This window comes from Ziziphus jujuba, chromosome 3 (genome assembly GCF_031755915.1).
Source record: "Ziziphus jujuba cultivar Dongzao chromosome 3, ASM3175591v1".
Taxonomy (NCBI): Eukaryota; Viridiplantae; Streptophyta; class Magnoliopsida; order Rosales; family Rhamnaceae; genus Ziziphus; species Ziziphus jujuba.
Genome location: NC_083381.1, coordinates 7,096,310 through 7,240,488, shown reverse-complemented (window position 1 = coordinate 7,240,488; position 144,179 = coordinate 7,096,310). Strand labels below are relative to the sequence as shown.

The following is a 144,179-nucleotide window of genomic DNA, read 5'->3' as shown; positions in this document are numbered from 1 at the left end:
AAAATAAAGCAAATTAATGAGAAAACTTTAGAATTTTGAAGAATTAGACCACATGGTAATAGATTATGAGTTCAAGAATAAAATTCTAGAAAAAGAAATTCAAATACGAACAAGAATCAAAGAGAACAAAAATATAGAAAAGTGTTGGTTGTTGTTCTTGTAATTCAAGTTTTGTATCAAATCCTTTAACTAATTTTAATCCAAATAATTTAAGCACCCAAAATTCCAAATATCCAGCAGCAAAAATAATTCTCCAGCAACTCAAATATGGAATAAATAATCAACACAGTAGCAGTTACAAGAAATTTCCAGCAACAAACTTCAACACCAATTTTCAACAAACCGATATATATATATATATTTTTTAATATTCGGCTTTCTTCTTTTTTTTTTCTTTTTTTTTTCACTCACTGAATATCAAACACAACTGAAGTAGCAAGAATAAACAACAAATGTGCAGTTTTTTTTTTTTTAAATGTTGCTGCAAACTCTTTTTTTTTTTTTTTTTTTGAATAGATGAATGCAAATATTTAAGACTAAAACAGAAAAGAAAAATCAACAAAAACCAAAATTAACAAGAACAATGATGAATTAAAACAACCAACAAACTAGGAAACAAAAATACGATAAAACTAGGAAATCCTAATTCAACTAGGAATGAATTTTTATTTTTTATTTTTTATTTTTAAGATGCAGAACGTGTATGGGATGGATGCAACTTTAACCTAATTCTAAAATTGTAAAATAACACAGAAACAAAGAAGCAAATAAAGATAGATCAAACCTGAACAAAATTTAGCTCTGATACCAAATGATACGAACTTAGGACGACCTGCTCCTAAACGCGTACTATATTAGCCCGGATCTCAATTAAGTTCAAGTTCTAATGGAATGGACCTCAACCCCTAACCAACCTGTGGTTAGAAACCTTGGTATAATGTAGACACTACAATAGGGGATGGAAAACCTATTGATAAGTCAAGCTAAAACAACCAATTCTCTAATGGTGTTTTAGGTGTTCTCAAAGAACAAAGACATAATTAATCTCACAAGTATTTTCTTAATCAAATCAAAGTTTAAACTTCCTCTTTATTGAAAATTAAGCCTTTAAATAGGCTACAAATCCACGAAATAAAACCCTAAAAACAAAGGGAAAACCGGCCATACAAAGTAGTTTCCTATGGTGGCCGAAATTCTCACTCCTTTCTTAATTTAATTTGGATTAATTAATTCTTTTATTTTGAATTAGGAATGAATTAATTTACAATGAAAATAATAAAATAATAACTTTCCTAAACTTATTGTTCCAGAAAATAAATAAATAAAAACTAAAAATAATGGTAATTTCCTAAAATAAAAAGTACAATCAAATTAGGAAACTATAATACTAGCTTTTTGACTAAGTTGACTTTAACCAATCTTTGACCAAATTGAGCTCCAAATCAGCTTCAATATGCTTTTTAGGATGCCAAATAAGCTGAATATGAAGTCCCACACGTTGCCCATGCTTGGAAGAGGAAGAAAAAGCCAACTCAACAAAATACAGTAAAGCCAGCACAAAATACAGTAAAAATAGGCCAAATTTGAAGCTGCCCATACAACCCCTTTTTGAATGCCTTTGAAGCTGGATTGACTTGATTCCATATCCTCTTAGACATATGTATTAAATCCATAAAGAGTTGGAACCATTTCATGCTGCCCATTGTCCATATTTGCACCAAAACTGCTACCCGGGTCCGTATCGGCTTCCACCACTTGGATGCTTAGAATAGGCTTTTATCTTCAAGTATGGACAAGCTCTGTTGAAATTGATTACCCCCTGTATAAATACTCCCAGGTTGTCCTTAAATCTCTTAATTTGAGCTCTTGTGATTGGCCTAGTCTTCATCCGTGTCGGGTCAGCACCCCAGCGGGTTATCGGTTGAGCGGGCTCAGGCGGAATCACATTATTTAGATTCTTCTATAGCAGTAATAATTGCATCATATTTTTCTGTGCAACTAATTAAAATGTTTTCTACTATTTTCTGTTCAGAAATATTCTCTCGATAGGCTCTCATTGATTAACTACTTCTTTTATTCTTGAGTAGTAATATTTAGCGATCTCATTATCCTTCATTTTTAGATTTTCAAAATCTCTTCTTAGAGTCTATAATTTTATGGAACGTACCTTAACATTGCCTTGAAACTCCTCCTATAGCGTATCCCATGCCTTCTTTGCTGTTGTAACTCCCATAATCCTTGGAAAGATTTCATCTACCACAGCTTGTTGCAGAACACACAAAGCTTAGGAATCTTTTTGTTGCTTCTCATCAAGCTCCTTCTTTTAATTGTCATCTAGTATGGTAATGTCAGCAAGAATAGTGTAACCTTTACTGACAATATTCCATAATTTTTGGGATCTAAAATAACTGGCCCTTTTTATAGACCAAAAATCATAGTTTTCACCACTAAAGACTGGAAGTGGAATTGTGCAGAAGCTGTTTTTGGCCATGGTGAATGAAAATAACTACACCCAGTTAATGAATGAACATGGCTCTGATACCATTGATGGAATTTTTTGGTTATTGGTTATTTTGATTTAGGTGACAAAGAAAAATAGAAATGATTTGTTTTCTTGAATAAAAGGTGGGATACTCTTAGTGGAGAAAAAGGTATAGATTATAGCTAGCTATTTATTTCTAATGTTTTTGTTGTTCACGTTGTGAAAGCAATAGCTTCCTATTTATATAAGTGCAAAGTCAGTTCATTGGCTGACTAGAATTGTTCATGAATGTTAAATGTAGTTTATTCAAAGTTATATAAATATCTTCATCAATTTCTATAATTTACTTGCCACCTAAGTAGTTCTAGAAACAAGTATTTACTTATTTTTAATTTCTCTTGATTAATCTAGAAATGTGCAGCATTTATTTCAACAGTACTCCAAGAGTTGCTAAATGGAGTCCGCTATTGGAGAGATGGGTGAAAACAAACTATGATGGAGCTTTTAATAAGCAATCTCTTGAAGATGCGGTAGGAAAAATATTTAGGGAATGGCATGGACGTCCAGTGGGTGGAAATGTTTCTCATATGTATGGTGGAAAAGCATTAATGGTGGAAGGACATGCAATATGTTATGCAATGATGGTTGCCAAGGAAAGAGGTTTTGACCAAATTCAAATAGAAACAAACTGTGTAAATTTATATGAAGATCTAAATTCATCCAGTGCAAACTATTTTTGGAAACTTGAAGCAATTTTACAAGTTGTTAATCATTTGAGGAGTGATTTTATAAGTTGTAGTTTTAATTTTATTTCTCGTTCTTGTAATAAGGTGGCAGACTGGATTGCTAAGAGATCTCTCAGACGTATTTTTTCCCTTGGATTAGTATCGTCCGAGTAGTTCGAACTACTACTTTTACTCCTGTCTGATTTCAGGTTTTAACGAATTTCTTTCTTTCGACCAAAAAAAAAAAAAAAAAATCATGGTTGAGGTAAATGAAAACAAAGATAATAGTTTAAGGCATTGTACTTGACGGTTTAATCATTGGTAGGCAAAGTGCCAAGTACGTTACAGTTTGGGGGTGACAAATTTATCCTTATCTATATATTTGACCCACAAAAAAAAAAAAAAAAAAAGTCCTTATATACCAATAAAGTTTAGTCACGATAAATTTGCCAAACTTTTTTATTACAAAAGGATAACTTTTGCTAATTCCATTGAAAGGCAAAAAAAAAAAAAAAATAGATATATATATATATATATATACACACAAATAAACTTTTCTAATTTCTCTTTAATTGAGAAAAAATTGCTAAATTTTAATTAAATAAAAGCAACATATGCTAAATTTACTCTTATTTAAGACTGCTAAAAATCTTTAATTAAAAGCATAATGTATTGTTGAATTTTTTTAGTTTAACAATGCTAGATGCCTAAGTTGTTTATCAAGTGATGTGACAAAATGAGTTGTTATTATTTTATTAACTTACACGCTATTCATTTGTACTTCTTGTGTAATACTAATGGTTTTACTATTACCCTGTCAATGAAAAAAATAAATAAAATTAACGAGAAGTTATAGTTACACTGAAAATAATCTTATACAGTCTTAACTTTTTTCAATTTCCTAAACTACCATTTTTTAAGTATTTTCAGATATTTTTATCTTTTTTTTAAAAATGCTTCTCTTCCTGCCCTATTCACCATTGGCAACCATTGCTGCAGGGGAACTCACCCATAAACGGCATGCCCCCACAATTTTTTTTATTAGGTATTTTTGGGTTTTGTATGTATATATAATTTTTATGTCCTTTAGACGACAATAAAGTTTGTGAAAAAGAAGATATGGCCTAAATGCAAGATCTCTATAAAAAAAATTTCACAGTAACTTTATATATAAACAGTGTGGGTTGCTAACATAAATTAAAAAAAAAAAAAAAAAGAAAAAGGGAATTGTTCATATATAAACAACCCAGTTTATAATTCACCAAAAAAAAAAAAAAAACACAACCCAGTTCATATATATATGTATACACACACACACATAAATAAATAAATAAATGTGGCATTTCTATGAATTCGATGATCGTGGGCTCTACAAAGACACCAAATCTAAAATTGTCGATCTATTCGATAATTTCAGGCTTCTTGGGTTTCAATTCCATTCTTGATGGGCTTATCTACGAATTTGCTTTTTCATCTTCCTTTTCAGTATATAAAAAGCAAAAAGCAAAAATTGAATAGAACGAGCCGCTAACAGCGAGTGTCAGCGGTCTACATTAGAGTAACCCTAATTCTAATTGAAAAAAAAAAACAACAAAAACAAAAAAACAAAAAAAAAAAAAGAGAAGAAGAAGAAGAAGATAAATAAGGAGTTTTTGGTAAATTTGATTTTTAAAAAACTGTATAGAGTTAGTTTAGAATTGTAAAAAAAAAATTTCAAAATTAAAATTGACAGAATGTAAGTAATTTTAAGTTTAAACAATAAAGAGAATAAAACGATAGTTTGCTTATCAATTTATTTATTTTTAATGATTATGGTTCAATTTTTATAATAGATAGTTTGAAAATTTTTTATTTTTATGAAAATTACAAAATATCTTCTTGTACATTCATCCAAGTTTCAATTTGTCCCCAATTTTTTCTAAAGCAATTTCCCTCCTAAACTTCCGCATAGTGTTAATTTTCCTCCTCTTTGAATTTTACACTAGATTTTGAACTAATCAGCATTAAAATTGATTGCCTATATAAATAAAATAATATCTAAATCAAAAATTTTTTGAAACAACATTGTTAAAGAAAAATGAACCTTGTCGGAAAAGAAAAAAAAAACAGAAAAAGAAAAGAAAAATGAACCACAATAATCTATTATGGTTATTATCTCCTATCAAATACGATGGAAAAAAAAAATTTATTTTCACAATTCCGAAAAAACTTTATGTAGTTTCATTCCTTATACACTATTATTCAATTATACAAAAAATATATATATATAAAATAACTTTATATATTATTCTTAATACTTACAATTCCTATAGTTCCCTAAACCAAGCCAAAATTATGTATTCTTCACAAATTAAACACAACAACTAGAAACAATACCTAACGTATTGAAATCTAAACCAGTGACTCACTCCATGGTTCCTACTACTCACTCAAACAAGCTGGAACCTTTACTTCGGGATCCACTTTGGTGACCTTTTACTCTTGTATGTTTTTGTGAATGTTTGATCATCAATTTATGAATAATGTTGAAAATATTTGTTTGTATACTTCTAAATATTTTTAATGTTTTTCATTAATGTACTTTAGAATGATTAGTGCGTATTTTACTCACTAATCCAGTTTATTCTAACTTAATTATTTGTTTGTTTTCTCAAGTTTTTTGTGTTATTTGATATGTTTTATTCTCTTTTGTAGGAAAGGCTTCAATTATAAATTTTGAAGATAATTTGCTAATATTAAAGTTTTTAAGTTTATTGGAGCTATTTCTTAGGAGTTAAGGCAAAGAATTGAAGATAAACACTAAGAATACAAGTTAGAGCGTGCACATTCTCACCCAGAGAGCATACATGCCACTTTTGGTTTTGATAAAGGAAAAACTCAGCAATGTTGGTGTGCCCACTCTCCAGAGAGAGTGCCCACGCCAAGTGTAGAGATTTTTCCTATGTGTCTTCAAATTTGGCTAAGTGTTGAGTGAGGCAAGGGTTTTTAATAAAGCATGTGACTCGCATATGTCTTTTTATAAGTCATTTAATGGAGATCAAAGGGAGGAAACTAGGCCTAGTAGGGTAAGGATTATTAAGGTTCTTGGGACGATGACTATATTTTTCTAAAGAGGCAAGGTTGGGGAGAATACACCACAATTTAGAGAGAGAAAGTATTTTTAGAGAGAGAAGCTCTAGGGATTTGAGAGAAATTTAAAATACCAAAGGCTTTGGGTCCTTGGAAGAGCCTTCATCCACCTAAGACTTCTCTTCTTCTTAATCTCTTCTCTTAAGTTCTATATTTTATAATAGAATTCTTGGTTATTTTGCATAAGACGATGTTTAGACCAATGAGATTCTATTTTGTTATTGTATTGTTTCTATGAACATGAGTGGCTAGATTTTGGATCTAGGATATTGATGTAGCTTAAATCTTGATTGTAATGGTTTAATTTGGTTTATTTATGGTTTAATTTCCCTAAAATTATTTGTGTTTCCTTGGATTAATTGAAGATCATACCTAATTAGAATGAAAATTTTGGTTGGGTATTGTCTAAATTGAACAATTAGAGTTTGAGTAAGCTTAACTTAGCAATTGATCTGAGAGCTAATTTGAGCTTGAAAGAACCTTTTAGGTGTTGGACAACCAAGATCTCAACTTAAATTGTGTTTGTAAGAACTAATTTGGCTTGGATAATTGGAAAGAGGAATTAATTCCATGGCTAATCAGTGGAATTAGAAAGAGATTCCAATTTGAGTAAATTTTTCATAAATTTTACTTATCTTGAGAGAGAGAGAGAGAGAGAGTAAATTTAGAAACCCTTTGTTGATAATTAAAGCTAAATTAACCTTTAATAACCAAATTAAGGAGTCAGTGATAGGTTCAAGAGAAGTCATGGTCCTAGATGTTTTATTTCATGGGTTCCAAATGCATTTGTGTGGTGTTTGTTTTTATTTTTATTGAATTTTCATTTTAATTGTTAATTTTGTTTAAAGTTTTATTGCAATTTGTTCTTGATTTCAATTTCCTAGGTAGAATTAACTAGTGAATATCTCTAGTACTTAGCTAAAATAATTTTTCTTAGCTAAAACGTTAGTTCTCATGGAAACGATACTCTGCTCACTTACTTTAACACTTAAGCAATCTGTGCACTTACAGTCGTTGCAACAAGCAAGTTTTCCGTTTCATTGTCGGAAACCTGAATAATGGGCAATCATCAATCTATAACACTTTTAATTTCTAAGAATATACATGTTTTGAAGAGGTCATTTGATGCACATCACACTTCCAATGATCCCTTTCAGTTGCCTCCAGGCCCAATTACTCGAAGGAGAGCCAAAAGATTCAAGGAGGCCTTATTTGCATTCATGAAGGATCTTGACGTGTTTAAAGAGGAGGACATTACCAAACCCACTTTTGAGAATTCCAAGTTTAAGAACAACTATTTGACAGCTCAAGATCAAGTATTGGTTCGAAAAGTAAGCCAAAATTAAAGGGGGACGTTTTGGGCTTGAAGAATTATAAAATGGGCTTGAGGAAGTTGCAAAATGGACTGTTTTGGTGCTATTTTAAGAGACCAAGTATTTTAGAACATCCGGACCATATAATTTAATGCTAGCTAGGCCCAACTAGGTTAAATTAAGCATTTAGTTTTGTCTTGGTAATTTTGGACGTGTAATAACCATATAAGGTAATTCTAACTGGTTCAAAATAAGTCAAAATAATCTTTAATGCTTTGTCTAGGATTTCTTAAAAGTCTTAGATTCTATTTAAGGATTTTATTTTTCCATTTGTAAGGAGATGGATTTTTTTTTAATGAAATTTTCTCTCATTGAGAATTGTTTTTTCACCATTATTCTTAGACCTTCAAGCTACTCACTTGAGAGTGTCTTTATACTTATGATTCTTATCTTCCACAGATAAAGGCTCATAAGTCAATACCATAGGTTCCTACCTCTAAATAAGTAGTGGGTCTTAGTTAGATATATTTTATTTTATTTTAATTTTTTTTCTTTTTTTTTCCTTCTATTTTTAAGTTCCTTGCAAGTGTTTTTCATCTTATCTTCATATCCATTCACCATCTGGTTATTCACTTTCATTTCATTGACTGAAAATCATCATCTCACTACCATACATGCATCCGTGAGCTTATTATTTTGGTATCAGAGCATCGGTTACAAGGTATGTGAGAATTTTCTTTGTTTTATTTATTTCCTGATTCTAACATATTGAAACCCTAGCTTGCGTTGTTTTGTTTTTTGGTGTTTTTCTTTTGTTCCTTGTTTCTTCTTTCCTTGTCATTCGCTGTTCATTTTTTCTTCTATTCCCATTTTGTGTTCCCGTCCATTTTTGTTGTGTTTCTTTTGCTTGGCATACCCTAGAAAATCCACAATCTTGTTCATTGAGTTTCGTTAGAATCTTTGAATTATTTCTACCACTTGCTGTTGTTTGGAAGGTTTGATATATATATATATATATATATATCCAACCATATTATCTTAGCAAAGGTTGTTCTAAAAAAAAATACTACAAAAAAAAAATTGAAAAAAAAAAGTTGTGAAAAATCTGAGGCATATATTAAAACAAAAATTCGAATTTAAAAAAAAAAGAAAAAAAAAAAGAAGCATATCCTTTTTGGCACTTGAAAGTAGATCCAACCTTTCAAAATCTTTCCTCTTGATTGATCTGGTTGTTTGATTTGTTTAAAAGGCCATTGGTACAAAAAGATTATCTATATTAGTTGCTACAAATCTTCCCAATATCTTCTATTCATTTGATCTTAATTCATTGATTGTTATTTTGCCTTTTGTTGCTTACTATTTCCATTATCATTTTCTCTTCCTATCCTTAGAATCTTGTTCCTACCTATTTCTTGCTTGGGCTTCTTTTTTTTTTTTTTTTTTAGTTGTTGTCTTTCATTCTTTATTATTTTGTTCATCATCTCATCAAAGTGCTGCATTTCTTGTTTCACCCTTATTTAAATAAGTATATTGTGCTTGATAGTGGTACTTGTTGAGTCCTATAGAACTTGGTGAATCATGTGGTGCATATTTTCTTTCTTTATTGTGTGTGTGTGAAACACAAGAGTGAGAGAAAATACATGAGGGACATTTCTTTCACCATGTCATCTGATGAGCTTAGAGCAAAATATGAAGAAATCAATTCCAACAGCAATATGGAAAGGAAGTTTGAAGAATTAATGAGGCGTATGACTTTGATGAAAGAACAAATGAATACTCAAAGGAATTTCCCTAGATCATGAGAGGGAACACCACAAGTTACTAATGAAGGAAGGAGAAATAACAGAAGAGCTACAATGCCTAGAGAAGAAGATATTGAAGAAATTAGTGAGGATGAATATGAGGAAGAGTTTGAGTTTAAGGATCCTAGAATGGGAACAAGGAGAGGAGAAAGGAGAGGGAATTTACCAAGGAGGAATCATAGAGGTCGAGATGAAGAGGATGGTAATTTGAACAATATCAAAATGAGCATACCATCATTCCAAGGAAGGAATGATCTGGATGAGTACCTCAATTGGGAAAAGAAGGTAGATCTAATCTTGGATTACCACAACTACTCCAAGGAGAAGAAGGTAAAGCTTGCTGTGATTGAGTTTAGTGACTATGCAATCATATGGTGGGATCAACTTGTCATGAACCGAAGAAGGAATGGTGAGAGGCCCATAAGAACATGGGAAGAACTCAAAGCTATTATGAGGAAAAGATTCATTCCAAACTATTATTATCGAAAGTTATACCGAAAACTTCAAGGTTTAACTCAAGGTAATATGAGTGTGGAAAAATAATCAAAGGAAATGGAGGTAGCTATGATTAGAGCTAATGTTGTGGAGGATCGAGAAGCTACAATTTCTAGGTTTATTGAAGGGCTTAATAAGGATATTGCAAATGTGGTGGAGCTGCAACCATATGTGGAATTTGGAGGATGTGATTCACGTGGCAACCAAGGTGGAGAAACAACTCAAGAAAAGGAATTCTTCTTTCAAAAACAACTCCATTAGCACCTTTGGAAAGGGAGGAAATACTTGGAAAGGTGGGAATTCAAATTGGAAGAAGAATGACAAACCATACAGCAGTAAATTCAACAACTCAAAAGGAGAAGTTTATAAAGAAAGGGATAAAGGGAAAGCCAAAGAAGAAGAACCAAAAAGACATAGGGACATCTAATATTTCATATGCTTAGGAAAAGGACATATTGCCTCTCAATGTCCTAATCACAGAACCATGGTGATAAGGAATGGAGGAATTGAGTCCGAAAGCGAAAATGAAGAAGCTGAAGATGAAGATTCAAAGTTGGAAGAAAGTGAATGTGAATATGCAGAAGAAGGAAAATCTTTGGTGGTGAGGAGAGCTTTAAATGCACAAGCCAAGGAAGAAGAAAAGGACCAAAGGGAGAACATTTTCCATACAAGATGTCAAGTCCAAGGAAGGGTTTGCAATCGGATAATCAATGGAGGGAGCTGTACAAATGTGGTAAGTGAAGAATTGGTGAAGAAGTTAAAGCTAAGGACAACCAAGCATCCTCGCCCATACAAGCAGCAATGGTCGAATGATTGTGGGGAAATCAAAGTTACTAAGCAAGTTAAAGTCTTGTTCACCATTGGAAGATATCAACATGAAGTAGAGTGTGATGTGGTTCCAATGCAAGCTGGTCACATTCTTTTAGGAAGGCCTTGGCAGTACAATAGGAAGGTTATCTATGATGGATTCACCAACAAATACACCTTCAACAAGGATGGAAGAAAAACAACTCTTGCTCCCATGACTCCACATCAAATCTTGAAAGTACAAATGAAAGATAAAAGAGAGAAAAAGTGAGAAAAATGAAGAAAAAGAAAAGGGTGAGAAAAAGAGTGAAAAGAGTGAAGATGCAAAAGAAAAGAAAGTGAGAGAAGAAAAAGGGAAAGAAATAGAGAGAAAAGGGAATGACTACCAAGAAAAAGAGCGTGGTGAAAAAGAGAGAAAACAAAAGAGTTTTTATACAAAAATGAGTGACTTGAAAAGTGCATTTATAACTCAAAAATCCATTTTTCTTATGTTGTACAGGGATGAGAACCTTGATACTAATAATACCTTGCCTAGTGCAATGGTATCTCTTTTGCAGGAATATGAAGATATATTTCCTGAGAAGGTTCCAAGTGGATTACCACCACTAAGAGGGATTGAGCAGCAAATAGATTTCATTCCGGGAGTTACAATACCAAATCGTCCAGCTTATAGAACCAATTCGGAAAAACCAAAGGAGCTGTAAAAACAAGTTGAAGAACTTTTGGCAAAAGGGTATATTCAAGAGAGTATGAGCCCATGTGCTGTATCGGTGCTTTTAGTGCCCAAGAAAGATGGAACTTGGAGAATGTTCATGGATTGCAGAGCCATCAACAAAATTACGGTAAAGTATCAGTATCCTATCCCTAGATTAGATGACATGCTTGATGAGCTGCATGGTTCCCAAATTTTCTCCAAAATAGACCTTAGGAGTGGTTACCACCAAATTAGGATGAGGGAGGCGGATGAGTGGAAAACAGCTTTCAAAACCAAGCAAGGTTTATATGAGTGGTTGGTCATGCCATTTGGCTTGACAAATGCACCTAGTACATTCATGATGTTAATGAACCATGTCCTGCGTGCATTTATAGGAAAGTTTGTAGTTGTGTATTTTGATGACATTCTCATATATAGTAAGAGTTTGGAAGAGCATATAGAGCATATTGGAAATGTGCTAGATGTTCTCAGAAGTGAAAAATTGTATGCCAATTTAAAGAAATGTTGTTTTTGCATGAATGAAGTTGTTTTCCTAGGTTTTGTTGAATGAAGTTGTTTTCCTAGGTTTTGTTGAATGAAGTTGTTTTCATAGGTTTTATTGTTAGTTCTAATGGTGTGAAAGTTGATGAGTCAAAGGTCCAATCCATTAAAGAATGGGCAACGCCTAAAAGTGCAAGTGAGGTTAGGAGCTTTCATGGGTTAGCTAGCTTTTATAGGAGGTTTGTTAATGACTTTAGCACCATTGCTGCACCTCTGAATGCTTGTTAAGAAAAATATAATTTTCAAATGGGGAGAAGAACAAGAGAGAGCTTTTAATACTCTTAAAAATAAGCTAACAAATGCACCTGTTCTTGCTTTACCTAATTTTGCTAAAACTTTTGAAATCGAATGTGATGCTTCTGGTCTTGGCATAGGAGGTGTTTTGATGGAGGACGGGAGGCCCATAGCTTACTTTAGTAAAAAACTTGGAGGAGATGCTTTGAATTACTTTGTGTACGATAAGGAATTATATGCTTTATACCGAACTTTGGAGACTTGGTAGCATTATCTTTGGCCCAAGGAGTTCATCATCCATACGGATCATGATTCCTTAAGGCATATCAAAGGGCAAAGCAAGTTGCAAAGAAGACATGCCAACTGGGTGGAGTTCATAGAATCGTTCCTATACATCATCAAATACAAGTAAGGAAAGGAGAACATAGTGGCAGATGCATTGTCAATGAGGTACACTCTAATCTCAACCTTGAATGCTAAGATGTTAGGATTTGAACAAATTAAAGAATTGTATGCAAAAGATCCTGATTTTGGAAATGTGATTGCTGCATGTGAAAAGATTTCTTTTGATAAGTTTTATAGAAATGATGGATATTTATTTAGGGAAAACAAACTTTGTGTGCCACAATGTTCACTTAGGGAATTACTAGTTGGAGAGACATGAGGGTGGCCTTATGGGGTATTTTGGTGTTGTTAAAACATTAGAAATCTTAGGTGAGCACTTCTTTTGGCCACACATGAGAAAGGATGTGGAGAAGGTTTGCCAATGATGCATTACTTGCAAAAAGGCCAAATCCAAAGTACAACCACATGGTTTGTACACTCCATTACCTATTCCAAATGCCCCTTGGATAGACATTTCAATGGTTTTGGTTTTAGGTTTTCCACGGTCTAGCAAAGGAAAGGATTCTATCTTTGTGGTAGTAGATAGATTTTCAAAAATAGCTTATTTCATTCCATGTAGCAAAATAAATGATGCTACACATGTTGCTGATTTGTTCTTTAGGGAGATAGTTAGACTACATGGTATTTCCAAAACCATTGTTTCGGATAGGGTTGTTAAGTTTTTAAGTCATTTTTGAAAAACACTTTGGGGAAAGTTATGAACAAAGCTATTGTTTTCATCCACTTGTCATCCACAAACGGATGGACAAACTGAAGTGGTTAATAGAACTTTAGGAACTTTGCTGAGAGCTTTGATTCAAAGGAATTTGAAAAATTGGGAAGATTGTTTGCCACACATAGAATTTGCCTACAATAGGACATTGCATTCATCCACCAATTGTTTAACATTTGAAATTGTTTATGGTTTTAATCCCCTTACACCATTGGATTTGCTACCCTTACCTACTAATGAAATTGTTTCCACGGATGGCAAAGCAAAAGCAAAGTTTGTGTAGGACTTACACACCAAGGTGAAAGAGCACATTGAGAAGAAAACTAAAATCTATGAAAAGAAGGCTACTAAGGGAAGGAAGCAAGTGATTTTTGAACCAGGAGATTGGGTTTGGGTGCACATGAGAGAGAAGAGATTTCCCGAAAGGAGGAAGACTAAGTTGCATCCAAGAGGGGATGGTCCATTTCAAGTCTTAGAGAACATTAATGACAATGCTTATAAAATTGACTTTCCTGGTGAGTACAACATGAGTTCCACATTCAATGTTAGTGATTTATCTTTCTTTGATGCAGGTGAAGATTCGAGGACGAATCTCTTCAAAGAAGGGGAATGATGCACATCACACTTCCAACGATCCCTTTCAGCTACCTTAAGGCCCAATTACTCAAAGTAGAGCCAAAAGATTCAAGGAGGCCTTATTTGCATTCATGAAGGATCTTGATGTGTTTAAAGAGGAGGACATTACCAAATCCACTTTTGAGAATTCTAAGTTTAAGAACAACTATTTGATAGCCCAAGATCAAGTGTTTTTGGTTTGGAAAGTAAGCCAAAATTAAAGAGGGACATTTTGGGCTTGGAGAATTATAAAATGGGCTTGAGGAAATTGCAAAATGGACTGTTTTGGTGCTATTTTAAGAGACCAAGTATTTTAGAACGTCCGAACCATGTAATTTGATGCTAGCTAGACCCAACTAGGTTAAATTAAGCATTTAATTTTATCTTGGTAATTTTGGACGTATAATAACTATATAAGATAATTCTAACTGGTTCAAAATAAGTCAAAATAATCTTTAATGCTTTGTCTAGGATTTCTAAAAAGTCTTAGACTTTATTTAAGGATTTTATTTTTCCATTTGTAAGGAGATGGATTTTTTTTTTAATGAAATTTTCTCTCATTGAGAATTATTTTTTCACCATTACTCTTAGACCTTCAGGCTACTCACTTGAGAGTGTCTTTATACTTATGGTTATTATCTTCCATAGATAAAGGGTTATAAGTCAATACCATAGGTTCCTACCTCTAAATATGTAGTGGGTCTTGGTTGGATATATTTTATTTTATTTTAATTTTTTTTTCCTTCTGTTTTTAAGTTCCTTGCAATTGTTTTTTATCCCATCTCCATATCCAATCACCATCTGGTTATTCACTTTCATTTCATTGACTCAAAATCATCATCTCACTACCATACACGCATCCGTGAGCGTATCATAATTTGATTGAAACCTTCTAAATAACTTTGAATATGTTTCTTTTTGTACTTCTTAATAGATTCAAATTTGTTGAATTTTGTACTTTTGAATGTTTTTTAAGAATATATTTTTTGAACTATTTTGTCATAAATTTCTGTACAACTTCAAAGATAGTTGATCATAGACTTCTTAATCTCTTTAAAATTGTTTAGACTTAATTAACAAGCAGAACATTACCCAATAGTGTGCCTTTCAATGAAATTGTTTTAGATGTCTTTGGTAAACAACAAATAAAACAAACAAATACAAAATACAAAACAAAACTTATCATTACAAAATTAAAAGTAAAACCTAAATACAACTTACATTTTCATTTTTTGAGCTTCCATGATTTGTATAATCATTGTGTTTGCAACCTTAGTTTATGATGGAGTATGAGTTAGACAGCGAGAAATATATCTTGTGTATGCTTTAAGAGGAAGAATGAGACTACATAAATAAGTTGTTTAAGTAGATTTAATTAGTAAATATTCTCATTAGTAATTTTAAATGGGATTAAAATATAATTTTTATAATATGATTATATATAGTTTATTTGGTAGTACAACTAAAACTTTTAAGAAAAAAGAAAAAAACTTTTGATTTTGACTTATATTTTGTTAATTAACACTATGCCAAAGTCTTTTTTCTTCTTTTTAAAAAGAAAATTAGCATTGTGGCGCTCCTAACTATATTGCGTTTTACACATTACGCCTTATAAAAAAAATTTCTAGTATTTTACACTGTAAACTTACAAAATCTTTACATCGTTAGTCTTTCTACCAAAATACGAAACAGAAAAGATCATATGTACACATGATGCTTAAATAGGGTTAATCATGTCATTTACATTGCCTTTTTTAATTTCTAAAATTAGGGATTGGAATTTCCAGTCGTCTCTGGCTTGGGATACTAGTTCGATCAATTAAATGCATTTTTGATAATTTTTTAAACCCAGTAAGGCATCAATAACCAAGTAGAGACAAAATAGAGAATCTTTGCATCGCTTTTTCTACCTTTAAATAAAAAAAAGAAGCTATTGATAATTTGCATTCGGATTCAACAAGATATATAATCCAAAATCAGAATCTATAATTCCAAGGAATTTAAGCATTTCAAGAACATTAATTTCCTTTTCAATTTTTTTTTTTTTTTTTTTTGCGATAACTAATTATCAAAGCAAACCCTAAATTAAAGTTCCAAACTTCCAAATTCACCACTCTTAAAAAAACAAACTATGCTGTGCTTTACCTTCAACATCCAAGATCTACCACAAAGTTCTATGCTCTCTTTCACACTCCACCAAAAGATCTAAGAATCTAAAAGCATTTATGGAGGAAGTTCTTCCCTGTGTCCTTCCCTAACCATTTAAGGCTCTCCATCAACTCCCATAAGAGTGAGAAAGAGTTAATGTAAATGACATAATTACCCCTATTTGAGCATTATGTGCACTACACCTAATCATCTTTTTCGGTGGTATTATGATAGAAAAACTAACAGTACAAGGATTTTGCAAATTTGGAATGTAAAAATATTGGAAAATTGTTTAGGGTGTAAGATTTAAGATCTGGCATAATTTGAGGGACAAAAATTTCAAAAATTTTTTATACTACAATTTTAAAGGATAAGGAATTTCTTTTATCTAGATCAAGGTTTTAACTTAGAATATTTGTAATGGTTTTACTACAAGGCACCACTGTGCTAAAGTCTATGAGGAATTTTGCTTCGAAAAAGAAAAATTATGGGGTAATTTCTTTTTCTTTTTGGTACAAGGTTTAGAATATCCAATATTTTCTCGAAATTTTAATTTTTTTAAAGGGTTGAAATAAAATTTAGATTCCAAATAGAAACAGATAGAATTTTCATATTATCCAGTGAAATTTTTAAAATTTTGCCAATATTTCCATAAAAAATTCTGTCAAAATATTTACATAAAATCCTTGACAATTTGGTTAAAAAATCTATAATATCCATCGAAAATTTAGAAACTTTTATATAAATTTCTAAAAATTTCCATGGAAATTTCGAAAATATCTATGAATTTTTTTTTAAAAAAAAATTATTCCTGTTTAGTAAATTATTTTACCAAATTAATTGTAGTGACTTTTTTTTTTCCTTACATTTTAATTTTTTTAAATATTTAATAATATAAATAAAATAAAGTGAATTGAAATTTGATAACCTTAATAAATTTTATTCATTGATTAAATATATATATACTTGCTATATATTTTGTATAAGATGAATTCATTAAAATTCCATAATTATGAGTTAATAATTAATTGTATAAGAATAAAAAATAATAAAAAATAATATAATATTATGTAAAATTGGTATTGATAGCATTTAAATTAATAATATTAAGCAAATAAAAATTAAAAAAATAATAGAATATATTATATTAAACATTAAAAATAACTATATTTAATACAATATTCTTATGGTTAACATATTAATAATTACATGAAAATTTATTAAGAAGATAAATCTTTAAATAATTATTTTTTACATTTCACATTTCAAAATAAAAACTAAAAAGATACTAAGAGTTCTATAAGTATTGAGATGATATTTATAAATTATAATGTAATTGTAAAATAAATAATTTATCAAATATATATAGTTTTTTTGCATATTTTTATCAATAATAATTTATTTATTATCGTTACTATTTATTATAAATTAAATTAGTTAAGAAAAATATAATATTTATTCAATATTTTTGTAATTTTAATAATCAATTTGATAAATAATTGTTTAAATAAGCTAATGCTAAAATTTTAATAAAAATTTTTATTGATATTCGATATTTTTTGATATTTTCATGAAAATTTTTATATTTTAAACTTTATTTTGGTAATCTAGTTTACTGGACAAATTGAAACTTGATAAACGTAGTATTTTATAATTTTCCCTTTATTTGTGTTTTTTTTCTTTTTTTTTTTTTGAGGCCCTTGACTTTTCTTTTTAGTATTAAGATCTAAAAGTTGCTAAAAATAATTGATAAGTGTATTAAAAAAAAAGAAGAAAATTGTTCTATGGTGACAAATAAAGAGTTAAAATAGTATAACCCTTTATATATATATATATATATGAAAATAATTATAAAAAACGGATTTAGGATAACGAGTTAAAAAAATAAATAAATAATAAAATAAAAAAAAGAGGAAAAAAAATTTCCGAAGTATCGTCCCATGGGAAAAAAGAAGAAGGGTATTTCAGTAATTTAAATGATACACCAGTTTTCATGAAGCCTACTGTATTGTGCAGAAAGTCCCAGAAAATTTAGGGCCAAAAGGAGAGAAAGCAGCAAGAAACGATTTGAAGCTAACAACAACGGGTGAGAAACTTCTTTCTTTGTCTCTGATTCTTTGATCTCTCAAAAGCCCTCTCACTTGTCACTGTTTCTCTTGTTTCGAATAAGAAGAGAAAATCTCACTGAATTCGGCTTATGATTTTCTTGGCACAGAAAATCTTCCTGCAACTTGTTGTGGATTCGCTGAGAAAAGAACTATATTCCTGAATGATTTGAGAAAACACAGCTTTCAGATTGGTTTTTTTGAATGCTTTGAGATTATCGGATGTCTAAATTTTGAACATTTTTTAGGGGTTTTTGATCTGGGCAGTATAGAATTGATGATCCTGAGTTGGGTCTTTACTCGTATGAGAAAGATTTGAAGAAATCCATTTGAAATTTTTTGAGGTAGCTCGATTTGTTATTTGCGGTTGTGCAAAAGTGCTTTCGATCTTCATGAACTTGTTGCTGTAACTGTGGAAACTGTGGAGTTGACTGGTGTAATCAGCTTTGAAGCATTATAGAGAGGGAACGAGAAGTCTGAATAAGGATAGTAAAAGAATTGGGATAGATGGGAAGGCCATTGTTTTATGAGATCTTGGAAAAACCAGCCACAAGTTGTATCATAGGAATATGCTGTGCAATTTGGTTCTATATACAGAAAAAACACATTGGGTATTCACACGTGGGGTTGAGTTATGAAACCGCCATTGAAGGGCACCATTGGAGGATCATAACTTCAGCCTTTTCTCATATAAGCATACTTCATCTTGTATTCAACATGAGTGCACTTTGGAGTCTTGGGATAGTAGAGAAATTGGGGCATTTGGGACTTGGGGTGGAATATTATCTCCAGTACTCACTTGTCATGGTTGTACTCTCTGGGTTGCTAGTTTTGGGTATGTACCATATCCTGATCCAGAGATTCAAGCTTGAGTATTTTAGAAGAGTGACTGCTGTTGGATATTCTTGTGTTGTTTTTGGGTGGATGACCATTCTTTCTGTAAAGCAACCTTCTTCAAAGTTGGATCTTTTTGGGTTTCTTTCGCTTCCCATAAGTTTTGCTCCATTCGAGTCGCTGATTTTTACTTCGATTATTGTTCCACAAGCAAGTTTTCTAGGGCATTTATCAGGAATCATTGTTGGATATGCTATTGCATGGGGTTTGATTCATGGGATGAACAATTTTTGGGCAGTTTCGATGTTAGGATGGATTGCAGTTGTGTTTATATTCAGCTTGAAGCGCTCTGGTGCTTATGATTTTAATTTCCTTGAGATTGAATCTGTTACAGATCCTTCCTTGCCATCCGTGCGGTTTCTTGGGTCAGGAAATGGTAGAACATTGCAAATGAGTGCATTACCAGTAGCAGGTACTGAGCTTGTGTAGTATCTTGTCATGATCTACCTGCATGGGCTTTAGTTCTTATATGCCTTCTGCTACGAAGTTACAAGTTTTGAAATGATTCGTTTTTAACTCCTCACAGTGGCAGATGCATGCTGTTGTGCTAAATTTGGTATGTAAGATTACTGTTCATTGTTGTTATCTTCGCCTATGCTTGTTGTTCCAGGGACCAATTTTATCATGATAAATTATATTTGTGGCTATATTAAATTGAGCAGCTACTATATGTATATTTTACAATTATTTTCCAAAAGAAGTGGAAGGGAAAAAAAATTCTTTATATCTTTTATGGTGCATTTATAAGCTTGTTTACTATATGATTGTTAGCAAATTTTAAGGCAAAAGCAGCTAATTACAGATTTTATATGTGGTCTGTTAATTTTTTCAAAGTTGTCCTCTCAGCCTTGATCGTGGGAGCTGAAATGTAATATGTAGATGCACCTGCTACTAAATTCTTTTTACAAAATATCTCAAAAGAAAAATCTTGAGATATTTGGTCTGACTCTGTTCAAGTTTCCTGTGCCTTCTGTCCTCTATAAGAAAATACTCTTGTGAATCTCTTTAGGAACAAACTTTTAGATTGTTATTGGGAGTTTTATATATTGAGTGTGACACTATGTTAAAAGCTGAAACCATAATGGCTGTTGGCAAAAACACATAATGGCTCAAACAACTTAAAAGAGATGCTGAAAAAATGCATTGAGGGCAGTTGGCCTTCATTACCCTTTGATTATGTTTTGTTGGGCATGTGACTTTGGTGGGGGAGAGAAAAGGAAATAGAAAGAACATAAATGAAAAAGCAAGGGTGATCCGTTGCCATTTTAGTGTGAAATACGGAACGATATCATGAATGAAAACTTTATCTGATAAGCATTAACTGTTCAAGTCGAACACTGTTATTTCAAAAAGATTCTGAGAAATAATCCCTTGGCTATTATATTCAAGTTCTATATTCAAGGATTAGTTTTGTAGAACGTTTGAATATATCTTATGTAACAAAGATTTTTACTTTTTGAGGCATGAATTTGAATGCTTGTACCGTTTATTTCTAGGTCATTCAGTGGCATCCTGTTGGAGGCCTTGCTCCAAATGTTGATCTTCGCGATTAATTATGACTATGAAACTGGTCAAGACAATCATGGGATAACTAGTAAGAGGCTGTTGGTCTTGTGGTTTATACCACTTCTTTAATATTAGAGTTGCAACTTTTGCATGCATGACAAAATATTCCTATGTTCATTGACTCAAAAATTCAAGTACGGCAAGCTACTATCTTCTTACAAGTTTCTGGAAGTTTTTGGCCTACTATTTTGTTTTACCTTTTCTTGTTACTTCATTTTCGAGGGAGATTTGGCACAACCTAAAGTCTGCATGCTCTAAAATTTTCCAAGTGATTCAACAATTGAAGGCTTTCTTCTTCTTTATGTGTTTATTATTTTGTTTTTGGAATTGGATCATCATGATTCTCACCATATTCTAACTGATGTCAAGTAATGTATATCTCAGGTTGCCATTGTCTGGAATGGCAGAAATTTTTTTGTAATGTCCACGTTATGATATGTTTTTTAAAAGAATGATTACTGTAAAATAGAAAATTCTGCTTTCAAGTAACTTTCTTCCAAAATTTTGTGAAACTGCCTAGAGCTCTCCGACGGCTGGTTGTTTCTGCAATTAGGTTTTGAAACATCTATTTGTATTTATCGATCCATACTCCATAGAAGTAAGTTAATACCAGCTTGATTGCTCTTCAGTGTATAGTTGGAAGAAGAGCAAAACCATGACAAGAAAATTGGATTATTAGATAGGATGCTCTAATAAACAGTCTATGGTTCATTCTTTTGCAGATTTTAAACTTTTCCCCCTTTTTTTTATTTTTTTCCCAGTTTTTTGTTCCATTAGCATTTGGTACTATTTCAAAACACTGTTTAACGGCAATAGTGAGATAGACAATGGAGGTGGTCTTAACCTTTCTTGAATTCCATTTCCTCTTGTTTGCAGAATGCTTTTAGTATTGATTTGTCTGTGTTTCTTGTTCTGGTTTTGTTTTCCCTTTTTTTATTTTTTATTTTTATTTTTTTTGGGTGGGGAAATAAGGATGGACGATGGAACAATGATCTTTGTTGGTACTGACCGATTGTAGTGGGCAATAATGGTGATGTGCTGGGTTTTGGAAAACCCCTCCAATTCTTGTGAAATGATTGAGAATAAGAGGAAAGCATATTAGTAGGGCGAATTCAAAATGAATGCCAACTGCCTGCATTTTGTAGGTCAGTGGCCATACTCGTTCTTTGTCAAACTGTGTTCGAGGGACTACTACTATTCAAATTTTTTTTTTTTTTTTTGAGAGGATGTTTGGATTATGGATTCAAAATATGGTTTGAAATGATTTATAAAAATTTTGGTTTTTGTGATAATTTAAGGTTAAATGGAAAAGTTTACGTTCTAGTTTGTTTCAATGGATATTATCTCTCTAAATAATGTAAGTGTGAACCATATCAAATTATTTAAGTCAGATGTTCTGAACATGTTAACCTCATAATGGAAATGATCATTCATTTAACAAGAACGTACTTCAAAATCTATCAAACATTTATAGTGGAAAGTGATTGTTGAGAAAAATCTACTTCAAAATTTAATTCCATCGACATGTCGATCATGAATTTAATTTTAATTCCATTGATATATGTTTATTGTGAACAATTTATTCTTTTAACTCAATTTTTTTTCAATTAATTAGAGCTAGTTCTTTTGCAGCAGAAAAACGTGAAATTTAAAAATTATATGTATCGTAAAATAGTTGTTTTTTTTGTTTTTTTTTGTTTTTTTTTTTTTAATAAATATATTCTGTATCCTCAGCAAAAAACTGGGGGGACTAAGTTCATTTATTCTTTTGCATTCTTGATCCACTTGATTTAACAAGAAACCTCTTTCCTCTAATTTAAACATCAAATCTATTTAATCTCTCTTCCTCACTTCTCTTGCCTTTCTTTTTTTATTTTTTCTTAATTTTTCTCTCCCTCCCTCGCTCCTTTTTCCCTGTTACTGAATTTGAAAACGGAACACCATTTTCCAAAGGTTTGTCCGAAGAGATGTACTTGGAAACAGGCACAATTAGGGATGTACAAAAATTGTTGCTGTATTTGAGATGAAAAACACTGTGCTCTTGTAAGTTAAATAAAATTCTTTACAGTCACAAATATTGTTTGCCTTTTTCTTGTGTACTCTGTTTGATATGAAAAGAGAAAAAAGGAAAAGTAAAAATATAATAGAAATAAATAAATTGAATATCCAGCCAATGGGCAATAAAGTCTAAGCAACTCTACCTCTAACCACAATCCCTCGGGGGATAGCTCAGCTGACAATATCCATCCGCATTTATATCAAATTTTGGATCGATGATGAGCTGTGCTTAAAGATCCCCCAACTTCCTAATTTAATATATGGCCACAAAAGCTAGCTCTAGCCACAAATATACCCTAGAGCTTTGAAAATCTAATAAAATCCAAATGGCATGGCTGTTAGTGAAGCAGCTGTGAAAACCTCACCAATTCAATCACCCTCATATCCACAATTTAAGCAAGGAAGGCAATGCGTCTGCATAATTAAGCAAATTCATATGGTGTTAAAAAGGCCAAAAGGAAGTTGAAAAGAAGCACAAGTGAAGAATAACAAATGCAAGTATGCACTAGAAAAATGTATGCAATTGACAATGATATTGATTTGAGTATGTGTTAGTGTTCTGTATTGGCGAGTCCAAAACCATCAAGGTCAAGAAAAATGGATAGAAAATTATGGGCAGAATGAATCTTACTGTTAGAATTAAAGAAAGTGAAATAAATGAGCAAGTGAACAGAAGATATGTACACATCTTCTATTCCAGTCTTGCACTCGGAAAAAAGAGAGAAGTTTATTTATTTAGCACGCTGTTTCTGAAAACAAACAAACCGAGTTTCCCTACTGAAGATACATAATCCCTCACAATTTATCTAAGAGGGATGAAAATCCCACAGGAACAACGGATTGCGGATGAATATAGTTTTGGCCTTAATAATGAATGTTGAAGGGTCACAACAAGGATAATAGTATAAAAGAATCAGGACACCAACGGTGACCATCAGTTTTGACAACCTTGGGAGATGTCTGAAAGCAACGTCAACCGTGGACCGTAGGAAAAGATGCAGAATTACTAATTTTAGAACAATGTCATCAAAAGATTAATCGCTATAACCAAGCTTTTCTGGAAGCATTTGAAAGCTAGTGGTAACATGTGTCATACAAACCAAAGTTAAAAGCAGGGTAAGAAGATGTGATGAGTATAGAAATGAAGGGTGGTTATAAAAGATGGAAATTGATGCATCATGCGTGTATAAAACCAAACCAGTCTGACAAGCAACATTTAACATCACCATAGAAAATTTAATGTGATCAACATTCAGAATTTTCTTACCATTTTGTACCATCTGCACTGTAACCTACAGGATGAACAATCCCATTAGCTTGTGTCTGGCCTGAGTTAGGGCTACCATCTTGGGCAACTGGACTAAGAATTTGAGAAAACCCAAAACCAATTGTTTTCCATAGCCGTGTAGGCAGTGAATTTGGTAAATTACCAGTGAATGAATCAGAATATGGTTCAATTGTTCCAGCTGATGCAGGGTTCAGGCCACACAATGTTATAGCACCTAAGAGTTGTTCTGGAAGCTCAGATTCAGTTTGGCTCTCAATGAGAAAGGCTAGGTCAACAGTTATTGTTGTTATGTAACTAAATGCCAGATGAACAATTGCATTTGCAACCATTGAAGAACCAATATCCACATCAACTTCTAAAAAATTGTCTCCTATACAGTACTTACAAGAAAGGGAACGTCCAATTATGCATATGGCCTGCTCTGAAACTGCTTTTCTAACTATCCAAGGGCCCTTGACAATGTTGGCAATCAATTTAAGCCTCGAGTTCCTGAATGCGTCATCACCTTTCACGAACTGGTCCATCAAAGATCCTTGAGGAATGGGATCTGTGGTTGTAAAATATGCTATAGCACTATAATTATCTTTACTTGGGACTTGTAGATTGAAAGCCCAAATAAAAGGCTTATCACCTGTTGGAAACTCTTCGTCAATTGCTTTACGGACTCGGCAGTTTCGATTATTTAGGACATCTACAATCTTTGTTGAACTTTTAATCCAATCAAATCCAAGAGACTTTAAGAGATATTCGCCACCGGGAATTTTAACCTTGGTTGAGAGATACTCTGGACCTCTAACCATGAACTTGTTTCCAGGTGGGGAAGCCCAACCATTTGAACTGTTTTCTGGATCATCAATTAGTGGAACAGCTCCCTCTGATTGCACTCTCCTCATCCATTCAACCTCCTTTTTGCAATCAGTGCTGGCCATATGATATCTGCTTTGGCAAATCTGTTAGCCAATTTAGTAAATTAAATTTTTGAAAGGTTTAAAAACAATATGATTGATATACTTATATTGTTAGACAATCAAGACATTTTCATACCCTAGGTTGCCAACATGCATAGCTCTTGCCTAAACCCGTTAGACAAGGTCTTGGAGGCAACGGCAGATTTGCCTATCAAGAAGGGTAGAATTGGTTAAAAAGCTATGAAAAACCTTCATATGGGGATAGATTTCAACATCAAATGAGAAATTAAGTGACCAACAAACAGAGAAGCCACATGACCAGATAAACCAGACTGTTCTGAAAATATTAAGAGACCTTGAACAGAAGGCCAGCAAATGTCTCTGAGCGAATGGAAATATGCAATTGATTTTTCTTCTTTACTTTCTTTGAAGAATGATTCTCAGTCCATTAATAAGAATGAATGAATGCAAAATTCTTCCTTAATCAGCTTGGTATTAAAAAAATGAAAAAAAAGGGGGAAAAAAAAAAAAAAAACCACCAATAAATAGTATGAAAGTGAAGACATTAACCTCTTTTTTGAGTCAGAAGGCAAACCCAGAAATTATTGAAAACAACTCTTCTTCAAAACCTTCCAACATATTTAAAATAAGTACAGAGAGCAGCATCTCCAATCTCCATGAGCAAAACACTTTACAGCCATGAATTCAACGGCTTGTTTTTAATTAAAAAAATACAGGATAATATATTATCTTTCTTTATTTACGTGTCAGATATCATGCTAATGCTATTGCTAACCAAGTCAGCGCTTGACCATATATTAAATGCTGTTATGTCCTAGTACACAAACAAATAATGAACATATAATAATAAATAAATAAATCAAAATTTACAAGAAACCGTGCTCTTAACCTACATTAGTGATTTATCATTCTTCTCTCTTCATTTTTTAAAATTATTTTTTTAATTGTTTCTATCATTAACAAAATATTACCAATTTTTTTTATCCCAAAAAAAAAAAAAAAAAAAAAAAGCAACAAAAGTAAACATGATCCATTAGAATAAATGAACACAAACCCGAGCAGACTTAAACATAGCTCTAAACCAAAAATATATAAATTTCATGCAGAAACCTTATCAAATTTTTAGACAAATCGCACCCCAAAACCCAGAAAATTCACATACAAATTCAATGCCAAAACACTTATTAAAATTTCCTGAAATATTACGCAACCAATCTATATTAAACAAAAAGCGAAAAAAAAAAATAACAGTGATATCATTAAAAATCATCAAAAAATCCAGCTGAATCACATAAATACATATATTTTATTTTTTTTTAAAAGAAAAAAAGCACGATCACGCATCAGAAACATGAAAACCAAGAAACCCTTTTTATCCTAAATTCATAAAATCAAAAATTAAAAAAAAAAAAAAAAGGGGATCAAAGAGAGGAAAATCGGGAAAAGAAAAATGTAAGCTTTGTATTGAGATATAGAAGAAGATTACCTGCAAGCAATCAGGATGCTTCAACAAACCCTTAATTGGATTTTAAAGTAAGAAATGCGATCGAAATATAGGGTTTTTCACAGTGAATGATTTTGGGAAGAAAGTTCAGTTCATTCCTCACATAGACTCTTCGTCCAACGAGTTCTCTTTTTTTCTGTTTTTATTTTGTTTTTGTTTTTTAAACTTTACTTTATTCCAGAAATTACTTTATTCGGTCTTTTGGTTTTTTTTTTTTTTTTTTCCCACTACCAACCGGTCATGGCAGCTGGAAAACCGGTTACAAGTCACAAGAGCAGTAAAAGAGGTTGAGACTTGGGATTGTTGAGCAATTCTGTAATTCCACATAATCCCTTTGAGGGTATATTTATCATTAAAAAAAATAGGTGATGTGTTTTGAGTGGTTAAAGGAACTAGAACTCATATGGATTTTGTGGTTCCCAATGTAGATTAAAATTGCTTCCCTTTGCTTACTTTTTCCAAGACATTCCGTATCAATCTAATACAATATCTAAAAAGATATTTTCCATTTTTCTAGTCATAAAATCTATAAATAATTTTATTTGCACATTTTAGGTTTCGTCAAATTGTCATTTAAATCTACGCGTTTTAAAATTTATCCTTTTTATTTTTATTTTTATGATTTTTAAATGTATCAAAATGATTCATCAATTAATTTTTATTGATAATTTTAACGATTGAAAAAATTAAATTGATATTTTATTATTAAATAATATTATAAAAATATAATTTTGATATTTAAGTATTAAACCTAACTAATAAAAATTGATAGATAAATTATTTTTGATATTTTTAAAAAATTAAAAAATAATATTTAAATGATATCATAGAATTTAAAAAATATTATAGCAAAATTAAAAAGATGTAAATGAAATTTATTTTATATTTTATATAAATTATCAAAATTGAATACAAGATTCAAAAAAAAAAAAAGAAAAAGAAAAAAGAATTGAATTGAATGATATATGAAGTTAATTTTTAAAAAAATATATGTATAGAAACCAACTTTAGTGTATAAATTTTGTTAAACAGTAATTTTAGTCCTTTTATTTTTATCAATTTTATTCAAGGGTAAGTGATAATTTGAAAAATTATTTCTAATAAAATAAAGTATTATTTAACATTTTAACATTATCTTTTTTCTTTTTCAATTAAACATTATATTATTTTTTTAGTAGGGTTTTTTTTATATTTTTTAATGAAATGTTATGTCCTTTGTTTATGATGACATAGTAAAAGAAACGTTATGGAACTAAATTAAAAAATTTATCATTTTAGAAGGTTAAAAATATAGAAAAAAAATTAAGAAGACAAAAATCAAAATTTCTTTTCAATTTGATTTTCGTGCGTTATGGGAGTACTGTATAACACGTAGCCAAACAAAGTCTATTATTCTTCTATTTGGTTTATTGGACAATGTCATTAAAAAAAAAAAAGAAAGAAAGAAAGAAAGAAAGAAAGAAAAAGAAAAAGAAGAAGAAAAGCAAATTGATTTTGTTTTAATCAACATAGAGGATGGGGACATAAAGGAGAAAATCATTTAGTTCAATATTCTTTCTTTTTTGGAAAAAATTTTTTCAATAAACAAATATATAAACAAAATATTTCTAATAAAATAAAGTATTTCTTTTTTTGTTTTTTTAAATGAATTCAATAAACTTTAAAAACGGCTAACTAAATAAATAAAATATATAAACAAATGTTTTTTTGAGAAAGTAAAAACAAAATGAATTTTGAAACACGTCAAGAATAAAGTTAAAAAAACAAAAAGAAGCACGTCAAGAATACATTGACGCAAACGATATTGACGCAAGCAATTGCTGCACATTGTCTTGCGAACTATGCAAATAGTTTATCTGTCTATGAGTCTTGGCCTGAGGATGGCCCTCCGTGGTTAAATCATGTCCTTCAAGCTGATAATTGTAACTGGTTTTCTTAATTAATAACAGTATTATGGTTCCTTAAAAAAAAAAAAAAAAAAAAGAATATATTGACGCATTATTTATCCAACACGTGTTAAGTTTCCTTTTAAGAAAGCCAATAAAATAGTAGCTCATCTGAAACAGAGCCAAAACTACCACTTTAATTAATTACCCAAAAAAAAAAAAAAAGGGAAAAAAAGACACAACGCCAAACTATTAACTTTAAGTTTACTAGCCACGCCCATGTGCTGCGCAAATGTACCAAAATAGCAATGGTGCGTCTATGTAATTATAAAATATGCAACTAAAAAAATTTTGAAAATTTACATGTTGTTTAGATTTCATAGTACTTATTCTTGTCAACGGTATCATGGCTATAGTAAAACTTGTCACTGTTGTTTTGAAAAAAAAAAATTTATGCATTTTTACAAACAGAAGGTTTCATAGTTGATTGATCAATTTTAGGCTACTAATTCAACTAATATTAGTAGATTTCATATTATGAATAAAAAGATGCTGATGGAAATTAAAATTACAAATACAGTGCAGGTAAAAATTTCTGAAACTGTATGCAATTGTATTTCATAGATAGTGATTATTGATAATCTGCAAAATTTTATTGTTTTGTTAAATATTGTATACTTTGGCCATTTCAATTTAATATAATTTTATTTATCTTGGTAGCTAACGTATCCAAATTCCTCATACATTGGAAAATAATTTTGATGGCTTCAAAGCAATTATGTGATAAAAATTATTTTTACTTATGATGATCAAAACAGAAAGGAATTTTATTATCAATATGCGATAGCTATAAACATACAACTATACTTTTTAAGAGGAAATAGATTAATATACCATTTTCTAGTCTGTCAACAATTCTATTAATTGTAAGCAGAAATCATTCATATTTTGAAAACAATTCTATTAAATGGTAAGCTAAAATCATTCATATTTTAAAATGTATAAATAAAGTGTAGTTTTTAGAACAATTATTGTTTTATAAAGTAGACTAACATATAAGTTATTTATCTCCACGACATCTACTTGTTAACATATTGTAGAAATTAAAATAGTTTGAAGTGCAAAATGGAAATGAAGCAGGAGAAATACCCAAGACATTAGGAAAATTGGCAGGACTGACCCTTTTTTGTTTTTTTTTTTTTTTTCATAAATGGCAATTCGTGATACACCACCCACATAAAGAAGGAAAAAATAAATGAAATTATCTGAAAACCATATTCCACTCGTTTAGAGCCACAACTATAAAGAGCAAAACTGTAAAAACATTATAAATTAATTAGAGCCCAAGTGAAATAGCAGTCAATAACTTAATAAATAAGGAAGTTCTATCAACACAACAAAACATGCTAGACGCATGTCAATTTTAATAATTTTTTAGTTCCACAAATACCCATGAATAAAATGTCATAAATAGTCTTGAGTACTAAAAACAATATATATAAATTAGATACACTATACACCCAATCCATTTCACTAATCTCTTTTACAATTTAGGAAAAATATAAACCTTAATCATATTGATTATGGTTGTTGTATGTTAATTTCGATTTGAGTTTGAGGAATTGGAAGTGGAAATTTTGATTGCAAGTATAAACATGACTTTTGGTTATTTGAATGTATTATGGAAATGAAGTTTCTAACTTACATGTAGTTGATTCATGGTTCTTGCAATTGTTTTAAGTTTTGAGATTCTTGGTTTTTTTGAGTTTTGAACTTATAAATTTGGATTTTAGAAGCTTGTTTATGCGTTGGTGAAGTTATTTAATGATAGAGATGTTGCTTTAAATTTTTCTTGATGAGATTTGTGAGTTGGATACATGTAAATTAAGAATTTTTCCTCGGGAAAGGTTGGATTTGGAAATATGTTGATACGTAGTTTCTTTTTTTGGTGTAGTTTTGAAATGTTCTTCAAGCTAGGTAAGCATGCATGTTGAGTATTTGAGATCTTGATGCAAGTAAATTGAGTTTTTGTTTGGCAAATGTTGAATTTGATGAGCATTGATTTGATGTTGATCCATATTTTTTCTTGCTATTAGCTTGGAGATGAATTTTTGAAAATTATTTTGCTTATCAGTTTTGGATTTGATTTTGTTGAGGATGGGATTGATTACATTGGGGAATTACTATTAAATGAAAGATTTAAAAGTTAATTTGAACATATTAGATTCATGCTCTTGATTTTGGTACAAAGATGGTGGGTTTGAATCTTTCAATTTGGAGGTTTTGTTTATTGGGATTTATTAATTGATTTAGTGATGATTTGTTTGAAATTGTGGATATATGAGTATTTTGGTATTAGACTTGTTAAGACTTTGAAAGTCTAGTATGGGTATGCTTGGTTGATTTCATTTTGGAAGGAATTATTTGAAACTTAATTTTTTTAAGCTTTAATATGATGGCGTTTAAGAATTTATGTTTTGGATTGTACTCATGAGCCTCTGGGATTTGGGTTTGTTTTGCTTAAGAATTCTAGTTGGGTTAGTGTTTGAGATTTGTTAAGTTAATTTGGACTTGAGTTGTTAAAACATCTCATTTTCTTAATTAGAAATCTTGATTGAAGAGAAACTATTTTGGAATTGGTATGTTGGTATTTGAGATACAATGTTGTATGGATTAAAAATTAATCTTGTATAGTTCTCCACCTCTTTGTGAGTTAAGAATTGTTGTTTAGAATTAAGTTGTTTGATTCTTTGAATAGATAATGATGAAGTTATGGTTTTGTCTTACACAAAGTGCACCTAGAAGAGATTGGTGAGGAGGACTATTTGTGAATTAATTTCTAGGAAACTAAATTCGTGAGTGAGAGTATTTTCTTAAATTCTTTTATTTCTATATATGTATAATGTATCTTGCATAGCATGCAAGAAAGCATATTTTGATTTCTTGATTTATATAAAATTCTTTTGTTGAAGTTGGATTTGAGAATGAAATTTTATTTGAATTATAATATTGTATTTTGCATATCATGCATTGAAGCATCTTACTATGAAATTCTTGAATTCGTGTAAGTTAATTTTATTTTCTATCATGATTTTAGGAGGTGCCTTTTTTTTTTTTCCTCATTTCTTTTGAAGTGGCATTATTTATCCTAAAATTCTGCTATCTATTTTACATATAAATAAACACACATACATATAAAATGCATTTTGCATTGAAGTAATTTGGTACAAAGCTTAGAATGGAGAATTCTTTTGGACTTGGAAAATGTGAATGGAATTTTCTTACATTGATTTGCATTTGGCATCTCTTCCATACAATGATTTTGGTACTTGAGGCATTTAAAAAAGTTTTGTAAGGTTTCTTGCTTATGTTTTTAATGTGGATTTCAAAGGAGCAAGTTTTCTTAAAGTGAAGCATTTATTTGTAAAGTATTATGGTTTGGGCTTTCAAAAGAAACTAATATATTGTTTAAAGCTATGATTTTGGAAAATTAATTGAAAAGTACTTAGTTTTGCATAGGCTTTATTGCACTTTTGCATGTTAAACTATTGGAGTTGTTGCATTTTACTCCCTGATCTTTCAAATTTATATTAATATTCCATATACTATTGAAAACACAAAACCATGGTCCCAAATGTTAGCTCCATCTGATTTTAGAAGTTAAATGACACATGGTGGGCACGTGATCGCTTTGCCATTCGAATTGAGGGGTATATTGGTCATTCATCTCTTCTTCTTTTTCTCTCTTCCGGTCTCTCCATCCAAGCTCAAAACTAGAAAACCCATAGCACTCTCTCTATTTGAAGAAAATCCAAAAAATAAGAATAAAAATCGACAAAGTTTATGGTTGCCAATGCATTATTGCAACTCTTAATTGGTCATTTTCTCACTAGTGGTTGCAATCTTTTGAGGTACATAATAAAAATATTCTTAGTGAGAGTACGAAACATTAAATTTAATAGTTTTTTGAAATCGAGTTTGGAAAACTAGGGAAGACAGAGAAAACTTGCAAAATTAACAATATTATAGTAGTGGGCACAATGATTATGAGGAATAAATAATAAAAATAAATGGAAAATGAACCACAAAAAAAGAATCATAACTTTTATTTAATTTCTTGGAGCTAAATTTACAACCAAAATTAAATTAACTCTTTCAAACTCTAAATCATAACTTCCATTAAAAGCCATAAGAAGGAAAAAAAAAAAAAGTAATAAAAGAATTACAAAAGAAAAAAAGTAAAAAAAAACCATTCATTTGAAACCACTCCTAGGAGTTGACATTGCTAAGACAGGCTAAGAATAGAAATCTCCAAAATCTCAACCAACAAGCCCACCATCACCATTCTTAAATTGCCACGAGCTTCTGTCGTACCATCACCATTGTGAACACCACCATCTCCTGCCATAAGAAAAGGTTAAATTTGTCTCCCAATGCTGAAGCTCATGTCCTTGAACTCAATTCCAAAACAAAGCCTATATCCATCCAAAGCCAAAACCTAGGTCTTTGAGTACTTAGAAGAGAAGTAATGTTCCGGAAAATTCCTCCATAGTTTCAGTGGTAATGCCAAGGCTTGTAGAAATGGTGTGGTTGAGAGAAGTTGTAGTTTAGTAATAAAACTTGGTTTTGGTGGAGTCACAGCATGGGCATGCTTGTGTTGTTGCTATGATGGTGGAGCTCATAGGTTATGGGTTTTAGGTGGTCTTTGACATTAGTTACCTGGGTCCAATGGCATCTGAGTCATTTTCTTGTTCTTTTTTCTTTTTTGTTTTCCTTTCCTTTCTTTTTGGGTTTTCTTTAAACATAGTTTTTTTTTTTTTTTGGGTTGAATCCAAGTAATTAATTCCTTGTTTTTTTTTTTTTAATTCAAAGGAGTACTATGATTTTAATTCCTTGTTCTTTCATTATTATGTTGGTGAATTACACATTCATATAATTGTAAATTGCTTTTCAACTGTACATTCATGTAATTGAAATTCTTTAGGAAGGAGAATAGGGGAGAGAAGAGATGAGCTTAGAAAGAAGCTTCAAGAATAAGTGAATGACTAATATACCACTCAATTTAGATGGCAAAGCAACCATGTGCCTAACATGTGCCATTTACTGCCTAAAATTAGATGAAACTAATGCTCAGCGACCATTATTGCATGTTTTCAATTTATATAGGGGATATTAATACAAAGTCAAGGGATAAAGTACAATAACCCTAATAATTCAGAAGGCAACAATGCAATAAAAGTCTTTTGCATATTGATATTATTGGTTTTGTAAATGTGAATTGGAAAGCTCTTTTGAAACGAATTTGATGCATATAAACTTTTGGCACTGTTGTCCATATTAAATGAAGTTTGATTTAGTTTTTTAAGTATCACAGATTTGATTTTGAAATTTGGTTAAATATGGATTAAGATTTAGGCTTGGAGCTTGCTCGACTAGCATATGTTATATGAATTTGGATATGGATTTTAGGTTGGAGCTTGCTCAGTTAGTATTATGATGATTCTGATTATTGGTGATTGATTTATGTGCAAATGATTTAGGCTTTCATGTCTGCTTGTCCTCTAGCTTAGCTTGATCCTCCAAGGACTAGAGGTAAATTTGTTCCTTAGCTTGCATGGTTTCACAGAGGAATAGGGGCAATGATTATGGTTTACCTATTTTGGCTTTGAGTTTCTCATCAGATTTGGTGATATTTTCATTATTATACATATCTATATGTATAAAAATGATATTTTTTCAAAAATATGAGTGTTTTTCCTAGCCGACATGAATTGATCTGTTCTTTACATATGTTTGGGGCTATTTTAGTAATTAGAAAACATTTACTCACTAATCTAGCTTATCTTAGCTCAATTATTTATTTGATTTCTCAAGCTTTTGGTTGTTTTTGATGTTTTGCTATCTTTTTGTAAGTAAAGTTTCAATTGTGGATTTTGAAGAACATTTGCTAAATTTTGAAGGTTTTGGAGCTTATTTGGAGTTATTTCTACGAGTTAAGCAAGAGTTATGAAGCTAAGTCCCTTGGAAATAAGATAAGAAGTACCCACTTGCTTAAGTAAGTGCAACACTTGCCTACACAAGATGTACACGCCACCTTTATAAGGAAGAAAACAAGGAAGTTCACGCCCACTTACTTTAGTAAGTGTCCACTTGCTTACCTGCTAAAGGACAACAAGCTAGCCCATGCTCCGCTTGCTAGACCAAGTGCTCCACTAAATGTCTTATTTTCAATCCATTCTCATGTGTAGACCCCTTTTATGGAAGCTAAGTTTGTGATTCTTGAAACTTGAGGCTTGGAATTAATGGGGCATGTGACTTTCACGTACCTAATTTTGGAGATAGCCTTGTGATGATAATCAAAGGGTCGAGATTAAGGTATCTAGGGTATGGATTAAAGGAACATCTTGAGAAGTGGTTGTATATCTTACTTGATGAGACAAAGCTAGAAAAGATAGAGAGGATAGAGAGAATTTTGGAGAAGCAATTAGAGAGATACCATAACTTAGAAAGAGAAGGGTTTTTTTTTATAGAGAAAAGATTTAAGATTTGGAGTTCTTAAAAAACCCAAGGCATTGAGTTTTTCTTTGGAAGAGCCACAACTTATTGTTTTCTTGGAAGAGCCACAACTTATTGAGAATCTCTTCATATCTACTTTCTACTCTAAATTTCTTAGATATTTTGTAATCGATTCTTATGTTTGGTTGAGATAATGTTTAAATCTATGAGATTCTATTTGCTTTCTTTTCTTCTTTTTTTTTTCGTTATTTATTTATTTATTTATTTTTTATGAGAGGCTAAATCTTTGATCTAGACCCATGATGGAGCTTGGATTTGTTTCTGATGGATTGATTTGTTTTATTATTGATATAATTTCTATCCAATTTCTTAAGCTTCTTTGGATTAATTGATGAATAAACTTAATTGGATTGAGAAATTTGTTGGGTGTTATCCAAATTGAACAATTTGTGCTTTGTTAAGCTAATTTGGAAGATTGGGAGGAGGAAATACAAACCAAGAGCTATTGTGAGCTTAAAAAAACTTATTTAGGTCTTGAACAACTTAATTATAGCTTCAATTGAGTTTATAAGAACAAATTATCCTGGATAATTGGAAAGAGAATTAATTGCTTAATTAATTAGTAGAATTAGGAAGAAATTCCAATTTAAGTGAATTTTACATATATTTTGCATGCCTTGAGAAACGGAGTGTATAAATTAGAAAACTTGTGTTGATAATTGGATAAGGAGTTTATCATTCATAACCAAATTAAGAAGTCATTTGTTTGGTCTTAGAGTTTTTATTCATAGATTTCAATTTACTATTTGGAAGATATTTGCTTTGTTTTCATTATTTCTAGTTATAAATTTAGTTTATAGTTGTTTTGAATTTTTTGTTATTGATTTCTAGATAAAGTTAATTAGTGAAAAGCTCAAATACTTGTTTAAAACATAAAATCTTTTTATTATATCAATCTTCATGGGAATGATCTCCTACTTGTTTTCTTTATTTTTTGAATGATTTATGCACTTGTGGATTCCGATCAAATCAAGTTTTTGGCTTGATTTACTAGGAATTTGATATTGACTTGATTATCAATCAATTAGTTTACCCACTTGACATGCATGGATTTGTTTTTGCAAGCGCCTATGGTTTCTTATAGATCACAAGATTTTGGCAAATTGCATTACATTGCATTAGTGCATCTCATGAAAATACATTATTTTACAATGTACTAGTTGATTGGTATTTTGTGTGTGTATATAAAATCCCATTTACTCAGTATTCTTGCTCACACCTCCTTCACTTAACTCTTATAAGTAGTCTAGGTTTTTAGTGGGTTGTAGTGACTAAATTGGAAATGGTAATTGTAGACTTAAAATGAAAAGGTTGAGTTGGGTACTTCTTGGAATGGGACTTTAATTTTGGATCTTTTATGTGTATCAATATTACTTTAGACTTGTACTGTTTTATAAGATATGCATTCTCATTTGCAACTTGTTTTTCAAGCAAAGATTTAGTTTATATTATCGGATATGGTGATGTAAAGATTATTTGGTTTGACTAAGATTTTTCATGAGCTAAGAAAAATGATGATTTGATGAATAGTGTTTCAAAGCATAAAGTTTTACTTAACTTGGTTCTATTAGCTTAAGCCATTTAATGGCATTAGAGTAGCTAGCGTCATCACAAGCAAGACCTTTGTGAAAGTTAGGTCCAAACACTCTATTACAGGTTATTGCTTGTCAAGGATATTTCAAAGGTCCTAAGTTAAGCTTGATTATGCTATTCTAGTGTCTTGGTTAAAAGAGAAATTGGACACTGCTTATCCTTGTTACAGTATTATGGAAAATTGCATATATATATATATATATATGTATATATGTATATATATATATTTATTTAAAATCCTAATTTCTCAGTCTGTTATGTTTTTAGAGAATGTAACATTGTTACTCAGGCTTTCATGTTTTTTTAGAAAGCTCTTAAAGGAGTTAAACAACTTGTAAATTTTGATTACATGGGAGGATTTTCTTTTTGTGAGATGTTAATATAGTCTTTTGAGCCTTCGCCTCCGTTTCCCACCCAAAAAAAAAAAAAAAAAGGCCAACCATGACAAGAAAGTATGTCATTAACCATGGCCTTATCTTAGAGCATTACTACCAAGAACTGTAATGACAGAAGCCCAACGAATGCATGAAGGTGGAATAATAAAATAAAATAGGATGATACCAAAAATACTCAGTGAGCAAGATAAAAAATATAGTAAGAAATTATATAAACTCAAACCTATTTATATTAGGATATACTTAACCATAAAACCAAAATAAAGCTTAGTAACAAAATAATAAAGAATTTAATTAACCAAAAATAAAATAATACCTTCCAAGTTAAATAATAACAACTAAGAAATATGAAAAACTACATAAATAATAAAATAAGCACGACGGATTTATCCAAAGATATGGAGCCACTAGCACATGTGTAAAACACATTAGGCACATATAAGGCTTAGAAAACACAACCTGTAACTATTTCACAAATAGCAGAAAAGTCCCCATTCTCAAATAGGAAGATACATTGTAATGGCAATATACTCTTTAGGCTAAATGGGATTGAGTATAATCTAAACCTAGCAACTACCCATACCCCATTGAGTACTCTTCAGGTCAAAATTAGGTACTATTATCAGTTATGCGCAAACTATAAGTATCAATATATAGAGAGGGAATTTCCAATGATGCATAAAAATATATATATATATATATATATATAACTACACTCGCCAGCTCAAGTAAGGTTTTCAATATTTTTCTTCATAATTTTACTTCTAAAATCAGTTCAAATCTATTAAAATCTATCATTTTTAAAAAAAATTTAAAATCAATGACTTTTTGAGTACTTCTAGATTTTAAAAAACCTTTGCAAAGTTCTAGTTGAATACACTTAAATTTTAATAGATTTTTAAAAAATCCATTGAAATTTAAATTGAGTATCTATTGATTTATGTAAATGCTTTTCGAATACATCTAAACTTTTAAACTCTAAATTAAATATACCCCATAATTTCTTTTCTTTTTCTTTTTTTTTTTTTATCAAAGAACTAAACACTGTAAGGCCTTTGATGTCCTTACCTCCACCTTTCACTAAGGAGAAGATCCGTAGCTTAACTAGAAGAGAAAAGATGATCTTGAACAAAGCTCTAGTTACAGCTTTAACTAGATTTCCTATTATCTGACTAATTAGCTTTTCCTTTTAGCTTCTTCTTGTGGGTTTTACCGCTTTTGAAGTCTCCAAGGATGGAGCATTAGTCTTGTTGCTGAACTCTAGGTAAGAATGTAACATTTTGGAACATCTAAAGTTAATGAGTATTCCAACCTCCTTATATTAGGCATTGATGAACTTTTAAGGAACCGGTGTCCCAAGAAGTTGCAAAATCAAAGATTTCAAAATGAGTGAGTATTGGAAGTAATGAAAAGCTTTTTAAAAGTAGAAAAATAATTCAAGAAATTAAAATTTCCTAAGAACTTATTATAAAGAGAAATCTGAGATCTAAAAGGTGCCAAATGGATCTTGCATGGATGAATAAGAAAAAGGAGAGGAAGGTTTGAAAGGAGTTTTGGGTTTTGTTAGGAAAGGCTGTCATTAGAGGAATTGGCATCGACAAACCAAGCTAGGTGGGGTTGTTATGAAATAACCATGGTTTGTTTACTATATAGAGAAAGGCCATATACATGGAATTTGTGAAAATGGATTCATTTTTTGTTTTTATTTTTTTCAATTTCGTTTGTTTACTCTATGAAAAAAAAGGTAGCAATTCGTGTTAACAACTCATGTTTATGTCAAACTATTTATTAATCATTCAAAATTGTTAGGAAAGGTTGTCATTAGAGCAATTGGCATTGACAAACCAAGCTAGGTGGGGTTATTATGAATTAACCATGGTTTGTTTACTATATATAAAAAGGCCCATATACATGGAATTGGTGAAAATAGGATTCATTTTTCATTTTCATTTTTTTCAATTTTGTTTGTTTACTTTATGAAAAAAAGGGGCTGCAATTCATGTTGGCAACTCATGTTCATGTCAAACTATTTATTAATCATTCAAAATTGCTCAATCTAAACACAACCCGTTTATTAATTTTATTAGAAGATATCAATCAAAACATGACTTATTAATAAACAAATAATACTAGGTGACCCACATAACCCTTTTATTACAAAAATTTTATTTGGGCAGTGTGAACCTAGTTATTTTAGTGTGAAATTGACATATCTAAATTAATTATTTCAAATAATCTAAAGTTAAAAATATATGCTCAAAAGTATACGATTATAATTATAAGTTTTTAATAACAAAAGGTAAGATAATATTACATTGTCATCTAATAGCTAAGTGCATATCCATAAAATTAATACTACATCTTCGAAAAATAACATAGAAAAAACTAAAATAAGAATGTTTTCAAATTTTTACATATCCAATACTGTTGAGTATATCAAATACTATCTTTTTAGAATTCAATGAATTTATACATATATTAAACATACTATGTTCAAGTAAATTAATATTATTTTCATTATGTTATCTTAAATTGTTGAAAGAAAATAAATATGCAATTTATAGTAACAAAAAATTGATTAATAAAAAATTTATTAATGGTAAATTTAAAATACTAAAGTTATAACTTAAATGGAGTTGTAATTGTATTAGGTTAAGTTGATATTAATTGAAACATTTAATTAAATGACTTAATTTTGGTCAATTTCGAGTTAAGCAAGTCAGTCCCAAGAAGATATGTTTAATAATCATATTAAATAAGTCATGTAACCTAAATTGCCACCTCTAATGAAAAATGATATTTGTCAACATTTGTAATCATCATTTGTGAGACCAAAATGCTATTTGGCAATTTAAATGGCTACTATAAAGTGTTCGATTTGCTTTAAATTTTTTGAATAAACTATAATTTCCATGAATTATTACACCAAGTAGTGATAACCATGCAAAGAAATATGGGCTAACAAAAGAAGAAGATTTCAACATTGGATATCATCAATAGTATTAATCTTTGATTGGATTTGGCATAATTTGTTGCTATATTTCTCTATCAAGTTTGACAATTCTTTGTTGTTGAATAATTTTCTTTATAGTAAGAGTAACATTACAGAAACTATCTTTTCTTTATAGTAAGAGTAACGTTACAGAAACTATCTAGTCTATCAACATATTTACTAAGTATATATGTGTCACTGTTTAATAGGCTAACATATTAATGTAACCTGAAAATGTAAAATGAACCTTTCAAGGGATAACTATTGGTAAATATAAACGAATTAAACCGTGATAGGTATACTCTTAGTCGATATGTTGGTAGACAAGATTTTGCTTGTAATATTATTTTTATAACGATCATTTCCTTAGTACTTCCTAGTATTCCAACTTTATAAATCTCTCCACAACCACCTCTTCCTCTTGATTCCTTCTTTAAGAAAGTTAATTCCTTTTTTTTTTTTTTATCAAAAGAATAATCATTATAGGGCCTTTGATGTCCTTACCTCCACCTCTCGTTGCAACCAAGATTAGCAACTTGACTAATAGATAAAAGAGGATCCTAGATAAAACACCAGTTATAGCTCCAACTAGATTTCCTAGTATCCGACTTATTACTTGTTAACTTTAATCATGTTGGTTTTTCCAATATTCTAGTCCTTGGAGATGGAGCTGCAATCTTTCCTTCAAATTGGTACACTCTTAATAAGAATGTAACATTTTGGAACATATGAAGTTAATGAGTATTCGAACCTCTTCGAACTAGTCATTATTGACCTTTTAGAAGAATTTATTTCTAGATAAGTTGAAGAATTCAAGATTTCAAAATGAGCAAGTATTAAAAGCAATAAAAAGATTTTTAAGGTTAGGAAAATAATTTAAGAAAGGGAAAATTTCATTTAAACCCTTTCAGTTTTGCTATTATTCATTTAACCCCACATTATTGAAAATTTTTTATTAATCTCCTTATAGTTTTCTATATATATATATATATATATATTAAAACAGATTTATTTGTCAGTTTTTACTAATTAATTTTAATAGTTAAAGGCTAAAAGAAAGTTAAAAATCTATATTTTATATTGAATAACATTGTAACTATTAACGTTAACTGATAAAAACTAACAAAAACTAGTAAATTAGTCTTTTTTGATCATTTTAGAAAATTAAAAGGAGGTAAATGATTTTTCAAAGTATGGGATATAAGTGAAATAATGGAAAAACTGAAGGGGTATAAATGAAATTTCCTTTTAAGAAATTCAAATTCACTTAGGGCTTATTCATTGAGAGAAATTTGAGATCTAAAGGATCCAAAATGGGTCTTGAAAGGATGAAGAGGATAAGAGAGAGGAAATTATGGAAGGAGATGTGGGTTTTGCTAGAAAAGGCTATTGCTAGAGGAATTGGCATCAAACCAAATTTAGTGGTGGTGTTCTTATTTGAACTTGGTTTCTTTATAGTATAGAAGTAGGTTATCTTCGTAGAATATGAGTAAGTGAGATCATATTTTTCTTTTCTATTTTTTTTTTTTACAATTTGACTTGTTTACTCTAATAAAAATTGGGATGACAAATCATGTTGGTGGATCATGTTTGCATCAAACTATTTATCAATCATATTGAAAATTGCTCAACCTAAATACAACATGCTTATTAATCGTGTTAGAAATATCACTATAAACATAACCTGTTCAATCAACTGGTAAGACAATGCGACCCATGTAATCCATTTACTAAAAAGATCAATTCAAGTCATATTAACTTTATATGAAATTGACACATCCATTAAAAAATTGTCCCAGTTACATAATTTTGACTTGGTTAAATTAGTTATTTTAAATAATTTAAAACAATTTAATCATTAATTAATCTCTAAATTAAAATATATACTCAAAAATATACAATTATAATTATAAGTTTTAAATAACAAAATATACAATAACATTACAATGTCATGTAATAGTTAAGTGCATATCCACGAAGTTAATACTACATCTTCAAAAAAATTACATAGAATTTAATAAGCTATATTAATTATTATCCTCTTAGAATCCAACAAGTTTATACTTACATTAAACATATTATTAAATTGGTCAAATTGGATCATTCTAACCCATTCATACAAAATTGAGCTATTTATGAAAAAATTGTCCTAATTATATAAAATTAACCTGTTTAAATTAATTATTTTGCACAACCTAAAAACAATTTAATCATTAATTAATTCCAAAGTTAAAAAAACAAATATAAACAAAACCATATGATTATTATAATTATAACCTTAAAATAAATTAATAAATTAAATGTAAATATTTTACCAATTCCGGTGATTCTTTAAGTGGTTGAATAATTCTCTTATAGCAATTATTTTGCCATTATCTCCTAGTAATTAAGCTTTATAAGCCTCTCAACAACCACCTATTCCTATTAATCTAAAGAAGCAAGTCCATGTTCCTTCTCTAAGAAAGCTAGCTCCTTTTTCCTTTTTATCAAAGGACTAAATGTTGTAAGGCCTCTAACTTTTTTACCTCCACCTTCCACTATAAAAAGATCAGCAGCTTGACAAGCAAATAAAGCTCCAACTCCAACTCCAACAAGATTTCCTAGTATTCGATTAATTAGCTTCTTCTTGTTACTTTTATCCTTGTGGCTTTTTCTAGTTGTTAAACTTCCAAGAGATGGAGCTTCAATCTTGTTGCTTCTAGTTGGTGGACACTCAGTAATAATGCAACATTTTGGAACATCTTAATTTAATGAGTTTCCAACCTTTTTATGCATGACTTTAGTGAACTTTTGAGGAATTGGTTTATGGGGAAGTTGAAGAATCAGAGATTCCAAAATGAGTGAATATTGGAAGTGATGGAAAGCTTTTCAAGGTTATTCGAAATTGAGTGAATATTAGAGAAATTTGATACTTGAAGGATTGAAAATGGGTCTTGCAGGGATGAAAAGAAAGCTTTAGAGGAAGGTTTGGAAGGAGATGTGGGTTTTGCTAAGAAAGGTTACATTAGAAGAACTAGGATTGGCAAACAAAGCTTGATGGAGTTGATCTTAACTATGTGAGAAATCTCAACCCGAACATGTAATAAGCAGGTTAGTTTGGATCATATCAACTTGTTTATATGAAATAGACCTATTATAAGAAATTGTCCCAATTATATAAAATTGACTTGTTTAAATTAATTATTTCAAACAACCTAAAAGCAATTTAATCATAATTAATTCCTAAGTTAAAAATATATACTCAAAACCATACGATTATAATTGTAAGTTTAAAATAAACTAAATGTATGATAATATCACAATGTCATCTAATAATTAAGTGCATATCCATAAAATTAATGCTAATTCAACATAAAATAACTTAGGAGAAAACTAGAATAATGAGGATCTGTTTAGCTATTTATTCTATTTTGAAAAAAACATTGTTTTCAAAATTGAAATAAAAAAAGTTTTCTTATTGTTTTGAAAAAATAAGAGGTGTTTGGAAATCCAGAATCTTGAGTCGTTATGACGCTCGTGCGTGGTTAGATTGTTTGGATGATATTGGATATTTAACCATTCGAGCAGTTCCATGCATTGAGCCCATACTGGAGGTGTTGAGCCCTAGGTCCATTCAGACAATTTCCAAATATGAAAGCTCATCTGGGTGATCTTGAGCCCTAGTCTAATGCGAGCGGTCTTGAACCTCAATCCTATTCAAGTGATCCTTGGCCTCAATCTCCTTCGGTGATACCAAGTTGGTATTTTAATCGATTTTTTTTTTGGTACTAGTTTCTTTTCCCCCAAAATAAGGAAAAACAACAAAATGTTGTTTCCTAAGTTTTGATCTTTTATTCTTTTTGTTTTTAAAAATTGTCCTTTCAAAACTGTGGCCAAATGCCTTATAAGTATTTTAGAGAACAATTCTGTATTTGTAAAAACAAAATACTATTCTAAAAACAATTGGCTAAATAGGCGCTAATGTTTTTAGTTTTTTCCATATCCAATACTCTTAAGTCTATTAATTTTTTTTTTAAAGAATCCAAAAAGTTTATAAATATACTATATTCAAGTAAAATATTATTATTTTGATAATTTTATTTATTTTTCTTAAATTTATGAAAGAAAATTAATAATATTATTTAAAATTTTCAATGGTAAATTTAATATATTAAAGTTATAATTTAAACAAATTATAATTACGTTGCATTTGGTTGATGTTTTAATTGACACATTTAAATAAATAGGTGAATTCAAGTCAAATATAGGTTAAGTGGATCTACCTAAAGATAACACATTTAATAATTGTGCTAAACATGTTGATCCAAAATTGATTTGAACCGTTTTGGTGAACTCAAATATGCTAACTTCATTTTGCTTTCAAGTTGTGTGATCATGTTATATAACCTAAATTGTCATCCTTAATGAAAAATGCTATTTATCACCATATGTTGCCTTCACTTATGGAATTCAATGCTAGTTTACAATTTAAATAGTTGTTAAGGGTTAACTTTCCCAAATTAGGTTTTAAAATATGTTACCATTTTTCATGAATTCTTACGCCAAGTAGTGATAACTAGGCAACGAAATATGGACTAACAAAGGAAGAAGATTTCGATGTCGGACATGATTGACAGTATTAATCTCCGAATGGATTTAGTGCATTTTCTTGCTATTATGCTCAGCCAACTTTGGTGATTCCTTGGGTGGTTGAATAATCATCTCTGTAGTAATCATTTTGCCATTACTTCTTTTTTATTCAGTTTTACAAATCTTTTAATAATTACCTATTACTTTTAAGTCTGAAAAAGCAGGTCCATCTTCCTTCTCCAAGAAAACTAATTCCTTTTTCATTTTTATCAAACGATTAAATGTAGTAGGGCCATCAACTTCCTTTACTCCACCTCCCACTACAACAAGATCAGTAGCTTAACTAGTAGAGAAAAGATGATCTAGATAAAGCTCCAACTCCAGCTCCAACAAGATTTCCTAGTATCTAACTAATTAGCTTCTTATTGTTACTTTTATCCTTATGGGTTTTTCCAACTGTTGAAGTTCCCCAAGTTGAAACTTTAGTCTTATATTGCACTTGGTTTATGGACACTCAGTAAGAACATAGCATTTTGGAACATGTGAAGTTAATGAGTTTTAAAACCTCTTTATATAAGGCTTTAGTGAACTTTCGAAGGATTGGTTTATGAAGAAGTTGAAGAATCAAAGGTTTCGAAATGAGCGAATACTCGAAGAAATGGAAAGTTTTTCAAGGTTACAAAAATAATTCAAAATCTTAAATAGCTTATTGGTAGAGAGAAATTTAGTATGAACGATCCAATATGAGTTTTGCACGAATGAAAAGGAAGTGGAAAGGAAGCTTGGAAGAAGATGTGGGTTTTACGTTAGCCTAAAAATTTTAATTTTTTTGTTTGTTAAATTTTCAACCATTTATTATTAAATGACAAAAAAAAAATCATTGTTACTTCAGATTTAGCTTTCATTGGATAGAACCCAGTTAATCCAATGAAATTATCCTCAAACAGTAAATAATATTTTTATCCTTTTAGCATTTCAACAGTGGTTAGTCCCCCAAACATAAAAAAAATATTAAGTTTAATGGTTCATGACTAATATTAGAAGATGGTGGAGCATATAAATATTTATTTTTGCCTAATTGACAAGCAGTGCAAAAAAGTCACAAGATGAATTAAAAGGAAAAGAATTGTTGCAATGTGATGCAACTTTATTCATAATAAGAAAATCTCAATGGCCTAGCCTATAGTGCCATAATTTATGTAATAGAAATTAGAACTGAAACATTGAAATAAATCTGAAACATTATTCAAAAAAGAAAGAAAGGCCCTAGGAATGGCATGGAACTATTTGGATAAGGTCATTTGATAACCCATCCTTAAGCAATCCTTTGAGAAGAATACGTTTCATATCCTAGTCCTTCACAAACACAAAACAATTAGTAAACAACTAACACATTATTATCACTAGTTAATTTATGGATACTTAATAGATTCTTTATAATTTTGGGAATATGGAGCATATTATTTAATTTCATTGTTCCATAACTAGTATTAAAAAAGGAATAACCAGTATGGGTTACTAGTAAACTTTGGCCATTATCGACAAGGAGTTTGTCACCTCTAAAGTCTTCTTTTAGAGATGTTGGAAGGATTAGAAGTAATGTAGTTGGTAGCACCACTATCTATCAGCCATTCTAGATTAGTAGAAACATTAGGAGAAGTATAAAAGGCATTGGTATCGACTTGCATCTTAATGGTCATGGCGTCTATTAGTTCTCATCAAATCGATACTAGCAATGATCAGATTATGGCTATGTAGTTTGGAAATATAGTAGAAAACCTAATTACTATTATTACTAGTATCGTGTCCACCACTTCTGCCACATCCTTTGTTGGAGAAAAAGCCACATCCTTGTTGTTTTCAGTAGTAGAGGAGGTACGATTTTGATCAAATGGATGACTTGAGTTGTAACATTAGCCAGAGTTGGATTTGGCGGACTATTTGTTGGCCACATGAGCAGAAACAATACGAGTTAGAGTTGACATAATGAGATAGGTAGTGGTGGAAGAACTGGCCATTTGGATCAAAGAACTCATTTGAGTATACTCACTGCTCTGACACCATGTAGGAGTAAATGATTAAATGAAAAGTCTTGTATATAGTATGCTAAATTTTAGGTATATAAATATATGTCAGAGGCATTATCGTAAGTCTCATATCATCCCTAATATTGGTAATATCTAAATACGGTTGCCAAAGTATATATGATCACTATAATAGATTAGATCAACTATCTACTTAAGTACATGATGGTTATCAAAAAGATTATCTTGTGATACCTCAACACAAGATTGAGTTATGCTATCAGAGAAGGTATGCAATCTTTGAGGTAAGTATGTCATGTTGCTTAGCTAGTTATTAATGTTTTTAAAGTTTTGAAAAATTGTCTTTAGTTTTTAGTCTTTTTATTTGCTAAGGACTAGCAAATCTTAAATTAGGGGTATTGTTATGCGTAAAATTTACCTATTTTATAGTCTATTTTTATGCTTGTTATTTGCTATTTTCTTAGTAATTTGTTATTATTTGGAATAAAAAGATACTGATTTATTGTTTTTCATATTTTATGTAAAAATGCTAAAAGATGGAGTTTTTACATTGAAAATTGGATTTTTTTTTATCAAAAATATGGAAAGATGCATAAGCCTTCATATTGTGTCCAAGGCAACATTTTTCTTAGCATGTCCGAGAGCAATACATTCACACCTTCAACAAAATAAATGAATCATTTCACAAAGGCAATAAACAACCTCGTTTCATACTAGGGTTTCCTACAAACCTAAGTTTCTTAATTTGATTATATGGTCCAGCCAATTAAAGTTGAGCAACAATTTCCTTGTCCTTCCAAGCAACCCCATGTCTAAGATATATAAATACCTTATTATAATCCTTATACAAGATACATCATTAAGCAACAATAATAACTTTAGGCATCCAATTTTACTCTTTAATTTAGCATCAGAGTGCCTTTAGGTAAAACCATTAATGCCCCAAAAAACTTCACGTTCATCATTATTTTACAGGCTTACAAGATGTTTAAGCAGATATGAGGAATGAAGCTTTGTGCATCAACAATTATTAAATAGAAAAATTAGTTTTATAAAGAAGGATTTTGATTATGTAGATACTAAATAGAAAATTCTCTATTAATTATAAGTTTGATATAATCTTAAAAGGCTAAACTTAAAATGCTCTGATATAATCAAGTTAAATTTAAAATAGTGCAATCCAACATGGTTTTGCATTATAATTTTAAACTAGTTCCTAGCCTTTTGGATTCATATTTATTTTGAGTTTAGTAAGAACGTTCAAATCAAAATAGTATTTCTATTGCTTCAATGATGTAATTTACATAATGCTTTGATAGGTAGCCCCAAATGTAACAGAAAAATTATACACGACCAAGTCAAAAAACGATCCATTTGACACCTCAATCTATCTAGAACTAAACAACAATTTTACAAATTAATTAGTTTATTTGCCTCACTTTGACCACAAAAGTAAACTTTTAAAAAGGCTAATATCTAGATTACGTAACCAAACATGTTTTTCTTTTTTTGGGTAAATAAACATGTCCTTTTTATATTTGTATTTAAAGCAAAAACGAACCAAAACCAAATTACTCTAAGATCATTTATGCACTCTCCAAATGATAATACATGCTTAATTAAATTCGATAATACTAGAGTTACTAAAATATTTACAAAATTTGTTTATCAAATGATATGGCAAATTATGTGACAATACTTAATTGACTTATTTTTTAATTCGTTTTTCCCATTAAAGAATTTATATATCCATACTTAAGTTATATGGCTACATTAACCAATAATTATCAACATATATCATTTAATAAATAAATTTGGTGAATATTTTTATACCTATAGCATTACAAAATTAAATTTCATTATAATAGTGATTAAAATATCTTAGTATGCTATCATAAAAATTTTCCTATAAAAAGAAAGTGTAATTTTTTATTTCCTAAATAACAGAGTTTGTCCTAAACCAGTGACGAATTCGAAACTACCCACCAAAATTTTAACTAGATGGCAATGATCATGAGTGTGTATCAAACCCAAGTTTAGGATTAAGTTTAGATTCAAAGCTTACAAATAAAAATAAAATAAAATTCCCTTCCCCAATTTACATATAGTGATTCTTACCAATACATGTATTTAATGTACCGAACATGATTTATCATTTTCATTCTTGTAAATATTTTTATTACCAAACATGTTTTTAAATTCTAAAATTAGAAAATCTAATTTACTATTTTCATTTTACAAAACTGATTTACAAAAATTGTTTTAAAAAACATTATCCAACATGTCCAAATTGTCAAAATTTAATTAAAAGTTTTTTTTTCTTTTCGCTTTTTCTTGAAAACTGATAATCCAACAAATAACCATCCATTCTTTGTAGAAAAAATTTACTTAAAGTAAAAAATGTAAATGAAAACTAATAGTTGATACATCACAAAATTTAAAAAGACAAGACAATTTTATCTCAAACCCCACCCAACCAATGACTCAAACCAATGCATGGTAGGAATAGGTGTGCATGCTAAACAACAAGAGCTAATCCAAGAAAGACTAGATATAATAAATGTACCATAAAGTAAACACATATAAAAAGTCCCAAAAATAAGCTGAAAATTGGAGAACTTACTTGCACTAGTTTGCCCCTTTGAAGGATTCATAAATCCATGAATAATTCCCCACCCACACCCCCCCCCCCCCCCCCCCCCCCCCCCCCCCCCCGGGCAAAAAAAAAAGACCACCAGACATCTTGTCTTCTGCAATCATAGAAACGATACATGAGGAAGAAAACTGAAAATTCTATGTTTCACTAGATGAGTGAAAAGCACCACCAAAATTGTACTGAAATGAAATGTAATGCCAAAAAATTAAAATTTCATCTGCTTCTTTCTAATTGTATAACAAAGATAATTCATAATATCATTTGAAATATAAAATAATGTATAATACTAAAAAAAGAGCCAACTAATTTATTTAGGTAATCAGATTCTTATTAAAAAAGGAGAATTATTCATTCTAAAAGTGAGAAAAAAGGACTATAGTATATAATGTCCATTAAAGTTATACAACTATGTATGAAAACATATGCATAAATCAGTGACTATAATTGTATATTCATATATATAATTTTGCTATGATGGGAACATTGCTAATTTGTTTTCAATTTGGACATGTAACTGTTTATAAACGTTTATAAGCAGTAGATATCCAACATAAGTAAGGCGATGTCACTCATCATAAGAATTTATGTACATATATATCTAGGTGCCATTCAGATTTATGAAATTGCATGAACATGTTCCTGATAGAGAACTATTTTGATTGTAAGAGGCATGACCTTATATGTATAACTCATTAAATGGTCTTGTAATTGATACTAATGGGGGGTATGTCAGATGCCTTGTCTCAATCTTCTTCTTTCTTCCTTTGGCATTTTTATTCCACCGAAGGACAGTGATTCAAACATGCAAGAGAGATAGGCAGTCCTTTTGACTTTCTTTGCAATTGAGGGCACTCAAAGATCACTAGTTCTTTCAAGGAAGAGAGTTCTTGAAGCCTTTTGTTTATTGAATGTTTTAAGACATGAAAAGTCATTGATTCTAAGATAAATGAAAGTGGTAGGTAAAAACCCTCCTTAAGAAACTATTCCACATCCTCATATTCATGATCAATGTCAAAGATTCTAAGATTTGGGAGTCTTTGCAAATGGCAGTCCGTTTGACAGGACATAAGTTTAAAGCAGTTTCTTATGCTAAGTGTACATAAATTTGAAGGCAAACCAACCTCTGGAAACAATTCGAGCTATGGACAATTGTAAATCCTTAAGTACTGTAAAGATGGGTAGAGACTATGCATTTTCGCATTCATTAAGTAAGAATAAGCTAGATTAGGAGCATACAATCCATCTTTAGGACAAGGTGTAAAATTGGGACAACTACTTATGATTAGATTGGAAAGAGATTTCATGATTAGCTTCTAGGATAATACTCCATATGATATAAAAAGGGATTCTAGATTTTTACACCCTCTACTAGAGAGAAAGTTGAGCTTAAGAAATAAATCCAGGGGAAAGATTCTTAGTGAATCAAAACTATCTAATATCAGAAAGCATTCAAGTGACTTATATGAATGGTTATTGGAAATTATAGTTTCTCATATTGGTCAATTTTTAATACTTCTAACGTATTAGGAAGGCACTCTCTAGGAAATGCTATTGAGGGAAAACAACGAGACATACAATGACATTGAAGATGAGTTTCACATTTCATCAATGCCTCAATCACTGACTTCATAATATGACATCCTTTGACTCCAAGTGATTGCACTGTTTTTGGTAGGTCTTCCAAGATTAGCTTTTCAGAATTGCCTAATTCCATAGCATGAATAGTTGGAAAGATCAGGAGTGAAGAAACAAGCTTTTAACAGTCATTGATTGTAAGCTTTGTTCAAGTTGGAAGTAAGTTAGGAAATCCTTCAAAAGTATGTGACAATGACTTAAATGAAGTTTTTGCAGCTTAGGGAAAGTAACACCATCTTCAACTTGAATCACAAACCACTCTTCCCAAGCTAATAATGAGCTAAATTTCAAGATTTCTAATGAAGGAAATGACTTTATCAAGGAAGAACCATTCCCATAGAACTCAGGACTGACAATCACTACATTATCAAGTCCTATAACATAGAGAGTTTTAAAGGAACGTAGTTTCCTAAGTGGTGGCAAGGAGTTGCAATATTTACAATCAGTTAGATTAATGAATCCTATGTTACAGAATAAATTATTCACTTGTAGTTGAGAAATCTTGTGCCTCCATATCCAATGACCTCAAGCTTTTTCAAGTTTTTGCAAGGCAGTAGCTTATCAAGTACTTTCCTATCATGTTTTGAATCATTGGTTTCTCCTCCCCAACTCAACTTCAATTCTTCAAGATACTTCTTGTCAATCAACTTCACCTCCAATGCATCCTCAGAATTTACAACATTTTGTAAATTCTAAATGGAAGGCGCTACTCAAAGATATGAAATTTCCCTCAACTCTCCAATTTTGGTTCCATTATTTTTTCCAATGATAAAAGTATTCAATGCTTGGAGACTTTTCAATTTTCTTACTTGCAATAGCATCTTTGCTAATTGATTTCTTCCACTAATGTCAAGACGCCACAAGTTAATGAGATTATTATGCATATCTTTAGGCAATTGAGTGAGATAAAGAAAATTAGCCAACTTCAATGTCTGTAAATTGTATAACATAATTAAAGATTCTGGCAATCTACTAATCAAAGTTTAAGCGAGATTGATGTATCGAAGATGTCTCTATTCACCAATTAAATCAGGCAACTGGTTGACATTATAAACGTTTTTTAATTATAAAACTCTTAAATATCTTAAATTCGAGAACAAATCATGCAAATCTTTGTTAGACAAAGTGATGAAAAAATTTTGAGATCGTATATTTAGATGTAAAAATGTACAACAACGAGTTGCTTTGAAAATAAAATTGGAACTCTTAAATGGTTCATGCCTTTCCATAACATTGTACACTACATGATGCACTTTCATCATTATTTCATTGGTGTTTTCTCTTTCTATTCTAATGTAATACCCTCTAGATACATATCAAGCTTAGACATTCAAAAGATCATGCATAACAAGTTGAGATTTGTCTACACTAAATTGTTGGAAAAATGACCTAGATATCAAATCATTAAAACACTCCTCACATTCTTATACGTCTTTTTGACTGTTGTAAAATATTTTGTGCCATCCACAGTAAGACCAGTAGCTCCTTTTCAGATTCATAATCCATTGAGAAAGCATCTCTTTAGATGTGATGGAAGATAATGGTAATTTAGTTTCAATGCAAGAAGAATGTTGCTCTCATTATCTGAGAAATCCCAAATCTCACTTTTTGATATCCTTTCCCATTCCCCAACATCTAATTTAAAAAGCATTAGACCTCTGAGTGTTTTTACAGTTAATGGTAACCCTTTACACTTCTTAGCACTTCTCTACCAATTGTTTCCACGACATTATGTGCACTAGGTAAGACTCTGTTCTCAAATGCATGTTATGCAAATAATAGCAAACAATCATCATCCACCAAATGCTTAAGATAATAAAATGGAATCGTGCTCATGATTGATGCAACATTTTCACCGCATGTTGTTACTAAAATGTTACTTCCTTAAAACCCCATAATTAAAGGGATTTTCATGAGCTGCTAATTAACATAATTTTCATTCCAAACATTGTCCAAAACAATCAAGGATTTCTTTCCCATTACTCTCTCTTTCTAAGTTAGAGCAAATTCAAGTCTCTAAGATCACAAGGATGTAAAGTTACTGCCTCAAGGACTGCTTTTGTTGGCCCTTAGAATGTTAAATTCTTCAAAAATACAAACCCATGCTTTAAGATCAAAGTGTCTTTTAACTTTGGCATCATTATACATTGATTAGGCAAGGGTGGTCTTTCTAACCCTATCCATGTCCACTATGGAAACCACATCTACCTTATTTCCATCATTAACATTATCAACAATAACCAACATCTGGATTATGGTTTCCTTATCACCATCCCTACCATAAACATCAGATTCTACCACTAAAGATGAAGTGGGAAATTTGGGTGACAGATTTTCACCTACAATACTCTCTTTAAAACCAAGGAAATCCTTTTGCTTTGTAATAAATTCTAATCCATCAAGAATTTCCTCCATCTTGGCCTCCAAATCTCCATCATATTAATTAAAACTTGTGGTACCAAGTTACTTACCTTACTTATCCTAATTCTTGAGCTAATTCCCAAGTTGAATGTTTGTAAATGCAAAGAATTTGTTGCAATCTCTTCCAAGATCTCTTTAGCATCATATAATGTATCTTCAAGCTCGTCTAGCCATTCTTTCACTATGGGGTCTCTGATTTGCTTCTCTTCGGCATCATTCAAAACTGCATTAATAGATAGTGCCATCATCTTCAATTTCTTAAGTAGCAATATCCACTGATTGGATTTCTTTCCTCACAGATAGTTCAACACTTCCCGAGAAGATGTCCTATCAAACAGCACATGAAGGGCGGCTAAGAGAAAAACCCCACCCACCATGATTACTTTTCAAATTTTAAATCATACTTTTGATTTGACAACCAGTAAAGAAAAATCTGATCTTAATATTATTAGTTGTTTTGATGTGAGTTTAATTCCATATATATATATATAAAGAAAAATCATTTTGTATATATGTTAAAATTTTGGAATTGAATTTGATAACTCTCAATTGAAAAACTTACTTAATTTCTTTCTACTATTATGGGGATTATCCTTCTCTCTCTCTATATATATGTATATATATATTAGAATAATAATTTTCTCAGTGTGTTAGAGAAAAATATAGATAACATAATGATTTATCTTCTAATAGTTTAAATTTTTGAAATTAATTATAATTTAACATAATGCAACTAGCCTTTACAAACTCCATTACTAATAGGGCAGGTTTTCAAAATATTGACTGTATGAAAAGAACAATGTTCCAATGAAAGATGAAAATTATATTCCAAACACCATTGGTTTATTTTAATTAATTAATTTATTTATTTTATGTTGAAATTTAGAGGAGTCGAATTCAGAATTATTACAAAACATAATGGTTTTATTATTAATTGTATCCATAGGGTCCACACATCAAATTTGAATCTTAAATCCTAAAATTATTTACATATAATTAGTTAGAAGGTAGTTTTTTTTGTTCAAATAACACAAAAATAACATATTATAAGATTAATTTACATAAACATTCAATGTAATAATTACAATATTAAAACAAAGTAAATAAAAAACAACAAATTAAAATTCTATTAAGATAAAAATATAATGCAAACTTAAAAAGCAAATGATGTCCCAAAAAGGAAAAAAAAAAAACTTAAAAAGCAAACAAATATATATGAAATGGATTATCAAAAAGTTTAGTATATAATACAAGTTAAATTAAATGTATAATGCAAAACTATTGCATGTTTATTTATCAAAAAAAATTACTATATTTTTTTATCTATTACATTAAGCATCAAATACCATAATTTACATTATCTTCCCGGTAAATGAATGATTTTAAAGGGGCTAAACATTAAACTTATCTGCTTCGAATCAAATATAAGATATCACATAATATCATATATCACATTCTACATTATCTTCATGATAAATAAATGGTTTAAGAGGCTAAATATTAAATTTAGATAGTTAAAATATTATATGTTAGAGTTTGTCGTTATTTCTTGGTTTTTTTGGGGGGGTTGTTTGGGGAATACAATATTTTCAAATATTATTAAAGATGTGTATGTTCTTTTTTATTTTATTTTATTTATGATTATTATTATTATTATTATTTTGAGAACAAAGATATGCATATACATCAGATAGGAAGGATAAATATTTAAATTTATCGGCTCCTGTACGTATACATGCATATTGTGGAGGTAGAATTAACCCAAGGGTCATTTTAGCTCTTGAAATGAGCCAACTACCCTCGCCGCGGGCTACTGATAAGAGACCCACATACTTCATCCATCATCTAACAAGCCGATGACACACAGGATAAACCTGCGAGGAGTTGGACCCAAACAAGGTCTAGTCTCACTTAGACGGAGCTCACTTCGAAGGGCAAAAGTGTCAGAATATCCTTGTCCTTCAAAAAATACCTTATTATAATTTTTATACAAGATACGTCAACAAGCAACTCTAATAACTTCTGGCATTAAAGTGACTTGAGTGTGGAGCGTTTGCATTATCAATGCCCAGAAAACTTCATATTCTTCATCGTTTTGCGAGTTTACAAGACTTAAAGCAGATACAATGGATGAAGCCTTTTGTATCAATAGTTATTAAACAGAAAAATTAGTCCCATAAAGAAGGATTTAGATTATGTAAATACTAATTAAATAGAAGCTTCTCTATTATAAGTTTGATATAATCTAATAGATTAATCTAATATAATCAATTAAATTTAATTAAATATAAAATACTAATTAAATAGAAACTTCTCTATTATAAGTTTGATATAATCTAATATGCTAAACTTAAAATACTCTAATATAATATCATCAGCATGCTGTGGGAAGAAGTTGTCTAAAAAAAGAAGGTGTAATTTTTTATTCTTATTATTGTTTTACTAAAGAAGAGATTTTGTCCTAAACCCATCAAGAATTAGAAACTACCCACCAAAATTTTATCTAGATGGCAAAGACCATCGAGTGTGTTAAACCCAGTTCGGGATTTCAGGTTGAAAGCTTAAAAAAATAAAATAAAATAAAATTCCCTCCCCCAATTTGCATATGTTAAAAAAAAAAAAAAAAAATGCATACACATATTGGCAGTTAACTACAGAGTATCGATTTACTTGTGAACAAGTAATTTTAGACTGAGAGTGTATGTATGCATGAAGAGATACAGACCTTATCAGCTACATGAGATCATTTAGGTTTCCTTGCAGGTAATATCTTACCCAGATCATGGGCCACCTAGCTAGCTAGAATATAACATTGAAGCTAAATTGTTTACTTACTTTCTGAAACAGAAAAAGTACCTTGTGTTTGTGTTCAAACAATAAGAAAAATGCCAAACACATGGCCAACAATAGAGAACCTACTTTCAACTTTCTAGCTTTCACAAATAATGCATGCAATTGCAATACCAAAAAAAACTCCTCCCCTGTCATATGAAAAATCCCACACCAACCAAAACAGTACTACTCCATTATCACCCCAACTCCATCAAAAATCCAAATCCATAACCAAAACCAAAACTGAACCTTTCTTCTCTACCATAACACATACAATTCTGTCTTCTCTCTCTTTCTCTCATGGAGAAGAAAAACCCACTGAAAGATGAGGCAATTCTGCAGCACCCAATACTTCTCCTCCTGGTTCTGATAATGGGTTTTGTAATCATGGACCCATTTCAAATGAGTCCAGTTGGGGGGCATGAGTTTAGGCCTGTGAAGCACAGTGTTGCTCCATACAAGCAAGTGATGGAGAATTGGCCAAGAGACAATCAGAGCAGGTTAGGACTTGGGAAGTTGGAGTTTGCAGACCAAGTGTTTGGGCCCGAGTCTTTGGAGTTTGATCCTTCGGGGCGTGGCCCTTACACAGGGTTAGCTGATGGTCGCGTTGTCAGATGGATGGGCAAGGATGCTGGCTGGGAGACTTTTGCCCTTGTCACTACTAATTGGTGTGTACTACTCCATTCTTAATGAACCTTTTTTTTTTTTTTTTTTTTTTTTTGTTTTTGGGTTTTAAAAATGGTTCTTGGTGGAAAGATTTATTTTAGCTATCCTGCAATGAGAAATGACACAACAAGATATCTAATTTGACAATGAATTTCATGGTTCGAACCGGATAGAAATCTATTTCTTCAAAGTAACATAAGAATTTGGTTGCTCATTTCAAAGTTATATAATGCAGAAAAAACATGACTCATGGTTAATAACAAACAACATGAATGAATTTGGCTGATCTTTTAGAAGGTGCTTGGTTGAAAATTTGAAAGTATAATTTGTTATAAGGTCATGGTCTACGTTCGAAGTTCAAACTATCAAATTACATGTCTTTAAGCACTTACCAAGCAAGGAAAAAAAAAGAATCTCAAAATTATATGCTAATTATACTAAAATTCCTCCTTCAAAAGGTCGGAGAAGGTTTGTGCAAAAGGTGTGGACTCGACCACGGCGAAGCAATGGAAAGTAGAGAAAAAATGCGGAAGACCACTTGGCCTGAGGTTTGACAAACATAGTGGAGATTTATATATTGCTGATTCATATTATGGCCTTCTGGTTGTTGGACCTGAAGGAGGGTTTGCCACTCCATTAGCAACTCATGTGGAAGGGAAGCCTATACTCTTTGCAAATGACCTTGACATTCATAGTAATGGTTCCATTTTCTTCACAGACACCAGCAAGAGATACAACAGAGTGTAAGTATATACATAGAAATATATGTTTGTGTGTGAAAGTAGGTAGGAAAGTAAATATTTTTCTTTGATTACTAATAGATTTATGTTTGATTGCAGGAATCATTTCTTTATACTACTGGAAGGAGAATCAACTGGTAGGCTTCTTAGATATGATCCTCCAACTAAAACAACTCATATTGTTTTGGATGGTTTGGCATTTCCAAATGGGGTTCAGCTGTCAAGGGACCAGACCTTCCTCCTTTTTACTGAGACTACCAACTGCAGGTAAAGACCCTTTCTTCCTCACATTTCGGCCATATAAAATTCACTTTTAGTGCGTAGAAACCTTGAAGCTCTTATTAAAAATTCAACCTTTAAACTAGTAACTTCCTCAGGGGGTTCAACAAGGATTACAAGTCCCAGTTCACATTCTTTCTAAATACAGGCTAGGTGAAGATTTCCAGTAACTAGAAAGGAATTCACCAAAATTTAATTGCTCCACTTTTCACAAACTTCAGTTAGAAGTACTCCATTAAGAAGAGAAATATTCTTTGTACTTCATAAGTAAAATAAGAAAAAAAGAAAATTCAACAGATTTGGGATCACAAAATCCCTCCATTTAAATGTTTATAAATCAGAAACTCAGTTTGCAAGTAAGGCTGATATTAGTTGCATATAAAGGCAGTATTAGTTGCATATAACATGAATGATTGCAACTTATCCTAAAACTGGCTATCAGTACGTACTCATCTAATGACAGTTATTTCTGGGTTATCGATAATGAAAAATTTCGATACAAGAATGTTGTCTAATGTATCCAGGTCTATCTAGATTAACACATTAAAAATCATCAAAACCAACTATTCTTCTAGTCTAGTCCAGAATGTGTGTCAAATAAATTATACTGGTTCTTACAAGTCATTTGAAATTCATGGTGTTAATTGCAGGCTAATGAAGTACTGGCTTGAAGGTCCAAAAACTGGACTTGTCGAACGTGTTGCTGACCTGCCAGGTTTTCCAGACAACGTAAGAATAAATGAGAAAGGCCAGTTCTGGGTTGCTATAGATTGTTGCAGGACTGCAGCACAAGAAGTTCTTTCTCACAATCCATGGATAAAGAGTATCTACTTTCGACTGCCAATCCGAATGAGCTTATTAGCAAGACTAATGGGGATGAAAATGTACACTGTAATCTCGCTGTTCGATGAGAAGGGAGAGATTTTAGAAGTCTTGGAGGATAGGAAAGGTGTGGTGATGAAACTGGTGAGTGAAGTTAGAGAAGTGAAAGGGAAACTGTGGATTGGAACTGTGGCACATAACCACATTGCCACCCTCCCTTACCCTTAAATTAAGATCATTTGGGCAACAGATTTTCATGTTGTAGTTCATATTTGTTTTAGCATTAGCATTTAAAAGGGTAGTTCGGAGTTTATGAATTCTGTAACGACAATGATAATCAGCTAAACATTTGAAGCTGGTTCTAATTTGTAGCCTTTCCCTGTAGCTTTTTCCTGCTGCTTTATGACTAATAATTAATGAGGCATAACTTATGAAGTACTCCTCTCTGCCTTACTCCTTTGGTCATGATTACTTTGTAGGAGAGATATACCTTATTATATATACACATATATAGAGGTCTTCTATGGTTCGGATCTTTGTGAGGATCACAGTTTTTGAAAAAACCATTGTCAATACTATATATAAAAACGACGATTTTTTCAAAACCGTTGTTAATACTATATACAAAGATAATGGTTTTTGAATAAACTGTCATTTTTAAGAACTCCGCACCATAACAAGATGTACATGTCTGCATCATAGAATTTCATTATATATATATATATATATAAATATATATAATTCAAAAACGATTTAGGCAAATTAAATACTGTATTCAAGAAATTGAATTCCTAATACAATTTGTAATAGCGGAAAATTTGTGAAGTCTTTATGTGAATCTGTTCATCTCAAGAAGCAAATTAATCGGTTCCTTTTATATATATATATATATATATATATATTATTGGTTCCTTTTAGGCATGAATTAAAAACCTAATTTTTTATTTTAAAAATAGCAAGTTGTTAAAGAACATTGTTTTCGAAACAAGGAAACTGTTTTCAATTAATCGCAATATTTTATTCTCTGGTTAGTTGCTAATTAGTTGGTACAACTCTCTAGCCTAGCTTTCTGTCAAATGCAATTCCTGTTGGTATTTCAGTTTGAACTTCAAAAAGTTCTTCTTGTGAATATAAGCTAGAACTGTATACATGACAAATAGCATACATTATAGATTACTTGTGTTCTAAGCGCGAGCAAAACTCAATCTTCTTACGGTTATTTGTATTATAATAAAAATGAAAGGGAAATTCTACATGCTATAACCAATTTTTCAAGATTCTTACTGTTTGTCGTTATCAGTGATGATCATTATTTTATATATCAAATTTTAATTAGGTATTTAATTTTATTATCTTCTATTTTAAAATTTTAAATGTAAATCGTTTAACCCTAATCACTTAAATTATCATTTGGCATGTATGTCGCACGAGTGATCACTCACACAAATAACATTTTTCATTTTTCGAAGGTAAGATTGAAATTTAGCGAGGTTTTGAAAATCTTATAGTTTTAATCAACTTTTTTAATCCTATTTTACCATTTAACCTTGGGCCATTATAAATTAAAGTTATTTAAAAATAAAAATTCAGTATTCATGTTTCTTTCTCTTTCTCACCATGTGTTTCCGCCACCACCCACCACCATTGGCAATCACCACTCACCGCCTCTCTCTCTCTCTCTCTCTCTCTCTCTCTCTCTCTCTACAACAAAGCTCCTTCACCTCCAGTTTCTCTTCCCAGCCGACAATTTGGTTCAGTGGGTTTTGTTGATTTTGTATTGTTTTGGTGATTTTGTGTGGTTTGGACGATTTACTTTAGATATGGTAGTTTTGAAGTTGACCATATGTAATAATGGAGTTTTGGTGATAGTTGATGATATAGTTTGAACCTTCTGGTAGTTCTATTCAAGCTTCAAATTTTGATACCCACACTATATTCTAAAACACTAATTTTTATTTTTATTTTTACTATTTATACTTAACTTAGTCTTAAATATAATTCAATGCGTACACTACATTTAGTACTCGTAATTCCCTTTTATATTAAATCCATACATTACACTACAACCCTAATTCCCAAATTATCAAATCATTGTTATCTTCAATAATTCTTACTAATATTTCTTTCTATATGTAGAAGTCAAGAAAGTTTAAGCCTACAATCATATTCACTCATCAGCTTGTTTCTCATTGGTCAGTTTTCTGGATTCTTCTACTTTCTTTTTCTTCTTTTTCTATAATCCTTCTCGGATAATTTCTTCTACAAAAGGTATTTCTTTCTTTTCCTTTTTTTTTTCTTTTTTCTTTTAGTTTTTTCCTTCTCTTGTTTTAATCCAGTATACATAACCTGGACATATGCATTTACATACGGATTACATAATCTGGATATAATTGCATAGTTGGTATATGTAATCCGACAAATATAATACGTCTGGGCTATGTATATTAAGCAGCTTCATTCCATTCAGATTACATAACCCAGATATGACTGCATAGTCTAGTATATGTAACTCAGATGGATACAATTCATCCAGGTTATATATACCAAATGACTTTACGTATCTTTATGTTTTCATCCATATTATATAATTCGGATATAACTGAAGTAGTTTGGTATATGTAACCCGAAAATGTTTAATTCATTTGGATTATATGTACTGGACATCATTACAATTCATTTAAACAATTATTTTCTCTAGTATACAGAATTCAGACATGATAAAGCCATTCAAGGTACATATACCGAATAACTTTAGAGTGTACACAACAAAAAAAATTGATTGCAAGAACTGATAAAATGAAAATTAAACAAAGATAATAATCAGATTATAAAAAATACAAAGAAAACAAATAAATAATAAACAAAAGCTAAATACTTACACTTTTAGCATAGAAAGTGATGATTTGCCAATTATTTTTTGTTGATTTTTTCATCTTGTTCTCTAAATTCCATTATCTCCATTTTTAATATTTATTTATTTGTTATTAAAAAAAAGTCTATTGTAGTGTATGTAGCAATTTATTTTTATTTTATTTATATGTTTAATAGTATTTATGATTTTTAACAAAGGATATTTTTGAAATATTAAAAATTAATTAAATAGAACAACACTTTCTGAAAATAAAGATATTTAACTTTCTTATGAGTGCAAAAACACCAATATATCCTTTTATAGAAAATAATTAAAACACAATAATTTCCTGTTTCTCCAAATTTTCCACATTTTCCACTATCATCATCTTTTTCTTCTCATCGACTAGTCTCTTTCAATTTACCAATAAATAAATAAAACAAAAAATAAAAATAAAAACTAATGTTTCTTGCCATCAAATTCTCGGATAGCTTTTGTATATACAGCAGATTATATGTGTACTGCATTCTCAATTGGTTTTACACTCTGTGTCAAGTCCAAAAAACAGAAATGAATAGACAAGAAAAAAATAAATATACTTTTGTTAAAGTAAAACCGTCAAAATTTTCGATATTATTAATCGATTATAGTTTTTTTATTTTTTTATTTTTTTATTTAAGAAGTTAACCGATTATAGTTGGGTATTAATAGATATTATGAGATTTTGCCAAAGAGTATCATAATATACTTGTGTATGTGTGTGTGTGAGTATATATATATATATGAAGAAGAAACTGTTAGTGAAAGAAAACCCATAAATTTCTTCATGTCTCTATAAGACTAAAAAAGATGCTAACAAACCAATTGTTGAGAATTTGATGAGCTTAGGAATAAGCAGAAAATAAAAAACAACAGTATTGTTTGAAAATCTCCGTCTTGTTGATCCTATCCACAAGTTTTTATACCACATGAAAAAAAGAGCAATGGGTTTGATTAAAAATATAAAAAAAACTGAATTATAGTTTGTCACATACCATAAATTTTCTTCTTCTGTTTTTTCAATGATGTAAATTTCCAATGTTATGAAACAATTTTTGGGATTTTGCATCAATGGCAGCAATTGTTTTGCTTTTTTCTTTTGCTGAGTAACAGTGGGGACGACATATAGCAAATATAAATAACGATTTTATGAAATTCACCAAAGTTTACTTTTTGCATAGGGATCTCATCTCAATACATGACAATTGTACAAGAATTTCAATTTTATATTGTACACATCATGTTTAAGCAATTTGTTCATTACAATTAAAGGAGAAACAAACCAATAAAGCCCTTATTTTAACTCCATTAAGAAAAGAAAAAAAAAATAACTGTTTCCAAAGCTAATCAATTCTCCACTGTACCAAATCATAATATAGGCTTTAATTATACTTACAGTGCATAATATATCAATTAAACATAATTTATTTGAACTAAATATATTAAATACATAACAAACATTTAATAGTTGAATATAACACTATTACAGCATAGTAATACTCTAATGTTAGTAGAATATTACTCTACTAGTAGAGTAATACCCTATATAAGGTTACACAATCGTAGTAGATTAATACTATATTATACTAGAATTACTCTACTAAGGTTGTTTATCACTATACTTAAACCAAGATACAATGTTTATTAAATCTTTGAAATAAGTATATTAAATACATAACAAACATTTAAAGTAATACCCCATCCCAAAGTACATCGGAATTTTTTTTTTCGCATTGACCGAGATTGGCAGGGTTTGACCGCCATTGACTGAGAAGAGTTAAATTTTGACTTTTTTTTTTGGGATGGAATTCAGTGTTGACAGAGTCATCGTTGCGAAGTACGCGTCGTCCTGAGTTCGTAGACTAGTAGCGCATCGAAAACGGAGCTATCGTTTAAAAGTTATGAGCTAAACAAGTTGCAGTCCAAATTGTCCAAGGGTATCGGGGTTGGCTTTTTCTTTTTGTAAATTTTAGCTTTGAATCTTGTATGGTTGTATATTACTCGTCAATACGAGTCCATAGACTAGAGGCACGTCCAATTTGGACATTTGGTTGAAAAGTTATAGACCTACAAAGTTTTTTTAATACCATTTGTGTTAACTCCCCCAGGTAATTGTGTATAATTTATCCGATTAAAATATTAATTTAATCAGTTTTGTGTAATGTTGATATTTTAGGGACACGTGTGAATCGTGATCTCATCGAGTATCTAGATTGATACGCTTGCTTAAGGTGAGTGATCTAACTTCAAATTTATTTTCGAGTGTTAAACTATATATATTTTGTGATAATTGAATATTGGAAAATTTTGTTTCATGTGCTGAAAATTTGATAAATTTCTAAATTTTCCATGTGCTGAAAATTTGATAAATTTCTATTTAGAAATTTATACCAAATTTGGGATGAAATGGAATTTTATGTGCATAAAGATCATATTTTGATTTTAAAAATGCAATTTTATCAAATTATTGTTGAATTTAATTGGAGATTATTCATGATTGATAAAAATGCATTATATGAAATTATGCATTTGTGGATTTTTATGCGATTTATTTATATTGAATTTTGAGGATTCAAGAAAATATTGTTTTAAAATTTATATGCTCAAAGAATATAATTATGTGTTTGATTATTTGTGGAATTGATTTAGTTGTGGTGAAATTGATGGATTCCCATTCATGGATTTTAAGTGATAGGTTTAAGCATTTTATGACCTTATTATTTCATTGAAATTGGAAATGGTATATATATATATATATATGATTTACGGTTTAAGATGCACTATGTAGTACTGGTATTCTGTACTGTATTTGTAATTTGTTGATAAGTGTGCAAGTTGTATGCTCTCCCATGGGATGCTATGGATTCGAGGACATGCAAGTTTGATATATTGGCCATAGCTGTAACACCCCGTCCCGAACCATGTCGGAATTTTTGCACGTTGACCGAGGTTGACTGTTGACCGTTGACCGAAGGGGTCAAAAGTTGACTTTTTGATCCGGTTGGAATTCTAGGTTGACTGAGGTACTGTTACGAAGTACACGTTGGCACGAGTTCGTAGACTGGTAGCACGTTGAAAACGGAGCTACGGCTTGAAAGTTTTGAGTAAAACAAGTTGAGGTCCAAACTGTCCAAGGGGAGTCGGGGTTGACTTTTTATTCATGCAAGGTTGAGCTTTGACTCATGCATGGTTGTGAAGTGCTCGTCGATACGAGTCCGTAGACTAGCGGCACGTCCGATTTGGACATGTGGTTTGAAAGTTATGGACCTGTAAAGTTTTTCAAATACTGTATTATTTTAATATTATTTTTACACGCATAACGAGGTGCCACGTGTGACGCAATGAAGGTGGCCATGTGTCACCATGGTGAAATGCCACATGTCAACCATGTGAAAAAAAAATCAAATTATTTTATTATTTTTGAATAATAATATTATTATTAATATTATTTAATTATTTCTTTTTCTTTTCCTTTTTCTTTTTCTTTTTCTTTTTCTTTTTCTTTTCTTTCCCCACGTGGGAAAACACCAATCCTTTCTTTTTCTTTTTCTTTTTCTTTTTTTTTCTTTTTTCCTTCTTCTTCCCCGAAATACACACACACACGCAGCTTTTTTTTCTTCCCTCCGGCCGTCCCTCTCTCTCTCCCGTGTTTTTGAATTCCGGCCACCCATAGCCCTCACGCGCCAGCCACCAAGGAAGCCCGCCACCTCGCGAGCTTGGCCGCCAAGTTTCACGGCCAGCCGCCGCCGGACGCGCGCCGATCGGGCCGGAGAAGCCGCCGGCCGGCCAAGTTTCTCTCTCCTCTTTTCTTGTGTTTTCCGGCCAGCCCACTCCCAATTGAGCCTCCTATCCCCCTATTTTGGGTCCTCTGAATCCAAAAATGGCCTCCAATCCCAGAAATTCGAAGCGGTTTGCGAGATATGGGGAAGTGAACACCGGCCGAACCTTTCCGACCAAATTCCGGCCACCTCCGGCGGAATTGGGGTCGACGGAGACCGGATTGGTGATCCTCGTTCCACGAGCTTCGATTCGGTATATCATTCGACCATTTTGGTTAACGTTTTCGTTTAAGCCCCCGGGTACCGGGTATTATTTACCCGATTAAAATATTAATTTATTTGACTGTCTGTGAATTTTGTTCTAGGAGCACCGGTGAGTCGTAGAATTGATCCCGTGGTGGATCATGGGTTAATTACGTGCTCCAGGTGAGTGACCCACCTTTAAAAATATTTTCGGGGTAATTAATTGTATTTATGTGGTATTAATTTGGTATCTGTAAAATTGTGCTCATGTGGTGTATTTTAAATATAATCGGGAAAAATATTATTTTATATATATATTTACCATTGGTAATAAATGGAAATTTTGGGATCATTAAGAAATTCCCGATTATTATTTTATGGTGATTTAATTATGAATTATATTGTTGTTTAATTTATTATGCATGAGCAAAGTGAATTTTGGTGGTATTTGTACGTGGTTTTAAATTTGATTTTCTGGGCATAATTGGGTTAAATATTTTACGAAAATATTTGGTTATATTTTATAAATTATGCCCGCGGTATTTTTATGGTTGCATCTCGTATTTCGAGGAAAATTGTGGTTTGTTGATTATCGATGTTTTCGTACCGGGTTGTTGAATAAAAATATGTGGGATGGTGTTTTGTGAAAATTTGGTATACTTCCCACGGTAATTTGTAAAACGGTACGGTTGGTTATTATTGTTTATTTTTAGACGCACTCACACAGTATTGGTGTTCTGGTGTATGGTGTATGGACACGTGGTAGTGCGCGGTTATTATCTGGTTTAGCGCACGGTTATTACTTCACCCGTGAGTTGCCATTGGACCGTGGGCAGGCAAGGTTATTGTTGCGCACAGCCGCCCCCCTCCTTGGCCGGGTGATGGTTTTTAGCAGTCGGTACTGTCGGGACGCCGAAGTGACCACTGCAGGTTTCTCTCTTTAACCTCTCGCCAGTCGGTGCTCGGGACGCTGGGTATCGGAGGGCATCACCGGTATATGGTGTGGTGCGTCAGGTGTAATTGTCGGTGTAAATTGCAATTAAAGTTTAAAACCCCAAAGGTGTTCAAAAAATTATTTATTATAAGTTATTGCAGTTATTTATATTTGGGGTATTTATGTATTTATTTGTTTATTTGTTGTTTATTAATTTGTTTGGTTCCTTGGTTTTTGGGAAGTACGTACAAGGTTTTTGTGAAAATGTTTTAAAAGGGGAACTTTTCCAACTGAGAGAATTGTAAGGGTTTTGAGAGAAATTATTATTTTCCAATTAATTATTATCTATCTACTGTATTACTGTGGTATTATATTGTATAGTAGATAGGGTCACTCACTGAGATGATTAGCATCTCACACTCTTAAATTCCGTTCCCCTAGGTCCAGGTTGGAGACGTTGATTGTCCGGGGCGAGCCCAACGTCTCAGTTCGTTGCCGAAGGTTCAAGAAGTTTTTCTTCCCTTTTTCCTCTCTATCCTGTATTGCTTCTTTATCTGTTATTTTTATAAATTCCACATTTGTCGTATAATGCTCTGTATACTGTATTGGACGTGTCGTTGTTTTTATGCACTGGGTTGCTGCTGTTGTTTTATTTTTGAAGTGCTGAAATTTGTGGAACAATTTGTAGTTGTGGGAGGAATAAGGGGATGTTTATAGAAGTGTGTTTTCAGTGCAGGTAGTTTGTGGTAAGTAAATCCCTTAGGGGAGACTCTGTCGGATTTTCCGTTGGAGGGTCCGGTAGGGTTTCCCTGGGATCAGGGCTGTCTAGGGTTCCGGGGAAGGAATTCTGGACGGGTCCTGACAATAGCCATCCCCTTCCATGGCCGGGATGGTAACTATAAGCATCGACGCTGTTGGGACACTAAGCAGCTGGATGCAAGTTTCTTACTTTAACCTCCCCGTTAGGTGGTGTTTGGGACACTGGGTACCGTTGGGCATCACTGGTATATAGTGTGGTGCGTCAAGTTGTTTTCTGGACTTGGTTTTCATAAATTATTATGTTTCAAAAATTATATTCGAAACTAAAAATATTTAATTCTAATTTTATTATTCATTTAAAATTCTGTCTTAAAATCTATTTTATTATATTTTTAAGGTTTACTTAAATTTGAAATTTATATAAAACTTTCTATGGTATTTTATTTCCCTTTTAAACAAATGTTTGAATTTATTTATGGATTTATTTTATTACATTTTATAATGTAATTTTTGAGATTAGTTTTACTATGCATTAAGCTTTCTTAATTATTTATTTTAATTTATTGCATTTTATTTACTTATAAACTCATTGACTGTGGGGTACGAGTTATGCATCACCTATTGTCTTAAATTTTGGTATTTTAATTAATTTTATATTTTATTCATATTGTTATAAATATTAATAGACAATTAATAAAATATGATAAATTTAATTATTTTAAAAATGTATAAGCGATGCTTTTTATGATAAAAGTGTCGCCATTTTATTTGAATTTTTTTCTTTTAATTTTTTTTACCTGTTAAATGTACCATTTAGAATATGAATCAGATATACTAAAATGTTATAAATAAATAGCAATATACACGAAAATGAATAAAATATTAAGCAAATTAATTTTTCTTTCAAAAAATTTAAAATAATTTGTATTTGCCTCAATTTTTTCAAACCTCAACGTTTGATATTTTAAAATCATCATTATTTTTTTTTTAAAAAAATATTGGGTGCATTTTTCAATCCTCATCTTTTCACCAAGTACAAGCCCTAAAATATCTAAGCTTTGCCGTGCTTTAAGAAAAGTTGAACAATCAGGTTAGCTGGGTTTTGTGGGTTTCTTTTTTCTTTTTCGTCTATCTCCATTGGTGAGCATATATATTCACTGGTTTTTCTTCCATTTTGAACAGCGACAATGCTAGGTTGATCGGTGCGTTTTCTCCTTTGACCTTTTTTTTTTTTCTTGCTGGGTTGCTATCATTGTTGGATTTCTTGGTGTGGTTGTTGATGGGTTTCTGCGTTGTATGGGTTGTAGGTGGCAAAAATTTGGGTCGTGGGTTTTTCTTCAAATTTAATCGGTGAGTTTTCTTAATCTTGCTTAGGTTGATATTTTGTTTGTGATTTTGCTTGTGATTGGGGTTTTTGTTGCAATTTTACTTAGGACTGGGATTTTGTTCTTAAGTTTGCACATGGTTGGGGTTTTCATTTTGATTTTGGTTGCTCATTGTGCAGTGGATTCGGTTAGCACAACGGGCAAAGTTTGCTCCATTGGATGACCAGCTTGGCCTCAAGTTGTGTTTGGGCTTGGTTACCGGGATTGTGTCGAATTTTGCATCGTTGGAAAATGTATGCTTGATTTTATTTTTTTGTTGATAATATAAAATTGAATTATTAAATAAGTTTGAATTTCATATTTAAAGTGAGCATTATTGTTTGTTAATTTACATACTTGTTATCTTAAACATGTATGTTTTATCTAATATTATATTTAAATTAATGTTTGCAAATTTAAACTTCTAAGCAACTTGGGGACTTCAAAGTGGTTATTATATCGTGATGATAATAAGGGATATCATTAGGAGAAATATACCTCAGCAAAACTTAAGAACAATGGTAATTTTAACATTTTCATATACTTAATTGCTTTATAATAAATAATATTTAATTATTTTTTATACGTGTTAATAATATTTTGACATAATTTTTTCATGTGCAGTATGAAGGTGTAACTTGGTCTCAAGATGATGTTAACCAGTTTAGAGCTAAATTGGCATCAATTATGATCTCAAGCCTTTCATCTTAATGAGTATGATATTTTAATTGATTTTGTTTCTATATAACTACATAAAATATTTTACCAAATTGTAAAAATATTACTTGAGTTAATATTTAATTTAATTTGAAATATTTTTATGTTTTGCAAATATTTATTTTAATTTTGTTGTATGTAAAATATTTTGCATGAAGCTCTATTAAACAATCAAAATTTGACAAAATTAAAAGCACCATTCAACCAAAAAAAGAAAGAAAGGAAAAGTGATGCTTTTTTTGAAAAGCATTACCTAATGGGAGAAAAATTGACGCTTTATAGTAAAAGCGTCAGGTATTGTGAGGGTCTTTAATGACGCTTTCTTAAAGACCATAGGCTATTTTGTAAACTTTTGGTGACAATATTTTAAAAGCATTGTTAAAAATTAAAGAAAAGCCAACGCTTTTCTAAAAAAAAATCACTAAAAACCTATAAAATAATCGGCTTATGTAAACTTTTTAGCGATGCTTTTTCAAATTTTATAAACGTTTAGTGATACTTTTTTAGAAAAGCATAGGCTATTACGGTATATTTAGCGACGCTTTTTCAAAAAAACGTTGGTGTTTTTGATAGATTTAGCAACACTTTTATTTAAAAGCGTTGACTTTTCTTGACTAATAGCTGAAACTTTTAAGCTTTTCAGAGCGTCAGGTTTTCATTGGTCATTTCAGCAGCACCATATCAAGTGACACTTTGCAAAACGTTGGCTTTTATTTTGCATAATGCATTAATTGCGTCTCATGTCACTGTGACTCTTATAGTGCTTCCTTTAAAAATTTTGATGCTTATATTGGACCTCATAAACCTCTAATTGCTTCATCATCAGTGGTGTGTGAAAGCTTGTGTAATGGTGACCATTTTTTATTGGCATATCACTAGATAGTTGTCGAAGCACATTTGAATCTTGCCAAAAAATTTTGGTTTATTGTTTTTCCGATCACCGAAATTTGGCAACTTTCAACAACGGAGGAGGGTTTCTTCCATATACTTTTGACCACTTGAGTTCATTTCCAGCCTCCTCAGAGTAAAAAATGGTTCCAGTCAACCATTCAAGAAATCATGGTTTGACCAAATATTGTCTTCGAATTTCTAGTGACCGACAGTCACCATTGATTTTGATTGAAGGTAAATTTTTACTCTACATCTTGTAAGTTTTGTTTTTATACATAGATGGTATATGTTTGCTGAGTTTTGAGGAAGCTGGCAGTCACCATTGTTGCTATTTGAAGTTCCTAATGATAGAAGCCAACAATGGTTCAGTTACTTGAAATTGTTGAATGATCGAAAAACCTTAGGGGTAGTAAATTAAACCACCGAGTAAGCATATGGATTCCTTTCTAACATCCACATCTAGCATGTCTCTCAGAATAACTAAGCTCGAAACTATTTTCTAAAATCAATTTTGTATAGATTATTTATATATATATATATATATAAAATGGTAACTTATAATCTAATTTCTATACGTCTTGCCCCCTTTTTTTTTTTTTTCAGTTTTTATCTTTTTTATGCTAGGGACGGAGAGATTTGAACATTAAACCATTGTTACATGAGATTAATAATGGTTTTGACATACAGATAATTAACATATTGCCACTGTTATATATGTGACAACACAACACCTGACTGTCTTCCTTTTTACGAATCAGCGAGTACAAAGTCATTATTCAAACTTGGCATATGGAGTTCAAACACCAAAAACAAAGTCTTGTATTTTCTTATGCTAATACATGCATGCAATACCTTGCAGTGCAACGTAGATGACAATGGGGCTCTTCACTTGGAAAGTACCATCATCCCACAACAATGAAGCAGATTCCAAAAATCCATCTAATTTTCCTTCTATCTTCAGCGTAAACGATAGCTTTTGCCCGAGAGATGTGAACGATAAAACACTAGGTTCAACTGTAATATTAATTCCTAATGGGCCAATCAAGTTAGCTTTATACGTTGAAGTTTGAGACCCTACATTTGTCACTGTCCTGTGGAAAACACGATTGAAGGATTCTGAAGCTGGGGTGGAAAGAGCAAAGGAAGGATAGTTCAGGTCAATAATAATTGTTTCATTATTCCCTTTGGGACACTCGATGCTAATGTTCCCTGTAATAATTTGCAATAACATAGTATTGTAGCCTTATCCACGCAAGAATCTCACATAGTCAAGCTCCTCAATATCATAAATCAACCCAGGAAATGGAGCTTTGATAGGGTCTAGCAGACCGGACCCATATGCAAATTCAGATTCAGGGTTCAAATTGGATCTCATGGGATTAGCTGCAAGGAATTTACACATAGAAATGTTAGACCATATATATATATATATGCCTTTATTATATCATAAGTACTATTATTATTTAGGTAAAAAAATAAGCCCTCATTAGTCATTATTATTCAGAAGTACATGATTTTGTCGCAAGTCCTGAATTGTTAGTCTATGTTGACAAACTTTTGGACTTGGGTGCCTGAAATTTTTGTGATGTATAGCAAATGAAAAATTGTCCAATTAGACTCTATAAAGTAATGAATTGTGAAAAAAGAAAAGCAGCAGTGGCAGATGAATGAGATCCATTACCAGTAGTTATAAGAGAGGACTTGATAGCAGCAGGGGACCATGTGGGATGGAATGATTTGATGTATGCGGCAGTGGCCGAAACATGTGGACAAGCCATCGATGTGGCTGAGATTATATTATAGTTCACTACCCTATCGTCTCCTTCAACGCCTGAAATTGGAGCAATTGGAGACCATGCTGCCAGAATATAAACTCCTGGTGCAGCTAAATCCGGCTACAATACCACAAAGTAAGGTCCAGAATATAGTGCTAGTTTTTGTTTTGTTTTTCTTTTTTTTTTTTTTTGTTTTTTTTTCTTTTTTTGGGGATAAAAAAATACAATATATAGTTATGTATATATAAGATTAGGCAGACATATGGGTAAGATGGATTGCAAAACCTATACCTTGAGAATGTTACGTGATATTGGATTTGGACCCCTTGACGAAAATGAGGGTATATAAGGAGCCAGCTTATCTGTTACCTCGTTACTTCTGAATATGGATGCAGTTGCATTTCTGAATAATTTTCCATAAAGAATAGATATTTAGTTAGGATATTTATCTTATATATCACTAAGATTTTGAATTTCATAAACAATATTAATGCTACAGCAACCAAAATGTATACTAATGTAACAAATAAGATATGCAATATATTTTTTTTACTTGTATTGAGGGTCACTTATATATTTAAAGATTCATTTAAGCATATTTTATTCTTGATCAATAAAATAAAATTAAAAAAAAATTATTTGTTATCGCTATTAGGAAGACCTATAAAACCATGACAATTGTTTACCAATTGATGCGACATATAATATATGTAATATTATTTTTTTCGTGTATTTTACCATTTATCTTTTTAAAGATTCATTTTGCATATTTTATTCTTAATTAATAAAATAAAAAATATTATTTATCACCATTATCCATAAAATGACAACCATTTATCATTCAACTACCATTATGGATTTACTTTCGTATATTGGTTTATAGTTACAAAGTCAAAAACGCTTCAAATGAAGCTAACTAATTATTGCCGTGTGAATCTTGAATAGTCTCTTCAAGCAAAAAAAACAAAAAAAAAATCTTAAATAGTCTCACTCTGGTAGTCACATCTAAACTAACTCATATATTCACCAAAAACAATAAAAATTAAAAAACTAATATAAACCTCACATTATTTGCCACATTAATTAATAAATAACTTGCAAAAACATTAATAGTTTGATGAGAATAATTATATTTTAGTATCTCAACTTTCATATTTTGCAATATAGGCTGGTGGTAAAAAAATTTCATGAGAATAATTATATTTTAGTGTCCTCAACTTTTTGCAATATAGGCTCTAATTTTCAAAAGTTCAATGTAGACATTTACATTTTGTTGCAATTTGTACCCTATTTGACTTTTTAGAACCCTTTAGTTTAAAATTTGATATAATTTAATATCAATCACTTGACCTATATGTGAGATGGCCATTAAACTGTGTTAGACAAAAGTAAAACAAAACTCAAATTGCAACAAGTTGCAAATTAAAGAGCTAAATCACAACTTTTAAAATTGCAATTAATCCTTATTTTTTCATGCAAAAAGTAAAAGTTTAATTTTCCATCCCATATTAGAAAAAACAAAATTCTTATCTAATATGTTGTTAGATTAATACCTTGTTGAGTTCTTATACATGTTAATCTTGCTACCCTTGTCTACACTAAGGAAAGATGCAGACAAAGGTAACGAGTCAACTACGTCTCCTACGACTCGGCCTTTCATCACAAGACCAGCAGCTCCGGCTAAAAAAGGTCCTCTTCCATTTGTACGAGCATCGCAGATCACAATTTTACCCTTCACCAAATTCTTGCTCAATGAGTTTGAAAAACAATATCTGCATCATAACATTGTCCGTTACCAGTATGCATCTTTGCGTTAAAAAAAATAAAAATTGATAGAAATAATAAAAAAAAATACGCATTGCTGGTATTTCTATAAATTTCGTTCCTATATAGAAATAAAATTACATAACGCATATAAATTACAGACATATATTAATAAGAAGAAAACGAGCATATATGAAATAAGGTTACAGAGAGTGTAATGCAAAGGCTTGATAATTCTCATTAACTTGTAGCAGCTATTTATACGGAGTATATTAAAATGGTATGGAAAAACATCAACAGTTACGGTAAGTATAATATTACAGTATCATAGTATATTATAATTTACATATGAGCACACATATTCCTTATATGCCCCTGCAAGATGGAGGTGCCATTGAAGGCTCCAATCTTGTATCGAAGAGATAAGAACAAAGAACAGGATAATGGTTTAGTAAAGATGTCAGGAAGATGATCCGCAGAAAAGACATGAGACACACGAAGGAAACCATTCATAACTTAATCACGAACAAAATGAAAATCAATTGAAATATGCTTCATTTTGGAGTGAAACACCAAATTGGAACACAAGTAAGTTGCACCCAATTGTCACAATAAATAATACGAGGTGGAGATCAAAGTACGCCAAGTTCAAAGAGAAAAGAGTGCACCTAGCATAACTCAGCAGCAATAGAGGCAACAGATCGATATTCAACTTCAGTGGAAGATCGAGCAACAGATCCTTGTTTTGTAGACTTCTGAGAAATGGGGTTGGAGCCAAGAAAAACAAGACAAGCACTTATAGAAGTTCTATTATCTTTATTTCCTGCACAGTCAGCATCCCCAAAGGTGTGTAAAGAGAGAGGAGAATGTTTTTCAAGGAATAGACCATGAGTGATAGTACCTTTTAAATATCAAAATACTCTTTTAACCGCACTCCAATGAACAGAGGTAGGCTTGTGCATGAATTATGATAACTTATTTACAATAAAGGCAATGTCAGGCCTAGTAAAAGATAAGTATTGAGGACTTTCATGTACTTGACGATACTCAATTGCACTTGGAAGATTAGAATCATTAAGCAGGGATAAAGCGACACTAATGGCTGCAGGAGTTTGACCCGGTTTCGAAGGAACCATGTTTATGCAAGATAAAAGATCATGAATGAACCAATGATAGATGATAATGTGCCATGTAAAAGTAAGGATGCATGCCTTTACCTCAGTGTGGAGACAAATATCATCCAAAATTAATTAGCTTCGTCCAAATGATTTTAAATTAAAATTAACAATTTAAATGATCCTGCAGCTGTAGCCACTTAAATTGTAATGCCTATTAATATGTAGGTCCGCTATTGATTGTGAAATTGCAACAGCATTACACAATGACTTTAAGGAACATTTTTTTTTTCTTTAATATCTTTTTCATTTCCACTTCATTTTTATCATTTACATATATGTTATATAGTAATCTCAATTTATAAAGAGTCCAGTTATTTGTCATTATTGATAACAATCATCATCGTATATGGTAAAATTTAATTGAAGTATTTAATTTTTTTTTTTTGATTTAAAAGCCATAAAAATGAACCTTTTAATTATAAACGTTTAAATTGTTAGTAGGTATTAGTGGTTATCATTCACCAATGGTAACAAATAGCATTTTTCATTTATAAAAGGTACAGTTTGGCCAATATATATATATATTTATAGTAATGCTATATTAAGCGTTTCTGCTCCGTAATGTGCATGTTTAATCATTTAACTTGTATCTTTCAAATAATAGATGTTTGCTATGGTGCATGTTTAACCATTTAACTTGTATCTTTCAAATAATAGATATTTGCTATAGCAAAATCCTATGTGTATAGTTTATGGGTATAACATGCTTATAAGATTTTTTTTCTCGAAATGAATTTCATCAATTCTAACAAACCCATGCAAAATAAAACAAAAATAAAAAATAAAAAATAAAAACCGAAAAACCAAAAAAATAAAAAGCAAACAAAATAATAATAATAATAATAATGTTGTTCCGTCACCAATATTATGGGAAATTTAATCACATGCCAATGACGCTTTGCAGCATGTTTATGTGAATGGAAGATGTGGAAACCTCTTCTGTCAGGACCCGTCCAGAATTCCTTCCCCGGAACCCTAGACAGCCCTGATCCCAGGGAAAGCCTACCGAACCTTCCAACGGAAAATCCGGCAGAGCCTCCCCTAAGGGATTTACTTACCACAAAATTCCCTGCACTGAAAACACACTTCTAAAATTATCCCCTTATTCCTCCCACAGTACTACAAATCGATTCCACAAATTGCAGCACTTAAAAAAATAAATACAGTAATCCAGTGCAAAATAAATACAACAAGAGTGAAAGAAATATTACAACTGCAATAAAAGAATAACAGGGTACTGCCGAACTAAAACAGCGAGGAAGATCAAGTCCGCTCCGAGTGAACACCGACAACCTGGTACCTAGAGGAACGGAATTTAAGAGTGTGAGATGCTAATCATCTCAGTGAGCGACCCTACTACTATACCATATAATATCACAGTAATAAGTATAAATAATAATTATTTGGAAATAATATTTTCTCTCAAAACCCTTACAATACTCTCAATTGGAAAGGTTCCCCTTTTAAAACAATTTCACAAAACCCTTTATCCATATTCCCCGAAAACCAAGACATCAATTAAATACCAGAGCGGTAACAATTATATTTTTAATTCCAATTCAGTTTCCAAACATTTTATTTTTAAAACACAGTTCTGAAAATCATTTGATGCACCCACTATATACCAGTGGCGCCAGAGTACCCAGCGTCCCGAGGTACTGCCAGACAGGAGGTTATAGAAAGAAACCGGCATACGGTCGCGTGGCGTCCCACTGCGCCGCTGCTAACCTGGTGTCCCGGCCAAAGGGGGGTGGCCGCCCTCTCCGATGGCATCCACAGGACACCCTCATAATATCAACCGCGCGCTACTCACACCCACCTGCGCGCTAATCACATCACCTGCGCGCTAATCACACCCACCTGCGCGCTAATCACAACCGTGTGCACACTAACCATATCACATATACCATATCACATAATCAGAACACCAGTACGTGCACGGTGCATCTAAAAATTATAAAATCCATAAATTTAAATCATAAAACAAATTTCACATTTTTCATAAGCATAGCGGGCATAATCCATCAGCTTGAACCGGGAAATTCTCCACAATTTCCTTATAATCCATACCATAAATTCCATGATTTTCAAATCCACCAACTCCCAAATCCATCAATTCAAATATCCACATTTTTTCCAAGCATAAATAATTTCTCGAAATATCATAATCAAATCCCATAATATTTTATGGGCATATTTCATAAAAATTGAAATCACCAACATAACCAAATATTTTCCTTGAAATATTTGAAAATCAAATCGTGCCCAATTTACCATTAAAACCACACCAATTTCAAAATCCTCAAAACCATAAAATAATTCCACATGACATAAATTGGTGAAATGCACATTTTCTTAAATCCGATAAATTCACAATAATTTCCACAATAAATCAAATAAATATTTGGCACATAAAAATTAAATTCCAAATATTTAAATCACACATAATATATTCACCAATTAAATTTCCCAAAATTAAATTGAAGGTGGGTCACTCACCTGGAGCACGCAATTAACCCACGATCCACTACGGGATCAATTCTACGACTCACCGGTGCTGCTAGAACAAAATTCACAGATAGTCAAATAAATTAATATTTTATTCGGGTAAATAATACCCGGTACCTGGGGGTAAAACACAAACGTTATCTAGAATTTACGAGTTATATACCGAATCGAAGCTCGAGTGATGCTAATCACAGATCCGGTCTTAATTTTCGATGATCGTACCAGACGGGGTTTGAATTTCGTCGGGAAGCTTTCCGGGTTTCGGCTCCGCAATTCTCCCAAACCGTCGCGAATTGGCGGAAACGGAAGTCGGATTTGGGTTCAGGAGGTCGAACACTGCGGACTGGAGCTGGCCGGAATTTTCGGGTACTCGCCGGAACAGTATTTTCCGACGGGCCGCCACGGTCACCGGCAATGGTCACCGGAACAGTATTTTCCGGCGGTGGCCGGCGGTGGAGGGGGAAAAATCGCCGCCAAACTTCGGACGTCCGATCCGGGCGCGTCCGGCGGCCGTTCGCCGTGAAATTTGGAGGTTTTGCCGGAAATGAGGTGGGCAATCTGGTTGGCTGGTGTGTGTACAGTAACTAGGCCGGAAAACGTGAAAATGGCCGGCGGCCGGTGACTCTCTCTCTCTCTCTCCTCTCTCTTTCTCTCTCCTCTCTCTCTTTCTCTCTCTTCTCTCTCTTTCTCTCTCTTCCTCGAGTGTTTTAACAAATAAAACCCCTGCATGACACTGTTCATGCCACGTGGACCAATCAGAAACTGACACGTGGCGTTTCACTGTTCACCGACCCAAAAAAACATTAAAATAATACGGTATCCGGTAAACTTCAAACGTCCATAACTTTTTAACCGGATGTCCGTTTTGAGCGTGCCGCTAGTCTGTGAACTCGTATCGACGAGCACTTCACAACCATGCATGAGTCAAAGCTCAATTCCCCATAAACAAAAAGTCAACTCCGGCACCCCTTGGATAGTTTGGACCGCAACTTGTTTCGTCCATAACTTTCAAACCGTAGCTCCATTTTCGACGTGCTACCAGTCTACGAACTCGTGGCATCGTGCACTTCGCCACGGTACCCTAGTCAACTCAAAATTCTCACCGAGTAAAAAAGTCAACTTTTGACCCCCTTCGGTCAACGGTCAACCTCGGTCAACGTGCACGGATTCCGGTGCGATTTGGGACGGGGTGTTACATCTTCTTTTGGTATGTCACCCATATAAACAATATAAGCCTGCATCAAGAATTTCATAGGTGAGAAAAATTAAACCTTGCATGAGGCAAAATTCGAAAGAGATAGAATTTTTTGGATGCTGTTCATCTGGTTCCCTTCTTCTAATTCTTCTTGGTCTACCATGTTGCTTGTGAAATTCAATTAGATGCAATGTGGAAATCCTAACTTTAATCATAAATTTAGGCCATTCATTGGGCCAACAATAGGGGAATAGGAATATATAGGATCCTTTTTGTACCATGGGTGTACAAATGCCAAAGGTTCCATGTCTCTTAAGATAATAGCAGACATGGCGTAAGGACATCGAATCCCTGTCAAATCCTAATTCCTACAAGAGCGAGTGTATTGTTGTGTATCTACCACATTTTGACATCTATCTGCCACTCTAAATTAGAATTTATGTTGTCCTACCCAATTAGATATGCACATTCTCCCGTCAAACTTCATTTTGTCACATATCATGGACACCCTTGTTCTAAGCTCCCCATTCCACTTATTCAATGCCTTTATTTTAGATGCTATTCTATGCATAATTTTGCATCTAATACACTTTAAAATGGCTATAATAGGCTTATCTCTTGCTGCCACTATGCTCCCATTAAAAGCCTCGCATAAATTTTTCAATAGAATATCACATTTTGGCATAGTCCTAAAATGTTATCTAGAGCAATGTTTAGGAGCCTTCTCACTTGCCCATTTGAAAACATCAATAGATAATTCCCGTATCTTAGTGATCTCAACTTGTATCTTGCCACTGTATTAGCTTTAGCTATACACCATAGCCTTTATTTCAATGCCAAACCTTAAAACTTGTTTTAAAGTTGCGGTAAAAGCATCCAACACAGTGTTAATGTTCTGCATTAGGCAAGAAGTTCTCTAGTGCATTCATCAACCTTTTTGCTTGTCTGATATAAATGTCCAACTATTATAGTTCTTTATATCAAGGTCTTGAATAAGAAATTCTAAAAACCAACTCCAAGTATCTTTGTTTTCAGCTTTAACTAATGAATATCCAATTGAAAACTTTGCATTGTCACTATCAATTCCAACAGTAGCCAATAGTTAACCTTGATACTGCTCTTGATATGGCAACTATCAAGGCCAATCAATGGCTTACACCTCTCTTTAAACCCCTTTTTACAAACTTCTAGATAGGTATAAAATCCTTTGAAATCCACTAACTTCCCCTTGAATTTCACTTTTCACAACAACTGTACTATTTTCATTGGTTCCTCTTCAACTCTTCACAATAATCCCAAATCAGCCCATACTATTTCTCAATGCTACCTCGTATCATCCTCATAGCTTTCCTTTAGTCTTATAATATTGTTGTTTGCTTACATCTATGATGAGATCATTCATGATTGTGTCTGAAAATGATTCAAAGCTCCCATTTCTATGATGAGATCATTCATGATTGTGTTTGAAAATGATTCAAAGCTCCCATTAGGATCCAACCTAAATATATTCACATATTTCTTGGCCATCCAACTAGATTTCACATTAAGGTTGTTAAATTTTCTTTTACAGCTGTGGATATGGGTACCAAAATAATATCTAATCTAAAAAGTTTTATTGTCCTTAATCATTATAGCATACAAAATCCATTCACAGTTCTTATCGTTACATACGGCTCTAAATCTCTTTTTATCATTCTTTTTAAACTTGATGCCTCTTTGAGATTTAATCCCATATTTCTTTATTGCTTACTTAAAATCCTCAATCAAAGCAAACAACATTCCTAATATGACTCTAGATGATCCATATCTCAATATTGAACTTATGGAAGTGCTGTCTTCTTACTCCATCATCATCACTTGATGAACCATAAATACTCTTTTAACTCATCATCCTTACCATAATCCAAATCAACATAACCATCACTTTCAAAACCAGCCAAACTTAATAGTGGGATCAACATTGTCCTTATAAGCTACATCATCATCATCATTTTGCTCATATTCAGATTGTCATAAATGAGGATCATCTCCCTCATCCTTATTTTTGTCCTCTATATCATTAGCATTTATAGTTCCATTTTCAGTTTTGATGGTTATAGGGTGTAAGGTTACATTAATGAAAATCAATATAAAAAAGAAAGTAATCAAATAATAATTCATCTATGTTAGGCCTATAAGGATGAAGGTAACGATGGGTTTGGGTTCGGCTAGATTGGGAATGGATTTGGGTCATTGGTTTAGGCTTTCTCATTGATTTGTGTTGTGGATGGGTCTATGGATGTGACTGTGGCTGGGATAATGTTGATATTTCTTATTATTCTACTTGGGTGCCATCAGTTAAAGTTACACTATTTCGAGATACAATTTCATGGGGCCTCCTAATAAAGCATTCTGCCGCACACATACATACACACACGTAGATATAAATAAAATTATTTGACCATCAAATTATCATTTTATATTTAAACAATTATCATATCTATCTAACAATCACAAGCAATCAAATTAATATTTTAAATAAGTAGCAATATACACGAAAATGAATAAAATATTAAGCAAATTAATTTTTCTTTCCAAATTTTAAAATCATTTGTATTTGCCTCCATTTTTTTCGAACCTCAACATTTGATATTTTAAAATCATCATTAATATTTTTAAAAAATATATTGGGTGCGTTTTTCAATCCCCATCTTTTCACCAAGTACAAGCCCTAAAATATCTAAGCTTTGTTGTGCTTTAAGAATAGTTGAACAATTGGGTTAGCTGCGTCTTGTGGGTTCCTTTTTTTCTTTTTCCTTTATCTCCATTGGTAAGTCAAATTTGAACTCCACAAGAAAAGCTTGAAAAAGTTCGATATAGGTCTTAGAGAACCACGAGAATCACTCTCAGTTGAATCAAAATTGTAATCTGAATATTATTCATAACTTGTGTGTTTTTAAATAGGCAAAATAAACTACAAAACTTTTCTAAATTTGATAAAAATAATTAAGGAATAATTATGGATGAAAATTAGGTTTAGGAAACCTAATTTTCATCCATAATTATTCCTTAATTAGGAAACCTAATTTGGTTAGGTTTAGGAAACCTAATTTATCTCCTAATTTCCTAATAAAAATAGGAAAGTAATTTAAAAACCTAATAAAACTAAATTGAGAAAATAAAATAGGCAACATGCCAAAATCCAATCAAGATATAAAATAAAAACTAATATTTCTTAATTATAACATTCAGCCAATGCCATGTAAGCGCATATCACCCTCCACATGGCAAAAGTGCCATGTCACCATATGATGCCACGTCACCATCCATGTCATAAAATGATGCCACATCACCATATTGTTGGATTCCATGCGTTAGGCTTTCTTTCATGTTGGTATCTTCCTTTCCAATCATGTGGACCAATTTTGGTTCATCTTCAGTAATGAACTTGCTTTCTTGGGATGTGAACACCTCTTGGATTAAACCATTTAATGCTTCTTTAAACCTCTTTGCTCTTACCCTGGTTATTGGTCCCATAGAGATTTGAAGTGGCTCTGGACTCCATCTTGGGGTGCTCTTAGTCATGTCCTCATCATTCCCCTCCATTTGAAAAGGATTTGTCCTCAAATCATCACCTGCACAAAAAGGAGATAAATCAGCGATATTAAAAGTAGCACTCACATTATACTCACCTGGAAGATCTAACTTGTAGGCATTGTCATTAAATCTCTCCAATATTTGGAATGGACCATCTCCACACGGCATGAGTTTAGACTTTCTTTGTGCGGAAAATCTCTCCTTTCTTAAATGTAACCAAACTCAATCTCCAGGCGCAAAAACAACTCGTTGGTGCCCTTTGTTTGCTTGCTTCATGTATTGTTCGGTTCTCCTCTCAATATTAGCTCTAGCCTTCTCATGTAGTTGACTAACAAAATTAGCTTTCTTTTTCCCATCTAAATTAGTACACTCACTTAAAGGTAAATGTGTTAAATCTAGTGAAGTTAGAGGATTAAAACCATATACAATTTCAAAAGATGAAAATTTAGTGGCTGAATGTACAGATCTATTGTAAGCAAATTCAACATGAGGTAAACATTCTTCCCAAGTTTTGATATTCTTACTTATCAATGCACGCAACAAAGTAGACAAAGTCCTATTTGCTATCTTTGTTTGTTCATCAGTTTGTGGATGACAAATAGTAGAAAATAACAATTTAGTACCCAACTTAGCCCACAATGTTTTCCAAAAGTAACTCAAGAATTTTGCATCTCTATCAGACACTATTGTTCTAGGCATTCCATGCAACCTAACAATTTCTTTAAAGAATCAGCATATGAGATGCATCATCGGTTTTATGACATGCAATCAAATGTGCCATTTTAGAAAACCTATCCACAGCCACAAAAATTGAATTCCTACCTTTCCTTGTTCCCAGCAATCCTAAAACAAAGTCCATAGAAATGTCTACCCAAGGGTGGTTAGGTATAGGAAGTGGCATGTACAACCCATATGGTTGTAGTCGTGATTTAGATTGCTTACATTTAATGCATCTATCACAAATTCTTTCTATATCTCTTTTCATATGTGGCCAATAAAAATTCTTTTGTAGAATAGCTAAGGTTTCAGCTATACCAAAGTGTCCTATGAAGCCCCCACCATGAGATTCTCTAACAAGTAAATCACGCAAAGAACAACTTGGCACACAAAGTTTATTTTCCCTAAACAAAAATCCTTTAAATCTATAAAACTTTCCCTTATCATGCCTTTCACAAAGTTTATACATTTCACCAAAATCATGACTAAAAGCATATAATTCTTTAATTTGTTCAAAACCAAGTAATTTAGCATCCAAAGTACAAAGTAATACATACTTGCAGGATAATGCATCAGCTACAATATTTTCCTTACCTTATTTGTAGCAAATGACATAGGGAATTGTCTCAAAGAATTCCATCCATTTGCCATGGCGTATATTGAGCTTTCCTTGTCCCTTTATGTGTTTCAAGGACTCATGATCTATGTGAATCACAAACTCTTTAGGCCATAAGTAGTGCTGCCATGTCTCCAATGCTATAACCAATGCATATAGCTCTTTGTCATAAGTTGGATAGTTTAAGGCGGCCCCACTTAGCTTTTCACTGAAATAAGCAATCGGTTTTCCCTCCTGCATTGAAACAGCATATATACCTATTTCTGATGCATCACATTCAATCTCAAGAGTTTTGGAAAAGTTAGGCAACACCAATAAAGGAGCATTTGTTAGTTTTTCTTTTAATAAATTAAAAGACCTTTTTTGAGCTTCTCCCCATTGAAAACCTATACTCTTCTTAATAACCTCTGTCAAAGGTGCAGCAAGAGTACTAAAATTTTTAACAAACCTACGATAGAAACTAGCCAAACCATGGAAGCTTCTAACTTGGATGATGCTAGTTAGCGTGGGCCACTCTTGAATGGCTTTCACCTTCTCTCGATCAACTTTGATACCGGCAGCACTAATCATAAAACCTAGAGACACAAGCTCAGATTTACAAAAGTCACACTTTTTAAGATTGACATAAAGTCTTTCTTTCCTAAGAACATCTAACACTAACCTAAGATGCCCTACATGCTCTTCTAAACTCCTACTATATACAAGGATATCATTAAAGTACACAACCACAAACTTTCCAATGTAAGCATGCAAAACACGATTCATAAATCTCATAAAAGTACTAAGGGCATTATTTAACCCAAATGGCATAACCAACCACTCATACAAACCATGCTTTGTTTTAAATGCTATTTTCCATTCATCACCTTCCTTCATGCGAATTTGATGATAACCACTTTTAAGATCAATTTTTGAAAACATGCATGCACTATACAATTCATCAAGCATATCATCTAATCTAGGAATAGGATGAGATAGTTGACAGTTATATTGTTAACAGCCCTACAATCTACACACATTCTCTATGTTCCATCTTTCTTAGGGACTAATAACATAGGTACAGCACATGGACTCATGCCTTCTCTAATATATCCCTTCTTAAGTAATTCACTTCCCTGCCTTTGAAGTTCCTTTGTCTCCTCGGGATTACTCCTATAAGCAGATCGGTTTGGAATTGTTGATCCTGGAACAAAGTCAATTTGATGTTCGATCCCTCTAATTGATGGTAACCTACTTGGAATCTCCTCGAGAAAGACATCATCGAACTCTTGCAAAAGAGAAACAATGGAGGCAAAATAGATTCATCAGGGTTAGTTAAATGATTCATATATGCTTCTTTATACATCATTACAATCATAGGCTTTCTACAACAAAACAACTTCTTCATCTCATTCTGTTTTGCATAAAAACTCTCTTTTTTCTTTCCACTCTTTCTCTTTTCTTTTTCTCTCACACTTTCAGCCTCACCACCCTTTTTCTTCTCTTGGTTGTTGAACATAATTTGATTTTGTTGTTGTTCAGCTTCTCTCCTCCTTTGTAATGCCAATTGATCATCAAAAACCTGTTTAGGAGTCCTTAGCATAAGCACCACTCGTTCACCCTTAAAATTACAGACAATCTTATTTGTACGACCATGATAATTAGTATCTTTATCAAATTGCTATGGACATCCCAAAAGCAAATGACTAGCTTGCATTGGTACCACATCACAAATAACCTCATCTTCATAATCAGCAATAGAGAATGCAATCTTCACTTGCCTATTCACCTTCAATTCTCCACAATCATTAAGCCATTGTAGCTTATATGGTTCTGGATGCTTCATAGTGGGTAAACCTAGTTTTTCAACCATAGTAACACTAGCAACATTAATATAACTCCCACCATCAATAATCATACTATATACCTTATACTTGACTTTGCACCTAGCATGAAAGATGTTCTCTCGTTTTACTTCCTTCACATCTTTGTATACAGTTAGAGCTCTCCTTGCAACCAATGATAAATCCCCACGAACCGGATACTTGTAATCTTCTTCATCTTCATCACCAACGTTCTCCAATGGTGGCATGGATTCATTGTCTGACTTTCCTCTTCAGTTTCAATGTCTCCACTTTCCCGAATCACCATGACCCTCTTATTTGGATATTGACTTGCAATATGACCCCTACCTTTACATTTAAAGCACATGATATCACGATTTCTATATGAAGATGAATCAGATTAACTTACTTGCTTGGAAGAGGATGATTCGGCCTTGGCTTTGAATTTAGGCCGTGTGGTGGCTTTATCTTCAAACTTAGGCTTATTGGGTTTCCATGTGGATGGGCTTGCTTTCCAAGTGTTTTAAGCAATACTAGGTCTTATGGTATCCCTCCTCTTGAGTTGTTGCTCTATTTTGATGATCATGTGCAACATCTCCTCAATCTCCACATAATAATGTAAATCCACTTAATTGGCTATTTCCCTATTCAAACCCACCAAGAAACGTGCCATAGTAGCCTTCCTATCTTCCTCAACATTAGCCCTCATCATAAGGATCTCCATGTTCTTATAACAGTCCTCCACACTCCTATTTCCTTAAGACAAGATTTGTAGTTTCTGAAAAATGCTTCTATAGTAATGGCTAGGTACGAAACACTTCCTCATCAAAGCCTTCATCTCCTCCCATGTATCTATAGGTCTTTAACTTGCTCACCTCCTAGAAAGTGTCTCTTTGTCCCACCATCCAATAGCATAGTCCGTGAATTTAACAGCGGCTAATTTAACCTTTTTAGCCTCGAAGCAGTTCTAACAATCAAATACCATCTCAATTCTCTTCTCCCACTCGAGATATGCTTCTGGATCAATTTTAACATGGAATGATGGTATTTTCATCTTAATTCCTCCATAGTCATTGCCTCGGTCTAACCTCTATCTCCCATGGAATTGATTGGTTCCCGAACCAATGTCTTCCTTTTCTGCCTTATAGTCATCTCCCACTCGTTCCCAATCTTCCCTTCTTGGAGTATTTCTTCCTCTACCACGTCCATGAGCAAACCTTTGTGGAGGTCGTTGCTGCGGCGTTTGGATTGATGATTCCATCCTATCCAACCTATCATGGATCTGCTCCATCTCCAACCGTAGTGCTCTTTGAAGGTCTCCAACCATGGCTTGAATGTATAACTTGGGATCAGCCACACTTGGAGTTTCATCCATGCTTTCTTTGCTTTTGTCTTGTGACATGATTTTCCTGCAGAACTTGTTAGTAAAAAGGACCTCACAACACTCCCTCACATGTCTCGCTCAAATTCAAGGTCTCAATTCACTCGTATTTGCACTCTAGTTATAGTTAGGCTTTTACCCTCTACAATTCTCACCTCTCTTGCCTTTTACCACTCTAGTAATTCTATTTGGTTCTTTGCAAACTAAATCAAACTAGCAAGTAATAATCCAGATAGACCTACCAAATAGTTATGAAAATAAGTTTACAAGACAAATAGAATGAAAAGTAACAAGAAAAAGGCAACGATGAAAGCTCAACAAGGAATTTAGGCACAAATAAAAGAAACTAGAATGTGAGGAACAAATTGGAATGAGATTTGCAAAGTGGAATTAGTGAATATTCAACAAACCTTATTATCAGTATTGATTTTGGCTTGTTTTTTGTGCTCCTCAAATCAACCAAAAAAAATTTCACTACCTGGTTTCTCTTGAAATCTTAATAATTCAATGCCATAAACCACAAGAATAAGAAAAAAATTTACGAATTTTTGTTTTTTTTTTTTGTTTTTAAATAAGATTTGATCGGAATGAATGAAGAAGAACACAAAAACAAAATGCAAAGAAAAACGCAGCAACCCAAACACAAAGAACAACCAAAGAAATCAAAGATGCAATTTCTTACCTAATGCTAAAAATGACCAAAAAAAACCAAGAAAAGCAATGAAACAAAGGAAAAGAAATAAATAGATCAAACCTGTAATTAGAAACTAACTCTGATACCAAATTCATATGAACCCAGACCGACCTGCCTCTAAACCCGTAACAAAGATTGAATTAGACCATCTAATTACAAGTTATCAATGGAAGACATTAACCCATTACCTATATTAGAGGTAAGAACCTTGGTATGGTGAAGACGTCACAATAGGGTGCAGAATAACCTATTGATAAGTCAAATTTGAACTCCAAAAGCAAAGCTTGAAAAAGTTCGATATAGCTCTTAGAGAACTACGAGAATCATTCTCACTTGAATCAAAATTGTAATCTGAATTTTATTCATGACTTATGTGCCTTTAAATAGGCAAAATAAATTACAAAGCTTTCCTAAATTTGCTAAAAATAATTAAGGAATAATTATGGATGCAAATTAGGTTTAGGAAACCTAATTTATCTCATAGTTTCCTAATAAAAATAGGAAAGTAATTTAAAAACCTAATAAAACTAAATTGGGAAAATAAAATGGGCAACATGCCAAAATCCAATCAAGACATAAAATAAAAACTAATATTTCTTAATTATAAAATTCAGCCAATGCCATGTAGGTACATGCATATCACCCTCCACGTGGGAAAAGTGTCACGTCACCATATGATGCAACGTCACCATCGATGTCATCAAATTGTGCCACATCACCATATTGTTGGATTCCATACGTTAGGCTTTCTTTCATGTTGGCATTGTAACACCCCGTCCCAAATCGCACCGGAATCCGTGCACGTTGCCCGAGGTTGACCGTTGACCGAGCGGGTCAAAAGTTGACTTTTTGCTCCAGTTGGAATTTCGAGTTGACCAGGGTACCGTGGCAAAGTGCATGATGCCCCGAGTTCGTAGACTAGTAGCACGTCGAAAACGGAGCTACGATTTGAAAGTTATGGGCAAAACAAGTTGAAGTGCAAACAGTCCAAAAGGTGCCGGGAGTTGACTTCTTCTTGTTGTGTAATTTTGAGTTGACTCTTGTATGGTTGTAAAGTACTCGTCGATACGAGTTCATAGACTAGTGGCACGCTTGAATCGGACGTTTGGTTAAAAAGTTATGGACGTTTGAAATTCGTCGGATACCGTATTATTTTATTATATCTGGCTTAAGTGCACAATGACGCCATGTGTCAGCTTCTGATTGGTTCACGTGGCATGAACAGTGTCACACGAGGGTTTTTATTTGATAAAATTCTCGGGGAAGAGAGAGAAAGAGAGAGGAGAGAGAAAAAAAGAGAGAGTCCGATCGGCGCCGGAATTTTTCAAATTTTCCGTTCAAATTACTGTACATGCACCGGCCAACAAGGTTTCCCTCCTCATTTCCGGCAAAACCTCAAATTTTCACGGCGATCGGCCGCCGGACGGGCCCGGATCGGACGTCCGAAGATCGGCGGCGAGTTTTTCCCTCCACCGCCGGCCACCGCCGATCGACCCACTTCCGGCCATTTTCCGGCCACACGCGCCTGACACCCTTCACCCTCTCCTCAAGTCCGGCCGACCCACCAAGTTTCACGGCCATCGGACCACCGACGCGCCGGGATCGGAGCGTTTTCCGGCGAGGGGCCGGAAATCTTCAAACCGTGATTTCTCCGCCGTCCGGCCTCCGTTTGCTTCACCGACGGTCCCGTTGGATTGCTCTCCCCATGATCTACAATTCTGCAAAAAATACAGCCAAATGCCACCGCACGCGCCACCGCCGGCAACGGTTGCCGGTGACCACAGCGGCTTGCCGGAAAGTACTGTTCCGGCGAGTATCCAGTTTACCGGTCAGCTCCAGTCCACTGTGTTCGACCTCCTGAACCCGAATCAGGCATCCATTTCTGCCAATTCGCGACGGTTTGGGAGAATTGCGGAGCTGAAACCCGAAAAGCTTTTCGGCGAATTCCGACCCCGTCGAGTCCGATCACCGGAAATTAAGACCGAATCTGTGATCACCATCACTCGAGCTTCGATTCGGTATATAATTCGTAAATTTTAGATATCGTTTGGTGTTCGCTCCCCGGCTACCCATGTGGGAATTACCCGAATAAAATATTGATATTTGTGGTTTGGTGTACTGTGGATGTTTAGGTGCACGTGCGAGTAGCGGAGTCGATCCTACAGAGGATCTTGATTGAGATACGTGCTTAAGGTGAGTGACCCACCTTCAAATTTATTTTGGGAATTTAATTGGTGAATATATTATGTGTGATTTAAATATTTGGAATTTAATTTCTATGTGCCAAATATTTTTTTGATTTATTGTGGAATTATTTGTGAATTTATTGGATTTAAGAAAATGTGCATTCTATACAATTATGCCATGTGAAATTATTTTATGGGTTTGAGAATTTTGAAATTCTTGTCGTTTTAATATTAAATTGGGCATGATTTGATTTTCAAATATTTCAAAGAAAATATTTGGTTATGTTGGTGATTTCAATTTTTATAAAATATGCCCATGGAATATTATGAGATTTAATTATTATATTTCGAGAATTATTTATGCTTGGGAAAATGTGAATATTTGGTTTGTGGATTTGGGAGTTGGTGGATTTGAAAATCATGGAATTTATGGTATTGATTATAAAGAAATTGTGGAGAATTTCCCGGTTCAAGCGGATGGGATATACCCGCTGTGTTTATGCAAAATGTGAAATTTGTTATATAATTTAAATATGTGGATTTTATGATTTTTAGATGCACCGTGCACGTACTGGTGTTCTGTTTATATGTGATATGGTTAGTGTGCACACGGTTATGATTAGCGCGCAGGTGGGTGTGAGTAGCACGCAGGTGATATTATGAGGTTGTCCTGTGGTTGCCATCGGATGAGGGTGGCCACCCCTCCATGGCCAGGACACCAGGTTAGCAGCGGCGCAGTGGGACGCCACGCGACCGTATGCCGGTTTCTTTCTATAACTTCCTGTCTGGCGGTACCTCGGGACGCTGGGTACTGTTGGCGCCACTGGTATATAGTGGGTGCATCAACTGATTTTCGGAACTGTGTTTTAAAAATAAAATGTTTTAAAGCTGTATTTGAATTAAAAATACAATTATTACCGTTTCTGGTATTTATTTGATGTCTTGGTTTTCGAGGATTACGAATAAAGGGTTTTGTGAAAAGGTTTTAAAAGGGGAACTTTTCCAACTGAGAGACTTGTAAGGGTTTTGAGAGAAATTATTATTTTTCAATTAATTATTATCTATCTACTGTATTACCGTGGTATTATATCGTATAGTAGATAGGGTCGCTCACTGAGATGATTAGCATCTCACACTCTTAAATTCCGTTCCCCTAGGTCCAGGTTGGAGACGTTGATTGTCCGGGGCGAGCCCAACGTCTCAGTTCGTTGCCGAAGATTCAAGAAGTTTTTCTTCCCTTTTTCCTCTTGAACTTGTATTGTTTCTTTATCTGTCATTTTATAAATTCCACATTTGTTGTATAATGCTCTGTATACTGTATTGGACGTGTAATTGTTTTATTTATGCACTGAGTTGCTGCTGTTGTTATTTGAAGTGCTGAAATTTGTGGAACAATTTGTAGTTTGCGGGAGGAATAAGGGGATGAGTATAGAAGTGTGTTTTCAGTGTAGGTAATTTTTGGTTAGTCCTACCCTTAGGGGAGGTGCTGCCGGATTTTCCGTTGGAAGGTTGGGTGGTATTTCCCTGGGATCAGGGCTTGTCTAGGGTTCCGGTGGGGAACTTTGGACTGGTCCTGACAGGCATCCTCCGTTCCAATCATATGGACCAATTTTGGTTCATCTTCAGTAATGAACTTGCTTCCTTGGGATGTGAACACCTCTTGGATTAAACCATTTAGTGCTTCGTTAAACCTCCTTGTTCTTGCCCTAGTTATTGGTGCCATAGAGATTTGAGTGGCTCTGGACTCCATCTTGGGGTGCTCTTGGTCATGTCCTCATCAACTGGGGCTTTTGTTGCAATTTTACTTAGGATTGGGATATTGTCCTAGAGTTTGCATCAGGTTGGGGTTTTCATTTTGATTTTGGTCGCTCATTATGCAATGGATTCGGTTGGCACAACGACCAAAGTTTGCTCCATTGGATGACTAGCTTGGCCTCAAGTTGTGTTTGGGTTTGGTTACCGAGATTGTGTCAGATTTTGTATGGTTGGAAAAGGTATGCTTAATTTTATTTGTTTGTTGATAATATAAAATTGAATTATTATATGACTTTGAATTTCATATTTAAAGTGAGCATTATTATTTGTTAATTTACATACTTATTATCTTAAACATGTACTTCTTTTCTAATATTATATTTAAATGAATGTTTGCAAATTTAGACTTATAAGAAACTTGGGGACACCAAATGTGGTTATTATATCATAATGATAATGAGGGATATCATTAGGAGAAATGTACCTCGGCCAAAACTTAAGAACAATGGTAATTTTAACATTTTCATATACCTAATTTCTTTGTAATAATTAATATTTAATTATTTTTTATATGTGTCAATAATATTTTGACATAATTTTTTCATGTGCAGCATAAGGGTGCAACTTAGTCTCAAGATGATGTTAACTAGTTTAGAGCTAAATTGGCATCAATTATGATCTCAAGCCTTTCATCTCAATGAGTATGATTGTTTAATTGATTTTGTTTCTATATAACTACATAAAATATTTGACCAACTTATAAAAATATTACTTGAGTTAATATTTAATTTAATTTGAAATATTATTTTATTATGCAAGTATTTATTTTAATTTTGTTGTATGTTAAATATTTTGCATGGAGTTCTATTAAACAATTAAAATTTGACAAAATTAAAAGCACCATTCAACCGGAAAAAAAAAACAAAAAAAAACAAAAAAAAAAGAAGAAGAAGAAAAAAAGGGAAAAGGGGACGCTATTTTTGAAAAGCATTTCCAAAAGGGAGAAAAGTTGATGCTTATTAGTAAAAGCGTCAGCTATTGTCAAGATCTTTAGTGACGCTTTCCTAAATAGCATAGGCTAAGCAAACATTTAGTGACGATATTATAAAAGCATCACTAAAAATTAAAGAAAAGCCAACGCTTTTCTATAAAAGCGTCACTAAGAACTTATAGAATAACTGGCTTTTGTAAACTTTTAGCGACGCTGTCAGGACCCGTCCAATATCTCTCACCGGAACTCCAAACAAATCCTGATCCCAGGAAAATCCTACCGGATCTTCCAATGAGGGTTGGACTTACCACAATTTTCCTACACTGAAAATACACTTCTATATACACCACCTTACTACAATTTACTTTCATAAATTTGCAGGACTTCAAATAAATGATAGGGAACCATTGCATAATTAAATAAATAATCGTCCAAATAGTATACAGAGCATTATTAGTACAATTGACTATGAAATTTTATACAATACAAGATAAAAAGAAATAATACAAGATAGAAAGGAAAGGAAAAAGCCTCTTGGACTTTCGGCAACGAACCAACACGTCGAGCTTGCCCCCGGACGATCAATGTCGACTAACCTGGGCCTAAGGGAACGGAATTTAAAAACATAAGATGGTAATCATCTCAGTGAGTGACCCAATCTATACAATAATAAAAATAAAAGGGTAAATAACTTAGTTAATTGATTAATAAGAAATAAGTAAATAAATAATAGGTAGTTAAAAATAATATTTTCCCTTAAAACCCTCACAATTCACTCAGTTGGAAAAGTTTCATTTTTAAAACATTTTCGCAAAACCCAACAATTTATGCCCCAAAAATCTAGAAAATATTTAATCAATAATTTGCAAATAAAAGACAATAAATTAATGATCCAAAAATTTTAGTGAGAAATAATTATAAAAAATAAGACTAATGACAAATATTAAATTGAGAATAAAGTATTGTAAACAATTAATACGAAAACACAATAAAATTTACATTAACAAAAATGATCCAAGAAATATTTAACTAAATAAAATAAAACCAAATAATTAACAATAGAACTCTATTTAGAATGCCAAAACAATTTAATTTATAAAACACTATTAAAAACATTTTGATTTAAATAAAATTCTAAAATATTATATAACTAAAATCATATCGTGAAAACCATATGATGCACCCACTATATATCAGTGGTGCCAACAGTACCCAACATCCCAAGCACTGCCAACAATTTAATTTATAAAACACTATTAAAAACATTTTGATTTAAATAAAATTCTAAAATATTATATAACTAAAATTATATCGTGAAAACCATATGATGCACCCACTATATATCAGTGGTGCCAACAGTACCCAGCATCCCAAGCATTGCCAGACAGGAGGTTAAAAAGAGAAACCGGCATACGGTCGCGTGGCGTCCCACCGTGCTGCTGCAAACAGGCATCCCGACCATGGAGGGCGACCTACCCTCATCTGATGGCAAACACAGGACAACCCCATAAATCACCTGTACACTACTCACACCCACCTGCACACTAGCCATATCCACCTGCGCGCTAATCATATCCATGTATACAGAATACCAGTACGTATATGGTGCATCTAAAAATCATAAAATCAATATATTTTTTTATATCTCAAAACCTCATAAATACCATTGGGTCTATTCCATCCAATTAAACCCATAAATGTTCCACAAATCCTTTATAAATCATCGTCATAAACCCAGCACATAAATTCCATCAATTTCAAATCCATCAATGAAATTAACAATAATTTAAAATAAATATTTCTTCAATTCCTCAAAATTCAAAATATACTTAAATTCCACGATTCATCAATAGATAAATACATTTTTATTAAACACAAATAAATTCACAATTAAATTCAACGACAATTCAAATTCACAATTTCTTTAAAATTGAATTTCATAAAAATAATATCTCCATACTTTATCAAAATCAAATTATACTTTAATGCACATAAACATTTCAATTTATTCAAATTGTGCCATCAAAATTCCAAATATAATTTTACTAAATATTTAACATATAAAATATTACATTTTCAAATAATCAAATATCACAAAATACTTATAATTAAACACCCAAAATTAAGTTTGAAGGTGGGTCACTCACTTCGAGCACGCAATCCAACCAAGATCCTTCATATGATCAATTCTACGACTCACACGTGCTCCTAAAATAACAATATTATACAGGATCAAATAAATTAATATTTTATTTGGATAAATAATAAAGAAAAAAGAAAAAAAAAAGAAAACGAAGGAAATTAATAAAATAATGTAAAATAAAATAATAATAAAATAATGATGTATTAGAAAAATTTGTAGATCCATAACTTTTAAACCACATATCAGTTTTGGGCGTGCCACTAGTCTATAAATTTGTATCAACGAGTACTTCACAACCATGCATGAGTCAAAGCTCAACTTTACACGAATAAAAAGTCAATTCGGACACATCTTGGACAGTTCAGACCTTAACTTGTTTTGCCCATATCTTTAAAACGGTAGCTCCGTTTTCAACGTGCTCCTAGTCTATGGACTTGGATCGATGAACACTTTGCAATGATACCCCATTCAAAGAGAAATTCCATCCAGATCAAAAAGTCAAATTTTGATCCTTCTCGGTCAATGGCGGTCAAACCGGATCAACCTCGGTCAACGTGAAGAAAATTCTGATGTTGTTTGGGACAGGGTGTTACAGATACTTTTTTAAACAAGCATCAGCTTTTTGTAAACTTTTTTAGAAAAGCATACTCTATTACGGTATATTTAGCGACACTTTTTCGAAAAAAGGTTGGTGTTTTTGACAAATTTAGCAACACTTTTATTAAAAAAAGCATTGGCTTTTCTTGACTAATAGCAGACGCTTTTAAGCTTTTCAGAGCATCGGCTTTTTATCGGTTATTTTAGTTGCACCATATCAGATGATGCTTTGCCAAACATTGGTTTTTATTTTGTACAATGCATAATTGCATCTCGTGTCACTATGATTCTAATAATGCTTCCGTTAAGAATTTTGATGCTTATATTGGACTTCATAAACCTCTAATTGCTTCATCATCAGTGGTGTGCGAAAGCTTGTGTAATGGTGACCATTTTTTATTGGCATATCACTAGATAGTTGCGTTTCACTCTTGCCAAAAAATTTTGGTTTATTGTTTTTCTGATCATCGAAATTTGGCAACTTTCAACAATGGAGGAGGGTTTCTTCCATATACTTTTGACCACTTGACTTCATTCCAGCCTCCTCAAAGTCAAAAATAGTTCCGGTCAACCATTCAAGAAATCATGTTTTGACCAAATGTTGTCTTCGAATTTCTAGTGACCGACAGTCACCATTGATTTTGATTGAAGGTAAATTTTTACTCTACATCACGTAAGCTTTGTTTTGATATATAGATTGTATATGTTTGCTGAGTTTTGACGAAGCTGGCAGTCACCATTGTTGCTATTTGCAGTTCCTAATGATAGAGGCCAACAACGGTTCAGTTACTTGAAAGTGTTGAATGATCGAAAAAACTTAGGGGTAGTAAATGAAACCACCGAGTAAGCATATGGATTACTTTTTAACATCCACATCTAGCATGTCTCTAAAGAATAACTAAGCTCGAAACTATTTTGTGGAAAATCAATTTTCTATATATTATTTATATATATATATATATATAAAATGGTAACTTATAATCTAATTTCTATACGTCTTGCTCCCTTTTTTTTTTTTTTTTTTTTAGTTTTTATCTTTTTTATGCTAGGGACTGAGAGATTTGAACATTAAACCATTGTTACATGAAATTAATAATGGTTTTGACATACAGATAATTAACATATTGCCACTGTTATATATGTGACAACACAACACCTGACTGTCTTCCTTTGTAAGAATCAGCGAGTACAAAGTCATTATTCAAACTTAACATAGGGCGTTCAAACACCAACAACAAAGGCTTGTATTTTCTTATGCTAATACATGCATGCAATGCCTTACAGTGCAACGTAGATGATAATGGGGCTCTTCACTTGGAAAGTACCATCATCCCACAACAATGAAGCAGATTCCAAAAATCCATCTAATTTTCCTTCTATCTTCAGCGCAAACGATAGCTTTTGCCCGAGAGATGTGAACGATAAAACACTAGGTTCAACTGTAATATTAATTCCTAATGGGCCAATCAAGTTAGCTTTATACGTTGAAGTTGGAGACCCTACATTTGTCACTGTCCTGTGGAAAACACGACTGAAAGATTCTGAAGCTGGGGTGGAAAGAGCAAAGGAAGGATGGTTCAGGTCAATAATAATTGTTTCATTATTCCCTTTGGGACACTCGATGCTAATGTTCCCTGTAATGATTTGCACTAACTTGGTATTGTAGCCTTCTCCACACAAGAATCTCACATAATCAAGCTCCTCAATATCATAAATCAACCCAGGAAATGGAGCTTTGATAGGGTTTAGCAGACCGGACCCATATGCAAATTCAGATTCAGGGTTCAAATTGGATCTCATGGGATTAGCTGCAAGGAATTTACACATAGAAATGTTAGACAATATATATATATATAAGCCTTTATTATATCATAAGTGCCATTGTTATTTAGGTAAAAAACAAGCCCTCATTAGTCATTATTATTCAGAAGTACATGATTTTGTCGCAAGTCATGAATTGTTAGTCTATGTTGACAAAAGTTTGGACTTGGCTGCCTGAAATTTTTGTGATGCATAGCAAATGAAAAATTGTCCAATTAGACTCTATAAAGTAATGAATTGTGAAAAAAAGAAAAGCAGCAGTGGCAGATGCATGAGACCCATTACCAGTAGTTATAAGAGAGGACTTGATAGCAGCTGGGGACCATGTGGGATGGAATGATTTGATGTATGCGGCAGTGGCCGAAGCATGTGGACAAGCCATCGATGTGCCTGAGAATATATTATAGTTCACTATCCTATCGTCTCCTTCAACGCCTGAAATTGGAGCAATTGGAGACCATGCTGCCAGAATATAAACTCCTGGTGCAGCTAAATCCGGCTACAATACCACAAAGTAAGGTCCAGAATATAGTGCTAGTTTTTGTTTTGTTTTTTTGTTCTTTTTGTTTTTTTTTTTTTTTGGATAAAAAAATACAATATATAGTTATGTATATATAAGATTAGGCAGACATATGGGTAAGATGGATTGCAAAACCTATACCTTGAGAATGTTACGTGATATTGGATTTGGACCCCTTGACGAAAATGAGGGTATATAAGGAGCCAGCTTATCTGTTACCTCGTTACTTCTGAATATGGACGCAGTTGCATTTCTGAATAATTTTCCATAAAGAATAGATATTTAGTTAGGATATTTATCTTATATATCACTAAGATTTTGAATTTCATAAACAATATTAATGCTACAGCAACCAAAATGTTTACTAATTAATGTAACAAATAAGATATGCAATATTATTTTTTTTACTTGTATTGAGTGTCACTTATCTATTTAAAGATTCACTTAAGCATATTTTATTCTTGATCAATAAAATAAAATAAAAAAATTTATTTGTTATCGCTATTAGGAAGACCTATAAAACCATATGACAATTGTTTACCAATTGATGCGACAAATAATATATGTAATATTATTTTTTTCTTGTATTGTACCATTTTTCTTTTTAACGATTCATTTTGCATATTTTAATGTTAATTAATAAAATAAAAAATATTATTTATCACCATTATCCATAAAATGACAACCATTTATTATTCAACTACCATATGGATTTACTTTCGTATATTGGTTTATAGTTACAAAGTCAAAAACGCTTCGAATGAAGCTAACTAATTATTGCCGTGTGAATCTTGAATAGTCTCTTCAACCAACCAAAAAAAAAAACAAAAAAAAAAAGAATCTTAAATAGTCTCACTCATGTAGTCACATCTAAACTAACTCATATATTCACCAAAAACAATAAAAATAAAAAACTAATATAACCCTCACATTATTTGCCACATTAATTAATAAATAACTTGCAAAAACATTAATAGTTTGATGAGAATAATTATATTTTAGTATCTCAACTTACATATTTTGCAATATAGGCTCTAATTTTCAAAATTATTGATTGGTGGTAAAAACAATTTACGAGAATAATTATATTTTAGTATCCTCAACTTTTTGCAATTAGGCTCTAATTTTCAAAAGTTCAATTTAGACATTTACATTTTGTTGCAATTTGTACCCTATTTGACTTTTGACTAATGGATTTAATGCATTTTAGTATCCTTGAATGGTTAAGTTTTGTACTTTGATTAGAACCCTTTAGTTTAAAATTTGATATACTTTAATATCAATCACTTGACCTATATGTGAGATGGCCATTAAACTGTGTTAGACAAAAGTAAAACAAAACTCAAATTGCAACAAGTTGCAAATTAAAGAGCTAAATCACAACTTTTAAAAATTGATGACTTAAATTGCAAAACTACTAAAGTTAGTGATACCAAATTGCAATTAATCCTTATTTTTTCATGCAAAAATTAAAAGTTTAATTTTCCATCCCATATTAGAAAAAACAAAATTCTTATCTAATATGTTGTTAGATTAATACCTTTTTGAGTTCATATACGTGTTAATCTTGCTACCCTCGTCTACACTAAGGAAAGATGCAGGCAAAGGTAACGAGTCAACTACATCTCCTACGACTCGGCCTTTCATCACAAGACCAGTAGCTCCGACTAAAAAAGGTCCACTTCCATTTGTAAAGTCATCGCAGATCACAATTTTACCCTTCACCAAATTCTTGTTCAATGAGTTTGAAAAACAATATCTGCATCATAACATTATCCGCTATCAATATGCATCTTTGCCTTTAAAAAAAAAAAATTGATAGAAATAATAAAATTTCATAAAAAAAGAAAAATTGATAGAAATAATAAAAGAAAAATACGCATCGCTGGTATTTCTATAAATTTCGTTCCTATATAGAAATAAAATTACATAACGCATATAAATTATAGACATATATTAATAAGAAGAAAATGAGCATATATGTAATAAGGTTACAGAGAGTGTAATGCAAAGGCTTGATAATTCTCATTAACTTGTAGCAGCTATTTATACGAAGTACATTAAAATGGTATGGAAATACATCAACAGTTACGGTAAGTATAATATTACAGTATCATAGTATATTACAATTTACATATGAGCACACGTTTTCTTTATATGCCCCTGCAAGATGGAGGTGCCATTGAAGGCTCCAATCTTTTATTGAAGAGATAAGAACAAAGAATAGGATAGTGGTTTAGTGAAGGTGTCAGGAAGCTGATTCGTAGAAAAGACATGACACACACGAAGGAAACCATTCATAACTTAATCACGAACAAAATGAAAATCAATTGAAATATGCTTCATTTTGGAGTGAAACACCAAATTGGAACACAAGTAAGTTGCACCAAATTGTCACAATAAATAATAGGAGGTGGAGAACAAAGTATGCCAAGTTCAAAGAGAAGAGAGTGCAGCCATCATAACTCAGCAGCAATAGAGGCAACAAATCGATATTCAGCTACAGTGGAAGATCGAGCAATGGATCCTTGTTTTGTAGACTTCCGAGAAATGGGGTTGGAGACAAGAAAAACAAGACAAGCACTTATAGAAGTTCTATCATCTTTATTTCCCACCCAGTCAACACCACTAAAGGCTTGTAAAGAGAGAGGAGAATGTTTTTGAAGGAATAGACCATGAGTGATAGTACCTTTTAAATATCAAAATACTCTTTTAACCGCACTCCAATGAACAGAGATAGACTTGTGCATGAATTGTGATAACTTATTTACAATAAAGGCAATGTCAGGCCTAGTAAAAGATAAGTATTGAGGACTTTCATGTACTTGACGATACTCAATTGCATTTGGAAGATTAGAATCAGTAAGCAGGGATAAAGCGACACCAATGGTTACAGGAGTTTGACCCGGTTTGGAAGGAACCATGTTTATGCAAGATAAAAGATCATGAATGTACTGCTGTTGGGATAAGAACAAACCATTGGATGCATGAGTTACGTCCACACCAAGAAAATATTAAAGAGGGCCAAGATCCTTAATAGAAAACATGTCACCCAATTGTGAAATATCAGTAGTAACCATAGTTAAAGAGCTGCCACAACAATAAGATCATCCACGTAGACCAAAACAATCACTTGAGCACCATTATTAGAAAGGAAAAATAAAGAGGTATCAGATTTAAAGTTAACAAAGCCAAGACAACATAAAAAAGCTTGGAGTTCGTGATACCAAGCACGTGGAGCCTGTTTGAGCCCATATAGAGGTTTGTGAAGCTTACAGACATAATTTGGATTCGTTTCATCAACAAAGCTAGAAGGTTAAGACATGTACAATGTTTCAGATAGATGGCCATGCAGGAAGGCATTATTAACATCTAGCTGCCTAAGTGGCCAATCACAGGCAAGAGCTAAATAGAGGACAATCTGTACAGTAGTTTGTTTTACAATAAGGCTGAAAGTGTCATAATAATCTAATCCTAGATGTTGCTGAAACCCTTTTGTACCAGGCGAGCCTTATGCCTCTCAATATTACCATCAGACTTCCTTTTAGTATAGAAGACCCATTTACAACCAATGACATTCTGGGAAGGTGATGGGGGAATTAAAGTCCAAGTACCATTGTTAAGCAAAGCATTATATTCTTCACTCATAGCTGTCTGCCAGTGAGGAAGTTTTAATGCTTGATTAACAGTGGTAGGTTCCATAGAATCCATAGGAGAAGAAGAAGAAAGAGCAGCAGAAAAGAATTTAGGATTTCATTTAAAGATATTAATTTTGGATCAGATGATAATTTAGAGTGAGGCAAAATAGAATACGAGGGTTGAGAATTACCTGATGGAATTGCAAGCAAAGGAATGAAGTGTGGGGGTCACAATACTGGTGGAGGCGGAGAAGCAGATGGCTCTTCAGTTGAATGGCATCTGACGGTAAGGCAAAATGGATTGTGAAAGATAATGCAGGGGAAGAACCAGTATTATCAAGCACAACAGGTGTGATGGGTGGAGTGGATGAGGTAGTAGGAGAAAATAAGGAGGGTATTTTGATAAACAAAGGAAATAAAGCAGTAGTAAAGGAGGGAGTGGAATATTGAGAACTAATAGAACTATCAGATGAAGGACATGTAAAAGAGCTATAGGGAAATGAGGACTCTACATAGACAACATGACAAGAGTGATAAAACCGAGAATTGACAAGGTCAAAACACTAATAGGCACTTTGATTAGGGGAATGACCTAAAAATATACATGGTAAAAATTTTGAGTTTAATTTATGGGAGGAGTAAGGTCATAACCAAGGATAGCATAAATAACCAAATACATTTAACTTAGAGTACTTGGGTAAATAGCCAAACAATTTTTCAAAAGGAGAGGTCATAGAGAGAATTGGTGTAGGAAGGCAATTAATGAGATATGTAGCCATCTAAAAGGTAAATGACTAGAAGGATAATGGAAGATTAGCTTTATGTAAAGGTGTAAGGCCAGTTTCAACAATATGACGATGATGGCATTCTAAAATCCCATTACGTTGTGGAGTATATGGGAGAGTTAGAAAGTGAGAGATGCCAGAAGTTTCAAAATAAGATTTTAATTTAAGAAAATTCACCGCCGTTATCAGAATAAAAAGATTTGATTTTTTTATTAAAGAACTTTTCAACTATAGGATGAAATTTAGGAAAGATAATAGAGACATCAAATTTGTGTTTAAGTGGATAAAACCACATGTATTTAGTGTAATGATTTTAAAAAAAAAAAAGATAATAACTAAAACCATCATGTGAAGGGATAGGAGAAGGGCACCAGACATCTGAATATATTAATTCTAAAGGAGAAAAACTACAAAAAGTAGAATTATGGAATGGCAACTTATGCATCTTATTACAATGGCAAAAACTACAAGAGAAAATATGAGTCGTAGGTAACATAGGTAATTGACATTTGAAAACTAAGTGACGTAGAATTTTAAATGATGGGTGTCCTAGTCTATCATCTCAGTATTGATATTTGAAAACTAAGTGACTTAGAATTTGAGATGATGGGTGTCCTAACCTATCATGCCAGTATTGAACTAGAACTTTGGTAGCATTAAAAGCTAAAGGAGAGCTCGAAGGAGCAGATGCATGGAGAGGCCATTCATAGATACCATCTTTACTCTTGCCTTCCAGTAGACATGCTCCCGTATGAAGATCCTTCACATAAAAATAGGAATGTAAAAATTTAATAGAAATATTATTCGAGGAGCCCAATTGGGAAACAGATAATAAGTTCTTTCACATAGCGAGAACACATAATACAGGAGAAAGCAAAAAAGATTAACTAGAAGAAGGAAGTTCGGTAGAGTCGATATGAGTGATAGGATGTGTTTTACGATCACCAATCATAATCTCTTCAATGCCATCAAATTCAGAGTGCAATGATAGATTAGAGAGATCTGAGATGATGTGATGTGAGGCACCCGAGTCAACTAGCAAAGACGAGTCAGATTTGGAAAAGGAAGCAACAAAGTTAGCCCGTGGACCATTACCGAAAGAAATTCGTGAAGAGGGATAAGCACCATGCAGAGAAAGAGCACTCAATGGACCAGAATTCAACCATAGGAGTAAAGCAATCAATTTATGGCATCGTCGTGAATCATGGCTAGGTATGGAACAGAACTGACATATAATTCGATTGCCAAAAGTAGTTTGTGTAGAGCTATTACCAGAGGTAGGAGGGAAAAATTACCAAAAGATGAAGGGAGTGACCTAGGAGAAAAATTATTTTGAATTGTTGAGGATCAGCCTCCACAACCAGTTACAACAGGACCTCGTGATGAGGAACTAGACAAAGTAGTGACATGAGTTGTGTAATTGGAGAGGAAAAATCATTGGAGGGAGGGAAGGTGCTTTTCAATAAATCTTCAAAATCAGTAAGCTTATCATGTAGTTCTTCAAAGGATATGGTGTTATCACGGGCTGAATTGCAACAGCAATTTCCTTATATTCAGAGCCCAGGCCAGCAAGGGCATAAAATATTATTTCGTCATCTCGAAGGGGAATGCCTACTAGAGCCAAAGTATCTGCTTGTTGTTGAATATTTTGCATATAGGAAGAGATAGATTAAGATCATTTGGTATATTTGTGAAGATTTTCGCGAAGTCCCATAATCTGACCACGAGAGGGTGGTTTGGCATATGTATGAGCTAGTTTAGTCCAGGTTTCATATGATGTTTTGGTAGACAAGACAAAGGAAGCAATGGTAGGAGAAAAAGATGCAAGCAAAGAACTCCTTAGAAGTTGATCATTGTGAAGAGTATAAAACTAATCGACAGACAAGGAAGAGCTAAAATTAGTGGGACAGATTTTTGAACCATCAATGTAACCCATAAGATTATAGCAATGAGTAAGGAAATCCACTGAGAGTGCCATAATGGATAATTGGCTGCAAAGAGTTTGATCGGAGCTTGGGCAGCCACATTTATGCTAATGAATGTATCATTAGTAGGAATAGAGGATGAACAAGGGTTCAGAGCGGGAGAGGTGTTTGTGACAGAGGAATCATCACCGGCCATGAGAACAGCAAAGGTATAGAAAAGAGATTAGGGTTTTGTTTACTTGTTTAAGCGTGAGGCTCTGATACCATAATAAGGTTACAAAGATTATAATGCAAAGGCTTGATAATTCCAATTAACTCGTGGCAACTATTTATATAGAGTACATTGAAATTGGTATGGAAATACATCAACAGTTATGGTAAGTATAATATTATAGTATCACAATATATTATAATTTACATATGAGCACACGTATTCCTTATAATATGGACAGAGGACAAATTCAACTTTATAACACCCTTGCAAAAAAGACAAACTTGCATGGCACCTATATAATGTTACAAAGTGTTGTGTTTAGGGACTTGGTAGCCAGTTGAGTGAGGTTAACTTAATTGATTTGCCATTCATGCTGAAATAGAGAATTAAAAAAGGACTTGGTAGTATTGGATCCATACAATTTTTACTTCTTCCACCCGCTACTTTTATTATTAATAATAATAGCAATAATAATAATTTTATTATTATTTATGTTACACCATTGGTAATTTATGTTGCATGCTTGTCTTCATTTTTCTTTTGGACGTTGTACATCTAAGTGAGTCAGTCCCATTATTTTCTGATGAATATAGAGATTGATCACTAAAGCACAGATACCAATTTCCTTTTTTCTTTTTTTAGACAAAAAGAAAAGAATAAACACAGGTATATATATATATATACAGTTCATCTATGGTGCGGACGGTCTTTATGAGGACCACATTATTGGTGATGGTTTTTTATAGTATTAGTGACGATTTTCTAAGTAACCGTCGTTAATACTATGAAAAACCGTCACTAATACTGCGGACCGTCCTCACCATAGAATTTATATATATATATATATAGAGTATAGATAGACACACATTTAACTTGTTATTACCTGGATTGCGAGCTGCTATAACCTTCTGTTGTATTTGGTGCGTCTCCACCATATATTAGAGGAAATGTCTCATTCTTGAGGTCAAATGAGTTGATTGAAATTCCCTATATACAATTATCAAAAGGACAAAAAAGAAAAAAAAATAAAAAAAAAAAAACCAAACCAGATCAAGTATTAGTTGTATAGTTTTAACTTCACATTAATATATAACAATAGTTTGTACTTATTGGATAGGCTTAAAAAAGAGTAATATTAATTATTAGTGATTAATTTAATATTTTAAGATATGTATGTAATTGGATTAGATTTGAATGGAATCTTGTCTAATAAAAATGGGCTGCAGAAGATAAATATAAATTTGCAATATCCCAATTTAATTGGATTGGTTTTAAAATTTTGTTATCCGTTCTAATCCAATCTTATATCCCAAATGGAAATGAACAAAAATGTCTTGCATAAGAAACTTTTATAACACTAAAACATCTTTATAGTTATACTATTGAAATCAAACTATAATTATAAGAATTCTACAACTTAAGAGTAGATGTAGTTAAAAACTCTATTGTCTAACCCATACCATGCAATTCTCAATCAATTAAATTATACATTTTCTTTATTAAGAAATAATCATCAAATAATTTAATTTAGTATTTAAATATATTAAAAAGTTAGAAGTATTTTAACCTTAGCAAAAAAGTATCTATGCTAGCAAGTTATTATATACCAGTAACTTCAATGTTGCAACAATTTTAAATAAAATATTAATATTTCAAACAACCTTACATAAATATTTTAAGTTATGCTAATGTGACATACAATATACTTTTAGCAATATACATATAATTATTATTATGTGGAGGCAAAATTTCTTAACACAGGATTTGAAAAACATATAATTTATTATGATATGGAATTTATTTTTAATTATTATTAATTAAAATTGTGACTATAATTTCGATAAATAGATGGAGACTATTTCATCGTAGGATATTATTATAAAGAAGTTTTACTATATAAGTTTGAAGAATCATCATTCCTGCTGAAAAAACAACCAAAGAAAAAAAAAAAAAAAAAAAAGAAAGTACCTCGTAAATTTTGTTGTTACCTAAGCGAACCTTAGTCAAGAACTTCCTGTTAATGGTGGCTGCAGCCACAGAAAGAGACCATGGAGCAAAGTTTAAGAGAGTGGACAGTTGAGGACCTTCGTTACCAGCAGAGGTTGATGTCAATATTCCTTTTATCGCGGCATGAAAAGATCCAATTGCTATTGAATCCTTGAAATAATCAACAGCCGAGTCACCTCCAAGAGAAACAGTGATTATATCAACCCCATCAGAAATTGCATCATCAAAAGCGGCTAAAATATCAGCGTCATCACAGCCATCATACCAACATACTTTATACACAGCAATACGAGCTGATGGGACCCCTCCTCTTGCAGTCCCCAAACCAAACCCCAATTGACTTGCCATGTTAACTAGGCCCCCTCCAGCTGTTGATGCTGTGTGTGTCCCATGGCCTTCCGAATCCCTTGGAGATTTTAGATCACCTTTGTCAAAAAAGCCATCGCTTTTGTAATACTTTGCTCCGATAATTTTGCTGTTTAATGAGTTCAGCATAAAATACTACATTGAGATATTTTAATTTTGAGGATATGCTTCCCAATAAAAATAAAATTTGAGGATTTTTTTTTTTTTTCTCTACTTTACCAAGTAGACAATATTAGTGTTATGAGAGATTTGTACCAGTATTCCATAAACTATATTGTTATTCGCATCTTGATCCTGACTTTTTTTTTGACAATCATACCTTTCAACTCATCCAAACAGAGCACCATTAGTCATTTTTGAATTTTTTTATTAAAAAAATTATTTGCCAAAATAAAAGATAAGTTGTTGCCGCTTTAATGAGTTTACAAAAACAACTTGCCGCTTATTTTGGTGTCACTTGAATGATTGTGTCACGTGAATGACATATGCTGAATCTATTAAGATTGTAGACCAAAATTTCAAAAGGACCAGGTGCATTGTTCCAATGAATTTGTGGGTGTGATTGCCAAAATAAAAAAAATAAAAAATAAAAAATATTGAGGACCAAAGTGTGAATTGCAATATAATTTAATGACCATTGGTGTAAATATCTCTAATATTATGTAGGTTTAAAATTGACATGAATACATTGTAACTTTCTAGTTCTAGAATAAAATTATAGATGTTAGTTAACATATGAAATACTTGTACGTACTTGCTGCAAGTAAAATTGGCTGAGACTTGGCAAGTGCCCTTCCATTTGGTGGGAGGTGGACCAAATCCTTTATCGTCAAAGCTTTTGGATTCCGGCCAAATTCCGGTGTCGAATACTCCTATGATGATGTTACTTTCCATTGTGCTTCTTTTGACATTCTGCGGAAACCCAATGAAGTCCCATGACTTTGTTGTATGGAGGTTCATCTTTTGGCTGGGGAACATTGACACTACACCCTCCATTCCTATATTTTAGGATCGGAAGTTTCATTTTCATCCAAATTATTCAAAATATAAATACAAAGCAAATGTATAATAGCATTCATGGAAAAATCATGCTCACCCACCAGCCATTTTTTCAGCCTCTTCCTTAGTGAGCTTGGCAGCAAATCCATTGAAACTCCTTTTGTAGCTATGGAGGAGAGTTCCAGCTGGCTTAATATTATTGCTGAATGATGACACATTTGATAAGTTTATTGTGTGTTTCACAAGAACCTCCCTTCTAATCTTTTAATATGCTTTAGTCTTTTGTTAGTATTTGTGATAATTATCCTTGGATATATTACAACAGCCTAAAAGTTAATGGAAATACTTGTTACTACACTAGCGTGGAGGCACAAGAAAACTTTTGTGCGACGGTGGCACCTCATCGGCTGGTGTGACCATTCAACCACAGATTGACATGTGGCCGTTTTAATTAAAAAAGATAAAAGGCAAAATGAACGTATCACGATTCAGATTTTAATAAACTATTGAGTATTATTTTTTCCTTCGTTCTCCATCTCTGCATCTTTCTTTATCTTCAACTGATATTAGATATTTTACTGAGTGCACATCTACCTTCTGTTAGAAAAATCATTAAGCTTGAAGAAAGGATGAACGGATAATATTGTGCCTGGATAATATTGTGCCTTAGGGTCTATGAAGAAAAATTGTCAAAAATTTTTACGTAAACGAAAAAAAAAAAAAAAAAAAAGGGTAGAGAAAACCAATAATTGTTTTGGACTAAGATATTGAGTTATTGCTTTTGTGGGTATGCTAATTAATCTAACATTATGTTTGGATTGAAGGAAAAAAAAAAAAAAAGGAATATATTTATTAATACTTGTTGTTTGAATGATTAAGTAAAATATATATATATATATATATATTAAAAAGTCAAGATGATATGAAAAACAATAAAAAAATTTCATACAATAATAATATGGGCAATTTTGGAATATTAAAGAAATCGTTAAAACCTTTTTCTTCGCATCTATGACCTCTCGATTTTAGGAGGAAGACAAGATTATCGGTTAAAATAAAAGAATCAATTCATTATCTTTGATCGTTTAAAATAAAAGAATCAATCCCTTCTCTTTCCTTCATTTTTTTTTTTTTCATTTTTACCTCATTTACCAGAGATTTAAATATATTATTTTCTACTCCCTCCTATTCTATCAATACAAACATAGTGTAAAATGTTGCAGAGAAAAGGATGGAAGTATTATTAAAGGATTTTCGGAAGTTGTGGGGGAAAAGGGGAGAGACAAATCGAAGCGACAGGATTGAATATCAGTGGATTATACCAATAAATTCATGGAAAAATAAAAACACAAGCAAAAGGGGAGTAAAAAAACATTTTTTTAATTAAAATAGAAATAGGGATATAGTGAAAAACCGTCAACAATTGCAACTCATATCAATGAAAACAAACGAAAAATACAGAGAAGAGGAAGAACAAAGAGACGATCTTTGCCGTTGGAAATAATTTCCTTAGCCTGGATAATATATTCTTTTTTTTTTTTTAAAAATTAAAACTGCCATGTGTTAATCTTTGTGGTTGGACAGTCGCACCCGCTAAGATGTTATGACTGTCACAAAGAAGTTTTTCTCCTGGAGACATTCCTTATTTTGATGATGATTAATATATTGTACGGCATGCCTCATAAAATATAATAATTAATAATTAAATAGGGTTAAAAGTATTAATTAGTAGGCCCTACAAACTAATTTTAATTAATTATAAAATATGAATGAACCAATGATAGATGATAAATGATAATGTGCCATGTAAAAATAAGGATGCGTGCCTTTACCTCAGTGTGGAGACAAATATCATCCAAAATTAATTAGCTTCGTCCAAATGATTTTAAATTAAAATTAACAATTTAAATGATCCTCCAGTTGTAGCCACTTAAATTGTAATGCCTATTAATATGTAGGTCCGATGTTGATTGTGAAATTGCAACAGCATTACACAATGACTTTAAATAACATTTTTTTTTTAATATCTTTTTCATTTCCACTTCATTTTTATCATTTACATATATGTTATATAGTAGTCTCAATTTATAAAGAATTCAGTTATTTGTCATTACTGATAATAATCATTATCGTATATGATAAAATTTAATTGAAATATTTAATTTTTTTTTATTTGAAAGATATAAAAATGAACCTTTTAATTATAATCGTTTAAATTGGTAGTAGGTATTAGTGGTTATCATTCACCAACGATAACAAATAGCATTTTTCATTTATAAAGGTAGAGTTTGGCCTATATATATATATATATATATATTTATAGTAATGCTATATTAAGCGTTTCTGCTCTGTAACGTCCATGTTTAACCATTTAACTTGTATCTTTCAAATAATAGATATTTGCTATAGCAAAATCCTATGTGTGTATATATATATATATATATCCTATAAGTGTTATTATTAATATAGTTTATGGGTATAACATGCTTATAAGATTTTTTCCTCGAAATGAATTTCATCAATTCTAACAAACCCATGCAAAATAAAACAAAAATAAAAATAAAAAATAAAAACTGAAAAACCAAAAAAATAAAAAGCAAACAAAATAATAATAATAATAATAATGTTCTGTCACCAATATTATGGGAAATTTAATCACCTGCCAATGACGTTTTGCAGCATGTTTATGTGAACGGAAGATGTGGAAACCTCTTCTTTTGGTATATCACCCATATAAACAATATAAGCCTGCATCAAGAATTTCATAGGTGAGAAAAATTAAACCTTGCATGAGGCAAAATTCAAAAGAGATAGAATTTAAATGATGTAGATATTTGCCTCTCGGTTATCTTCAGAAGTTGATGATTGAGGAGCTGTGATGAGCAGTGCGTAAGCAAGGCCGAAGAGAAGCCAAGGAATTGCCATTGAAGGAATAGATCTCCTAGTTTTGAGTAATACAGAGAGTATACTAGTTTGACGTTTCAGAAAAATTTTGAAAGGTTATTATTTAATATACATAGATAGCAAACGACAACATAGCAAGAGCAAAATGAATAGCAGCTTGACGATTACAAGGAGACAAAAAGCACATGGCGTGCGAGTACTAATAGTAAAGCTAATTTCCAAAAGGTTGGACATGGCCAGCAGGTAATGTTGATAGCCATCATACGTAACTTTTCCAAGCATGCCATGCGACCAAGGGATCCAAGCGCTAGTGTCAAAACTTCATCGGTTCAATTTAAATTCACTTAGCCATATCCATACAAGTCAATTCATTTCTTGCCACAAACTAATTAAACCTGTCAATATTAACAAACAATGCCAAGAAGGAAATTTCCCTCTCACCGATGTGCCTCCCAGCTAGCTTGATGGTGGCCTCTAGTCTAACTCATTGTTGTACATTAATTTTCATTTGAATTTTCTTTCCCAGGCTTTTGAAACTTCTTTAAGAAAGTAATTACATTTCAAATTAATTAGATTTATGTTGAAGAATAGCTTGACCTTTCCTCATACAAATTTCTCAAGCAAGATTGACGGTAATAACCGTTGGTCCATTGGACTTGTTAAAAACATTTGGAAACAGAACAAAATTAAACCCCAAGGAGTCCAACTACTTGGTGTTGATTTTCAACATCTCCACTTTTATGTATTAAAATAGTGAATGCAAAGATTCTCTTTGAACAATTTTTTTAATCCTTTTTTACGGTTCCTTTCGTTTTTTACGCTTTTCCACTATAATAGTGATAGAATTCTTCCGGAAGCACATGCATAGATTATTCTCAAGCAATTAAATTTATAATAGTGATAGAATTCTTCCGGAAGCACATGCATAGATTATTCTCAAGCAATTAAATTTAAATCAGCAAAAACAATACTTTTTTACTTTGCCAACAAGAAACTGCATCCAAAACCTAGACAAGATCACGTTTATTTACAAATTATTGTAAACAAGGGTTTCATTTATGTATCAAAGCTCGAACTCTTCAGCTTCATAGCCCAAAACGACTATATTCAATGAAAGGCGAACGGCATTCTATTTCAAATCAACATTAATTAGCATGCTTTTTGGACCGTAGGATTTCTTAATTTGGCGATCAATTTTAATTTTGTGATCTTGACTCTGAAGTAAATACATATATATATATATATATATATATTTATATAGTCATGATCAAATAAGATCTAACAAATATCAAATTAGACCTAAGAACTAATATGAAATCTTCTTTTCTCAACCTTTTGAGCGCATCAAGGGCTGAGATTTAAATTATATTTATCAATCATTAGGTCCCGATAGGATTCACTTTACTCAGATTGTTAGGATGCATATAAAATCCTTTATCGGAACCCTAGATAAGTCCCAATTTTAGGGAAAATCCTACCGGACCATCTTAGAGAAAATCTGACAGTATCTCCTCTAAGGATTGAGCATGCTCCAAAAATTCCTTGCCAGACAACACACTTCAATATCATGCCACTTTATTCCTCCCACATTACTATAAGATTTTCCATAAAATATAGCATTTCAATAACAAAGTATAAGAATATATATATATATATATATATTAAAAATAGTTTAATAAACAAAGAATATCTTTAAATGTTTATGTCCGCCCACATCACTCACGTAGTACAGTACTGCATTTCTATATCGCTTAATGAACATACAAAATGCATTTCTATATCGGTTTTTGACATAACAACAGCCCCATTGGCCCTCGTTCCTTCCATAATCCATAGATGTTTCTCATATATGTTTGCGAATAAAAAAGAACTAGTTAGAATAGCAAAGAAATTCACATGTCATATAGGAGAAATGAAGTTCTTAGTAGATTATGTTTCTATTAACAACAGTTAGATATTGATAGAAAATAATGAAACCAAATAACTAATTAGGCTTGAGGACGGGATTGAAGTGGAGTACTTTTTAATGATTTTTGGCCCTTTCTCTTCTTTTTTTTTTTCTCTAGATTTATACTCATTGTTCATATGATAGTTCTAATAAAACATCATATTGCTGATGAATGATTAAGATCTCAATTTCTTATCTAACTTAATGAAGAGAAACACTAAAATCTTAGATCAAGGAATAGTAGAAAGGTCATGCTTTCTAAATGAGATATAAAATTATCAAGTCGAATCTTTGTAGCTTTAAGAGGATTAGGATTTCTTGGAAGTGAAATTTCATATTATAATCCTACATGGTACGATTGAGTCCTCTGTTTTGGTAACAAATCCATGGTTATTTGTCCCTTCCTTTTGGATGGTATTTTGCTTAATTAACTAGTTACTTGGATCGGGGTTATGTCTTCTAGAATTTTTCTAATCTAGTTACTGGTTATAGTATGGTTATTGGTATTCTAATATTTTTATTGTTTATATTTTCAGCTAAAAATGAGAAAAAGATGTGGATCCTTCAAATGGATTGATCCTCTAGCGTGTCCTCACTTAACACAAGTAATTCCTAAATTACTAAAAGCAATGTCTAAATTGGAGGATGACAAACTTAGATTGAAGAAGATATGTGTATGCCTTATGTTTTGTGTATATTTGAAGATTAGAAAATGGTAAAAGGTTAAATGTAAATTAAATTTATGGATGAGAGGATTGGATGAAAATATTAGTAGTGTATTTTGTTATCTAGTATCTCGAGTGATGATATTGAACCATTTTAGATGTTTGTACTTAATCAAATTGAATAAAATGACATTCTATGTAAAGCTACAGCGCATTTAGTTTGTATAACTCCCTAGATATTCAAAAAATGGACATGCTACATTTCATGTTAACTTTCAAGCCCCTTTAATTCTTCTAAGTTTAATTACAATTCTAAAAGCAAAAAATTCACAAAATATGGTTGGAACATTACCAAATATTTCATTCCGAAGTCATTGAAATATTTATTTTCAATATGAACTATTACATAAATTTTGTAAAGCATAATAAATAAATTTGGACAATCATCAGTCAAAATATGTTTCATTAATATTAGATGACTCTGTTCCAAACATTACATGTGTTTGGCAACTTCATATGCCCTTTCCATGTTCGTAAGCAACATTTGACAAAAGTAAATGTCACCATAACATTGTACTTTACCAATACAAACAACATCTTTCACATATTTGTACTATACCAATATTGACTATACGGCATTAATTTCCTAGTGTCCCAAAAAAAACATTTAAGTTACTGGTAAACATATTCATAGTAACAATAATTTTTACAAAACAACCATAACTATTCGAAAATGAAAGCCACAAACACCATTGTAGTACTCCAAAAACAGAAGCATTATGCCTCTTACATGTGTATGGCAATGCTTCATTCCCTTGGTCTACTATATTGATCTTTTTTCCTTATTATAACCAGATCTCATTGTTGCACCTCCATTTGTACTTTGTATTGTTGTTGTTGGACATAAAACTCGCTTGACAAGTTGATGACCTCTTTACTGGCAGCTTATGTATCCTGATGCTCTGTAAAACACCAACACACAAATTAGTGTTTATCCAATCCTATTATAAAACCATATACCAAAATAAGAATAGTAGTGAATATAAAACCATATATACATTATACATGATGTCCCTTTTAAGTTTTAATATATAAAATGAATTTGAAAGTTTACCTCTATACTTTTATTGGTTCATTTGCCATTGACTTAGTAGTTTGCCTTCCATTAAGCTACTGAAAATATGTATAACATGATAAAAAAAGCAAGTCAAAATTAAATACAATTGAAACTAGAATATCAATACAAAATATATGTAGATTATTCATAGTGAAAGCTTACAAGTTTTAATATATAAAGAAAATCTACAAGTTTACCGCTATATTTTTTATTGGTTCATTTGCCATTAATGTAGTAGTTTGCCTTCCACTGAGCTGTTAAAATTTTTCAAAACATGTTAAGTATTAAGTAAAAATTAAATACAATTGAAAGAAAAGGCAAAAAATGTACTAAACCTCTATATTTGCTTCTGTACAAGATGCTTTGCACAACCTAGCATTATGGCAAGTTAATCTGCATTTTCTATAGGTCATTATCACATTAGTCTTCCTCAACTTTTTGGATGCTATGCGTCTGGTTCCCTTCTTCTAATTCTTCTTGGTCTACCATGTTGCTTGTGAAATTCAATTAGATGCAATGCGGAAATCCAGACTTTAATCATAAATTTAGGCCATTCATTGGGCCAACAACAGGGGAATAGGAATATATAGGCATCATTTTTGTACCATGGGTGTACAAATGCCAAAGGTTCCATGTCTCTTAAGATAATAGCAGACATGGCGTAAGGATGTCGAATCCCTATCAAATCCTAATTCCTACAAGAGCGAGTGTATTGTTGTGTATTTACCACATTTTGACATCTATCTTCCACTCTAACTTAGAATTTAAGTTGTCCTACCCAATTAGATATGCACATTCTTCCGTCAAACTTCATTTTGTCACATATCATGGACACCCTTGTTCTAAGCTCCCCATTCCACTTATTCAATGCCTTTATTTTAGATGCTATTCTATGCATAATTTTGCATCTAATACACTCCAAAATGGCTATAATAGGCTTATCTCTTGCTGCCACTATGCTCCCATTAAAAGCCTCGCATAAATTTTTCAATAAAATATCACATTTTGGCATAGTCCTAAAATGTGATCTAGAGCAATGTTTAGGAGCCTTCTCACTTGCCCATTTGAAAACATCAATAGATAACTCCTGTATCTTAGTTATCTCAACTTGTATCTTGCCATTGTATTAGCTTTAGCTATACACCATAGCCTTTATTTCAATGCCAAACCTTAAAACTTGTTTTAAAGTTGTGGTAAAAGCATCCAATACAGTGTTAATGTTCTGCATTAGGCAAGAAGTTCTCTAGTGTATTCATCAACCTTTTTTCTTGTCTGATGTAACGCCCCGACCCAAATCACATTGGAATTCGTGCATGTTGACCGAGGTTGACCGTTGACCGAGTGGGTCAAAAGTTGACTTTTTTTTCCAGTTGAAATTTCTAGTTGACCATGGTAGCATGGCGAAGTGCATGATGCCCCGAGTTCGTAGACTAGTAGCACGTCGAAAACTGAGCTACGATTTGAAAGTTATGGGCAAAACAAGTCGAGGTGCAAATAGTCCAAAAGGTCTCGGGAGTTGACTTTTTGTTGTTGTGTAATTTTATTTTGACTCTTGTATGGTTGTAAAGTACTCGTCGATACGAGTTCATAGACTAGCGGCACGCTTAAATTGGACATCTGGTTAAAAAGTTATGGACGTTTGAAGTTCGCCGGATACCGTAATATTTTATTATATCTAGCTTAAGTGCATAGTAATGCCACATGTCGCCACCTGATTGGTCCACGTGGATGAACAGTGTCACCCATGGTGGCTTTTATTTGGCAAAAATACTGGGGAGGAGAGAGAAAAAGAGAGAGGAGAGAAAGAGAGAGAGATAGAGAGACGACCGGCCGCCGGAATCGTCCAATTTTTCGGCCGACCCTTGCTACACGCGCCGGCCAGACGAGAGCGCCTTCCCATTTCCGGCCACACCCCAAAATCTCACGACCGCCAGTCGCTGGACGCGCCCAGATCGAGCCGGCGAAGCTCGACAGCGATTTTCCCCTCCATCGCCGGCCATCGCCGTTTGACCCCTTTCTGGCCATTTTCAGGCCACACATGCCAGCCACCCCTCACAACCTCCTCATTTCCGGCCAGCCCACCACATTTCACAGCCACCGGACCTCCGACGCGCCGGGATTGGAGCGTTTTCTGGCGAGGCGCCGAAAATCTTCAAATCCCGATCTCTCCGCCATCCGGCCTCTGTTTGCCTCACCGCTGGTTCCGTTGGAATCCTCCCCCCTCGATCTACAAAACCACCGAAAATCTCAGCCAACGGCCACCGCTGGTGACGGTTGCCGGTGACCACGGCGACTCGCCGGAAGTCACTGTTTCGGCGAGTACCCAGTTGCACCGGTCCCTGTCCACTAATTCCGACCTCCTGAATCCAAATCCGGCATCCTTTTCCTCCAATTTACGACGGTTTGGGAGAATTGAGGGTCGAATCCTGAAAGCTTTCCGGTGAGATTCCGGCCACCTCGGGTCCGATCTCTGGAAAGTAAGACCGAATCCGTGATCCTCATCACTCAAGCTTGGATTCGGTATATAACTCGTAACTTTTAGTTGTCGTTTGTGTTCGCTCCCCGGGTACCCATTTGGGAGTTACCCGATTAAAATATTAATATATTTGGTTGGTGTACTGTGGATGTTTTAAGTGCGCGTTCGAGTAGTGGAGTTGATCCTGCGGAGGATCTTAGCTGATATACGCGCTTAAGGTGAGTGACCCACCTTTAAAAATATTTTGGGGCAACTAATTATATTTAATTGGTGTTTATTTGATATTTGAATTATGCTCATGTGGTGCGATTTAATTATTATTTTATTGTGATTTAATTTTAATTATTATGCATGAGCAAGGTATTTTCAGTAATAAATCGTATGTGGTTTTAAATATTATTTTTGGGCATAATTGGTTTAAATATTTTATGAAAATATTTGTTTAAATTGGTGGTTTAATTTTATAATTATGCCCACGGTAGTTTAATTGTTGAACCTCGTATTACGAGAAAAAAATATTATTTTATTGGTTATCGATGTTTTCGTACCGGGTTTGTTAAATGGAAATATGTGGGATGGTAAATGTGAAAATTGGTATATTTCCCACGGTAATTTTGGAAAGAACAGTACGGTTGAGTTAATAATTATTTTAGACGCATTCATACAGTATTGGTGTTCTGGTGTATGTATATGTGGTTTAGCGCACAAGTATTATGTCTCCCGTGAGTTGCCATTGGACCATGCGCAGGCAAGTTTGATATTGGCCACAGCCGCCCCCCTCCTTGGCCAGGATGACAGTTTCAGTAGCGGTACTGTCGGGACGCCAAAGTGCCGTTTGCAAGTTTCTCTCTTTAATCTCCCCGCCAGTCGGTGTTCAGGACGCTGGGTATTGGAGGGCATCACCGGTATATGGTGTGGTGCGTCAAGTGTAAATTTTCAAATGAAATTTCAAACCCCAAAGGTGTTAAAAAAATTATTTATTATAATTGATTACATTTAATTATATTTGGGGTATTTATTTATTGTTTATTAAATTGTTTGATCCCTTGGTTTTCGGGAGATACGAATATCGGGTTTTGTGAAAATGTTTTAAAAAGGGAACATTTCCAACGGAGTGATTAATGAGAGTTTTGAGGGAAATTATTATTTCCAACTGCTATTATTTATTTACCTATTTAATTGCCGGTATTACTTAAATTCCCTTATTTGTTATATTATTATTGTTAATATTAAAGGTGTTCAGTAGCTAGGGTCGCTCATTGAGATGATTAACATCTCAGGTTTTTAAATTCCGTTCCCTTAGGTGCAAGGGGTGGTAGACATTCTTCCGAGGCGAACCAATTCCTCGCCACTATCGTGTTTCGAGAAGTACCTTTGTACTCGTTACTTCAGTTGTAATATTTCTTTCATCTTTGTTGTATTTTCTATTGAATAGCGCTTCATTGAGCTCTGTATACTATTCTGGACACTTATGTTTTATTTATGCACTCGATTACTATTATTCTTGTGAAGTGCTGTAAAATTGTAGAATCAATTTGTAGTTTTGTAGAATCAATTTGTAGTTTTGTAGAATCAATAGTTTTGTGTTTTCAGTGCGGGTAATTTTTGGTAAGTCTTACCCTTAGGGGAGGTGCTGTCGAATTTTCCGTTGGAAGGTTCGGTGGTATTTTCTTGGGATCAGGGCTTGTCTAGGGTTCTGGGAAAGGAATTCTGGACGGGTCCTGACAGTTGGCATCAGAGCATAGGTTCTTGTAATCCTAAGGGACTGTGCATTGCTGTACAGCCCATCCGTAAATTTCTTCCTTTTGTAATCGTGCTTAAGTGTCTCTATTTCTAAACTCTTGTTGTTTTCTCAGAATCTGCTACGATGAGTAGGCGGGACACACGTAGAACTCGGGAATGCTCAGCTGAGAGTTCCGGGAGTCGAACAAGCCTTTGGCAACTTGTCTCTCAACTAACTCGAGCCTTAGGAGGTTCAAGCTCTAGTAATCGATCCATGGATCAAGCTCGACGTTTGGGAGCCGTGAATTTCGATGGAAGCCAAGGCCCAGCTGCAGCCATAAATTGGCTATCCAACATGGAGAAAATCCTAGAAGAGAGGATGCAGTGCCCCGACGAGGATATGGTGAGAATCTCTGGTTTCTTGCTAGAAACAGACGTCCGAAAGTGGTGGCAAGTAGAAAAGGCTCGCAGAAGGCATACGTGGGATCAATTTAAGATTGCCTTCTCTACTGAGTATTGTCCTTCTGCCTACCGTGAGGCAAGAAGGAGAGAGTTCGAGGAACTGTGATAGGGGAACATGACAGTGTCCGAGTACGAGAGAAGATTTCGAGAACTATCCGAATTCTGCATGCACATGATTCCCGACGATTATGCGAAGAAGGTGAGGTTCATAGATGGTTTGAATGAAAACATAGCCCTCAACCTTGCTGGATCAGTACATCCCACCTATAAGTCCGCCAGGGATACAGCGTTGGAGCTAGAGAGACAGGTGGAGATGCGCAAACCCTCGAGGCGCAGATCATTCGAAGGTTCATACAGTGGAGCACCTAGCCAGGGAGCGTCCTAGAAGAGCCATAACTCAGGCTCATCGGGTAGTGGTGGACCGAGCCCACGAGGCAGATTTCAGAGGAGAGGCAGTTATCGTATGCCCCAGTCAGCTCGCCATTCGATCAGTGGGGATACAAGCTCGTATCAGCAGTCACACTTTGGTTCTCCGCGGATTTGTCCAATTTGTAGGAGGAAGCATTCTGGGTCGTGTCAGATGGATGGTTTATGCTTTCAGTGTGGGCAGCCAGGCCACATAAGGAGGGAGTGCCCTTATGGTAGTGGCAGTGTGCTAGGAGCAGGTCGACGAGCACAGCATACTGGTGTATTTCAGGGTCAGAGTTCCCAGGGGAGTCAGGCAGTAGGAGCTTCTTCGGGATCAGCTCAATCGTCTGTAGGATCGAGTCGAGGTAGAGGAACGAAACCCCAGCAGACAGGTCAAGGTCGGGTGTTTGCCATGACACAGCAGGAAGCCAAGACCACACCTGACGTTGTTACAGGTACTTTGAATATTTTTGGTAATGACGCACGTGTGCTTATAGACCCGGGAGCAACACATTTGTTTATCTCAAGAGAATTTATCGTTCGGGTCGATATGACCCCTACTCCTTTAGAATGTCTGTTAGAAATAGCCACTCCTACAAGAGAATCCTTGTGGCCTAGCCAGTTGATCAAGGAGTGTTTCTTCTGCATCGAAGATCAAGTGATGGAAGCGGACTTGATCCTGTTGGATCTATCCGGACTTGATGTAATCTTGGGCATGGATTGGTTGGCAAGAAACCATGCATCTGTAGATTGTCTTAGCAAAGAAGTTACATTCAAGAGGCCAGGATTGCCTGAAGTGGTATTCCGTGGGGAAGTTGGAAGGCCTTTGCAGAGGTTGATATCTATCCTTACTGCCAAGAAGCTACTGAATAAAGGTTGCCAAGGGTATTTGGCTCATGTGATAGATACCTGAGTAAGTGGGGTCAGGTTGGAAGACATGCCCGTTGTGCGGGATTTTCCGGATGTGTTTCCTGAGGAGTTACCAGGATTGCCTCCGGAAAGGGAAGTCGACTTTCCCATTGAATTAATTCTGGGTACCGTGCCTATTTCTCTACCGTCGTATCGGATGGCTCCAGCGGAGTTAAGGGAGCTAAAGGTCCAATTGCAAGACTTGGTAGATAAGGGGTTTATTAGACCAAGCATATCGCCATGGGGAGCTCCAGTTTTGTTTGTGAAGAAGAAAGATGGTAGTCTAAGACTATGCATTGACTACCGACAACTTAATAAGGTAACCATCCCTAATCGCTATTCGTTGCCAAGGATAGATGATCTATTTGACCAACTCCAAGGTGCCAAAGTGTTTTCCAAGATCGACTTGAGATCTGGATACCATCAGTTAAGGATCCGAGAGTCGGACATTCCTAAGACTGCCTTTAGGACGAGGTACGGACATTATGAATTCCTAGTGACGTCGTTCGGACTCACCAATGCCCCAGCAGCTTTTATGGATTTGATGAACAGGGTGTTTCATCCGTACTTAGATCGTTTTGTCATTGTATTTATAGAAGACAACCTGATCTATTCAAGGAGCCAAGAAAAGCACGTGAGGCATTTGAAGAGAGTACTCCAAACTCTAAGGCAGCATCAGCTATATGCTAAGTTCGACAAGTGTGAATTCTGATTGAATCAAGTGGGTTTTCTCGGACATATCGTGTCAGCCAAAGGCATCTATGTGGACCTCGATAAGGTGAAAGCAGTGTTGAGTTGGGAACGCCCTACCACTGTGAGGGAAGTACGAAGTTTTCTTGGATTAGCTGGATACTACCGTCGTTTTATAGAAGAGTTTTCGAGAATTGCTGGACCGCTTCATAATTTAACCCGAAAGAAGGTTGAATTTAGCTGGACGGACATGTGTGAACAGAGTTTTCAGGAGTTGAAGCAAAGGTTAACATCCGCACTTGTCTTAACTTTACCTAATGGGAATGAAGGTTTTGAAGTCTATTGTGATGCATCCCATCAAGGGTTGGGTTGCGTGCTAATGCAGAATCAAAGGATGGTAGCGTACGCATCACGGCAATTGAAGCAGCACGAACAGAAATACCCTACGCATGACTTAGAATTGGCGGCGGTAGTCTTTGCTTTAAAGAAGTGGAGACACTACTTGTATGGGGCCACATGCCAAATTTATACCGACCACAAAAGCCTCAAGTACATTTTCACTCAGAAGGAGTTAAATATGAGGCAAAGGAGATGGATGGAGTTATTGAAGGATTATGACTGTGTGATTGATTATCACCCAGGCAAGGCGAATGTAGTGGCAGATGCTTTGAGTAGGAAGGCTATTGGATCTCTTGCTCACATCCAAGCCATCCAACTACCTCTCATGGTGGAGTTGAAGAAGATGGGGGTGTTAATGCATATGCATCGATCGGGAGTTCTTATGGCTAGTTTTCACGTGCGACTGGTGTTGGTGGATCGTATATTGGAGACTCAAATGGAAGATCCTAAATTAAGAACAATTAAGAGCAAGATACAAGAAGGTCTTGATCCAGAGTTTTCCATAAGGAGGGATGGAGCCCTCTTGTATAAAGGACGACTTTGCGTTCCTGATATCCCAGAACTCATGAAGGAGATCTTAGAAGATGCGCATAGCTCGATGTATGCGATGCATCCTGGAAGTACCAAAATGTACCGAACGCTTGTTAAGTATTATTGGTGGATTGGCTTGAAGAGAGAAGTGGCAGATTTTGTATCAAAGTGCTTAATTTGTCAACAAGTAAAGGCAGAAAGACAGAAGCCTTCAGGACTACTCCAATCCTTACCTATTCCCATGCGGAAGTGGGAGGAACTCAACATGGATTTTGTGTTCAAGCTACCCTCTATGCCCAGGAGATATGATGGTGTTTGGGTAATCATTGATCGCCTTACCAAGTCAGCGCACTTTCTACCTGTAAGAGAGCGCTTCTCACCCGAGAAGTTAGCCTAATTGTTCGTGCAACGTATTGTAAGTCTTCATGGAGTACCGCTAGCCATCGTATCCAATCGAGATCCGTGTTTTAATTCACGACTATGGATGAAGTTGGCTGATGCACTAGGAGCAAGACTTAACTAAAACACCGCTTTTCACCCGTAATCTGATGGACAAGCTGAGCGCACAATTCAGACATTAGAAGACATGCTAAGGTCTTGTGTTATGCAATTTCGCGGTAGCTGGGATGAACAATTGCCATTGATAGAATTTGTCTACAACAACAGTTATCAGGCGAGTATTGGGATGTCCCCGTATGAAGCTTTATATGGGAGGCAGTGTCGGACACCTTTGTGTTGGAGTGAGGTAGGAGAAGAGAGACTCCTTGCAATGAATAATGCGGTTGGATCTGAGTATTTAAGGATGACCTTGGACAAGGTGAAGACCATTAAGGACCGACTGAAGGTTGCCCAAGATCGGCAGAAGAGTTACGCCGATTTGCGTAGGAAGGATTTGGAATTCGAAGTAGGAGATTAGGTATTCCTAAAGCTATCTCCATGGAAAGGAGTCGTACATTTTGGACGACGGGGTAAGTTGGGTCCTCGTTATATTGGGCCTTACGAGATTACGGAGAGGATTGGCCCTGTGGCTTATAGGATGGCATTACCGGAAGAGCTAGCCCGAGTGCACAACGTGTTTCATGTTTCGATGCTACGGAAGTATATTGCAGACCCTTCACACGTACTCGAGACTCCTGACATAGAATTAAGGGAAGATCTCTCGTATATGGAGCAACCAGTGCCGATTTTGGATCGCAAGAAGCAGGTGCTACGTAACAAGACTATTCCTTTGGTTAAAGTTTTATGGCGGAACCATTTAGTCGAGGAAGCAATGTGGGAGCCCTAAGCGCAGATGCGTGATCAGTACCCTTATCTGTTCCAGTGATGTGCGAAATTTCGAGGACGAAATTCTTATAAGGGGGGAAGGTTGTAACACCCCGACCCAAATCACATTGGAATTCGTGCACGTTGACCGAGGTTAACCGTTGACCTAGTGGGTCAAAAGTTGACTTTTTGTTCCAGTTGAAATTTCTAGTTGACCATGGTACCGTGGCAAAGTGCATGATGCCCCGAGTTCGTAGACTAGTAGCACGTCGAAAACGAAGCTACGGTTTGAAAGTTATGGGCAAAACAAGTCGAGGTACAAATAGTCCAAAAGGTGCTGGGAGTTGACTTTTTGTTGTTGTGTAATTTTGTTTTGACTCTTGTATGGTTGTAAAGTACTTGTCGATACGAGTTCATGGACTAGCGGCACGTTTAAATTGGACATCTGGTTAAAAAGTTATGGACGTTTGAAGTTCGCCGGATACCATAATATTTTATTATATCTGGCTTAAGTGCACAGTAATGCCACGTGTCGCCACCTGATTGGTCCACATGGATGAACAGTGTCACCCACGGTGGCTTTTATTTGGCAAAAACATCAGGGAGGAGAGAGAAAGAGAGAGAGAGAGAGACGACCGGCAGCCGGAATCGTCCAATTTTCCGGCAGACCCTTGCTACAGGCGCCGGCCATATGGGAGCGCCTTCCCATTTTCGGCCAAACCCCAAAATCTCAGGACTGCCAGTCGCCGAACGAGCCCAGATCGAGCTGGTAAAGCTCGACAGTGATTTTCCCCTCCACTGTCGGCCACTGCCGTTTGACCCCTTTCCGGCCATTTTCAGGCCACATGCGCCAGCCACCCTTCACCACCTCCTCATTTCCGGCCAGTGCACCAAATTTCATTGCCACCGGACCTCCAACGTGCCGGGATCAGAGCGTTTTCCGATTAGGCGCCGAAAATCTTCAAATCCCGATATCTCTGCCGTCCGGCCTTCGTTTGCCTCACCGCCGGTTCCGTTGGAATCCTCTCCCCTCGATCTACAAAACTGCCAAAAATCTCAGCCAACGGCCACCGCACGCATCGCCGCCGGCGACGGTTGCCGGTGACCGTGACGGCTCTTCGGATGTCACTGTTCCGGTGAGTACCCAGTTGCACCGCCGGTCCTTGTCCACTTATTCTGACCTCTTGAATCCAAATCCGGCATCCTTTTCCTCCAATTCGCGACGGTTTGGGAGAATTGAGGAGTCGAATCCGGAAAGCTTTCCGGCGAGATTCCTGCCACCTCGGGTCCGATCTCCAGAAAGTAAGACCGAATCCGTGATCCTCATCACTCAAGCTTCGATTCGGTATATAACTCGTAACTTTTAGTTGTCGTTTGTATTCGCTCTCCGGGTACCCATTTGGGAGTTACCCGATTAAAATATTAATATATTTGGTTGGTGTAATGTGGATGTTTTAGGTGCGCGTGTGAGTAGTGGAGTTGATCCTGCGGAAGATCTTAGCTGATATACGCGCTTAAGGTGAGTAACCAACCTTTGAAAATATTTTGGGGCAATTAATTATATTTAATTGGTGTTTATTTGATATTTGCATTATGCTCATGTGGTGCGATTTAATTATTATTTTATTGTGATTTAATTTTAATTATTATGCATGAGCAAGGTATTTTCAGTAATAAATCATATGTGGTTTTAAATATTATTTTTGGGCATAATTGGTTTAAATATTTTATGAAAATATTTGTTTAAATTGGTGGTTTAATTTTATAATTATGCCCACGGTATTTTAATTGTTGAACCTCGTATTATGAGAAAAAATTATTGTTTTATTGGTTATCGATGTTTCCGTACCGGGTTTGTTAAATGGAAATATGTGGGATGGTAAATGTGAAAATTGGTATATTTCCCACGGTAATTTTGGAAAGAACGGTACGGTTGAGTTAATAATTATTTTAGACACATTCATACAGTATTGGTGTTCTGGTGTATGTATATGTGGTTTAGCGCGCAAGTATTATGTCTCCCGTGAGTTGCCATTGGACCGTGGGTAGGCAGGTTTGATATTGGCCACAGCCGCCCCCCTCCTTGGCCGGGATGACGGTTTCAGCAGCGGTACCGTCGGGATGCCGAAGTGCCGTTTGCAAGTTTCTCTCTTTAATCTCCCTGCCAGTCGGTGCTCAAGACGCTGGGTATCGAAGGGCATCACCGGTATATGGTATGGTGCGTCAAGTGTAAATTTTCAAATGAAATTTCAAACCCCAAAGGTGTTTAAAAAATTATTTATTATAATTGATTACATTTAATTATATTTGGGGTATTTATTTATTTATTGTTTATTAAATTGTTTGATCCCTTTGTTTTCGGGAGATACGAATATCGGGTTTTGTGAAAATATTTTAAAAAGGGAACATTTCCAACGGAGTGATTAGTGAGAGTTTTGAGGGAAATTATTATTTGCAACTGCTATTATTTATTTACCTATTTAATTGCCGGTATTACTTAAATTCCCTTATTTGTTGTATTATTATTGTTAATATTAAAGGTGTTCAGTAGCTAGGGTCGCTCACTGAGATGATTAGCATCTCACGTTTTCAAATTCCGTTCCCGTAGGTGCAAGGGGTGGTAGACGTTATTCTGGGACGAACCAATTCTCCGCCGCTATCGTATTTCGAGAAGTGCCTTTGTACTCGTTACTTCAGTTGTAATATTTCTTTCATCTTTGTTGTATTTTCTATTGAATAGCACTTCATGAAGCTCGTATGCTATTCTGGACACTTATGTTTTATTTATGCACTGGATTACTGTTATTCTTGTGAAGTGCTGTAAAATTGTGGAATCAATTTGTAGTTTTGTGGGAGGAATAAGGGGATGAATATAGAAGTGTGTTTTCAGTGCAGGTAATTTTTGGTAAGTCCTACCCTTAGGGGAGGTGCTGCCGGATTTTCCATTAGAATGTTCGGTGGTATTTCCCTGGGATCAGGGCTTGTCTAGGGTTCTGGGAAAGGAATTCTTGACGGGTCGTGACATCTTATATAAATGTCCAACTATTAGATTTCCTTATATAAAGGTCTTGAATAAGAATTTCTAAAAACAAACTCCAAGTATCTTTGTTTTCAGCTTCAACTAATGAATATCCAATTGGAAACTTTGCATTGTCACTATCAATTACCACAGCAGCCAATAGTTAACCTTGATACTGCTCTTGATATGGCAACTATCAAGGCCAATCAATGGCTTACACCTCTCTTTAAACCCTTTTTTACAAGCTTCTAGACAAGTATAAAATCCTTTGAAATCCACTAACTTCCCCTTGAATTTCACTTTTCACAACAACTGTACTATTTTCATTGGTTCTCTTCAACTCTTCACAATAATTCCAAATCAGCCCATACTATTTCTCAATACTACCTTGTATCATCCTCATAGCTTTCCTTTAGTCTTATAATATTGTTGTTTGCTTACATCTATGTTGAGATCATTCATGATTGTGTCTGGAAATGATTCAAAGCTCCCATTTCTATGATGAGATCATTCATGATTGTGTCTAAAAATGATTCAAAGCTCCCATTAGGATCCAACCTAAATATATTCACATATCTCTTGGCCATCCAATTAGATTTCACATTAAGGTTGTTGAATTTTCTTTTACAGCTGTGGCTATAGGTACTAAAATAATATCTAATCTGGAAAGTTTTATTGTCCTTAATCACTATAGCATACAAAATCCATTCACAGTTCTTATCATTACATATGGCTCTAAACCTCTTTGTATCATTCTTTTTAAACTTGATGCCTCTTTGAGATTTAATCCCATATTTCTTTATTGCTTACTTAAAATCCTCAATCAAAGCAAACAACATTCCTAATATGACTTTAGATGATCCATATCTCAATATTGAACTCATGGAAGTGTTGTCTTTTTACTCGCTCATCATCACTTGATGAACCATAAATACTCTTTTAATTCATCATCCTTATTGGGATAATGTTGATATTTCTTGTTATTCTACTTGGGTGCCATCAGTTAAAGTTACACTATTTAGAGATACAATTTCATGGGGCCTTTTAATAAAGCATTCTGCCGCACATATACATACACACGCGTAGTTATAAATAAATTTATTTGACCGTCAAATTATCATATTATATTTAAACAATTATCATATCTATCTAACAATCACAAGCAATCAAATTAATATTTCAAATAAGTAGCAATATACACGAAAATGAATAAAATATTAAGCAAATTAATTTTTCTTTCAAAATTTTAAAATCATTTGTATTTGCCTCCATTTTTTTTTCGAACCTCAACATTTGATATTTTAAAATCATCATTAATATTTTTAAAAAATATATTGGGTGCTTTTTTCAATCCCCATCTTTTCACCAAGTACAAGCCCTAAAATATCTAAGCTTTGTTGTGCTTTAAGAATAGTTGAACAGTTAGGTTAGCTGGGTTTTGTGTGTTCCTTTTTTTCTTTTTCCTCTATCTCCATTGGTGAGCATATATTCACTGGTTTTTCTTCCACTTTGAACGGTGACAATGCTAGGTTCGTCGGTGCATTTCCTTTTTTACCCCTTTTTTTTTCCTTGTTGGATTGCTGTCATTGCTGGATTTCTTAGTGTGGTCATTGATGGGGTTCTGTTTTGTACGGGTTGCAAGTGGAAAAAATTTGGGTCGTGGGTTTTTCTTCAAGTTTAATTGGTGGGTTTTCTTAATCTTGCTTAGGTTGATGTTTTTTTTGCGATTTTCCTTGGCATTGGTGATACAAACCTAAAGCAACCTACCTCTAAACCCGTAAGAAAAACTGAATTAGACTATCTAATTATAAGTTATCAATGAAAGACTTCGACCCGTTACCTATATTAGAGGTAAAAACCTTGGTATGGTGAAGATACCACAATAGGGTGCGGAATAACCTATTGATAAGTCAAATTTGAACTGCACAAGTAAAGCTTGAAAAAGTTCGATATAGTTCTTAGAGAACCACGAGAATCACTCTCACTTGAATCAAAATTGTAATCTGAATTTTATTAATGACTTGTGTGCCTTTAAATAGGCAAAATAAACTACAAAGCTTTTCCAAATTTGATAAAAATAATTAAGGAATAATTATGGACAAAAATTAGGTTTAGGAAACCTAATGTGGTTAGGTTTAGGAAACCTAATGTGGTTAGGTTTAGGAAACCTAATTTGGTTAGGTTTAGGAAACCTAATTTATCTCCTAATTTCCTAATAAAAATAGGAAAGTAATTTAAAAACCTAATAAAACTAAATTGGGAAAATAAAATAGGCAACATGCCAAAATCCAATCTAGACATAAAATAAAAACTAATATTTCTTAATTATAAAATTCAGCCAATGCCATGTAGGCACATATCAGCCTCCACGTGGGCCACTATATGATGCCATGTGGCAAAAGTGCCATGTCACTATATGATGCCACCTCACCATCCATGTCATCAAATCGTGCCACATCACCATATTGCGGGATTCCATGCGTTAGGCTTTCTTTCATGTTGGCATCCTCCGTTCTAATCATGTGGACCAATTTTGGTTCATCTTCAATAATGAACTTGCTTACTTGGGATGTGAGCACTTCTTGGATTAAACCATTTAGTGCTTCTTTAAACCTCTTTGCTCTTACCTTGGTTATTGGTCCCATAGAGATTTGAAGTGGCTTTGGACTCCATCTTGGGGTGCTCCTAGTCATGTCCTCATCATTCCCCTCCTCTTGAAAAGGATTTGTCCTTAAATCATCACCTACACAAAAAGGAGATAAATCAGCGACATTAAAAGTAGCACTCACATTATACTCACCTGGAAGATCCAACTTGTAGGCATTGTCATTAAATCTCTCCAATACTTGGAATAGACCATCTCCATGCAGCATGAGTTTAGACTTTCTTTATGTGGGAAATCTCTCCTTCCTCAAATGTAACCAAACCCAATCTCCAGGCTCAAAAACAACTTGTTGGCGCCCTTTGTTTGCTTGCTTCATGTATTGCTAGGTTCTCCTCTCAATATTAGCTCTAGCCTTCTCATGTAGTTGACTAACAACATTAGCTTTCTTTTACCCATCTAACTTAGCATGCTCACTTAAAGGTAAATGTGTTAAATCCAATGGAGTTAAAAGATTAAAACCATATACAATTTCAAAAGGTGAAAATTTAGTAGCTGCATGTACAGATCTATTGTAAGCAAATTCAACATGAGGTAAACATTCTTCCTAAGTTTTTATATTCTTACTTATCATTCCATACAACAAAGTAGACAAAGTTCTATTTACTATCTCTGTTTGTCCATCGGTTTGTGAATGACAAGTAGTAGAAAATAACAATTTAGTACCCAACTTAGCCTACAATGTTTTCCAAAAATAACTCAAGAATTTTGCATAATGCTATTGTTCTAGGCATTCCATGCAACCTAACAATTTCTTTAAAGAATAAATCAGCAATATGAGATGCATCATTGATTTTATGACATGCAATCAAATGTGCCATTTTAGAAAACCTACACAACCACAAAAATTGAATCCTTACCTTTCCTTATTCCAGGCAATCCTAAAACAAAGTCCATAGAAATTTCTACCTAAGGGTGCTTAGGTATAGGAAATGGCATGTACAACTCATATGGTTGCAGTCGTGATTTAGATTGCTTACATTTAATGCATCTATCAAATTCTTTCTATATCTCTTTTCATATGTGTCCCATTAAACTCCCACCATGGATTCTCTAACAAGTAAATCACGCAAAGAACAACTTGGCACACAAAGTTTATTTTTCCTAAACAAAAATCCCTTAAATCTATAAAACTTTTCCTCATCATGCCTTTCACAAAGTTTATACATTTCACCAAAATCATGATTAAAAGCATATAATTCTTTAATTTGTTCAAAACCAAGTAATTTAGCATCCAAAGTACAAAGTAATACATACCTGCGGGATAATGCATCAGCTACAATATTTTTCTTACCTTACTTGTAGCGAATGACATAGGGAAATGTCATGATCTGTGTGAATCACAAACTTTTTAGGCCATAAGTAGTGCTGCCATGTCTCCAATGCTCTAACCAATGCATATAGCTCTTTATCGTAAGTTGGATAGTTTAAGGCGGTCCCACTTAGCTTTTCACTGAAATAAGCAATTGGTTTTCCCTCCTGCATCAAAACAGCATATATACCTATTCCTGATGCATCACATTCAATTTCAAAAGTTTTGGAAAAGTTAGGCAACACCAATAAAGGAGCATTTATTAGTTTTTCTTTTAATAAATTAAAAAACCATTTTTGAGCTTCTCCCCATTGAAAACCTATACTTTTCTTCATAACCTCTGTCAAAGGTGTAGCAAGAGTACCAAAATGTTTAACACACCTTCGATAGAAACTAGCCAAACCATGGAAGCTTCTAACTTGGCTGATGCTAGCTGGCATGGGCCACTCTTCAATGGCTTTCATCTTCTCTTGATCAACTTTGATACCTGCAGCACTAATCATAAAACGTAGAAACACAAGCTCAGATTTACAAAAGTCACACTATTTAAGATTGGCATAAAGTCTTTCTTTCCTAAGAACATCTAACACTAACCTAAGATGCCCTATATGCTTTTCTAAACTCCTACTATATACAAGAATATCATTAAAGTACACAACCACAAACTTTCCAATGTAAGCACACAAAACATGATTCATAAGTCTCATAAAAGGGGCATTAGTTAACCCAAATGGCATAACCAACCACTCATACAAACCATGCTTTGTTTTAAATGCTATTTTCCATTCATCACCTTCCTTCATGTGAATTTGATGATAACCACTTTTAAGATCAACTTTTGAAAACATGCATGCACCATACAATTCATCAAGCATATAATCTAATCTACGAATAGAATGACGATATTTGACAGTTATATTGTTAATAGCCCTACAATCTAAACACATTCTCTATGTTCCATCTTTCTTAGGGACTAATAACACAGGTACAGCACATGGACTCATGCTTTCTCTAATATATCCCTTCTCAAGCAATTCACTTACTTGCCTTTGAAGTTCCTTTGTCTCATCGGAATTACTCCTATAAGCCGGTCGGTTTGGAATTGTTGATCCTTGAATAAAGTCAATTTGATGTTCGATCCCTCTAATCGGTGGTAACCCACTTAGAACCTCCTCGGGAAAGACATCATGGAACTCTTGCAAAAGAGAAATAATGGAGGCAAAATAGATTCATCAGGGTTAGTTAAATGATTCATATATGCTTCTTTGTACATCATTACAATCATAGGCTCTCTACAACAAAAAAGCTTTTTCATCTCACTCTATTTTGCGTAAAAACTCTTTTTTTTCTTCCACTCTTTTTCTTTTATTTTTTTCTCACACTTTTAGCCTCACCACTATTTTTCTTCTCTTGGTTGTTGAACACAATTTGATTTTGTTGTTGTTTAGCTTCTCTCCTCCTTTGTAATGCCAATTGATCATCAAAAACCTGTTTAAGAGTCATTGGCATAAGCGCCATTCGTTTACCTTTAAAGTTGAAGACAATCTTGTTTGCACGACCATGATAATTAGTATCTCTATCAAATTGCCATGGACGTCCCAAAAGCAAATGACCAGCTTGCATTGGTACCACATCATAAATAACCTCATCTTCATAATCACCAATAGAGAATGCAATCTTCACTTGCCTATTCATCTTCAATTCTCCACAATCATTAAGCCATTATAGCTTATATGGCTCTGGATGCTTCATAGTGGGTAAACCTAGTTTTTCAACCATAGTAACACTAGGAACATTAGTACAACTCCCACCATCAATAATCGTACTACATACCTTATCCCTGACTTTGCACCTAGTATGAAAGATGTTCTCCCGTTGCACTTCCTTCTCATATTTGTATACAGTTAAAGCTCTCCTTGCAACCAATGATAAGTCCCCACGAATCGGTACTTGTAATCTTCTTCATCTTCATCACCAAAGTTCTCCAATGGTGGCATGGATTCATTGTCCGACTCTTCCTCTTTAGTTTCAATGTCTCCACTTTTCCTTGTCACCATGACCCTCTTATTTGGACATTGACTTGCAATATGACCCCTGCCTTGACATTTAAAGCACATGATACCTCGATTTCTAGATGGAGATGAATCAGATTTACTTACTTGCTTGGAAGAGGATGATTTGGCCTTGGCTTTGAATTTAGGCCATGTGGTGGCTTTATCTTCAAACTTAGGCTGATTGGGTTTCCATGTGGATGGGCTTGCTTTCCAAGTGTTTTGAGCAATACTGGGTCTTATGGTACCCCTCCTCTTGAGTTGTTGCTCTACTTTGATGGTCATGTGCAACATCTCCTCAATCTCCATATAATGATGTAAATCCACTTGATTGGCTATTTCCCTATTCAAACCCCCCAAGAAACGTGCCATAGTAGCCTCCTTATCTTCCTCAACATTAACCCTTATCATAAGGATCTCCATGTCCTTATAACAATCCTCCGCACTCATATTTCCTTGAGACAAGCTTTGTAGTTTCTGAAAAATGCTTCTATAGTAATGGCTAGGTACGAAACACTTCCTCATCAAAGCCTTCATCTTCTCAATTCTCTTCTCCCACTCGAGATATGCTTCTGGATCAATTTTAACATGGAATGATGGTATTTTCATCTTAATTCCTTCATAGTCATTGCCTCGGTCTAACCTCTCTCTCCCATGGAATTGATTGGTTCCTAAACCAATGTCTTCCTCTTCTTCCCTATAGTCATCTCCCACTCGTTCCCAATCTTCCCTTCTTGGAGTATTTCTTCCTCTACCACATCCATGAGCAAACCTTTGTGGAGGTCATTGCTTCGGCGTTTGGATTGATGATTCCATCCTATCCAACCTATCATGGATCTGCCCCATCTCCAACCGTAGTGCTCTTTGAAGTTCTCCAACCATGGCTTGAATGTATAACTTTGGATCAGCCACACCTGGAGTTTCATCCATGCTTTCTTTGCTTTTGTCTTGTGTAACACCCCGTACCAAAAAAAAATATATGCATTATTAAACAAGTTTGACCAAGTGAATAATATATGGGTTCAAGTTAACTTTTTCAATAGCCAATATTTTTTATTTGATTGAGGCACCATTGTGTAGATCTCGCCGATACGAGTTCACAGACTGGTGGCACACCAAATTCTGAGTTATGGATAAAAGGTTATGGTTCTAAGAAGTTTTAAGCATAAGTTTTAAATCAGTGTCCAAGTCAGTCCCTAGTTTTTATCTGTTAGTGATTTAGGCTCTATATAAGCCTCGGTGAGTGTGCGGACAGGAAGAAAAAGCCCAAAAATGCCCATTTCCTCTCAAAAACCCGAGAAAAACACCCTAGACCCACGCGCCCGAACCGACCGTTTTTACCTCCAACCGGGTTTACGCCGTTTGACCCATCTTCGACCACCACCTTGCTACACGCACCGGCTAGAGAGGAACGGGGGATGGAGATGAGCTCGATCGCAAACTTTCACGGCCACCGGTCGCCGGACGCGCCCAGATCGGGCCGGAGAAGCCCGATGGTCGAAAATTTTCTCTTTCCTCTTTTCTTGTGTTTTTTGGCCCACCCAGCTCGATCCATACCTCTATCCCACCATTTTTGACCCCTCTGAGTCCATTTCCATGGTTAGATTGCCGAAAACCCCCACCATTTGAGAGATCTCTCAAGTTCAAGTTCGGCCGAACCTTTACATCAATTTTCCGGTCACCAGACCAAGGTAAGACCACTGGTGAACTTCTTGTCTCTTGGGCTTTCCGTTGACTTATAATTTGTGAATTTTGGAGGTCATATGATAATTTTCCTATTTTTGGGGTTATTTGGCTAATTTTCGGAGAAATTGGGACTGTGTTTGGACGATTGTGGTTAAATTGGTTAGAATTGAAGTTAGATTAGTGAAATTGAATAATATTAGGACCTAATTTGGGGTTCAATTTGGAAATTTTAGGCTTCGGGTGAAAATCCCCAATTTTGGGTACCGGGTCCTAAGGACGCACAGTATAATTGGACTGTCTGATGTCCAATTTATGCAATTTTGTAGTACTGTAAATTATTTTGAGATATTTGGATTATACAAGTGTCTCTGGTTTAGTTGTTTGGAGCCTGAGGAATATTTTATTATATTACAAGCATTCGAGTTGAGCCTGGAGGAAATCGTGTAGAGGAACAGGCATGAGCATCTACAGTACTGTGAGTGGTTATATTACTTTTAAATGTTTTGGGCATATAGTATAATATATATATGTGGTTTGAATATTTTACGTATATATCATTTGATTGAAATGTTGTTTTATGCATATATAAATATTTGTTTTCACATATATGTGTTATCATTTTATGTGATTTTTGATAATATTTTAAGTGATTTTAAATTTTAATGGGTCCATAAATGGACTTGTGGTATTTAAATATCTTGGTAATTAAATTGAGATTTTAAATCATTTTGAAAACTATTTAGTTTGAGAAACCAGATTGAAAATCATATAATTTTAAGCACGATCAAATATTTTATAATTTTATGCGCTTAAAATTGGTTTATGGTGAATATATTTAACTGTGGTATTTCTGGTTTCCGTATGAGATGATGTTTTGAGGTTTTGAAGTATTTAATTAAGCGGTGGAAGTTTAAATATTAAATTATGATTTATGATACAGTATCCTTTAGAAAAGTATATTTATAATCTTACAAGATTGTTTCATGTATACTGTATTAGTTATTTTTAAATCGATGTACCATGTAATGCCAATACCTTGGATCAGTATTATATTATATTATATTACCACGTGCTAGGTTTACCACGGTGCCGTGAGGTTGGTTGCATCTAACGGTTATCTATTATTATCACGGACTGTAAGGCCGGGTTTATTCAACAGTTTATTATTATTACCACGGTGCCGTAAGGTTGGTATCATCCAACGGTTTATTATTGCCACGGACCGTGAGGTTGGGTACGTCCCGACGGTTATTTATTATTTCCACGACACCGTTCATATATTGAGGGTCGTGAGGTGGATGTATCCCACGGTTTACACATTGGTACATCGTATGGTACATTGTATATGTTTGTATATAATGTTGATTTACAAATATTGTGATGACCTCTGCATTTTCATATTTATTTGGTGGAGTTATATTTATTATATTTTGTGCTCAAATGTTTATATCATGATTTGAGACATTTCATAATATTACAATAATCGTTCATTCATACTTTTGAGCATCGGTTTTATGATATTAATCGGGGTACAAGTTTGAGTTTTGTGAAATAATTTTTAAACGGGGAACTTTTCAAAAGAGTGGAACGAGAGGTCTTGAGAGGGAGATTTTTCAGAAGTAAATCATTATTTTTCTATTACACTACACCACTCACTGAGATTTCTTTATCTCACGTTTTATTGTTTTAAATCCGTTCCCCTAGGCCCAGGCAGCTTGTAACACCCCATCCCAAAGTACAACGGAAATTTTCTAACTTTGACCGAGGTTGACCGTTGACCGTTGACTTTGACTGTTGACCATTGATCGAAGGGTCAAAAGTTGACTTTTTTGACTCGGATGGAATTCTAGGTTGACTGAGGTACCGTTATGAAGTACACGTTGGCACGAGTTCTTAGACTAGTAGCACGTTGAAAACGGAGCTACAGTTTGAAGGTTATGAGCAAAACAAGTTGAGGTCCAAACTGTTCAAGGGGTGCCGAAGTTGACTTTTTATTCATGCAAAGTTGAGCTTTGACTCATGCATGGTTGTGAAGTACTCGTCGATACGAGTTCATAGACTAGCGGTACGTCCGATTTGGATATGTGGTTTGAAAGTTATAGACCTGTAGAATTTTTCAAATACAGTATTATTTTAATAATATTTTTAAATATGTGAACAGTATGCCACGTGTGACTTAATAAAAGGTGCCATGTGTCACAATGGTGATATGCCACATGTCAACTATAGTTAAATATCATATTATTTTATTATTATTTTATATCATAATATTATTTTATTATTATTTAATTATTTTCTTTTATTTTCTTTTTCTTTTATTTTCTTTTCTTTTTTTTCTTTTTTTTTTCCTTCCCCCACGTGGGAAAACACCCCACCCCCCCCCCCCCGAAGCTTTCTTCTTCTCCTTCCTTCTTCCTCCTTCTTCTTCCTTTCCTTTCCTTTCTTCCTCTCGAGCCCTTGCCGTTTCTCCATTTCCAGCCACCGGACGGCCACACACGCCGGCCACCAGTGAAGCCCAGTTCCCGGAGACCCCGACCTCCAAGTTTCCCAGCCAGACGCCTCCGGACGTGCCCAGATCGGGCCGGTGAAGTCGGCGGCGGCGGGTTGAGTTTTTCCGGCCATTCTCGCCGTTTCCGGCCAGCCAAGTCCGAATTGCCACCCTTTTCCCCCTATTTTGGGTCCTCTGAGTTCAAATATGGCCTCCAATTGTTTAAATTCGAAGTGGTTCGAGAATTATGGGGAGATGAAATTCAATCGGTACTTCCCGGGAAAATTCCGGCCACCACCAGCGGAATTGGGGTCAATGGAGGCTGGTAATGCGATCCTTGTTCCATAAGCTTCGATTCAATATATTACTTGTCAATTTTGGTTAATGTTTGTGTTAGACCCCCCGAGTATCGGGTATTATTTATCCGAATAAAATATTAATTTATTTGAGTTGTGTAATATTGTTGTTCTAGGAGCACGTGTACGTCATGGAATTGATCTAGGAGCACGTGTACGTCATGGAATTGATCCCGTGGAGGATCTTGGGTTAATGACGTGCTCGAGGTGAGTGACCCACCTTCAAAATTATTTTGGGATGTTAAAATATATATATATTTTGTGTTAATTGGTTATTTGAAAATATGTTTGATGTGTTGAATATTTAGTAAATTTATATTTGGAATTTTTGATGCCAAAATTGAATGGAATTAAATATTTGGGCATCATAAAATATGTTGGTTCTAAGGAATTTGAGATTTTGGTAAATTTTATCAAATTTCATTGTTGAAATATCTCATAATTAAATATTTGATAAATATGTTTTATGTATTTGATATTAAGAGAATTTCCTAATAAATGGTATTGCTAATTTATAATGTTTTTAATATATGTTTTGGTGCCAAGAGGATATATTTGGAAATTTAAAGAAATTGTGGTTTGATTTATTTTAATTATTGCTATGGTTATTAGTTTTAAAAATTGTTTTGGGGTATAGTATAATATATATGTGTTCGAATAATTTGGCTTATATACCATTTGATTGAATGTTTGGATTATGCATATAAAAATATTTGACTTGTTAAATACGAATTGTCATTTTATGTAAGATTTGACAATATATTAAATGGTTTTAAATTCTAATGGGTTCATAAGTGAACTTGGAGTAGTTAAATATTTTGGTATTTAATTTGGGGTTTTAAATCATTTCGGAAATGATTTATTTGAGAAGCAGATGGAAAATTTTATGATTTTAAGCATGTTCAAATATTTTAAGAATTTTATGGGTTTAAAAATTGATTTATGGTGAATATATTTCACTGTGGTATTTCTGATTTTCGTATGAAATGACGATTTGAAAATTTTGAAATATTTAAACAAGCGGTTGAACTTGACAATTAAATTATGATTATGATACAGTAGGATATTGTATCAGTTATTTTTAATTGATGTACCATATAGTACCAGAGTTTGGTTCAGTATTATATTACAGCGTGCGGGGTTTACCACGGTGCCGTGAGGTTGGTTTCATCCAATGGTTATCTATTATTACCACGGACTGTGAGGTCGGGTTTATCCGACGGTTTATTATTATTACCACGGTGTCGTGAGGTTGGTATCATCCAACGGTTTATTATTGCCACGAACCGTGAGGTTGGGTACATCCCAACGGTTATTTATTATTTCCACGACACCTTTTATATATTGAGGGTCGTGAGATGGGTGTATCCCACGGTTTACAGATTGGTACATCGTATGGTACATTGTATATGTTGTATAAATTGTTGTTTTTATTATTTATTTAAATTTAAAGCTTTACACAAATTTTATTGAATTGTTATCATAATTTTATTACCTATTCTCATTAATGTTTAAGAGTTATTTGTCTTGATTTATCATTTAAATCAATTGACATTTTAAAATAAATTCTATTATATTTTTTTTATCAATTGTTTTATATAGATGTTTAAATTGATTTAAAATATTCCTTTGGTTATTTCCTTGATTTAAACAATAAATTTTATAATTTATATATTGGATTTATTTTTGTTCTTATGCCAAATTTTTTAATATAAGTATTATTTATAATTTTATTATGGTATCCAATGATGTCTTATTCTTTATTTCCATTATAAATTTGGATCCTTAAATTCTTGTATTTTATTCAAAATTTATTGACTAATTGTTTTCTTTGATTTTTGGGGTATAAAAGATTGGGTCTTGCGAAAATGCTTTAAAAGGGGAACATTTCCAACGGAGTGAATGGTGAGGGTTTTGAGAGAAATTATTTTTTTTCCAATTAATTATTAATTAATTATTTATTTATTCTTAATTAATCAAGTGTACTATAATTATAGTGGCTTTATAATTGTACAGTAGTTAGGGTCACTCACTGAGATGATTAGCATCTCATATTTTTAAATTTCGTTCCCCTAGGTCAAGGATTAGGAGACGTTGATCGTCCGGGGCGAGTCCGACGTCTCAGTTCATTGCCGAAAGTCCAAGAAGCATTTCTTCCCTTTTTCCTCTCCATTTTGTATTGCTTCTTTATCTGACATTATATTAATTCCACGTTTATTTGTATAATGCTCTGTATACTGTATTGGGCATTTAGTTATTAATTATGCACTGATTTACTGTTATTCATTTGGAGTGCTGCAAATTTGTGGAATTAAATTGTAGTAATGTGGGAGAAATAAGGGGATGTATATAGAAGTGTGTTTTCAGTGCAGGAAATTTGTGGTAAGTCCAACCGTTAGGGGAGGTTCTGCCGGATTTTCCATTGGAAGGTCCCGCAGGGTTTCTGTAACATCCCACATCGGTTGGAGAGGGGCACGAAGCGGACTTTATAAGGCTGTGGATACCTCTCCCTTCAGGACGCGTTTTGTGAGCAAAACCTTGAGGCCAGGGGGGAGAGAGGGTGTGAACCCTGGGCCAAAGAGGATAATATCCTGATGCGGGTAGTCTGGGCTGTTACAGTGGTATCAGAGCCAGTACCCAGATCGGTGTGCCAGCGAGGATGCTGGGCCCCAAGGGGGGAGGATTGTAACATCCCACATCGGTTGGAGAGGGGCACGAAGCGGTCTTTATAAGGCTGTGGATACCTCTCCCTTCAGGACGCGTTTTGTGAGCAAAACCTTGAGGCCAGGGGGGAGAGAGGGTGTGAACCCTGGGCCAAAGAGGACAATATCCTGATGCGGGTGGTCTGGGCTGTTACAGTTTCCCTGGGATTAGAGCTTGTCTAGAGTTCCGGTGAGGAATTTTGGATGGGTCCTGCCAAGCTAGTAGCAGTCTACCTTGCGCATAGCTTATCGCTTGTTTCCTTCCACTGCAGCAGCCGTATTTATCCTTTCTTCATCTATTGTTATCTTCTGGACTTATGTATTACTTATTTGTATTCATAGACTTTGTTGACACTCTTAGAATGCTCTGATTTTAATTATGGGACTCAGTAGAGACCATGGTACTCATGTGTGTAGTTATGGCCTGTAGTACAGTAGGCCGGTTATGGACCTATTTATATATATATATATTGAGGTATTAAAGTTAATGCTGGCATTTGATTATCTACGTTTTAAGGTGAGGTTCCATTGGATATTTTCTAGGGATTGTCCAGTGGGACTTCACTAGGCGAGACCACCCGGGACGTCCTGGGAGGGTTCCCGGGGCGGGTTCTGTCATCTTGTGATACGATTTTCCTGTAGAACTTGTTAGTAAAAAAGACCTCACAACACTCCCTCATGTGTCTCGCTCAAATTCAAGGTCTCAATTCACTCGTGTTTGCACTCTAGTTATAGTTAAGCTTTTACCCTCTACAATTCTCACCTCTCTTGCCTTTTACTACTCTAGTAATTCTATTTGGTTCTTTGCAAACTAATTTCAAACTAAATCAAACTAACAAATAATCATCCAAATAGACCTATCAACCAGTTATGAAAATAAGTCTACAAGATAAATAGAATGAAAAGTAACAAGAAAAAGGCAACGATGAAAGCTCAACAAGAAATTTGGCACAAATAAAAGAAACTAGAATGTGAGGAACAAATTGGAATGAGATTTGTAAAGTGGAATTAGTGAATATTCAACAAACCTTATTTTCAGTATTGATTTTGACTTGTTTTTTGCGCTCCTCAAATCAACCAAAAAAAATTTCCCTACCTAGTTTCTCTTGAAATCTCAGTAATTCAATGCCATAAACCACAAGAACAAGAAAAATATTTACGAATTTTTGTTTTTTTTTTTTTTAAATAAGATCTGATCGGAATGAATGAAGAAGAACACAAAAACAAAATGCAAAGAAAAACACAGTAACCCAAACGTAAAGAACAACCAAAGAAATCAAAGATGCAATTTCTAACCTAATGCTAAAAATCACCAAAAAAAACCAAGAAAAGCAATGAAACAAAAGAAAAGAAATAGATAGATCAAACCTGTAATTAGAAACTAGCTCTGATACCAAATTCATATGAACCTAGAGCGACCTGCCTCTAAACCCGTAACGAAGATTGAATTAGACCGTCTAATTACAAGTTATCAATGGAAGACTCAACCCGTTACCTATATTAGAGGTAAAAACCTTGGTATGGTGAAGACGTCACAATAGGGTGCGGAATAACCTATTGATAAGTCAAATTTGAGCTCCACAAGCAAAGTTTGAAAAAGTTCGATATAATTCTTAGAGAACCACGAAAATCACTCTCACTTGAATCAAAATTGTAATCTGAATTTTATTCATGACTTATGTGCCTTTAAATAGGCAAAATAAATTACAAAGCTTTCCTAAATTTGCTAAAAATAATTAAGGAATAATTATGGATGAAAATTAGGTTTAGGAAACCTAATTTGGTTAGGTTTAAGAAACCTAATTGATCTCTTAGTTTTCTAATAAAAATAGGAAAGTAATTTAAAAACCTAATAAAACTAAATTGGAAAAATAAAATAGGCAACATGCCAAAATCCAATCAAGACATAAAATAAAAAATAATATTTCTTAATTATAAAATTCAGCCAATGCCATGTAGGCGCATATCACCCTCCACGTGGCAAAAGTGTCATGTCACCATATGATGCAACATCACCATCCATGTCATCAAATCGTGCCACATCACCATATTGTTGGATTTCATGCGTTAAGCTTTCTTTCATGTTGGCGTCCTCCTTTCCAATCATATGGACCAATTTTGGTTCATCTTCAGTAATGAAATTGCTTCATTGGGATGTGAACACCTCTTGTATTAAACCATTTAGTGTTTCTTTAAACCTCTTTGCTCTTGCCCTGGTTATTGGTCCGATAGAGATTTGAAGTGGCTCTGGACTCCATCTTGGGGTGCTCCTTGTCATGTCCTCATCAATTGGGGTTTTTGTTGCAATTTTACTTACTTAGGATTGGGATTTTGTCCTTGAGTTTGTATCAGGTTGGGGTTTCATTTTGATTTTGGTCGCTCATTATGCAATGGATTCGGTTAGCACAACGACCAAAGTTTGCTCCATTGGATGACTAGCTTGACCTCAAGTTGTGTTTGGGTTTGGTCACCGAGATTGTGTCGGATTTTGTATCTTTGGAAAAGGTATGCTTAATTTTATTTGTTTGTTGATAATATAAAATTGAATTATTATGACTTTGAATTTCATATTTAAAGTGAGTATTATTATTTGTTAATTTACATACTTATTATCTTAAACATGTACTTCTTATCTAATATTATATTTAAATTAATGTTTACAAATTTAGACTTCTAAGCAACTAGGGGACAGCAAACGTGGTTATTATATCATGATGATAATGAGGGATATCATTAGGAGAAATGTACCTCGGCCAAAACTTAAGAACAATAGTAATTTTAACATTTTTATATACCTAATTTCTTTATAATAATTAATATTTAATTATTTTTTATATGTGTTAATAATATTTTGACATAATTTTTTTCATGTGCAGTATAAAGGAGTAACTTAGTTTCAAAATGATGTTAACTAGTTTAGAGCTAAATTGGCATCAATTATGATCTCAAGCCTTTCATCTCAATGAGTATGATTGTTTAATTGATTTTGTTTCTATATAACTACATAAAATATTTGAGCAACTTATAAAAATATTACTTGAGTTAATATTTAATTTAATTTGAAATATTATTTTGTTATGCAAGTATTTATTTTAATTTTGTTGTATGTTGAATATTTTGCATGAAGTTCTATAAACAATTAAAATTTGACAAAATTAAAAGCACCATTCAACCTGGAAAAAAAAATGGAAAAAGGGGATGCTATTTTTGAAAAGCATTTGCAAAAAGGAGAAAAATTGACGCTTATTAGTAAAAGCGCTAGCTATTGTCAAGGTCTTTAGCGACGCTTTCCTAAATAGCATAGGCCATTTAAGCAAACATTTAGTGACGATATTATAAAACCATCACTAAAAATTAAAAAAAAAGCCAACGCTTTTCTAAAAAAGTGTCACTAAGAACCTATAGAATAACCGGCTTTTGTAAACTTTTAGCAACGCTGTCAGGATCTGTCCAAGATCTCTTACTGGAACCCCAAACAAATCCTGATCCCAAGAAAACTCTACCGGATCGTCCAATAGAAAATCTGATAGAACCTCCCCTAAGGGTTGGACTTATCACAATTTCCCTGTACTGAAAATACACTTCTATATACACGACCTTATTCCTCCTACCTTACTACAATTTACTTCCACAAATTTACAGGACTTCAAATAAATGACAGGAAACCATTGCATAATTAAATAAATAATCGTCCAAATAGTATACAGAGCATTATTAGTACAATTGACTATGAAATTTAATACAATGCAAGATAAAAAGAAATAATACAAGATATAAAGGAAAGGAAAAAGCCTCTTGAACTTTCAGCAACGAACCAACACGTCGAGCTTGCCCCCGGACGATCAACGTCCACTAATCTGGGCCTAAGGGAACGGAATTTAAAAACATGAGATGCTAATCATCTCAGTGAGTGATCCAATCTATACAATAATAAAAATAAAAGGGTAAATAACTTAGTTAATTGATTAATAAGAAATAAGTAAATAAATAATAGGTAGTTAAAAATAATATTTTCCCTCAAAACTCTCACAATTCACTCAGTTGGAAAAGTTTCCTTTTTAAAACATTTTCGCAAATCTCAACATTTTATACCCCAAAAATCTAGAAAATATTTAATTAATAATTTGCAAATAAAAGACAATAAATTAATAATCCAAAATTTTTAGTGAGAAATAATTATAAAAAATAAGATTAATGACAAAGATTAAATTGGGAATAAAGTATTGTAAACAATTAATACGAAAACACAATAAAATTTACATTAACAAAAATGATCCAAGAAATATTTAAATAAATAAAATAAAACCAAATAATTAACAATAGAACTGAATTTAGAACGTCAAAACAATTTAATTTATAAAACACTATTAAAAACATTTTGATTTAAATAAAATTCTAAAATATTGTATAACTAAAATCATATCGTGAAAACCATATGATACACCCACTATATACCAGTGATGCCAACAGTACCCAGTGTCCCAAGCACTACCAGACAGGAGGTTAAAGAGAGAAATTGGCATATGGCCGCGTGACGTCCCACCGCATCGTTGCAAACAGGCATCCCGGCCATGGAGGGGCACCCTATCCTCATCCGATGGCAAACACAGGACAACCCCATAAATCACCTGTGTGCTACTCACACCCACCTGCGCACTAACCACATCCACATGTGCGCTAATCATATCCATGTATACAGAACACCAGTACATGTATGGTGCATCTAAAAATCATAAAATCAATATATTTTTTCATATCTCAAAACTTCATAAATACCACTGGGTCTATTCCATCCAATTAAATCCGTAAATTTTCCACAATTCCTTTATAAATCATCGTCATAAACCCATCATATAAATTCCATCAATTTCAAATCCATCAATGAAATTAACAATAATTTAAAATAAATATTCCTTCAATTCCTCAAAATTCAAAATATACTTAAATTCCACAATTCGTCAATAGATAAATACATTTTTATTAAACACAAATAAATTCACAATTAAATTCAACAATAATTCAAATTCACAATTTCTTTAAAATTGAATTTCATAAAAATAATATCTCCATACTTTATCAAAATTA

At 33.3% G+C, this 144,179-nt stretch overlaps 4 protein-coding genes, 1 long non-coding RNA gene and 1 pseudogene across 11 annotated transcripts; 3 read left to right on the top strand and 3 right to left on the bottom strand.

The window, feature by feature from the left end:
• The first annotated feature begins 18,050 nt into the window (after positions 1-18,050).
• On the top strand, positions 18,051-21,176 carry LOC107422074 (RHOMBOID-like protein 13). Of its 2 annotated transcripts, none has more exons than XM_016031474.4 (2): positions 18,051-18,208; positions 18,338-19,847. In XM_016031474.4, exon 2 carries the CDS (start codon positions 18,735-18,737, stop codon positions 19,548-19,550), a length of 816 nt encoding a protein of 271 aa, XP_015886960.2. In that variant the 5' UTR covers positions 18,051-18,208; positions 18,338-18,734; the 3' UTR covers positions 19,551-19,847. The 2 variants fall into 2 exon arrangements, 1 of the variants encoding a protein (XP_015886960.2); XR_003056652.3 differs by adding an exon at positions 20,618-21,176 and having other exon boundaries at positions 18,104-19,677.
• Positions 21,177-22,828: 1,652 nt separating this feature from the next.
• On the bottom strand, positions 22,829-26,641 carry LOC107422075 (protein ENHANCED DISEASE RESISTANCE 2-like). 6 transcript variants are annotated; one of them, XM_048477759.2, is made up of 5 exons: positions 26,449-26,641; positions 25,512-25,570; positions 25,078-25,149; positions 24,013-24,969; positions 22,829-23,159 (listed from the first exon to the last, which is right to left on the bottom strand). In XM_048477759.2, coding segments are annotated over exons 3-5 (978 nt in total). In that variant the 5' UTR covers positions 25,098-25,149; positions 25,512-25,570; positions 26,449-26,641; the 3' UTR covers positions 22,829-23,158. The 6 variants fall into 6 exon arrangements, with proteins under 6 accessions (XP_048333716.2, XP_048333715.2, XP_048333717.2 ...); XM_048477758.2 differs by lacking the exon at positions 25,512-25,570; XM_048477760.2 differs by lacking the exon at positions 25,512-25,570 and having other exon boundaries at positions 24,013-24,983; positions 26,449-26,640.
• A 29,564-nt stretch (positions 26,642-56,205) lies between these two features.
• On the top strand, positions 56,206-59,013 carry LOC107422072 (protein STRICTOSIDINE SYNTHASE-LIKE 13). Its single transcript, XM_048477131.2, has 4 exons — positions 56,206-56,734; positions 57,191-57,475; positions 57,572-57,739; positions 58,402-59,013. The coding sequence occupies exons 1-4, from the start codon at positions 56,367-56,369 to the stop codon at positions 58,799-58,801; spliced, it is 1,221 nt and encodes a 406-aa protein (XP_048333088.1). The 5' UTR covers positions 56,206-56,366; the 3' UTR covers positions 58,802-59,013.
• Positions 59,014-65,077: 6,064 nt separating this feature from the next.
• LOC132803240 (uncharacterized) lies at positions 65,078-67,071 on the top strand. Its single transcript, XR_009638300.1, has 3 exons — positions 65,078-65,495; positions 65,608-65,668; positions 66,861-67,071. It is a non-coding gene; the product is annotated as an uncharacterized LOC132803240 (long non-coding RNA).
• A 3,726-nt stretch (positions 67,072-70,797) lies between these two features.
• On the bottom strand, positions 70,798-74,825 carry LOC132803078 (cucumisin-like; annotated as a pseudogene).
• A 21,308-nt stretch (positions 74,826-96,133) lies between these two features.
• On the bottom strand, positions 96,134-110,393 carry LOC107422070 (cucumisin). Its single transcript, XM_060815719.1, has 10 exons — positions 110,163-110,393; positions 109,984-110,072; positions 107,426-107,526; positions 107,080-107,323; positions 105,921-106,434; positions 104,836-104,939; positions 98,931-99,149; positions 97,532-97,643; positions 97,156-97,369; positions 96,134-96,857 (listed from the first exon to the last, which is right to left on the bottom strand). Exons 1-10 carry the CDS (start codon positions 110,247-110,249, stop codon positions 96,328-96,330), a joined length of 2,214 nt encoding a protein of 737 aa, XP_060671702.1. The 5' UTR covers positions 110,250-110,393; the 3' UTR covers positions 96,134-96,327.
• Positions 110,394-144,179: the final 33,786 nt, after the last annotated feature.

Coding starts and splice junctions, on each gene's coding strand:
- LOC107422074 (XM_016031474.4), top strand. CDS start 18,735: ATGGGAAGGCCATTGTTTTATGAGATCTTGGAAAAACCAGCCACAAGT.
- LOC107422075 (XM_048477759.2), bottom strand. CDS start 25,097: ATGCATGTTGGCAACCTAGG. Junction 24,970..25,077: donor ATGCATGTTGGCAACCTAGG/GTATGAAAATGT, acceptor TTGCCAAAGCAG/ATATCATATGGCCAGCACTG.
- LOC107422072 (XM_048477131.2), top strand. CDS start 56,367: ATGGAGAAGAAAAACCCACTGAAAGATGAGGCAATTCTGCAGCACCCA. Junction 57,476..57,571: donor AGCAAGAGATACAACAGAGT/GTAAGTATATAC, acceptor GTTTGATTGCAG/GAATCATTTCTTTATACTAC. Junction 57,740..58,401: donor ACTGAGACTACCAACTGCAG/GTAAAGACCCTT, acceptor TGTTAATTGCAG/GCTAATGAAGTACTGGCTTG.
- LOC107422070 (XM_060815719.1), bottom strand. CDS start 110,249: ATGGCAATTCCTTGGCTTCTCTTCGGCCTTGCTTACGCACTGCTCATC. Junction 107,527..109,983: donor CTGCAAAACGTCATTGGCAG/GTGATTAAATTT, acceptor GTCATCATTCAG/CAATAATATTAAGCCAGCTG. Junction 104,940..105,920: donor GTAACAACAAAATTTACGAG/GTACTTTCTTTT, acceptor AATTGTATATAG/GGAATTTCAATCAACTCATT.